General features: G+C 40.0%; 2 protein-coding genes across 2 annotated transcripts in view; one reads left to right on the top strand and one right to left on the bottom strand.

Annotated features, from left to right (window-relative positions):
• CIB4 (calcium and integrin binding family member 4) overlaps positions 1 to 1216 on the bottom strand; it is an 88509-nt gene extending 87293 nt beyond the window's left edge. The window contains exons 1-2 of the mRNA XM_051976324.1: positions 1084 to 1216; positions 338 to 372 (exon numbers count right to left, since the gene is read on the bottom strand). Of these exons, the coding sequence (XP_051832284.1) occupies positions 338 to 372; positions 1084 to 1137 (89 nt within the window). The 5' untranslated portion in view covers positions 1138 to 1216. The remainder of the gene's footprint in view (positions 1 to 337; positions 373 to 1083) is intronic.
• A 43676-nt stretch (positions 1217 to 44892) lies between these two features.
• On the top strand, positions 44893 to 106574 carry KCNK3 (potassium two pore domain channel subfamily K member 3). The gene is made up of 2 exons (XM_051976322.1): positions 44893 to 45256; positions 102484 to 106574. Exons 1-2 carry the CDS (start codon positions 44974 to 44976, stop codon positions 103359 to 103361), a joined length of 1161 nt encoding a protein of 386 aa, XP_051832282.1. The 5' UTR covers positions 44893 to 44973; the 3' UTR covers positions 103362 to 106574.
• Positions 106575 to 144179: the final 37605 nt, after the last annotated feature.

Raw genomic sequence — 144179 nt, 5'->3', positions numbered from 1 at the left:
ATATATCCTCATATTATTTCCCTTCCAGGATTCAGGTCTTCATCATGTCCCCTTGCCAGGTTATTACTCCCTCCCCACCATTTTTCAGTTTCTTTTTATGTGTCATTTCCCCCTTTAGATTGTGAACTCCTTGAGGGAAGGTAATATCTTTTGCCTTTCTTGGTATCCCTAGCAGATGTTTATTGACTCTCTGATACTGAACTAAGCCAGTAACCTGAAAAGAGAGAAGGTGGCCATGGGGACAAGTGGACCAAAGTCATTCTACTCAGAACTAAAGGCTGTGAGCATCCTCCCAAAGTGAGCATGTGCTCTGAGAATGGATGAGGAATCTACTTACCATAAGATCTCATTCCTGGTCAGAAAAGTCAGCGCCTGCAATTAACCATAGAACCATCAATCTCAGAGTCATAGGATTCTAGGAAACATGGAAGGGAGGCCCAGATTCCCACTTTTTAAAGGGAGAACAGAAATATCAATTGGGCCTGAGTTACATAATGCTGTAGGCGGGAAGCAGAATTGTAATCCTCAGCTTCTTTTCTCACAGAATCATTTAGGAGCCTCTTAGAAATGGGACAGGTTCTTTTTAAAGAGAGTACCAAGGATTGAAGTATGTCATGGGACAAAATCAAGGATTGGATGTAGGGATCAGGTCAAGACTGTGAGAGCCTTAAGCAACAAGTAAAGGGATGAGAAAGGGGAGGGGTGAGACTGAAGGGATTGATCTATTCTAGATGAATTGTTCTAAAACTTTTTGGTCCTAGAATCCCTTTTCACTCTTAAAAATGATTTATAAACCTCCAAAGGATTTTTATGTGAGATATATCTAATAGTATTTACTGTATTAGAAATTAAAATGTTTTAGTATCATAAAAAAATAATTGTTTTTTTTTTGCAAGCCCCCTAAAAGAGTCTTAAGTATTTCCAGAAGTCTCCAGGCCATACTGTGAGAATCACTAGTCTAAAATCATCATGAAGCAACAAAAGCTTGAGCAAGGTTTATCTTTTCTTCACTAGCATTTCTTTAGAACTTTGGGCATATGGACTGGAGGTGGTCCAAGGGACAGCATTACCAGCCCTACCCACCTGATATTCCTCCAATTCCTCCCAGGTCATGGGGTGCCTTATACACTGACCCATGCTATCTCTTGAGGCTTTTCTTTCTGCCTGAAGTTAGTACTGAAGCACCCCACGTCCTAGTGGGAACCTTCTCTCTCCAGCTCTCCAGTGTATGGTCACTGATTAGCCTGGTTACCATGGTGACACTCCATTCCACTTCCTGCCTATTCTATCTGGGATGAAGAATAAAGGGCCAAGAGTAAAGGAGATCAGATTTTTTTGGTTCCCAAGTTTTTTAGGCCCTTACACGCACAATATCGGTGCTGGTGGGCCTTCCCTAAATCTTGAACAGAACCATCTATTTAAAATTTAGAGCCATAATACTGAAACTAAAAGGGCTTTTCAGGGATCACCCAGTACATTTCCCTATCTCAAGGCTGAACTTGAACCCAACACATTTCTGCCAAATGGATATTATCAATCTATTTATAGCTCTGTGAGGAATTACAAGCCATTTCAATATTTCCATATTATCTCTTTTGAGATATACCTCTCATGAGATACAATTTAAACCCATTTTGTATACTGCTGACCCATTTGCATTCTGGGAAAAATCCCAGAATAGCACATCCATTCATTTCTTGAATTTCTAGAGGTACAGAGCATATCACTAGGCACTTAGAGAAAGACTTCTACCTTTTTTCCCCCTTAAAATTGAAAATTAAAGTCTTCAAGTTTTGCAGCTCATATAGCCACTAGTGTGTATGTGGAAATATTAATATTTAGAACAAATCTAAATGGACTGATAATTCCCCCAAATCTAAATTCTTAGCACCCCAAGTCCTGTGACTTCATTTAGCACTCCACAGTTCAAAGCCCACATAGATGGACCAGATGCAATGAGTAAGATGAACAAGGTTCTATCCCTGACTTCAAGGAATGTAAAGTATAGTAGGAAAGATATGAGATATGTCTCATTTAGCAGAAATTATAATTCCTTTTGATAAACACTAAACTCCTATCAGATACTGACACTGTAGAGTCAGTCTGTGGTAGGTGAGCTAGGAGTAAAAAAAGAATCAATTTAAAATTCCACATCTGTATCACTTCACACCTATCACAGTGGCTAATATGATTTTTTTTCAAAAGGAGGGATGTGGAAAAACTGGGACACTAATGCACTGTTAGTGGAGTTATGAACTGATCCAACCATTCTAGGAAACAATTTGAAACTAAGCCCAAAAGACTATAAAACTGTGCATACATTCTGATCCAGCAATACTCCTGCTAAGTCTATATCTCAAAGACATCAAAAACAAGGGGAAAGAACGTATTTGTAAAAAAATATTTATAACAGCTTTTTTGTGGTGGCTAAGAATTGGAAATCAAAAGGATGCTCATTAAGTAGGGAGTGGTTAAACAAGCTGTGATATATGATTATAATGGATTATTATTGTGCTATAAGAAATGACCAGCAGGATGATTTCAGGAAAATTAAGAAAGACTTACATGAACTGATGCATAGTGAAGTTATCAGAACCAGGAGAACACTGTATACAGTAATAGCAATATTGTTCAGTGAAGAACTGGGAACGACTTAGCTATTCTCTGCAGTATAATATCTTGGATATTCTAAAGGACTAATGATGAAGCATACTAATTGCCTCAATAGAAAGAACTAATATTATTTGAATAAAGACAGGAGCATTTTATTTTTCACTTTCTTTTTTTATTTGAATCTTCTTGTACAAAATTACTAATATGGGAATATTTCACATAATTGCACATGTATAACCTATATCTGATTGTTTACCATTTCAGGGAGAGTAAAGATGAGGGAGGAAGATAAAGACAGAATTTGGAACTCAAAACTTTAAATAAATTATGTTTTTTTTAATGGGAAAGCAAATCTCACGTCAATACTTACTATCTGTGTGATTGTGACAAGTTATTTTTTATGTACCTTTATGTTCTTCAAGCAACTCCCTTGGACTGACCTACTAATTTAGATGACCACACATGTTTTTGAAGCGAGTTTCTACACCAGAAGTTCCCTAAACTGATAATTGCATATATAGTAGTGCTAGGTTCTTGGATATGTCAAAGAAGACAAAATGCAATAGCCCTCTAGAATCTTACATTCTGAGGGGTATATGACATGGACACAGATTAAATATAATGATTACAAAGACAAGTAATTTGAAGAGGGAGAAAATCTTTAAAACTGTAGACTGGGGGGTGGACAGATAACATGAGCTTTAAAAGAAGAGGGTTCTAAATAGTAGAGATGAGAAAGGAATACATCCTAGTTATGGAATACAGATTATGTGAATGGATGGAGACAGAAAAAGGAACAAGTTTGGATTTAATGTTCTCAGTAAAGTAAACATGGAGGTCCTCTGTTTAGAAAGGGGGAGGATTCTAAAAATATGGAGAGAAAAGAGCTCTGCAATATCCTTGGTGGAGAAGGAGGACATCTTCATTCTGGTTACTGAACTGTCAATAACTCATCTCATCCCATCTATGATCTAAAAGTTAGCATTTCTTAATGTCAGGAAAGCATGAGCTCAAGTCTTGCCTCTGACACATGCTAGTTGTGTGGCCACAAGTAAATCACTTAAGTTCCCAATCCCTCCACAAAAAGGGCAGCTAGATGGTGAAGTAAAGAGAGTACCTAGCCTGGAGACAAAAAAACCTGAGTTCAAATCCAGCCTCAGATATGTATTAGTTGTATGATCTGTGCTGATCTTACCCATCTTTCAAGGCTTAGTTCACGTGCCCTTTCTTCCACGCATGTCCACTCCATTTAGTCTCCAGAATGGGCACCCCCTGAGAAGAGAAAAATTTAATACAAGATCCCAACCAGACATAACTGTCATTAACTGTTCTTCTCTGAACCTGATTTCTTTGGTAGAATGATATCAAAATTAGAACATTAATTCAAAAAATAGAATAACAAAAAAATACTGTCTTCTGCCTTATTTATTACCAGAAAGAGATGTCACCCAAATATTTCTTTTCTTTTTTACATATACCATCACAATCCTATTTAAATTGGTTTCATCTACTGTAGTATTTTGATCATGAATGGCTGTTTTAAAATTTTGTTTAGTCCTAATAAAGGAATGGTCACAATTACAGCCACACACACAAAAAAAAAAGAAAGAAAGAAAGAAAGAAAAATAGAATAAGAGAATGTCAAAAATGAAAGGAACTATAGCCAACTTCTCTTCCTTAGTAGAGGGCAGAAAAGCCCATAAAGCTGAAATTGTTTGGTGAGAGACACACAGTGGCAAGCCAGGATTACAATCCATGGTTTCCATGGTTTCTTCCACTACACTGTCTCATAGAGAGGCCTTCTTGGGACCACTCAGGTCTGAAGAGCAAGAGTCACGGCTCCAATTTGTCTAAGGTAGAAACCCGGATCATAAGATTCTAGACTCTGTTTTGATTTCTTCCCTTCAATCTCCAAAACACAGTTAAAGTTGCTAGAACCTTCTAACTTTCAACCAGGGAAGAGATCCTAAAGAACTTGTGTCTAAATACTCATGTCAGGGCTAAATACTATGTCAGGGCTAGTAGCTAAGAGACAGAGAAGCAAGAATGTGCTAAAGGTAGCTCAAAGTTATTCTTGAGAGCCACTTGTTAAATTTTCAGTGTCAGCATTTGCACCTTGGGAAGAGGCAAAGGTAACAAATCAGGGTTTGGCTTGTTTTAGTCTTTTTTTGCACATATTTAACCAATATCAGATTGCTTGCTGTCTTGGGGAGGGGAGAGATAAAATAAGGAGGGCAAAAGTTTGGACCACAAAGTCTTACAAAAATGAATGTTGAAAACTATCTTTACATGTACTAGGAAAAGCAAAATACTATTCAAAATAAAAAATAAAATGATGGAGAAAATATCAATAATGCAAAAAAAAGGAAACGTAGTTAGTGCATGAGGATCTGGTTATTAATATTTACCAGCATTTCTCTGCAGTTGACTCTGAGAGTTTATAATCAGACAGCCACAGGATTTTGAGCTGGAAGGGATTTTAGAGACACTCCAGTCCAACTCCCTTGTTTTATAGATAAAGAAACTTTTTGGCTACTCATTGCTTCTCCTTTGTTCTCAAGGAAGACTATGACATCAGGGAAGAGATGCGATTTAACTTGTGCAAAGTCACCATTTCCCGCCTTCCCCTCCAGAGCCATCTGGGTCCAGAAGCAAGATATAGATCAGAACGACTAGAGATGGCCCTGGATGCAGTGGGAGACCTGGGCCTTTTTACTCTAAGTCTTTAACAGGTCTCAGTTTGACTGAAGCAACACCCAGTGTTTAAGGCTAGGTGAGAAATGAGATGACCAAAGTCACACAGCAGAATTAGGATTTAAATCCAGGTCTTTGGTCATCAAATCTAGTGTTATTTTCACTAACCCTTTTTGGGTTATGGTGGGCATTCAAGGATGGAGTTTGTGGCAGCCCCAGACAGAAAAGATAAATCTCTACAGTTCACCTGTCTGATATGCAGCAGTGGTTCTCAAACTCTTGTTTTCAGTATCTTTATCCTATTGAAAATTATTGAGGATCTCTCCAAAGCGTTTTTGTTTATCTGGATTATATTTATAGACATTTACCATATTGGAAATAAAAACTATTTTTGAATTTGTAGACCCTCTAAAAGGGTTTCAGAGATCCCCAGGATTCTCTAGACCATACTTTGAGAATCATTGTGTAAAGGCAAGACTGCCTAGAGAATTAACAAAATATGGTGCTGGTCTTGTTGGTGGAATAGCTAATTTAGGAGGCTAGATGCGCTAAGGGAAGGTGCAGGAGGCAGCCAGGGCTTGACCAATGACAGATGTGATCAGATTAATAGGTGGGGATATTTGGAGTCTTCATTTCAATCCACTCTCCAAACAATTGCCCAAAGAAAGCGCATCTTAATTGTGCTACTTCTTCGCTCAAAGACCTTCAGTGATTCCCTATTGCCTTGAAGATAAGATATAAACTATTCAACTTGGCATTTCAAGGCCTTATAGTCTGGCTTCAGTCTATTTTTGCAACTTTCTTTCCCCTTCACATATCTCATTTTCTAGCCAATCTAGCCCATTTGCAATTCAATATTCTGTCTCCCCTCCCAGTGCCTTTGCAAATGCCTCAATGCTTCAAAAATCCCTTCTCACTCTGATTCTTAGGATTCTTTGCTTCCTTTAAGGTTTAGCTTGTGAGCCACTTATTACAGAAAGACTGTCTTGAGACCCCTAATTCTTAGAGTTTTCATTCTCTCCTCAAATTATCATGTGAATAATTATCTGTTTATTTGTAGCATCTATTGACTTATAGTGTTTACCTATATTTCTTGGTATATGTTACCTAATTATTATTTGTTTTGTCTCTGTATCCTGAGCACTTAAAAAAAAAGTGCCTGACCCATACAGGTGCTTAATAAATAATTACTAATTGGTTATTGGATTGGGTTATTGATTATACAGAAGCATGATCTAGTTGCAAGACTGGGCCCAGATGTTTTAGACAATCAGTGAGGGGCTTGGACAGATGTTTGCTTAGGTGAACTGAGGATCAATGCCAAAGGCAAAACTGGAATGGATCAAGGTGGGGCAGCAACTTCCCCCGAAATTGGGCATACCAAGAAAGGATGATTTAAAAGTAGAAACTAAGGTGGGCTGACAAGCAAAACTAGCAGAAATTTAGTCAAAAATCTAAGTCAAGATCAGAATAGCTAAAAGGAAGTGAGCTGGGGGACAGTGATGTAGCTGAAAGCAACAACCGAGATATCTTCCAGGAAAGTGAGTTGTACCCTTTATAAATAATTCTCTTTATGTATAATATAACATACATTATATTATATACATAATTATAATTATGTATAATAAAAAGGGAATGCTCATAAAAATAATTCCCTTTTTAGAACAGCCTCAGGATTTTCCATGCAGTATCCATGTCCCACATTAAAGGGGCCTAGTCAATGGAGGGGCTGAGCTCCATTCTTACAGTGTCTTGGGAGGCTGTGCTTCCCACTGAGGTCAGACACAGCTCTGCCAAAGTCAGGATGGCCTGGGTCAGTGCCTCCCAAATTCGTGGGGCCCAAGTTGTTCAAATCATCTCCTGGGGGGGAAAAGTGGGTTTGTGTAAAGTAGACAGGCAAAACAGCTGAGAAATTGCCCTAGAAAATGGGAATGTGAGTAACAAAAAGGCTGCTGTTTTAACCTATAAATATTTCTCTCATTGAGCAAGAAAAGAGAGGGAAGGATAAGGAAGGAGCAAAGAAGGAAAAAAGGCAACAACAAGGGGAGAAATGTGTCACAGAGGGGCATTTGGAGGAATCGCTGACAGAAAAAATAGGAAGAATAATTCAAAACAGGAGTTCCTAATGTAGAACGCCTCATCCCATTCCTGTGTTAAAAAGAAATTATGGTGGGCATTCTTTCCCTTCTCTCTGACTTATTCTCTCTTGCCCTCCATTTCATAAACATAACCCTGGGAGGTGGGTGGCACAAATATTATTTCTATCATTTTACAGACTGGAAAACAGATATTCAGAAAGGTTGTGACTGGACAAGGTCACACAGCTAGGAAGTATTAAAGCCAGAACTGGAACCAAGGTTTCCTGATTCCAGAACTAGTTCTCTTTCTTCTGTGTTGTTTCTTCTCAATGAAGATGACCCATCTAATCAAAGTACTTCCTTCTTTCCCTCCTGCTGGCCATCCACAAAGTCCCTCTTTAATTATAGATGGAATCATTAGAGGCAGGTTAAGATGATGGAGTGGTTTCATTTATATTCCAGGGCAGCCCTGGGATGCCTCCAGCAGTAAGTGAAAATACTATGCGCTCTCACTCTCTCTGTCTTTCCCCCTCTCCTTCTCTTCTTCCACTCTTTTTCTCTCTCTCCCCTTCCCTCCTTCTTTCTCCATCTCTGTCCTGCATGCCTTTCTTGTCTCTGCCTCTCTTTCTGTCTCTGACTCTCTTTGCTTGTCTCTGTCTCTGTGTCTGTTTGTCTCTCTCTCTCTCTCTCTCTTTCTCTCTCTCTCTCTCTCTCTCTCTCTCTCTCTCTGTGTCTGTCTGTATGTCTCTGTCTCTCTGTGTCTATGTCTATGTCTGTCTCTCTCTTTCTCTCTCTCTCTCTCTCTCTCTCTCTCTCTCTCTCTCTCTCTGACTCTCTGTTCTTCTTAGTCCCCATCTCCATTTCTGTCTGTTAGCATCCCTGTCTCTATTGCTTTCTGTCACTGTCCCTATATCTACTGTTGTATTCTTGTTTGTCTCTGTCTCCTTATCTGTTACTGAGAGTTCTATTTCACCTCAAAAATAAGGAGGAACTTTATAACAAATACAACTGTCCAAAAATGGAGCAAGCTGCCTCATAGCATAATGAGCTTCCCGTCTTTAAAAGTGTTCCAACACAAGCTGGATCACTAATCATCAAGGATATTGTAGACGATATTCATGCACTGGGTGGGAGGTTGAACTTGACAGCCTCTAATTAAGCTCCTTGCTAAGCCTAAGACTGTGTTCCATCCTTATTTCCTTCTTCTTTTGGGGAGACTAGGTAGCACAGTGGAAAGAGCACTGGGGCTGGAGTCAGAAAGACTTGAATTCGAATATGGCTTCAGACATTTAATAACTGTACGATCCTTGGCAAATTTCAACCTATTTTGCTTTAATTTTGTCATTTGTAAAATTAGGGTATTAATAGCATCTACCTCCCAGGATTGTTATAAGAATCAAAAGATATAATAATGTAAAGTATCTAGAATATAGTAAGTGCTTCATAAATATTAGCTATTATAACCAATTGTGTCCCCTTTTCAGTCTCTCAGACTCAGTTTCCCTTCTTCCCTTTCTCTCATTCCTTCTCTCTCTCTCTCTCTCTGCCTCTCTGTCTCTCCCTATCTCTGTTAGTGTCTTTTTGCCTCTGTGTGTGTGTGTGTGTGTGTGTGTTTCCCTCTCCTATTCTTTCCCCAATTATAAACTAAGACTAGTTAGGGAATACAACTTCTATTTAGACAGTAGAAACAGCCTTCTTTGGTCTTTTTTTCTTTATACTAGCTTAAATTCTCCTAAGAACATAGACTTCTTAAGACTAATAGGGACTATTTAAGGTCCCTTGACATCAGAATCTGTTGCTAGGAATATAAAAAGGCATTGCAGAAGAATGAGATAAGCCAATCAAGGGTGAAAGTAATATGTCCTTTTTTTGGAATGTATAAGGAAAGGCATGAAGGGAAAGTCATGTGGCTTAATTAGAGATACTCAAGAGAATGAGAAGCAGGAACAATAAGAAAAAGGTGTTACTAAGACAATTCCATGAGAAATCCCCTCACATTGGGCCCAGAACCTACCCTGCCATAGAGACTAACCCTTTAGTGGGTCTAAGAAAGGCCAGGGAAGCCATATAACCAAGAATGTCACAGAATCTTAAGCATGATAATCAATCTCTCTTCCTAAAGGCTCCTGGATCCAAAGTTCTGGGAAGGTCAGGGAGTTCTAAGGTTGTGATTGGATCATCTTGGAGATTATCAATCAATGAGAAAAATTTGTAAAGCACCTATTATGTGCCAGGCACTATGCTAAATTGAACTGGGGATACAAAAAGAGGCAAAAAAACCCCAACAAATTGCTCTGAAGGAACTTACAATCTAAAGGGTAAAGTGACATGCAAACAAATGTACAGAAAGCCAGTTATATACAGGATAACTAGGAAATAATTGATTACTTAGGTGTTTAATAGGAAAGGTAGGGGTCCTTCTCAGGCAGATCTGACCGGCTTCCCCATTCTCATGTCACAGGCAGGGAGAAACTTCTTGCCTGGAAGCTTCCAGCAGCAAAACTCGAATAGCAAAAATACAGACATATAAGATGATGGAGAGGGGGCAGACCAGGAGCAAGGTTGTAGCTGGCAGGGGGAAAAGCTGTGGTTGGGGAACAGATAACCTGTTGGTCACAATAAGACCCAGTTAGAAAACACTGATCAGTTCAATGGTTAATCAGTCATGATTCCAGACAACCACGATGAAGCATGTTGCCCAGCTTCTAACACAGAGGTGATACGTCAACATGCAAAATGAGATATCCTTTTCCAGATAGAACCGATGAAAAAATTGTTTACCTTCCCAGGTCCTTCCCTCATCTAACCCCCTTTAAAGAGGTACACAGCACGTGGAGTCCACACCACCTTGTGACCCTGGTCTTAATCTAATGAGGGAGATGATAGTAAACACACAGAAAGGCCTAGAAAGATCTTGAAGTCCCTCTGAACTCTTCCAGTCATCAGCTTTGCCCTCTGTGGGATAAAGCAGCAGAAATTCAAGAACAAGAAGGAATGAGGATAGAACACAATCTTAGTGTAGAGCTTAATTAGTGGCTGTCAAGTACAACCTCCCACCCAGAGCGAGAATACCTTCTACAACATCCTGGATGATTAGTGATCCTGACTCTGTCGGAACACTTTTCGTGATAAGGAGCTCATTATGCTGTGAGGCAGCTTGCTCCATTTGGGGACAGTTGTATTTGTTATAAAGTTCCTTCTTGTTTTTGAGGTGAAACAGAACTCCTAGGAACTACTCCTCTCTGTCCGTCTGTCTGTATCTCTCTCGCTGTTTTTCTGTCTCTCTGTCTCTGTCTGTCTCTGTCTCTCTCTGTGTGTCTCTCTTTGTCTCTCTCTGTCTCTCTGTCTCTCTTTGTCTCTCTGACTCTCTCTCTCTCTCTCTCTCTCTCTCTCTCTCTCTCTCTCTCTCTCCCTCTCTCTCCATTTGGGGACAGTTGTATTTGTTATAAAGTTCCTTCTTGTTTTTGAGGTGAAACAGAACTCCTAGGAACTACTCCTCTCTGTCTGTCCATCTGTCTGTGTCTCTCTCTCTGTTTTTCTGTCTCTCTGTCTCTGTCTCTGTCTATCTCTCTCTGTCTCTCTCTCTCTTTGTCTCTCTGACTCTCTCTCTCTCTCTCTCTCTCTCTCTCTCTCTCTCTGTCTCTCTTTCTCTCCATCCCCCTCAGGAAAAAGAAAAGCAAAATTTTACTAACAAATATGTACAGATGAGCAAACAAAATCTTATACTGGCCATGTCCCAAAATGTATGCCTCCTGCATTCAGAATCCTTTATGTTTTTTATCAGATGGTAAATAACTGTTATCCTCACTGATGTTCAGAAATCATGGCTGGTCATTGCAACAGTCAGAATTCTTCTCTCTCTCAAAGTGGTTTTATCTTTACAGCATTATTATTGGAGAATTTTTCTCTTGGTTCTTGCTCATTTCATTCTGTATCACTTGGTATGAGTCTTTCCAAGTTTCATCTTGGGTTTTCTTATTGAAGATCTTCTTTAAAAAGTTCATGCTTATGTAAGACCAGCTAGAGATTATCTAACTGCTTCATTGTACAAATAGGTGAACTGAGTTCCAAAGATGTTAAAGATTTGTCCGGTCATCCAGCTAATTAGGGAGGAGGCAAGACAAGAACCCAGGTTTTCTCATTTCAAGTCCAGTGCTCCTTCCAGAATACCAAAGCCCTGGAGCTTCCATGCTGAAGCAAAGGTAAATAATTCAACATAACAGAAATTAGATGCCAGTAGGGAAATTATTATAGAGGAGGTTGAATCAAGGGACTTCCTTTACAACTCTAGTCCACCCTGATGTTTGCTTCTTCTACCTCCTATTGAGCTTGATCCACAGATATTGCACTGATTATGGCATCTTTCTCTAATGGGTCTAGTTCTATACTTTGGTGAACTCCACATCATAAACTTGCAGTGTTGGGCAAATCCTAGAAGCTTCTCCTTGAAAGCCACCAGTTCTATGAAAAGAGGAATTAGAAGAAATTTTGAATTTAAAAAATGTCAATAGCAACAAGACAAACTCTGCAGTTTAACAGGAACAAAAATTCACAGAATTTCAGAATTGAAAGGGACCTCAGATATGATCTGGTCTAAACCTTACTTGAACATGAATTCCTACTGAAACACTTTGTTTAAAAAACCTTATTAAATGTTTAACATATTTGATTACTTGCCTGCTAAAGGAGGGAGTAGGGGGAAGAGAAGGAAAAAAAATTGGAACACAAGATTTTGCAAAGATGAATGCTAAAAATTATCTATGCATATGTTTTGAAAATAAAAAGCTTTAATTAAAAAACTTCATGAAAATACATACATATAATAAATGAGTGAATAGATAGATAGATAGATAGATAGAAGTAAAACATCATGAGGGGGAATTCACTTCCTCTTAAAGCAGCTCATTCCACTTTAAGATAGATTTAATTGTTAGGGGTTAGATCTGGAGTCAGGAGGATCTGAATTCAAATGTGACTTCAGATGCTTACTAACTGTGTGACTCTAGACAAATCACTTAACTCTGTCTTAATTTCATTATCTATAAAATGAGCTGGAAAAGGAAATGATAAGCCACTCCAGTATCTTTGCCAAGAAACCCCCAAATGAGATCACGAAGAGTTGGACATAACTGAAAAATGATAGAACAAATTGTTAGGATGGATTTTCCTTATCTTTTTTTTATCTCCTTCAACATTTACCCACTGATCCTAGTTCTGCTCTATGGGGCTAACTATACGAAAACCCTCATACACATGACAATTCTTCAGATGCTTGAAGACAGCTACTATTTACCCCTTGATTCTTCTTTTCTCACTACCAGTTCTCATATGGCCACGTGCCATTCCCCTCATTGCCCAGGTAATTCATCTCTTGATATATTATAACTGGTCAGTATCTTTTCTTTGTATTCTTCCTATTGTCTCTAGCCCCAAGAACTGAATGTAATATTTTTCATATGATCTGACAAGAGTACAACTCCCCTTGTTATAGACCCTATGTCTCAGATTATCCTGCATTCTCCTTTAAGGCTTCTGTGTCACACAGTTGACTTATGTTGAACCTCTAAGTCCACCAAAACCCCCAGATGTATTTCACTTATATTTTTTCTAGCCTAGCCATATCTCCCCATCTCATACTCATGAAATTGACTTCTGAACCCTAGTGAAACTTTATCCACCATTATATTTTATTTTATTAGACTCATTGTTATATTTTATATATTTTATTAGATTCTGGTATATTATATGTTTTATTAGATTCATAAAATTCATAATTTTATCCTTCAGGAATTTTTGGGAAGGTCCCAATAGTCATTCAATGAATTGGCTTTCCTTCATTGCTTTATCATTTGCAGATATGATAAGAATGCCACAGAAGCTTTTATTCCATCATTGATAAGATTACTAAATAGCACAGGACCAAGGACAATTCCCTACCAGATCCTCCCTCCAATTTGACATTGGTCCAGTCATTTAACAAGTTCTAAAGCCTTCCTTTCCTTTTCCATCTCATTTTATAAATGAGGAAATTGAGGTAGAGTCAAATTAAAACTTAACTACACAATCACCTAACTCCTCTAATTTATCTTATCCACAAAAATAATATAAAACAACTGTGAGTACTTCTGCTGAAGTATAGGTATGCTATATCTATAACATTCCAGTGACCTAACATGTCAAAAAATTAGCCACGCATGTTCTGTACTTGAGAAAGCTATGTTGGCTCTTAATAATTTCTTTTTCCCCATCTAAATGCTCACAGGTTCTTCAATAATAGAATTTTGCTAGAAATTCACGTCGAGTAGGGTTCCCTCAAAGCTGTTCCATTTTCAATCAAATATCCTTTAAGGTCAATGTCCAGTCAGTTTGGGGAGACTCAGGACCCAGACTGTCTCTCATTTACTTTTTTACAATTCATAATCATATCTTTTCACAGTGATCTTCTGCCATCATTCTCCAGAATGTTTTACAAATGAGTTTTTATTATAAACCATCATTTCCTTTGATAATTTTTTCCATCTCACAAGGAGATTAAAAATTTGCTGTCTAAGTTTTGTTGGTTTCTGAGATCTTTAACATCTTCATTGTAAGTTACTATTTTTCCCCCAAATGTATCTGACTTTTTATGACCCCGTTTAGGGTTTTCTTGGCAAAGATATTGGAGTGGTTTGCCACTGCTTTCTTCAGCTCATGTTACAGATGAGGAAACTGAGGTAAATAGGGTTAAATGACTTACCCAAGATCACAAAGCTGGAATGTTTGAGGGTAAAGTTGAACTCAGAAAGAAGAATCTTTCTGATTCCAAGCCTGATTTTAAGGATTCCCCCACTGTACCACCTAGTTGCTGGTATTTAATAGTCTGGAGTCCTTCCTCTGGACAAAAGTCCTACTCTGACTCCTCATCATGACATAGAGGTGACCCTGGGTGATCATCCAAAGTCATGAATATTTTGACCATGTAAATTTATAGTTATTACTAACAACAATGGGGTATTATCCTCAAGAAAAAAGTCAAGCCCATCAGCTACTACAACCATCAAAATATACACAAAGTAAATACATGGGAATTTAAGGACAGAAAGTACTAACCGTTGGAAAGATCAGATAAGATCCAATTAGGAGATGGTACTTTGAACTTTGAAAGATGGTAGAGATTTCTAAGAGGAAGAGAAAAGGACATAGAATATTTCAGGCATGAGGTACAGTCTCTGCAAAGGCATGGTGAGAAGAGAAGAAATGTCATAAGTAATTATATATCAATTATACATCAATTATTATTAATTATACATCATGTTATTCAGAGGGCTATGCTAAACATTATTCAAAACATAGACATTATAATCAGAAGACCTGAGTTAAAAATCCAGCCTCAAGCACTTAATAGTTGTATGACCCTGGGCAAGAGACATAATTTTTATCTGCCTCAGTTTCCCCAACTATAAAATGGGGATAGTAATAGCATCTCTCTCCTAGAGCTGTTGTGAAAATAAAATTGGATAATATTTGTAAAATACTTAGTGCAATGTCTGACACATAGTAGGTACTTAATAAATATCATCCTTCCTTCCTTCCTTTTTTCCTTCCTTTCTTCCTTTTTTCCTTCCTTTCTTCCTTCCTTCCTTCTTTCCTTCCTTCTTTCTTCCTTCCTTCCTTCTTTTTTTCTTTCATGTCTTCCTTTATTTTCTTTCATTTTTTCTTTTCTGAATTTTAGTCTCAGCGTTGCCACTAATCTGTTGTGACCTTGCATATATAAATCATGTCACCTCTCTCTATCCTGGTTTCCTCACCAGGAAACTAATGGTGATGGCTTAGATGATCCCCTAAGATCTCTTCCAGCCCTAGAATTTTTCTGATTCTATCATTCTAAGCAGAGTGAATAAACCACGTGATAGCAAAAAAAAAAAAAAAAAAAAACCCAACAACTGGGAGCTAATAAAAGCTAGCCAAGGATGGAGGTTGGTATAAAAAAAAAATTTAAAGGTTTTGAAACATATGGAGACAAAACCAAAGGAAAGATCATTTTAACAGAAGTAGGGTGGGGGAGAAGGAGTGATAAGAAGAATCAGACTGGGGTCCCCTTAGAGATGTGGTAGAACAAAGACTAAGGTTAAGGACAGGAAGGAAGGGGCAGACACCAGAAATGCCACAAGATCAAAAGATCAGAGTTTAGAGTGAGAAGGGATCCATGAAACAGCAGGATTTGGTAACCAGCTGCAGGTGCAGTACCAACGACAGGGCATAAATAGAAACAAGCCGAATTTTATTTCTGTTCAGAAATCAGGGTTTGTGTTAGAACCCTCCAGTAACAGCTCCACTGATGGTGATAGCAAACTGTCACATGGTCTAGTCACCCTGCTAGAGAATTAGAGGATCACATAAAATGCTAGAACTGGAAGGGACCTTAGAGACCACTGGGGGGATCTGGGGGCTGGCTGGCTCTGATGCTTGGGACCTATGAAGTCTTGGATAAATCATTCTCTTTTTCCTGGCTGACTCTTCCTCCCCTGGAAAATGAGAGACCTGGGTGATGTCTTTAATTTAATTTAATCCAAGCCTTCATTTTCCTAGTGGGGAAACAGTCTCAGACAGGTGAATTTGAACCATAATCTTAAATTTTTTCACTTCTGAAAGATTAAAAACATGATCATTATTTTCACTGTAATGAAAAGGCTACTATGAGATAAAAATAAAGCAGACAATTCTCCTCATCATTTACCCCCATTTAAGTTATTCTTTCTGAGCCTTAGTTTATCCATCCCTAAAATGACCCTTAAATTCTTTTTCAGCTTTAAATCTACAATCCTAATGTGTATAAGACATCATTTTAGGTGCCAGAGAAACAAAAGAAAAAAAAATGAAAGAGTTTTCCCACAAAGAAATTCATATTCTATGGGGAAATTCAATATGGACTTAAATACATCACAAAGAGAGAGGCAGTGATGAACATTAATTAAAAAGCTGTCTTCAGAATCAGGAAAACCTGGGTTCAAATTTTGCCTCTGAAGAGTCTTGGCTGGGTAACTGGTCAATTCAGTCAGTTTCTCAGGGCCCCAGACAACTCTTTAATACTAGGAGAGAATGATGATCTAAAACATGATCGACAATTACATTAAGAGTTTCCTTATCTGGAGTTCTTCCATGCAAATGAAATTACAGGTTCAATTCAAAATCAAATGTAATCCCATTGGGAAAAGGTGTTAACACCTGGGAGAATCAAGGAAGAGCCTTTAGTGCTTGAGGCAGCTTTGTAGGGGACTAAAGCTTCCAAAGAGGTCTTGTTGCAAGAAGGAGGATAAGTTGGGCAGAGAAAAGCATAAATTACCCTTTGGAACCTTTATTAAAGGATGTGATGATTAAAAGGGTCGAGAGACACAGTTTCTGGGTAATTTAATCATTTTATTAATAAGGCCAGCAGGTTATTACTAAAAGGATGGTCATTTGGCAGCCTCTCTCTTAGACCAAAGACATTTACGGTGGAAGGCTCACAGTTTATATCTATTTCTAAGAATAGGTGTTCAATGAGGAGCTGGAAGTGACATCATGTCACTATGGACAGAGAGACTTATCTCTATACCCAGACTATCCCTCTTTCCCCCAGTTTTGGGTAATAATCTATTCAAAAATGTATTCCTCAGCCAAGCCTGAACATCAATGGCTACTCCACTTAGGTGGAATCTGAACAAGAAAATTGCTCAAATCCCATTATCATCAATGTCCTTCAAGAGACTGAACGTTTTTTTTAAGGGCTTTAGAAAAAAGAGGATTATTTAAAAAAAAAAAAGAAAAGAAAAGAAAAAAGAGGAGACGCTATTTTCAAATGTCTTATAATTAATATAATCAGCCAAGGGGAAGGTTCATGGGATCATAAGATTTCTTTTTTTTTCTTTTTGGAGGGAAAGGGGAATCATAAGAAGAACTGATAGTAGTTGTAGAAGAGGTTAACTGATCCTACATGATCATTTTGCAGATGAGGAAACTAAGGCCTAAAGAGTTAAATGATTTAACCTTAAATAACACATAGCTAAGTAAGTCAGAGATAGGAGTGAATTCAGGTTTTCTTGACTTTATGTCCAGCACTCTAGACACTATACCAGTAAATTAAAATAGTGATACAAAGTGGATAGTAAGTTATAACAGTGATAAGGATAACAATAGCTAACAGAACTTCCAAGTTTGCAAAGAATATTGATAACTAGGAAAACTAGAAAAGGTACATGTAAGATTGGTTGCTGAGCTCCTACGTGAAGGAAACTAGAGATTCTCTACAGCAGAAGGAAGAACAGTACAGACTCATGTGATCATTTGTGCAAAGGCACAGGTGCACAGCTAGAATGGCACATCCTGGGACTAACTAATAAACCCAAATGACTGGAATTGTTTTCAAAAGGAAGCAATATAGAATAAGGCTCAAATTCAACAAATATAAAACAGACTGGAGGCACTATGATCTCCAGCTTCCTATTGTGTCCCAGAGTCACTGGGGACAGGAGAGCAAACAAATACTTGCCCTCCCTCAGAGGGCTTACATTCTATAGGGCTGATCCAACCTGAAGGTAGATAAATTCTACAGGACTCGGGAGTGATGAGACAAAAGAAAAAATCAAAATGAGCTGGGAATATTTTAGGAGGAGAAAGGGGTGGGGAGGGGATCAGAGAAGCCTTTCTTGAGTGGGTGACACCTGGGCTGAGTCATGAAAGGAAATGATGATTTTGAAAAGTAGAGATGAGGAATGAGGGCCATTTAGGCATTTAGGTGTGTGCGAATGTCTGGAGACAGGAGGCGGCGTGTTCAGGGAATAGCAAGTAGTCCATCCGGTTTGGTTGGATCATAGGATATAAGAAGGGGAATGAATAATGGGAAATAAGACTAGACAGATAGATGGGAGTAATTTTGCGTAAGCTCTTAGAACAGAAGTTTATTCTATAAAGGAGAGGTTTTAAGTAGGAAAGTGGGATGGTCAGACTTGTGCCTGAAGAAGATTATTTTGGCAGCTGGGTGGAGGATGAACTGGAGTAGAGAGAGGCTTGAGGCAGGGAGACCAGGTATGAGGCTCCTGGAATAGTTTGGGAAAGAGGAAATGAAGGTTTGTTTTAGTCTAGGGGCCATATGAATGAGGAGAAAGGGAAGGTTGTTGACAAGAGAGAAGCAATAGAATTTGTCAATTAAATAATAATAATAGCTAACATTTATATAGTACTTACTATGTGCCAGGCATTCAGTTAAGTGCTTTATAAATATTATCTCATTTGACATTTAACAGCAACACTGGGAGATGATCCCCATTTTACAAAAGAGGAAATCAGAGATTAAATGACTTGACCAGGGTCACACAGCTAGTAGGTACCCAATGGCCAAATTTGAATTCAGGTCATACTGATTCTAGGCACAGCTTTCTGAATAAGAGGGGAAAGAAGAGCTAAAGAGGGCTCTGAGGCTGTGAACTTGAGTGACTGAGAGGAGGGTGGGGACTCAAGAGAATTAGGGAAATTTGGAGGAAGGGAAGGTAAAGAAAAGCTCAGCCAGATAGAGCAGTGGAAAACTCATCTTGAGTTCAAATCCTGCCTCCAACATTTACTAACTAGATGACCCTGGACAAGTCACTTCACTCTGCCTCAGTTTCCTTATCTGTAAAAATGAGCTGAAGAAGGAAATAATAAAACCACTCCAGTATCTTTGAATCTCCAATGAGGTCACCAGAGTCACAATTGAAAAATTACTGAATTGGTATAGAGAAAGATATAGGATACAGGTTTAGTCAACCGACCCTTCCAAGGCCTCAGATTGTAAAATTCTTCCTTCCTCCCAAATAGCAAGCTCTTTCTCTGAATCTAGGCTCAGATATTCCAACGCACTTAGGAACTCAGTGATGTAGCTATTGGCAATGACAAAGATGGCAGCCCTTCTGTGACCATCCCTTCTGGACCACTCTCGTGTTAGGACTCCAGTAAATACACCGTCCACCCAGCATCCTTGGTAGAGCAGATACCAACTGAATGTATAGGCTATCCACTGGGTTGCCAATAAGATATCACAGAACTGGAGTGACTGGATTCATAGGATCATAGATTTAAAATTGAGAGGTTCCTTAGAGGGAATTGAATTCAATCCCCTCCATTTACAGATAAAAAGACTCAGTCTCAGAGAGATTTAAGGACTTTGCCTATGTAAGCACATAGCATGTGTGTGTCTAAAGTATCATTTGAACCCGGTTCTTCCTGATTTCAAGCACATATATATTCACATTCCCATACTATACAGATATACTATCATTCCCAAGAGTTATTACAGCATGGCACAAGCTCTGGCAGGTCCGACCAAGCCGGAGAGGTTTCCAATATGGTCCCAATAACAGATTGTATCTGCTTCTTTAGAACTAAATGAGCTAAGCAGGGAGAGGCCGGCCTCTCCCCCTTGCTAATGAATTAGTTCTTTATGGGCCCTTTCTTCTCCTACAGTGATGGGAATAAAGTGGTAGTGCTAAGATTCATACAGGAATTTTTAAAAAGACCATCCGTTGTGTACAATCAGTACAAAGTCTCATTTCACTTCCTAGCCCCCTCTATGCCTAGGACAGTGCCCTGCACAGAGCTGGAGCAGAAGAGCTGCTTGCTGAATAAAAGCAAAGTGGAGGGTAGGGATAGAGTGGGGATGCGATTGGGGGATGGAGGAGGAAATTGGCAACTAGAATTTACAAGAAGTGCTGAAAATGCCTTGGATCTGAATCAGAGTCAGAGAAAAGTGTGAAGTCTCTGGGGTCTACGCAAATGGAAAATTCCTGTTCTGTGTCAATGGGTTCACCTGGCCAAGCAGTGACAACCAGAAAGCCAGAAGCAGACCAGCAGGCCCCACTGTGTGTTTAGACAGTGCTTTCCTGGCTGGCCAGAACACTGTCTAAACCTTGTTTACTCTCCGTGAGGAAACTAGGGGGGTGGGGGAGAGGTGTGTTGTCCAAGCTGGAATCTCAGTAAGCTTTCTTTTTTTCAGAGTCCCGAAAGGACTTACCATCCACTACCTGGTAATTTGTCAGAACCTACCTGCATCCCAAATCATAGACATCGTAGATTTGGGGTGAGAAGGAACCTCAAAGGTCATCTAAAGCAGGGCTTCTGGAACTTTTTCTACTTGAGACCCCTTTTTGCCTGAGAAATTTTTACACGATCCCAGGGATGTAGATATATAAATCAAATCCATACTGATAATAAGTCATAATTCTGCAACCCCCATATTCTCTTACACACACTCATATAGGGTCACAACCCACAATTTAAGAAGCTTTGAGCTAATTCTATCCTCTTATTTTACAGATGAGAAAACTAAGGCAAACAGAGGGATTAAAGTAGTATGCCCAAACTTGTAAAAGAAGAAAAAGCGCTGGGATTCAAACCCAGCTCCTGTGACTTTACCAAACTACTGTCCTCCTCCCCCTCTCTTTTCCTCCCCAAATTTGCCCCAATCCCCATATCAGGTTACTCATTAGCCCACTCTTTCTGACCCTGAGTCCTTAAGATCATCACAGTCTTCCTGTGGATACAAACCCAGCACTTCCCCACTGCATTTTTGCCTCTCCACGGTTTGGGGTCCATGATGAGACAGTAGTCCTCTACCTTAACACACTGTAGCAAAGGAAATTTTCTTCTACAGTAATTGAGAAAGGTGAAGCTATAGCTAGAACCAGTATGGGCTTCAGGGATCAGCTGAAAGGATGCAGAGGTAACTCCATGCTGACCTCTATAAACACCCACCCTTCTCCTTCTCCCCTCCCTCACAAAGAATATTTGGTCTCTAAGCTTCCTTCTGTTACTGGAGCACTTTTCACATATCTTCCCTCCTTCAGTGCTCATCCCTGAGCTTCCGCCTGAAGACATCACATCACTTAGCATCCTCTCCAAGTCTGGCTGTTCCTTTCACATCCCGGACACCCAGAGGAAGGAGTGGGGACTGCCATACTCCTTGCTCCTCATTCCTTCCAGATTTTCTTTCTGCTACATCATTCCACAACCACCTCCCCTCCTTTTAAGGTCACTCCATAACCTCCATATAAAAAGATTCTTATTTCTGTCATCTCCCTCTTCCCCCAATAAGTTCAGCAACTGGCTCATGGTCTTCTCAACCCCAGTACTTGCCATCTTTGAACACCCTAGCCTCCTAGTTCCTCAACCTTTCAACTTCCATGACCTCTTTCTCCAATCTAATCAATCATACCCAAGAGTGACTCCTTAAGACAACCCATCTTCTCTCCAAATTCAAATGAACTAATTCCAGATACTTAATTATGACTTTGATTGAAAGAAATCGTTCTGGATGTTTATTCAGACCCCAGTGCAGTCATAGTTAAATCCAAGGCTTGTTCTGAGTCAGACCCAGAGACTTTTCCCATCAGACTGGTGCCTGGGGGTGATGGAACTCAGAAGACCAGTGCTATAGATAGGGCTAGACCAGTGTTAATGAGACAACCCAGGGATAGAGGCTAGGAAATCCAAGCCTGAGGTAGGATAGGGATAAGACAGGTACCTGGGACAATGACAGAGCTGGAAAACCTTAGCAGAAAAGTCAGGCCAGACAAGAAAGATTATAGTCAATAAGAAATCCATAAACCTGTCCCCCAATTCTCTAATTTACCTTATAGTTTTTGAATATTTATATACATATTAAATCCCATCCAGCTAGATTGTGAGTTTTTAAAAGAGTTGGGACCAAGTGTTGACTGTCTTTTTTATTTTTAATAATAGCTTTTTATTTTCAAAACACATGCAAAGATCGTTTTCACCATTCACCTTTGCAAAACTTTGTGTTTCAAATTTTTCTCCCTCCCTTCCCCTAGACATCAAGTAATCCAGTATAGGTTAAACATGTGCTATTCTTCTAAACATATTTCCACATTTATCATGCTGCACAAGAAAAATCAGATCAAAAAAAAAGGGGGGAGAAAGGAAAAAAAGCAAGCAAACAATAACAAAAAAGGTGAAAATATTATGTTTTGATCCACACTCAATCACCAGTCTTTGGGAATTGGCCTGAATCACCTTATTACTGAAACAAGCCAATTGACTGTCTTTCTATCTCCTCTGACACCTTGCAAGGTGCCCTGTACATTGTAAGTGCTTGTAAGTAATAGGAGGAGTGAAAGAATGAATGACGTTTGGAGTTTGGTTCAATTAAAAGAGCATTGGATCTGGGATTAGGAGCCCTGGGTTCTAATCCTAGCTCTGTCAATATCTGTTTGAGTTCAAACAATTCAACACCCTTTTCAATTTCACAGAATCTCCAAGTTTTAGAGATTAAACAGCCAGTCTAACTCATAGATAAAAGAAATCTCTGCAATAATATATCCAGCAAATAGTCATCCAGCCCCATTTCCTGTAAACAAAAGGAGAAGGGGTGGGAGGGATGGGCTAGATGATTCCCAAGGTTTCCTTCAGCTCTGAAAACATCAGTGATTTTCTAGGGCTCTCTGTGTTTAACCAGCAGCAGCCCCTCCACCCAAGAGACTTGCCTTCTTCTTATCAAGTCTTGTGTGTCCATGAGTATGTGTGTGTGAGCACGTGTACACACATGTCTCTGAAATAAGGCCACCAATCCATCCATTCATAATCCAGGAAGCCTATGATGCAAAGATGGATTTTAAAAATGTTTATGAAAATGAAAAAATGCTTAGGAAAGAATTTAATCTCTGTCTGGAAGTGTCCTGTTTCAGAAGCAGGTTAATATCTTGATATCTCTCCCTCTCTCTCTCTTTTTAATCCTTTTTCTATTTCATTCAAAGAGGATTTGGAATTCTCAATTCCAGTTAAGAATCTGAGGAGACAAGATATTTTTCCTTCTATTATCTACCTCTCTAGCCCCAAGACCTTTCTCAGTCTCTTATATGGGATTTGAAGATGAGATATCTAAAGTCTGGCCTCTGCTCGGTCACAGGAATAGTTTCCTGCCTCAGTTTCCCCTTCTAGGCAATGATATTTCCTGTTTTCTAAGCTTCTTTCTTGATAACCTTTCTCTTTCTCCCTACTTCTGCCTTGGATGGCAGTAAAGTTGTTGGCCTAGGTAGTGAATCAAGGCTCAGTGATTCATATTAAAGTAATGGAAGATTTTTTTTTTTAAAAAGCAATTTGCAATTTAAGGAAGTGGAATGATTTTGCCTGGAGAAGAGAAGGTTGAACAGGCCAATAATAACAATTCTCAGAAGGATGATTATGAGGATGACAAGCAGAGATGTGAGTGGGGTGGGCCTTTTAAAAACAACCAATAGCAAGCATGTCTATAGAACGTTAAGGTTTGCAAAGCACTTTACATGTGTTATTATCTTCATTTTACAGAGGAGAAAAAGAGGCTGAGGGGGTTTGATTACCTTCAGCAAGATTCAGTTGCCTATTTGCTGTGGAACTGAGTTGCCTCCCACTCTTTGCTTTGGGAGGTCATCTCTGCTCCAGGATCTGGTGATTAGCATTAGCTACAAATGTAGTTGCCAGGTCTCTCCATGGTTTATCAGATTTCCCAGGAACAGTCCAAGATTGACCGTCGAGTGGATCCATACATTCGGCAGAATCTGGCCAGCCCTCTGAAGGTTACACCCAATTCCACAGAACTGCCCAGCTACTTTTCTTATAACTCATACAGCCAGAAATAAGTAAGCCGGAGGCAGTTGTGTTATGAAGCAGAAATTTTTGCTTGTAATAAAAAAAGTTTGAAGTTGTGGAATTTTATTTCAAACAAAAAGTGCCACTAATTCATTGGGTCAATTAAAAATCAGTTAGAACTAGATCTGAATGGTTATTTTTTTTTCTTTCTAAATTTGATTTTTCTTGTGCAACAAGATAACTGTATAAATATGTATACATATATTGTATTTAACATATACTTTAATATATTTAACATGTATGGGACTGCCTGCCATCTAGGGAAGGGAGTGAGGGGAAGGAGGAGAAAAGTTGGAACGAAGTTTTTGCAAGGGTCAATGTTGGAAAATTACCCATGTATATGTTTTATCGATAAAAAGCTATAATAAAAAAAGAGAGATTACAAAATTCTGGGAAAGAAGAAATCAGAAACATGTTTATGTCCTGCCCAAATTTGCTAATTCTTCTCTGCTTTTATTATATATTGAGTATATGTACATTTACATGGGTGCCAACCTTAAATTTTGTTTCATATTTGCTGATTCAGGCTAAATAAAAACAAAAATTTTTCCCAGATCTGAAAAAACTAGATCTGAATGTTGTCTCAACCATTTACTAGCTATATAACTTCCCTGAACCTCTATTTTCCCCACCTATAAAATGGGGATAAAAATAGCTAGTGCTTACCTCAAGAGATAGAATGATGTAGTAGACAGAGTGCCAAGCACCTGAGTCAGGAAGACTGGGCTGAAGCCCAATCTCTGATGTATACTGCTACATCACTCTGGGTAAGTCATTTAACCTATCCTAGCCAGGCAACACTCTAGGACTCAGAGATGCAGAGCAGCTGTTGTTCTGTATTAAAGGAAGGGGTTTCCTCACGAGGAGCTTCTCTTATCAGATAACTCTGACTTGTGATGGAGAGAGCCATCTGCATCCAGAAAGAGGACTGTGGGGATTGAATGTGAATCATAACATAGTATTTTCACTGTTTTGGTTGTTTGCTTGTTTTTTGTTTTCATTCTCTTTTTTTTTTCCTTTTTAATCTGATTTTTCTTGTGCAGTATGTTAAATATGGAAATATGTTTGGAGGAATTGCACATGTTTAACCTATATTGGATTACTTGCTCTTTGAGGAAGGGATAGAGAGGGGAGGGAGAGAGATTTGGGACACAGGGTTTTGCAGGGTGAATGTTGAAAACTGTCTCTGGCTCTATTTTGAGAATAAAAAGCTATTATTTAAAAAAAATAATTGAACTCAGAAAAAGAAAAGCCCACCCCCCAAAAAAATTTAGCTCCACAGGATTGTTGTTAGAATCAAACATGGTCTTTATAAAGATCTTAGGCACAGTGCCTAGCAATAGTAGGTGCTTAATAAATGCTTGTTCTCTTCTCCCACCCACCCCTTCCTCCTTTCCTCAAGCCTAAATTTCTCTCTTTGAAGCTTCTACCAAATGTTTTCTGGAGCCAAGCAGAATAGGGCTACTCTCTCCTCAATATACAGTCTTTCAAGTAACTGAAGAAAGTTCTCAAATTCCCTCAGATTATTCATCTCCAGATTAAACATGCCCAATTCTTTCAACAGATCCTCATAAGACAAGGACTCAAAGCCCTTTACCACTCTGGTAGCCATACTCTGGACATGCTCCAGTTTATCCATCCATGTCTCTCCTTGAAGTCGTTATTATTGTTGTTTAGTTGTTGTCAGTCATGTCCAACTCTTGGTGACCCATTTGGGGTTTTCTTGGCAAAGACAGAGTGATTTTCCACTTCCTCCTCCAGCTCATTTTACAGATGAGGAAACTGAGGCAAATACACTTAAGTGACTTGCCCAGCATCAAAATATTTGAGGTTTGATTTGAACTCGGGAAAATGATCCTTCCTAACTCCAGACCTGGCACTCTATCCACTTCACCATCTGTTAGTATGGACAAAACGTTTTGGATTTAGTTGTTATTAGTAAATATTTAAGACCAGACTTGAATTCAGTGCTCTATTAACTATCCTAATTATTAGGAAAAAAAATTCCTCTAACAATTAGAGTTCTCCTAAAGTAGAAGGGGCCACACCACCTCTGGAGGTAATAATTTTTCCCTTACCAAAAATATTCAAGCAAAGACCAGGTGACAACTTATTGCAACTTGGATTCTTTTTTCAGGTGTACCTAAATTCCAGAGACACATCTTCCAGCTCCAGGCTCCCTGTTCTGTTGCTGATCTATATTCAGAAGTCTTCTGTAACTTAAAGGTTTAGACTTGCCTTACAATGCTCGCTGAAAAAGTTAGTTATTTGCTTATAGTCACCTAACTAACAGGTAGGAGGCAAGACTCTCCTATTTCCCTGTCTTCCTGGCTCTGAGTGGCCTACTTTCCTTTACAGTAGGCTGCTTTTAGGGCAGGGATAATAGATGATAATAAAAGTCAACATTTACAATATGCTTGTAAATTGTAGGCAGGTAGTTGGCACAGTGAATAGAGAGTACTGGACCTGGAGTCAGGAAAACCTGAATTCAATTCAGCCTCTGATACTTTCTATACTCTGATACTTGAGAAGTTGTGATACCCATTTTACAGATGAAAACATTAAGGCACAGAGACTTTCCCAGATCAGTCACAAAGCTAGCTGGGATTCCAACCCAAGTGCCACTGACCCCAAGTCAAAGACTCTATCCAATAGTGAGATGAGGAATTGTTTGTATGTAGTGGAAGAGGAGAGCTAGAAAGCAAGAGTAGAGAATTCAAGGAAATAATTGTCCAACTGCAGAATATCAGAGCTGGTAAGAACTTTCCCAATTATCAAGTCCAATCAATCTCTTTATTTTATAGAGGAGAAAGTAGATATCAACTGAACTGCCCAGAGTTCTTAAACCAGAGAACCCTGCTTACCCCATAATTTGTCACACCCCCTTCCCACCAGGAAGAGTCCAACCAACGGCCTAATGAAGCACCCTGTCAAGGTAGGGAGGGGGGAGATAGCCCAGGGCCTGACAGTTAATTTTCCATTTGTTCTCTCCATAGAGTTACAGCACATTCCATTACCCCACATGATTGCTCTGTGACATCACTTTTCCCATCTTTGTCATGGTTATTTTCCTTTTTCTCATTAATTGCCTCGAGTGTGATCAGCTCACTTTTCCATCCCTGCAGTTTGCAGCTTGCCTCCAGTGATTCTTTCTCCCCCCTCTCCAGACCCCAGAGCCACAAGCTCCAGAGACAAGCAGTGTCTACACCACATTGTAGCCGCAGGACAGAATAAAGTGAGATTGAGAAGATCCAAACTCATTTGTTTTTCACTTTTCCTAGACTATTTGCTATTGTTTAGTGACTTACATGGAATGATTTTAGGTTCATCCTTCACCTCCACCCCACACCTCCCACCAGTTGCCAAGCCTTTTTGTTTTCTTCTGCTCCAATCTACCTTCTCTCCCTTTTCCATAGTTCTTCTCATTGTAGGTGTGTAGGTTCAGATGCAGCTTCAGACACTTACTAGCCAAGTGACCCTAAATCATTAATCTTTACCTCAGTTTCCTCATTTGTAAAATGAGGATTATAATAGCACTTACCTCCCAAGGGTTATTGTAAAGATAAAATGAGATTATATTTATAAAGTACTTTACAAATATCAAATCATTGCATAAATGCTAACTAGTTTTATTACTTTACACCTTGTGAAAGTCGCTGTATCTCTATATTTGGGGTCTCAGCACCCTTTTCAGGGCTTTTGCTTTAGCTCCTAATGGTCCTCTCCATCTCCCAGGTCTCTTTGTTCCAATACACCTAGCAAAAATCTGCCAGGTAAATCGGCAGACCATGAGATTTAGAACCTAATCCTTTGCAGATGGAAATGACTTTAGAGATTACTTAAATCAAGCTCCCTCATTTTACATCTAATTGGTGCAGTCCCTAGTGTACTAAGCACTGAATTCAGAAAGACTTGAGTTCAAATTCTGCTTCAGACCCTTACTAGCTGTATGTTCACTTAAGTCTCAGTTTCTTTATTTATAAAATTGAGGTAATACTAGCAACCTATCTCCCAGGATTGTGGAGAAGATCAAAAGTGATGTTTACAAAGCATTTAGGTGCTTAATAAATGTTTTACCTTCTATCAGATGAGGAAATTGATGTTTGTAGAGGTAAATTGGTTTGCCAAAGGCTACCTAGGTAGTAAGCAACAAAGTTGGCATTTAAACTCAGGTTCATTTGATTCCATATCCAAGTATCTTCTCACTAGCTGTACTGTTTTGAGCATATCTACATTATAATGTTTATGTACTTAAACCATTCCCATTCATGGCATTCAGAGAAAAAAAGATCCAGCCACATTCATCTTAGGTGACAACAGAACAAGTAAAACATTTATTCAGACAAAAAGGATAAACATGAAGGTTCTTATTGACCAGCTTATAGCTAGAAGTAGTATCAAGAATCATCCCACATAAAGAGATGGAGATAAATCCTAATGATGTGAAGGATCTCCTCCCATCATTAAAAAGGGAAATATGGCTCCTTCCCCACCTGTCTAGTCAGGTAGTTAGCAGGTTTTCTAAACTGAAGTTGCTCACTCCCACCCCCACCCTGTCTTTACTCCTGCTCTGGTTCCTCTAGGCTCAAGCAAGCAGGTTTTTTGCATATAATATTTCATAAATCTATCACAATTTTGACTCATACTTTGTCCCCACCCTGGAAATTGTGGGAAATTTACAAATGTATGTTGTCAAACTCATTTCCCCATTAAGATTTTCATCTCTATGCCAGCTTTGAGTGACTAAAAGGAAAAATACACTGATGATGATAGTTTAGGTACATTTATTGCCCAAATAGAAAGGAAACAGAACATAATATTGAGACTCTCAAATTACTGATCATGCTGCTAGGGTAACAGGATCAGTCCCTCTGGGAGCCTAGCTGTAGCTACTGTGTTAATGAGTGAGTTCATATATTCGTCTTCCCAGATGAACCAAGAGAGGTATGGACCTCTAAAGGAACCAAGGTTCCCAAAAGTCATGAGCAAAGGAGAGGTATTGTTCCTTTTTTGCCTCAGGCACAGATAAAGGGGGAAGGATGGCTTCATCCCTTTGGTGCACCTGGTGGCCCCACTCTAGCTCTTGTGGATCCCTCTATTGTCAGCTGATAAACTTTGAATATTCTCTCCCTCATTTCAATCTCCCCAATCTGGATCTATAAACTGCCACTTCCAGGACATACAAATATTTGAAGGGCAGTCATGCAGAAAATAAATTAGACTTCTTCAGCTTATCCCCAGAGGTCAAAACTAGGAGAAAAGGGTGAAAGTTGAAAAAAGCAAATTTAAACTTAAAGTTAAGAAAGATTTCCTAACAATTAGAGTCAGCAGAAGGTGTAATGGGCTACTTGTGGAGTTGGAAAGTTCCCCCTCACTGGAGCTTGTCCATCCGGGTAACTATTTAATAGATATGCTTTAAAGAGAAATTTTATTCAGATTATTAAATCAATGATTCTCAAAATATGGTCCAGAGAACCCTGGGAGTCTCTAAAACCCTTTGAGAGGGTCTACAAGTTCAAAATTGGTTTTTATTTCTAATATGGTGAATATCTATGAAGAAGCACCTGTTTCTAGGAGAGGAAGGGAATGTGAAAAAATCACAAAGACATTATCATAGCCACAAGGAATCCTTTTATTTTGTAAAAAAGGGGCACAAAGGCTTGATCACTCCAGCAGCCAGCTGTGAGTGAAAGAGGCCATTTAAAAGTCTGAAGTTAAGAGGGAAAGAGGAAGTAAGGGCAGGGTCTCTAAATTTAGGAAGGAATTAGGGACATGCACATTATATCCACCTCAGCATTTGCATAATGGAAACACAGGAAGAGAGATATATTAACACAGGATAATGAAGGTTCTTTGGTCACAAAGATTACTTGTAAACCAAGAGTATCTCTAGTGTACCTACTCTGGGGAAAGAAGGGACCTGCAGGTCCTTACTGATTTAGTGATTGAACTAGCTTTGGTCCAGCTAACAAGATAAAACAGTCTCAAGAATGTGGTCTCCCTTTGTGTGGGATAAAGTTGACAATGAGAACAGGGTGGACTTGGTTAGAGTTCACATCATTCCTGACAATGAGAACAGGATGGACTTGGTTAGAGTTCACATCATCTATAAATATAACCCACATAAACAAAAACTCTTTGGACAGATCCTCAATAATTTTTAATAGTATAAAGATACCAAGAACAAAAATTTGAGAACCACTGGATTAGATATTCTCTAAGATTCCTTCCCATTCTGAATTCCAATGGTTCTGAGAACTATTCTCAAGTAATTCCTGAATTACAGAGGGAGAAAAGGGGGGGAAGGGTGACCTGTTCTGTTGAAGATAATTTCATCTTAGTAACATAAAGTAAAAAAGGAGAGAGACAGAGACAGAAAGAGAGACAGAGACAGAGACAGAGAAGTATTTAAGGGCCTCTACAATGTTTTCTGAGACTTAAGACAGATATAGGCTATAAACAGTGGGACAGAATTTAAACTAGAACTTTGTTAATAAATTCTACAATATAGAATATATATTAATATATAGAACATAACATAATAAAAATATATAACATATACATAAAACATACTAAAAATATACATTAAAATACACTTTCACTTATTCTCTGTATCTCTACTTTCCTGGGAACCTGTGGTCCTCAACAGTATCTAATAGAATTTTATTATCAAGGAGCCCTTATTTTGGAGAGAAAGTCAGCTGAGACAAATCTTACCTTTCTTTCTGCCCAACCATTACGCCCAAACCAAATTGATCTTTTCCTAGAACACTTCCACACCACTTTCCCTTTGTAGGCAGGATTCTTAATGGAAAACGGTCTTGAAGACCAATCCAACCCTTTTCAAAATTTTACCAAGAGAGAAGCTGAGGTAGAGAGAAAGAAAGACTAGACCATAGTCATAAGGGTCATTAGTGACGGTTCTGGGACTACAACTAATTGTGGAATCATGGAACTAGCAATGTCATTTGAGTCAGGGAAAATCGATTTTTATTTTAGCTCTCTTACTACTTAGTAACCATGAACTAACCATTTCATCTTTCTGAGCCTCAGTTTCCTGAGGGACTTTGGATTGAATGGTCACTAGGACATAGTGGACAGAATGATAGACTTGAGATATATATATATATATATACAATAAATTGTAGATAATCAACAAAGGGAAGACATTAGCAATAAGAGTTCATAGGCTGCCTGAAATCTGTCTAAAACCTCTTAGGGATCAAAGGACCCTAGGATAGAAGCTATTGCTCTGGGGTAGGGCTTGACAAAATATACTGGCAGGTTAAATTTATTTTTGTTTAGCCAGAAAGTTCAAAAAGATTTTTACATTTAAAAATAAAATTTAGAACGTAAAAACCATTCTTTAGTCTCTTATAGTACAAAAACAGGATACCTAGCCATAGTTTACTGACAACTGATGTAAGACATGGTAAGTAGCTTGAGAGATTTAGGAGTTCAAATCTTCCCTTAATTACTTACCAGTTCAGTTTCCTAATCTGTAAAATGGGGATAATAATAACACCAATCTCACAGGTTGTTGTATTTGTGTTTGAAGTCTCTTTAATTGTGAAGTAATAGTAGCAGCAATATTGCATCCAGTTCTGGTGCTCACAGTCTAGTTCTTTGTTCTCTGTTGGTATTTGGCTAGTGATCTGGTCTGCAGCCTATCCTTTCCCAAGAGACCCTGAGGTTAAGAACAGACATGGCCAGAAATGTTAATGTTGCTTTTTAAAGCATGTTTTACAAGCTTTTAAAAAGAGAGAGAGAAAAGAAAAGAAATAGAAACAAAGTTACTCCAAGTTTAAAAAAAAAATCAGGCAGCCCTATTTTGTGCCATATTCTCTTGTTCCATACTAATAAATGGTGAGGGAGGGCGACTGGGGAAAGTGGACAGATATTTGGCCAAGAGTGTCAGCTACCTTTATTCTAAGGAAAGAACCCAAACTTCTTGTCTCTCGACTCTTCAGTTTGATCTGGGATGATGTGGCCACTAGAAAAGCAGAAATAAAGGGCAAAGGACACACTTTCTTTCCATCCCCCCCAAATCTTAAGGCGAAGGAGCCTCCTCCCGATGGAGCACATCAGTGCTCCCACTTGGTTGGACTCCTCATATATCATTGCACTGGTTGTCCCTTCTGACTACTTCATAGAGCTGATGGAGATAATTGCTTTGTCTGCAGTGAGCTGCTTGCTTAATAGAATCAACGCTTAGTAATTATCCTGAGATGGACCCATTTCTCCTGTGCCAAGGCAGCCCAGCACTGCTTCCTTAGATGGGTGTGCCTGAGTCTCTATGCATGGATTGGTGCCCAAGGATTGGAGGAGAAGTGGAAGCAGATGAGGAGGTTCTAGGCCCTAGCTTGCGGAAACCACTTTTCAGAGAAAGTAGTTATTCTTTGGGAATCAGAAATACCTTCCAACCCCGGCTTGATCTATTGTTTCATCGTCTAGATTTTGTAAAGTGTTCATTCTAGTGCAGATTAAACTTAAAAGTGTGTCCTATCTTTTTTTTCCTCCTGGAGAACCCCGTTTTTAACATTTACTAGAATGCCCTCATCTTAGTGCCTTCTCTCTGAGATTACCCCCAATTTTTCCTGCATGTATCTTGTTTGTATATAGTTGTTTTTTTCTTAGGGAGAACCCCAACAACTTTTGTTGCACATTGTCTCCCATGTTAGACTGTGAGCATTTGAGAGCAGGAGTTGTCTTTTTACTTTTTTTTGTTTGTATCTTTATTGCTTATAGCACATAGTAGGCATTTAATAAATGTTTATTGATTGTCTATTAATTTAGTGAGCTGCTGAGTAACTGATGAGTAACATATGGAATGTATTTCTCCCTTATGTAGGAAACAGCTTCACTAACTAGCAGAGAGCTCAGCAAACCTGAGAAGCAGTATAGATAATAATAATAGATAGCCTCTGATTCCAGAAAAGCCCAGAAAGACTTACATGAACTGATGCTGAGTGAAACAAGCAGAGACAGGATTGTATGGTCATCAGATATAATAAGTTTAGCTCTTCTCAGCAATTCAGTAATCCAAGGCAATTCCAAAAAAACTTTGCATGGAAAATGTCATCCACATCTAGAGAGAAGATGGTGGAGACTGAATACAGATTAAAACATACTATTTTCATATTGTGTTTTGCTTTGTTTTCCTTTTTGTGGTTTTTCCCTTTTGTATTTATTTTTCTTTCTCAAAATGAGTTATATGGAGATATGTAAAAAATGAATATACATCACAGCAACAAGAAGATTATGCAATGATTTCAACAATGAGGTGAATCAAGGCAATTCCAATAGACTTGTGATGGAAAGAGCTATCAGCACTCAGAGAGAACAATGGCAACTGAATGTGGATCAAAGCATAATATTTTCACCTTTACTTGCTTGTTTTTTCTTCCCATTCCCTCCCCCTCTTTTGATCTGATTTTTCTTGTGCAGCATGATGAATATAGAAATGTGTTTAGAATTGCACGTGTTTAACCTATATCGAACTGCTTGCTATCTAGAGGATGGGAGGGGAGAGAGAGGGAGAAAAATTTGGAACACAAGGTTTTGCAAAGATGAATGTTGAAAATTATCTTTGCATGTATTTGGAAATAAAAGACTATTATTTATATGTGCATATAACCTAAACTTAAAATATAGTCTCTGAGTCAGAAGACCCAGGTTCAAATCCTACAGGTGACAAACTGTCTGTGTGAGGAAGAACAAATTATTTAATTTTTCCATGCTTTCACTTGGACTATATAAATAGCAGAACAGATGGTGATCTGCATTAATAAAAGGTATTTTCCTCCTTGGGAGTTCCGTACATCAAAGAAATCACTGGCCCAGTTTTTTTTTTCCTTTAAAGTACAAAAAGAATTCAGAAAATTTAAAGTGAGAAAGTGTGTTGTCATGAAAGAAATATTTCCCTCAGAATCTAGAAAGACTTGGACTCAAACTCTGTATTAGCCATATAATAGCTCTGTGATCATAGATAAGTCATTTAACCTTTCTGAACCTCAGTTTTCTCATCTGTAAAATGGGAGGGGGTGATTATACTTGTAGTACCTATTTTGAAAAACTGTTTTGAGACTTAGATAAGACAGGGTCCATAAAATGCTGTGCTAACTATAAAGCATGATGTAAATTTTACATTTTTATTTTACATTATATAACATTGGAACTGGAAAGGACTTTAGAGATCATCTCCCTTCCAGCTCCAAATCCAATGCTCCAGTCATCAACTTTATTTTACAAATGAGGAAATAAAGTCCAGAGCGATAAAAGGAATGGAAACTTGAGCACTAATGTGGCAAAATGGCTAAGAAGAAATCTGAGTTCAAATCTTATTTCTTTCCTTTACTAGCTGTGTGGGCATAAGAAAGTCAATTTGTCTTAAGGAGCCTCATATTCCTCCTTTGTAAAGTGAGGCTCATAATTTCTTATGGGGTAATTGTGGAGTTTTGAACACTTCAATGTTAAATCATGATCAGCAAAAGTTTCCTAAGAGAGAACTAGTTTAAAGATATAAACAATTCTAAAAAAAGAATTGCAATTATTTATGATCATGTGAAAGAATGCTTTAAATCACTAATAATAAGAGAAAAGATTTAAAAACTGATGTTTACCTTCATATCCAGAAAGTTGGCAAAGATAATAAAAGATGGACAGAGTCAGTATTAGAAGGAATTATGGAAAGAGAGACAGTTAGTATAAGCATTCTGGAAAACATTTTGGAATTATATAAAGTTATTCTACTACCTATATCATTTGATCCAGATATTTAGCAGCTAGGTACAAACTCCAAAGAAGTTGCTGATGAAAAGAAAGAATCCATATACACCAAAATACTTATAATGATATTTTTTGTGGTAGCAAAGAACAGGAATTAGAGTAAATATCTATCTATTGGCAAATGGCTAAAATAAAAATATTTATTTATGGCACATAAATATAATGGAATATCATTGTGCCTTAAGAGATGTTGAACATAATGAATGCAGAAGAGCATGGAAAGACTTTTGTGAACTCATACCGTAAGCAGAGCCAAGAAAACAATACTTGCAATGACCACAAAAACGTACATGGAAAAAAATAAGAACCACACAACTGAAAATCAATGTTGCAAAATTATAAAGAATAAACATCGTCCCAAAAAAGAGACGTGAGAAGAAAGTGGGGAGGGGAGTGGAAAAAGAAAGACCATGGCTGTGACAGTACATATTATATCAGATTTTTAGATATAATGATCAATTTTGCTGAATTTTTCTCTTACTTTAAAAAAAACCCCTTATTAAAAAGAGTCATTTTTTGGAAGATAGAGGGATATAGGAGAAAATATAGGTTATGTAAAAAAAAGAGAGAGAATAAGTATTCTTAAGGAAAAAAAGTCAGTTATTATTGCTCAAGTCCACATAGCTATTTTGTGACTCAGCTGGATCTAGAACCAAGAAGATCTCCTCATTCCCAGCATAGTTCTTTCTCCACTTTTCCAATACACTCTCCTGTCATGTCATATGCTTTCCCACTATTGAAATTGTAGTTATATTATCTCTTGCAAAGAAGGGACAAGATTTGGAAGTGAAACAGGAAAAGAAGGATGTCATAGTAATAATAAAAACAACTCTCACTTTGCTGTTTTACAAAGTGCTTGTTTCAGGATAAATATTATCCCTCTCATTAAAGAGAAACCTGAGAGTCAAAGGAAATGAGGAACTTAGCCTCAATAATAAAGCTGGTTAAGTATCAATAAGAATTTATAAAGATGTGTGCTAGAAATACAAATACAAAGAATGAAACAGTCTTTACTCTCAAGGAGATCACATTCTATCAGAGTCGGGACTTGAATGCAGATCCTTTATCACCAAATTCACCAAATCCAATTCTCTTTTTATTATACAACATTTAGGAGAAAATCTGAGAAGTGGATTGACAAAGGGGAGGAGATAGAGAGGTAAAAATCTAGGACTCTGGTTAGCTAACCAATCTGACCCTTCCTATGACCCTTTCTCTTATCGAAGGACATCTTTTCCCATCCCTGCTTCTCTAACCACACAGGATCATCACCAAGAAGTCTTCACGGCAGCCAAGGCAGTAGGGTTGACTGAGCTACTTCCCTGCCTTCCCCTTCCCCCTCACCAACATACAAACTTCCTCAACCAAGAGAAAAAGGAGACGAAGGAACCAAAAAAAATCTGAAGGGCAATGGGAAGAGAGTAGAGGGCAGGTAACAAAATTCTTACCTGCAATAGAAAGCATTGCTTTGTTTTGTCTCCCTAATTTGAGAATGTGGGGCTACAGTGATGTTAAATCCCAAGCCTTCAGGATCCTATCTTCAATTCTGAATATCTGCCACACCATTTGTCTGAGCCACATAATTTGTGGCCAAATTGTGTGGCCAAAGCCATGCTGTTAGCCAAAGCCACAAAAAAGCCAGAAAGCCCTGATATTTCCTTTTCCTCCATATTAGGTGCATGAAGGGGTCCTAGGTCTCCTAGTTCCCAGCATAATGTTGGGAACTCTAGTGCCAAGATTCTCTTTTCTTATAATTTGCTCCTTTTCTGTTTAATTGATTAACACCAATTGATATTAAATGATATCTATTCTCAAAGGCAGCCCAAAAATCTGTTATTTTTTGAACTCAGACTAATCTATTAATTTTATGCTTAAAGAGATCTGACTAATAAAACCTCAATCACTTGCAAAATATTTGCAGTTCTTTCCAGACTACCCTGACTCAAAGCCGAAATTTCTGTGATTATCACTTCCAGTCCTTGGGCAATTGGACAGTCACAGAATCAAAAAGCATACTCTATTCTACTTATATGTTCAAAGCATTTCTTCTCTTAGCCTCTTAGTCTCACTTCAGCTACTACTAGGCAGAGACCTGTTCTTGAGAAAGTAGCAAAGTTTCTGAGCTTTTTGAAAGAAGAGGATCATCACACCCCTACCATTGGAAGAGTTGTAAAGGGGACACATAACTTTGGGAAGCAAAGCATCTGAAACTTGCCATTTATTATTACACTGAGGTATTTGGTTAGTGAAGACCTTATGAGAAGGGGATTAACTATCCAGCAGTCCCAAATTGTTTTTGCCTCCTGAGAAGGATCTAAACCAGAGAGTGATATGATAAGTTTTCTAAAAACCATATAGAACTCTGTGGCAGAAAGGGATTCACTTCTCTCTCTCTCTCTCTCTCTCTCTCTCTCTCTCTCTCTCTCTCTCTCTCTATCTTTCTATCTCTTGGTCTTTCTGTCTCTCTCTCCCCTCCTCTGTTTCTCTGTCTCTCTCTCCCTCCTTCTCTGTCTCTATCTGTCTGTCTCCCTCTCTCCCTATTTCTCTATCTCTGTTTGTCTCCTTCCCTCCCTCCTTCTATCTTTCTCTGTCTCTGTCTCTGTCTCTTTCCTTCTCCCTCTTTTTCTGCCTTTCCCTGATAGCAACCTCAAGTTCAATTTCAATTTCAAGGGAAATAATTATAAAGTTTTTTTTAAATGTGTTTTTCATATATGCTTATGGGTACCTCTGACTTCACTGAAGTATCTTTTTTGCATTTGTTTATTTTCATTTTTTACTTTCTCTGTGGATTGTTCTTTTAGGAGCAGAGACATTGTTATTCACACATGTAGAACCACAGCAATACCTAAGCTCCAAATTAATACCTCATTTGTATTATAAACCAAAAGAGAGAAATTGATTCTTTGAGATTTGTAGCCAGGATCTGATTACATGACCCCCAGAATCTTAGGCAGAAGGATTATGACTAGTCACATACAAATAAAATAATAAATGGCATTCCTCAGAAATCTATGGAAACATAAAGATGTGAAGCACAATCTCTTTTCTCAAGACCTTTACAATCTAGTCCATAGATGGTATAGTATGGCATAGTAGAAAGAGCACTAAATTCAGAGTAATATGATTTAGTTTCAAATCTTATGTAGCATCATGAAGAGTTGGACTTGACTGAAAAACAACTCAAAAACACAAATAATAAATGGAGTTGGCATAGATCAAAAATTCTTAACCTAGGGTCCAGGAACTTAGTTTATTAAAATGTTTTGACAACTGTGTTTTGATATAATTGGTTTCTTTTGTAATCCAATGTGGTTAATTTTATGTAATTAAAACATTATTCTGAAAAAGCATCCATAGGCTCCATCACATTGCCAAAGAAAATTGTGTATTAATTAGATTCTTAATTATTATTATTAATTATATTCATAAAGAATAATGCATTTATGATAACATAGTGATAATTGATTGCCCACTGATATTTTTATAATTAATAATCATAAAACTCTACCAAGTCCGATTCTTCAAGGCCATTTCAAGATAAAAAATGGTGATACTGGATTCTTGGGGGCAATTAATTAGCAAACTGATAGAATATTAAACTTGTTGTCAGGAAGTTGTTCAGTCTTGTCCTACTCTTTTATTAACACAATTTGGTATTTTTTGGCAAAATTATTGGAGTGGCTTGTCATTCCTTCCTCCTGCTCATTTTTTCCAGAAGAAGAAACAAGATTAAAAGACTTGCTCACATTCACACAACTAGTAAATCTGAAGACAGATTTGAACTCTGAAAGATGAGTCTTTTTGATTCCAAGCAGCATGTTTTACTCCTGAGCTGCTGAACTATCTGAAATAGTCAGGAAGATCTAAATTCTAATTCTGCCTCAAACATTTACTAGCATCATGACTAGTGAATCACTTGTCTTTCTTAACCCTCCTATCTTTATCTGTAAAGGAGACAATAATAGCATCTACCTAACAATCATTTTGAAGAGTGAATGAAATAACATGTAAAGAGCTTTGCAAACCTTGAAGCACTCTATAAATGTTATCTATTTCTGTTATTACTAGCAGGGCTCACATATGGCAGACATCATGAAGATGGAAAGGTTTTCAAGTACAATCTCAGTAATGGGTTGTATATTTGTGATCTAAGGAGCAACCTTGCTCATATTAGAGAGGATCCTTTACCACAGTCACAAAGTCACCCACAAAAAGATAAAGAACTTGGACCATTGCAATTCATAAAAAAACCATCTACCAAGACACAGAAGACTTTTGATCTGCAGCACTCACTTAATGAAATCATGGATCTTTTGAAGTTGACCTTTTTTTTTTTGAGGGAAACTATGCTATGATTTAATTGGTATAGAGAATTCCTGGTGAGAAAATTCCTACTGAGAATTCAGATGGATAATTTTTGTGCAACTAACAATCTTAGAGAATTACCTAGAAGTATTGCAATATTAAATGCCTTGGCTAGAGTTATCTGCAGCAAGGATATATTAGAGGTGAGTTTGAATCCAGAACTTCTCATCTTCAAGGCTCATTTTCTATCCACTGACTCAACCTGACTCTCTCTAGACAGTGGGCATAATGTAAGACTGATTACTTTCATCATATTAATCTTAGTCATTTCTCTTACTTCTTTCTTCCTAAGATGCCAAACTTTCAGTTTATCAAAACCTTTCTTTCCCTGCTTTGAGGGAATTAGAATTAATCCTCAAACTTACAGATAGAAGGTGAGGAAAGTGAACAAACAGAGCTGGAATAGTGACTACCACAAAATGACTTCTGTCTCTCTAGGAAACATAGAAAGGATTGGCTTTCCCATAATACTTCTCCTGTCTCCATGGGGTGAATAACGTGAGGGAATCTCTTTGGTGCTCTATTTGGGACATACTCCCAAAGAGACAGGCTTTCTGGCCACTTCATACTATTTTGTGAATGCATATAACTTTCCTCCACTTTCCTACTAACTTCCTCTCCTTCCCTTACCCTCTCTGGGGCTCTCTCTCTCTCTCTCTCTCTCTCTCTCTCTCTCTGTCTCTGTCTCTCTCTTTCACACACACACACACACACACACACTCATACACACATACTTGTCACGTCTAGATCCAGGAACTGTAATTATTAATACTATCATTCCCATAAATAACATGACAATCAATTGCTCTATGACTACCCTCATCCCTTTGATTTTCCTGACAAAACAACCTCTTCCAAGCTGCCCCTCTGCTCTATGTGGTATTTTCCCCTGGTGAAATGTTGTTGTTTTTTAATATCTTTGGTCTTTAACATAATCTCTACTTCAAAAGAAATACTTGATGTTTTTAAATTCATTCATTCACACTTAAGAAAAAGGCCTAGAGACTATAAGACATATGAGAGGTCTAAAAAGTCCTGCCTCTCCCAAAATCTTTCTCTTACCAGCCTAAAACTCTCACCATTACAATTAAAATCATGGATTAGCTTGAAACAATAGAAGTCAGAGTATTGCTAGTAAAATGAATATTTTCTCCCAGTGGTACAAAGACCTGTACACTCTAGCATCCGAGGAAATGAAAGAAGTTTCTGTGTAGAATGATGATGATAATAATTGATGATAACTAACATTTGTATAGTGCTTTAAGGTTTGCAAAGTGCTTTAAAGTATTATCTTATTTTATCTTCACAATAGCCCTAGAGATAAATGATTTTATTAGCTCTATTTTATTGAATGAAGAACTTGAGATAGAGAGGGACTAAGTAATTTACCCAGTCTCACAGATAGTAAGTGACTAAAACCAGATCTGAACTCTGATCTTTCTGTACCCAAGTCCAAGTCTATCCTAGGCCCATACTATCTATCAGATAAAGGAGAGAGTTGGCTTTGAAATGTAATTGAGTAGGAGGAGAGCCCTGTATCATCAAGGGCAAGCCTGACATATTGAAGGGAAGAGACAATTAGTCTATTTTACTGTACAGGCCCCAGATTAGAAAGTCCTATCCTCTTACCTCATACCCAGGTACACATTGGAAGTGCTAAGAAGATGTAAAGTATGGTAAGGACCTCAGAATCCCAGGATATTAGAATTACAAAGGATCTCAAAAGTCATATTATGGTCCAGTTCAAAGTAGAAGTCATCTCAGGTCCTGGGACAAAAGCCACAACCCAAAAGAAGAATTTCTTAATGTTTGCAGCTAGATGAAACCTTATAGATCATCTGTTCTTGTTCTCTCATTTTACATCCAAATAAATTAAACCCCAAATGAAATGACTTGACTTAGATCACATAGCTAATTGATAACAGAGCCAAGGATATAATCCAACTCTACTGTATCCCAGTGAAGTATTTTCCCTTTTACTATTACCTTACCTTTGGAAGAAAAGGACACAAGAGGATAGGAGTGAAAGGAGATGGAGAAGGGGAAAGAGAACCTAAGGGTGTCTGCTTGTTCCACATTGAGCCCAGGGTAATAAAATCAAAGAGGAGCAGACAGTGTTGATTGAAAGAAATTTCCCAATGAGTCCATATTGACTATATTTCTAGAATGAACCTGAGGAATGTTGAACATCTAGTGAGGGTACCATCCCTGGCCATTCCAAGAAGTTACCCACGGTCTCTCTTGAATATATCTGAAGCTGTGATTACATCCCTAGTCAGTATCCTAGTAATTTATGCAATCATCATAAAAGCTAATAACACATTTTCACTTGCACAGTGCTTTTTCCTCTGACAAAGTATTTTCATATGTAATGTTTCATTTTCTCTCCCAGCAACCCTGTGAATCATAAATGACATGAAAACCATGAGTTCATGGCCTTTTCACATTGTTCCATTTCTTATAAACTAATTTCTTAGCCTTTCCAAGGTTCAGGTAAACTTGGTCTCTGGAGAGTGCTACAGTAAGAAAACCAATTTTTGAAAGAGCGCAAAAAAATTTTTCATGTGCAGTTTGGCACACACCATGAACTTCTCTGCATCTCATGGAGGGGATCATGTCTTTTCATATCCTGGAAGGAAACAGGCAGAGACCTTGGGAACTGGGAGATGACAAGTATTGCCTCCATGTTGGACAATAGGAAAATGTCCTCTGGCTGAGACAAAAGGGGGAAGCCAAATATGGTTGCAGAACTAAAGTCTGAGATATTCCTATTTTTGTGGAATGTCTGTGAGTGGTAGGGAACAGGCTTTAAAAACATTGTATATCAATCAGATCTAGATGGTACCTTAAATAGCATCTCATCTAGTTGAACCCTTGATTTTTCCAGATGGGGAACCCAAGTTCCAGGGAGATCACTTTGAGAGTAATGGAACTTGGAATGCAAACCTAAATCTCTGATTCCCAGTCTTTCTCTATGCCACATGACCTCAATTCTCAATCCTTCATCTAGTCCAATTCCCTTCTATGTCCTTTAGTAATGAGATATCTTCAAGAAGTATCAGGCTCACCTCACCTCTGTCTCACTGGGTTGTCATCTAGAGATAGAATTTTGATGTTCTTCTCTGCATTTGCCCCTGTGCTCTACCAAATTAGGGTTACAGAAACAAGGGTACTAGGTTTTTGAATCTTGGCCCTAGATTCTAGTCCCAGATTTGGTACTTACATAGCTGTGTGGCTTGAAAGTTGAGGCAACTTTGATCTTCATTTTGCTTACTTGTAAATGGCTTCATAAATGTCTGAAGCATTTGAACTCAAGTCTACCTGCTTCCAAGTCCAGGGCCCTATTCACTAAGTAGATTAGATGACCTCTAAGACTAAGAGTCTATGATTCATAATTGCTAAAATATCCTATCATCATAGAGGCAAAACTTAGATTTGAATGTCTCCAAATTCAGTACTTTTCTATTATGATCTATGAGAATCCTCATAGCTTCTGTCTGCCCTGCTCCATGGACCAGGATATATAGCTTTTTGAAAGATATACCTCTTCATTCAATGCTATTGGTAGAACATGAGATTACTTGAGATCAGGATAAGAGCTGATCCTCTCACCTCCACTTTGACTTTCTAGTACTCTGAAGCAGCTAGGTGGCCTAGTGCATAGAGTGCTAGGTCTGGAGTCAAGAAGTCTTAAGTTTAAATCCAATCCCAGACATTTACTAACTGAATGATCTTGGATGAAATAACTTGTTTGCTTCAGTTTCCTCAGCTGCAAAATGAGGATAATTAAAGTATCTAATTCAAAGGGTTTGAAAAGGGTATGCTTATTTTCCTTTCTCTCTTCTCCCTTCTAAACTTGGAGTTAGTTACTGATGATTTACCCTCTCTACCTTTATAAAGCTCCCAGGAGCTTTCCCCAAATTTCCAGATCCAGGCCTGATACAGGGAAATTGTGAAGATAGTAAGTTTTTGTTTCCATGTTTCTTTATCCCCTTTTGTTAATTATGGGCTCAGAGTCCTCTTGGGTGAATGAACTCTAATAAAGTAATTCATATTCATATGTTAATAATGGTAGATTTTTGATTATTCTTCCAAGAAAAAAATTATAAACAGAAGTTCCCTTTGTCATATCAAAGGAAATGTTGGGAACTTCAGTCAAAGGGACAGGATGCATTGTTAATCAAAGGAGACATTTCACCACACCTATAAGTCACTGGAATCAGTAGGTAAACTGGAATCAGTAGGTAAACTCCTCCCCTTACCAAGTAGTAATAATTTAAAATAGAAAAGATTCTTAAGTATCACCTAGTCCAAACCCCTCATTTTACAAATGAGGAAACTGAGGCACAGAGAGAAAAAGTAATTTGCCCAAGGTCACACAAGTAAGTAGTAGAGCTGAGAGTCAAACTTAGATCTTCTAACTTCAAAGCATATGTGCTTTCCATCATAATGCACCACCTCTAAAATACTTAGCAGGTAGCATCCCTAGTAGGGATCAAACCTAGATCTTGACTTCCAGACCAGTTCTCTATCAACTGTGTTAGGTTTTCTCCCTTTTATATCTGCAAAATAACCCCATTATACAGCTGAGGAAATCAGAGTTTAAAGAATAATTTGCTAAAGGTCATATGATAAATTAAAAATTGCTACATCCAAGAGTTAAAATCTCTTTTTGAGTTGAATCTTTTTCACTATATCATAGTGTATCTCAATTTTTCTTAAAACACACAGCCACAGGAAAAGAAAAAGGGGAGACCATAGTGTTATATACCCTTCTATCCCACCATCCCTTATGAACATATGCTTTACCACCACCACAGTCTGACAGATAAACTGAGACACAGGGAGAAGGGGAAGGATGAGAAACTCTTCAGGGGCATTTTCAGGATGAACAGTCTTGGCCCATGAGTTTCTCCTGCCTGTTGCCAAGCTTGCTGTTCAAAGTTAACTTGGAACCTATCCCAGTTTCAAACCTGGCTCTGCCCAGAAGCCAGACCAGTCCTATCTTCCACAAACCCTTCTGTATCAGGCGTCCTGGTAATCAGGACAAGTACTCTTCCCACCAAGAAAGGCCTAAGAGACCGGAGTGGGAAAGAAATGATTTGCTGAAAATGTGTCTAAAGGCTTGTTCTTTTGTAGGGTTGCTTGTCAGACTAATGGGTCTCAGGTTATTTACTGACTCTGGTGGAAGCATATTTTTATAGGAACAGAGTATTCTTTGGGTGCTGGCTTCTGTATGCCAAAGTGTGTGTGTGTGTGTGTGTGTGTGTGTGTGTGTGTGTGTGTGTTCATAAATGTACGTGTGTGAGAAGTCAATCTCTCTCTTTCTCTCTCTCTCTCTCTCTCTCTCTCTCTCTCTCTCTCTCTCTCCCCCTCTCTCTCCCTCTCTCTTTTCTTTTATCCCCCTCTCTCTCTCCCCTCTGCCTCCCCCACCCCCCTCGCCTACCTCTGTGCGTCTCCCCAGTCCTTATTTGGCTGGACGGGAGGGCTGGCGGGAGCCAGGCCGCCAGGGAGCTAGGGGGGCAGGGCCGAGAAGGGAGGGTGGGTGGTGCTGAAGGGACAGCTCCGACGCGGCCGCGGCGGCAGCCACAGACAGATCACCGAGCCCAGCAGCGGAGGAGCCACTGGTCCCCTCAGCGCTGGAGAAGCCTAGCGCAGCCATGCCCCAGGCCGCCTACGGGGCAGCGGCAGCAGCAGCGGCGGCGGCGGCGGCGGCGGTGGTGGCGGCGGCAGCGGCGGCGGCTCCAGCCGGGGGAGTCCGGCGAGGCCAGGGCTCTGGGTCCGCTGCTCGGGCGGGACGATGAAGCGGCAGAACGTGCGCACGCTGGCGCTGATCGTCTGCACCTTCACCTACCTGCTGGTGGGCGCCGCTGTGTTCGACGCGCTCGAATCGGAGCCCGAAACCACGGACCGACAGCGGCTGGAGCGAAAGCAGCAGGAGCTCCGGGCACGCTACAACCTCAGCCAGGGCGGCTACGAGGAGCTGGAACGCGTGGTCCTGCTGCTCAAGCCGCACAAGGCCGGCGTGCAGTGGCGCTTTGCGGGCTCCTTCTACTTCGCCATCACCGTCATCACTACCATCGGTAACCCAGCCGGGAGGGGACGGAACGGAGTGGGACGGGGTCCCAGGGGAGCGGTCGGCCAGGGACACCGAGGGGAGGGAGGAGGGACTCGAGAGCCGAAAGTAAAGGGAGGAAAGGAGCGAGGACCCTGGGAACGGGAAGGGTGAGCTCGGCTAGGACCTTGGGGTCACGGGATACTAAGGGACAGAGAGAACAAGGAACGGGGAGAGGTGGTGCCGAGGGCGAGAGCATTGGCAGGCACTGAGTGCCGAGGTGAGAAGAGACAGAAAAGCGGGGCCACTATGGTAGGTCAGCTCCTTCTGGACGCAGGAAGCCTCCAGTCCCAGGCAGGGCTGCTGAGAGTCCCTCCCTCAACAACTGCCTCTGCATAGCCTGAGACCCTTCCCCTTTAGCGCACTCTAGTTTACCAGTCTGCTCTCGGGGAGCCCTCCCAGCGGAGAGAGCAAAACGAAAACCCGCACGATTGTCCTTCGTCTGGAGAGAGCAGGGCAAGACTATTCTCCTGCTCCTGGGCTCTGAGCTCCGGTGGAGGACTTCACGAGCCTCACTTTTCGACCTCCCTGAACTTGGCTCAGGCCCAGCGAGGGAGTTCATGAGGCCGAGAAGTGGGGCTGCAGAAAGAGAAAAACGGTCCCTGTTTTTGAGAAAGACACTATCCCAGTGTGTGTGCCACCGTTAGGGGGTGTGAGTGAAAGTGAGCGTGTCAGAGTGTGACTGTGGTTGTTTCTCTATGCCAGTGTGTGTGTGTGTGTGTGTGTGTGTGTGTGTGTGTGTGTGTGTGTTCGGAGATGAGGGTGGACGTAGATTTCATTTATTTATTGCTACGGAAGGTGTGTTAATGTCGGAACTGTAACTAAAAAAGCAAAGTGACAGGTTTTCCTGTAAGGCTTTTGAAATCTTAGACATGGCACCCAACGCATCTGGAAGAATAAAGGACTGCGTGGGACTCTGTATATGCTAAAGGGTGTGTGACTGTATATGTATCGGTGTGTGCCTATGTGTGAAGGGGAAATGTTTTTTTTTTTTTTTAATCTCTCTTGGGATTGACAGCCTGGAGCTGGAATTCCCAACCCAGCTCTACTCTCCTTTCCTTCCTGCTGTCCCAAAAGAGAATCACCTTGTAGGAATAATTAGAATTCTCCCCTTCTCAGCTAGTGCGGACTGACAAACCCACACCCACAGTCATTCCTTCCTCCGGGAGACTGGTTCCAGGAAAATGTTCTCCAACAGGGCCAAGCCTGCAGGATAGTGCAGGGGATTGTGGAGGGAGAGAAGGGAGTTTTCTCTGTGGCAGGGAGGCTCTCGGAGGAATACACACCTTCCCACTGCATGCCCAGCCTTTTGCCGACCTTTCAGCTTCCTTCACATCTTAGAGGAAGAGTTCAGGTTGAAGTGTAACATCTAGGGAGATCCAAGCTAAAGAAAATAACCCCTGCTCCTCCTCTTTCTCACAAATCTTCCAGTGCCTTCCCAGGAGCTAGGATTCTCTAGTGAAATTTGATTTTCCTTCCATCATCCTCATTTTCATCTTTTCCTGACAGATAGTGATCTCCCACCAACTCTTGTGTCCCATTTCCCATTAAGATTAGCTGGGAAAGGATGTTGAGGTAATTTTGTTGGAATCAAAGGGAAGGGGTAGTATAATATGGTGGGCAATTAGTAGGATTCAGTGACTGATCACTGGTCTGTTTTCTGTTCTCAACTGAGCTCCTGGCCTGCTCAGGAACCATAGGCAAATCCTGGTGCCCCAGTATTTACCCCTGCATAATAGGTGTCAGTAATCATGATTTTTTGGAGAAAGGTTGCTTATTTTGCTGTTTTCTGAAGACTAAAGGTATGTCATCAGGAACCATGGTAGTCATATGGGAAATAAATCTCATCCCACATTTTCAGCTGGATACTGTAGAATAAATTAAGATGATTGGACCAAAGGGTTATTTGGGGAGGAGGCCACCTTCATCAGAATTGATGTGATGAGGTTGGTCTTGACTCCCATCTTTTTCTTCTTCCTACTCCCACCCCATATGGAGACCACCTGGCTAGCTGGTCCTAGAGATCTAATCAAAGGTCTTTGAATCACCTTCAGTTATAATCAGTTACTATATCTTATCTATTCTTTCTTTGAAATGGCTCTCATAGTCCCTTAAGCTTCCTAAATTTTTATTACTACTATTCCCACTCCTGTCTAGCCTTTAATTCCCTCACATCAATGCCGCAGCAATCGTTTTTAACAGATTCTCTCTGGCTTCAATATCTCTCCCTCTGCCTTCCAATCCATCTTGCATATGGCTGCCAGATTAATGTTTCTAAAATACCACTCCCCTATTCAAAATCTTTCAGTGGCTTCCCACCATCTACTGATAATAAAGTTTTAACTTCTTATCCTGGCACTCAAGATCTTCTGCTATTTAACCCAGGCCAATATTGTGAAGCTGTTTTCTACTACTTTCCTTCATCCTCCATTCTAGTCTGCTTAATGCTTGCCGAACTGACCATGCACATTCCCAGCCTATTTTCCCCAGCTCGTGTTGATTCCTGTGCCAGAAATGCCTTCTTCTTTCTTCTCTACATATCTAAGTCTTACTTTACTTTGAAGACACACTTCAACATCAAATCTTCTTTCAGGAAGCCTGCTTACCCTTCTCTCCAACTCACTGGGATCATCACCTCCACTTCCAGACTGCTACAGTCTGTACCAGATAAACTATGTTCTTTCAGTTCAAAACATATTTATTAAGTAATTACTATGTACAAGACACCATGCTTCAGATAGAAAAGCAAACATACACACACACACACACACACACACACACACACACACTGGCCTCAGTTTACTAAGAGAGATATAACATGCACAAAAATAAGTCAACACTAAGTATATAAGGATGTTACAAAAGTGTTAGTGCAGTTTTAAGCTTTAAAAGCTTACATCCATTACTGAGACTTTTTAGAAACATTGTATAAAACAATTTCAAGAGGAAGGAGAGACAGTGTGTTGTTATAGATAGAGCTAGCCTCTGACTCAAGATCTTGGCTCAAGTCCTACTTTTGGCACAATCTGGCTGTGTGATCCTAGGCAAATCACTTAACCTCTCAATATCCTAGGAAACTCTCTATTACTATAAGGTGCAAAGAAAATCCTAGTTTGGGGCATAGAAAGTTTTTTTTTCTTTTGAGTTCCTCAAATCAGTGAAATCACAAGTCCTGTCCCAATTCCCTTGACGAGAAAGTGCATGTTAAATGGGAGGGCTCAGGAAAGGTTGAGTGTAGGAGGTTGGAACCAGGATTGTGCTTTGAAGGAAGCTAAGGATTTGAGGAGGCTGAGGTGAAGAAGAAGTACATGGCAGACACTGGAGACTACTTGGCAAAGGCAGGAAGGCCAGACGTAGAATGTGATAAACAAGCAACCTAGAAGGTTAGTTTGACTGAAATGAAGAGCGCATGGAGGAGAGTCATATATAACAAGAATGAAAAGATAGGTGGAAGACATATTAGAGGAGAGCTTTAAATTCTAGACTGAGGATCTTGTATTTTTTTCTAGAGATAGTAGAGAATCCTTGAAGATTGGTGGCAGCGACATGTTGAGATCTGTATTTTAGGAATAACTATTTATCTGATTGTAGAGAGGATTGGAAAGGAAAAGAAATAGAGGTAGGTTATGAGAGCCTAAAGTAGGTAGAGACTCTCTGAGTGAAGAGTGGGGTGAATATGGGATATTTTGTAGAGAGAAAATTGATGAACGCTAATGATTTAAAGGAAATTGTGAAGGATGGCTCTGAGATGAGGAATCTGCTCAACTAAAAGGATAGCAGAGCTATATTGACATTTGAATCTTAGCTTATGTTACTCAACATTGCTATTTATGTATTGTGTTCACCCAGCTATACTGTAAGCTTCTTGAAAGTAGATTGATGTCTCTTTGCACACTCAAATTCTAGTCATTTATGTGATACAGTGGAGGAAATGCTAAATTTAGATGCAGAAGACCTGAGCTTGAATTGGGTATTGCAGTTTACTCCCTATATTATCTTGGAAAATTAGCTTTACTTCTTTGAACAACAGTTTCTTCATTTGTAAAAGAAATGGGTTAATACCTGGTCCCAGGGAGGAAAAAATGTACCTCCTTCCTATCATTGGAGAGGTGACTGACCATGGATGTGGTATATTGCGGATACTGATGGCTAAGGAATGTGTCAGTTTTGTTGAAAAAATTTGTTTAACAAATTTCAAGGGAAAGAGTATATTTGGAAAAAAAAATATGATACAAAAAAAGATGTTAATGAAACTTTAAAAATGAAATCAGAGGGTTAGGGTTGGGTTAGACAACCAAAGGCCCTTTTTAACTGTAATATAGTCTAATACTCTAAACTAATCTTATGCCTTTGCATATAGTACATTGCTAGTTGAAGTCAGCAAACATTTATTAATAAGATATTAAGTATAAGGTATTGTGTTAAGCAATAGCAAAGGAAAGATGAAAATAAAAACAGTTCCTGCTCTCAAGAAGCTCACACGATATGGGGAGGAGGCAAAAACATACTCAGAAAAATACAAAACGTATATTAAAAAATAAAAAGTAATTTCAAGACAAATAAAAAGTTAACATGTTAATAATAAGAGACAAGGACAACAATGTACATTCCCACACACCCTGAAACCAGACCCCCTTACTTTCCAAAAAGAACCTTGTACTCCAGGAAGTAAAAGACTAAAAGCAGCCAGAGGGAAACAGACAGTATGTGGTTCTGGTGATTATTAATTTATGATGCTTTTGGTAAGAGGAGAAACAGCATTAGGGCAGTGGGCCAGCACAGTGGTTGTCCCATGCTTCCCCTCTTAGAGTCTTTAGTTCTTAGCTTTAGTCCTTAATTATTCTTCCCCTCTCCCTCTCTGATCACCAAGGCCCACTGCACCTGCCATCTTGGGTCTGATTGGGAGCTTTCACGTTGTACCAAACACTCACAGATACCTGAAAGTGTCTGGCATGGGGGAAAGGGAGTTAGGGGTGAGTTGGAGGTGAAACAAAGATGCTGCTATTGGGCATTTTGAACTGGGAGCTCAATTTTTGACTGATAGAAAACTCAGAGGCAGCAGCTGCTTCTGCTTCAGAGCCCCTTTGACAGCCTGGGTGGGCCACCTTCTAAAACAGCAGGAGTTAGATCTGTGTAAAATGATCCTTCCCTTTTTCTCTCTGAGTGTCCCTTGGATGGCCCCGGCAGCCTTTTCCATATGCTACCACACCCAGATAGAACTTGGGCCCATGTTTTGTGAGATGAAACTGTTTATGGACTGCCTTGTGACTGGTGGAGACAGTAAAGATCTGTTAGCTGCTCTTTGAGTTATTCAGGGGATCTTAGTTTAGAAAGAATTCTTTAAGGAAAAACTTTTCCTTTGACCTTATCTTTGTTCATTGATGGAAAACTTAACTATATTACTTTTAAATTACTAATCTCCCTGAGGATAGTGTCTATGTTTCAACAGCTAGAATGTAGGAAACATTAGGTCAAAACTCTTGATTTTCTGTTTAAAAAAATACTTTGGCCCAACCTCCTAATTTTGAAGATGAAAAAACTGAGGCTAGGCTGAAGGCAAAAATCATTGCAATTATGTCTCTGAATCTTCTGGCATATAATGGGCACTTAATAAATGTGTGAAAATTGATTGCCCAAAGTTACAGAGCTCAACCAGGCAGAGCTGGGGCTGAAACTGGGATTCCAATGTTTTTCCACTACACCAAGTTTCCTGACTTAGATAGCTAATTTAGAACCAAACTATATGTTAAATGCCAAAAGGAGGTCATCTGATGGATGGAAAGCCTGAACAGAAGTCAGGAAGGACTGAGTTCAAATCCCACTTCAAAGCTTATTAACGGTGTAACACTAGGCAAATCATTTATCTTTTCTCATTTGTAAAGTGGAGATAATAATAATAGCACCTATATCACGGGGTTCTTGTGATAATTGAATGAAATCATATGTATAAAGAAATCAGCACATTTGGAGTGGTGTAGAAATGTTAGCTATTATTATTGTTTTATCCTAAAGGCAATAGGAAGCCATTGTAGGGGTAGAGGAGACTGGGGAGAGTAACATGGATCAGATATGTGCTTTGGAAAGATCAGAGACCCCAGTTTCTAGATATATGTGGGGCCAGTCTCCCTGGCAGGTTATGGGGAGGACCTTTCTTTTTTGAGCATGCTTTTGCTGAGGGAAGGAGGACAGTTAGCTAATTAGTTACCCAGGGTTATAGGACTCTTAGAGCTAGGTCCTCCATTCCGATCTCATCCATTTCTCTGTCATGTGAAAGACTTCCTAGTTCTTGCCTCACAACCATCCTGAGATGGAAGGCAGCTGAAGCAGTCAGAGTACCATTCAATGAGTTAGGAGACCTGGATCCCAAACCAAGTTCTGCTTTCAGACCTGAGTGACTTTGGGCAAGTCATAGAAATGATTTTTCTGGGCCTCAACTTTTGCATCTATACAATGCAGGTACAGGATTAAATGATTTCTAAACATTCCTTCCAGCTCTAGATTGATATAGTTTCTATCCCTACATTTTCTCCCCTTCAGGACCACAGAACAATGTCAAGCTTGGAAGGCCCTGGGGGATAATGGATCACGGATGAGATCATAGAATTTAGAGCTGGCAAGAACCTTAGAGAGCAGAATCATAATAAAGCAGACATCATTTTAGGTTTTACAAAGTGCTCCATTATTTCATCTGAGTCTCACCACCCATAGTTCTGGAAGGTGGCTCCAACTAGGTGCCCTATCTTATGATTGTTGGACAGCAAGATCTATATTAGGGCTGAAACTGAAAGTTCAAGAAGCTAGAAAATGTGAGAAATCTGGATAAAGTAATTAAATGACAAATTGTGGATTTGAACCTTGAACCCCTGTGCCCAATATCATATTGTCAGATATGTTCAGAAGTTCAGACTTTCTTCTGGATGGGTACATAAATGATCACCACTTGTCACTTTTAAAAAACATACCAGTCTGTCTGTGTGTATAGTGGTGGGAATATTATAGGATCAATCAACCAATCAACAAGCATTTATTAAGCACTTACTATGTATTAGGCATGGTGTTTGATGCTGGAGAGGCAAAAACAAAAGTGAAATATAATCTGCCCTCAATGAGATTATTCTTTCATATTTCATAACATATATACATATATATGTATGTATAGCTGTGTGTATATATACACACATATATAGGTATATAGCTATATAGATGTATAGGTGTAGAAAAAATATAGATACAAGATGATTTGGTGGGGAGGGTACAAGCAGTAATAATGTATAATAAGGCTAAAAAAATGAGTTACAACCAGGTCATGAAGAATTTTCCAAATAGAATTTATATTTGGTCCAATGGATAACAAAGAGTCACTGGAGTTTATTGAATGGGAGAATAACATGATCAAAGGTATGCTTTAGGAAATTCACTCTAATAACTGTGTGGAGGATGGGTTGAAGAGGAAAAAAAAAACCTTGGCAGGGAAGAAGAGCTAGGTGGAAGGAATCTTAGTGGTCATTTGATACAATCCCTATAGGCAGCTAGGCAGCACAGTGGATTGAGCAGTGGGCCTGAAATCAGGAAGACCTGAGTTCAAATATAGCCACAGACATTCACTAGTTGTGTGACTCTGAGCAAGTCCACCCTCAGTTTCCTCATCTGTAAAATGAGCTGGAAAAGGAAATGGCAAAGCACTCCTGTATCTCTGCCAAGAAAACCCCAATAGGAGTCACAAAATGTCTGAAATAACTCAACCAGTACAATCCCTTCATCTTACAGATGAAGGAACTGAGGCCACAGAAATATAGTCATCTGGAAAGTCAGTGATAGAGTCGGGATTTGAATCCAGGTTCTTTGACTCCAAATTCAGAGGTCTATCTACCATACCAAGCTGCTGCTCAGAAAGGAACTACATGGTCAGAGGAGATACAGCCCCCAACCCAAAAGGGAGACAGGCAAAACACTAGACAGAGACATTAAAATGCTCACAAGGGAAACATAAACAAGTGCAGATGAATATAGAGTAAATTGCCACTAAAAATGGTGCTCAGCTGGCAGCTCAAATGGAAGATCTGGGTGTTGGTTTATTTTAAAGCAAAAAAAATTTTTCCTCAAACTCCAAAGCTTTTCCCTAACTCACCCCTGGGTCAGTCCTTAGCAGGGACCAGAGCAGGAATTCCCGGGATGCTCTGATTACCACAGTGAACAAAATGACACATCATACTTTTTAAAAAACCAGGGTCAGTTGTGACTTTTGTCTTCTGGGCTCCAGGCTTCAATGACATCTATGGAACAAGATAGAGCAGTCATAGAATTTGACAAATAGGGTGCTAGAGGTAGAGCTGAGACATGAACCCAGCTCTCCTGGCCCTTCTGCTTCACTGCCCTTCGAAAAGGAAGGGACCATAAATAGCTATTTTCCTGGGCTAATTTCCATGTCTCCCCCCAGCTTCTACCACTCTTTTTGGCTCTCCTTAATGCCAGTGCCTATTATTTTGACCGTGATCTCCAAGCTATGATACCTGATACTACCCTTTCACTGAGATTGTTCCAGGATTTCTAGCCAATGTCACTCCCCCCAGGGAGACCCACCTGACTGCATCCTTCACTGTTTCCAGATGCAGCAGATGCCTCTGGTGCCCAGAAGATGCAGCCTGAGCTCCTCCAAACCCCCTCGCTGTCCCCTTCCCTACCTCGTGTTGCTCCCATTTTACTAAAGGTCCTTCTGGCTGAGTTCAGACCCTTCCCTTTCCCATTTAGGGGCACACTGCAGCTGGCCTCTTGCTCTCTACCAAAGCAGGGAACATGAAGAAAGAATCTAGGGCCTTAATCCCAATTCCAAAGGAACCCTTTTTAAGAATTATGCGAGCTTCTAAGAAACCAGAGCAAGAGAAATGGTCTGGCTCCTAGCTACTGGGAAACAGGGCAAGCCAAAGTAGGAGTTACTTCTAATTGTCACCAGTGATCCTGGGCCCCTAGACATCTGGTTTGTGTTTCACGGTCATCTCCACCATAGTTGCTCTTGTTCCCAGGGCTTCATTCTGCACCTTCTCCTGGCCAGCCGCCCTATGATCATAAGACTTAGAACTAGAGAAAATCTTCAAGATCATCTAAATCCAACCCCCTCTTTTACAGTTGAGGAAACAGGTTAACCGGAGGAGGAAATAGATTAAGGAAAGAAATGATGTGACTTTCCCACAGTCACACAGGTAGCCAAATCAAGATTCAAACCGCTGCCTACAGATTCCAAACCCAGTGTTATTTTTTCACCGCATTCTGCTGCCTCCACCACTCTGGCACCCCTCACACCCTCCTCAAGCTGAACCAGACAGGGTGGCTGAGAGTCTCTCTGGGATGCCAGCTCTGGCTTCAGGAGGCTGCAGCAGTTGTTCTGAGGCTGGGGAGGAACAGTGGGAGTTCTAAAATGCCAGGAGCAAGAGCGAGGAAACGCCAGGTTCCCAGTTGATACTTAAGCCAGAGTGTCCTGGCAAGAGATCTGCTGCTCTAACCAGAAAGAGACCAGAGCTGGAACTGAAGGGGAAGGGTGGAGTTGGGAGAGGAGGGGAGCCAGCCATGTTGCAGGGGCTTTGTCCAGTCACTCAAGTAAATCTGGAAGGATTAGCCACACCGCAGGAGGAGAGGGAGGACAGAAGAAGGAAGGAGGAGGAGGGTATCCAGTAAGTGCATGCATTTGCTTGGAGGTCCAGAAGTATAATCCCTATATTAGATACTCTCATAACATAAGGAACCCATGATACACTCTGGGAAATTTTCTCATTCTCCTTGCTCATAGCCCCCATCCAGGAAATCTGGGACAATGCATGAAGTTATGTCCAGAAAAATAAGAACAACTCCCCAAACTAAACTAACTTGTGAACTAAAATCAATCAACCATTTATTAAATGCTTAATATGTGCCAAGGACTGTACTTGGTGCTGGTCATACAATGACAAAAAAAGAAACAGTCCTTGCCCTTGAGGAGTTTATATTCTATCAACATTCATAATATAAAAATAAAATTTTTTTCTTAAAAGGAAGGAGATAAAATTAGCATTCATGGAATGACAGATATAGAGCTGAAAGGGACCTGAACCCAAATGAAGATATGAATAAATCTTCTGAGCTACAGACTCTGATGTGGGTTCCCCAACCTGTGGGGGTGCACTGCTACCTGCTGTTCATAAAAGGACATGGAGGGATGTTCTATCTTCTCTTTTTTTTCTCTTTTCTTCTCTTCCTTTCTTTCCTCTCTAACCTTTTCTGTTCTGTTTCTCTATTCTTTCTCTGTGTGTATTTCTTTGTTCTCTGTCTCTGCCTCTCATTGTCTTTCTGTCTCCGTGTTTCTTTTTTTTGTCATGTGCTTCCCCTTCTCCCTCCCTTCTTTTCTCTGTCTTTCTGTCTGTCTCTCTTTGACTCTCTCTGTCATGAGTTTGGAATTTCATTAACTTCTCAAGTGAGAAGCTTTATGAAATCTTAGTCCCTCAACTCAATCACAGGATCATAGATTTAGAGTTAAAAGAAACTTTAGCAATCATTGAGTCTAAATCCTTTATTTTAAAGATAACAAAACCAAGATTCAAGAGATTATGTGATATCAGTGACTCACAGATAAGGAAATAGTAAAAGGAGGATTTGAGCCCACATCCTCTAACTCCAAATCCATCATTCCTTACATTTTATCTCATTGTCTCTTGGCATAGAGTGTGACTTTGGAAATAGTCCCAAGGTAGGCAAGGAGACATTGAGCACATTTGCAGAGGAGATAAGTCTTGGGCTTTACAGGAGAGGATGGTCAAGATCTTCCCTGGCTTGCTTTTTGAATATTATTATTATTATTAGGAGACTGAAGAAAAGTTTATAACATTAGGATTTGGTAAAAATCACATTTACATATCCCTTTAAGGTTTATTTAGCAACTACTCTGTGAGATACAGGTAACGCAAATATTATTATCTCCATTTCACAGAAAAGTGGCAGAAATAAGATTAGAATCCAGGTCCCTGGCTGGATTTGGAGTCAGAGGACCTGAGTTCAGATCTCACTCTGCTTCTTACTGCCTGTGTGTTCTTGATGAGCCTCTTAACTCCTCTGTACCTCATGAGCTTCTGTCCCTAATCCGTAAAATGAGGGGATTTATTCTGAGGTCTTTTCGAGCTATGATCCAGTGACACATATTTGCTAAGAAGTCGCTGTTCTCTCCATTACACCACTCTGAAAGAAGCATGCCCTTTTTTCCCTCTTTATAACAATGTTTCTTAGAATGTGGTTAGGACACCCTGGGAATCCCCAAGACTCTTTCAGGTGGTCTAAGAAACCAAAACTATTTCTGTAATAATGCTATCTTAATTTTTAATATGTTAAACACCAGTAGTTATATCCTACACAAACAAAAGCTCTTTGGGGTGCTGAGACTAAGTTTGAAAACCACTAGATATCCAGACCCAGGATCCACCCTAGTCCTGAGAGAAAGTCCAGCTTGTCTCTTCTATTCTGCAAAAGCTCCATAGAGTACCCTAGACAAAAAGTCTCAGGGACACCAGGCTGGTTCTGAGTTTGATTCCAGGGTCCAGCCCTCAGACCCAAAAGTGATCTGGGGCTAAGAACAATGCTGCTTGGAATCAGGCTATACCTTTCATCTGAAATGGAGCCAGATATAGTCTAGCCCCATATGGATTAAAAAACAATAACAATGCTTAGAGAGGCAACAAGGGATAAATATAAATGGTTAAAGCACTAGTTTGGGATTAAGGAAGATCTGGCTTCAAATACTTCCTCCTCTGATACTTAATTGGGTGCCATCACCCCCCCCTCCCCGCTTCGAGTCAGTTCCTTCATTAAACCAAGGGAGTTAGACTAGATGCAATGTTTTCCGAGATCTCTTCCACCTCTAAATTTACAAGGTTAATAGAAACAACAGCTAGCATTTATATATCAATTTTAGCTTTGGAAAATGCTTTCATGTGTCATCTCGTTTGATCCTCATAATAATCCTGTGGGGTAGATGTGTTATCACGGGACAGCCCCAAAGTCTCAGTACCGTTTTGAAACATCCTGTATTTGTCCTTATTTTACAGATGAGGAAACTGAGATAGGCAGACGTTTAATGACATGTCCAGAGTCGCAGAGCTAAGGAAGTGTTTGAGGCAGAATCTTCCACTCTATTCACTGTGCTACCCTAGCTGCCAGGATCTTCCTCTGATGCTTCTGGCCATTCTGCAGATACGGGCAGAACTGAAGCCAGAGCAAAGACCCAGTCCCTCCACAAACCATTCCTCTCCACATGCTGCCACACTCCAGCCTCTTAGCATTTCTTCTGGGAGGAAAGTTACCCCATGCAGTCAGAAAAAGAATCTGGAGAAAATGCATCTTAACAGTGTCTGTGCCGTGCCTCATTCAGGCACAATACCAGGCTAGCCTCAGAGGATATGTTGTGACTCTGAGTGTTATTTGCTTTTTTGCCCCATGGACACACCTCTACTTCTACCCCCAGTCCCTATTTTGAGTACTCAAATATCTCAGGAGCGCCTCCCGTCTAACCTTGGTTATGGACACAGTGTTCCTGCCCAGGAATGTACTGATTACCTGAGCACAACTCTTATTCCGAAAGAATCAGATTAGACAATCTGAGGAAAAATCATTCTGGCTGTGGCTTGCTAGGTGACTGTCCCTCTCCCCATCCCACCCATCCTCCCCCTTCCCCTCACTTTGGCTTCTAGGCTCCAGCTGCCCCCAGAAGATGGGAAAAGAATGGAGACAGCCGTCCAGCTACAAAACGATCCTTCTTTCTGTAGGCTTTCCCAACAGAATGATTACAGCCTCTGAGCTTCCCATCTTTTGGAGACAGGACAGGCTTCAGCTTGAAGGAAAGCCTCAATCCTATCTCATCTGAGAAGCACTAAAGTGGGTGGGCAGTTCCCAGATACACACAAACACGAAACTCAACCCCACAGCTGTTTATTAAGGGAAGCACAATGAACATTTACTTCATAGGAAAAAAGTTGCGGGTGCCAGAGTTGGAATTAAGCAGGGAACTGCTGCTGGGTACTAATAACCCCTCCATATCCCCAAACTAGGGGGATTATAGAATCACAACTGGTAGGATCTCAGAAGGCAGCTAGTTTAACCCCCTCATTTCACAAGGAAGGAAACTGAGGTTGCTGGAAGTTATTTACCCAAAGTCACACAGGTACTAAGTATCACAGGCAGGATTTGAACCCACATTCTCCAACTACAGTCAGTGGTCCATATCAAAGTATCTCCCTAGTAATACAACAGTTATTCAAGTACTTCTGAATTTATTGATTTCAGGTATCAAAACTGGTAGCACTGAATTCAATAAGCATTTATTAAGCATCTGTGTTCCAAGTAGGGTAAAGTAGATAGTACAGTGGATAAAGAACTGGACTTGGAATCAAAAAGACTCATCTTCATGTTGGGGTTTATCCTTCATTCTCCAAGAGAACATGACATGGGAAGGTGATGTCATGACTTGCATGTGAATTGGATTTAAGTGAAACAGGGCTCTGCAAAGTCACCAGCCTCATTCTCTCCTCCTGAGCAATCAGGTTCCAGTGGCCAGATATAGATCAGGATGACTGGAGATGGCCCCAGGCACGGTGGGAAACCTTGGCATTTTGAAACTAAGGTCTTTCCCAGGTTTCAGTTTATCTGAGACAATATCCATTTAGTGATTAAGGAAAGGTAAGAAATGAGGCCCCAAATGGGAGGTTTTAGCTAATTAAAAAATAATCCTGGGAAACCCCAGGATTTCTAGTCAAAACAGAAACAATTGCTATGTACGTTCACTCTGAGCCATCAGAACCCAAACAATGATCAAGGTGGACTTGGACTGGAACCTATTGTTGACTAATCAGTTAGAGCCAAAGTGATTAGGGTGAAGGCAGGGTCCTTAAAAAATGAATCTAACCCATAAATCCCAAGATATCTTATGAAGTTTCAGCAATCATATTTTATATTCCTTTAGGCAGAATATCCACAGTTAAGGGTATGATTCCCTGTGTCACTACAGAGGAAGGAAGGAAAGAAGGAAGGAAGGAAGGAAGGAAGGAAGGAAGGAAGGAAGGAAGGAAGGAAGGATGGAAGGAAGGAAGGATGGATGGAAGAAAGGAAGGATGGATGGAAGGAAGGAAGGAAGGAAGGGAGGGAGGGAGGGAGGGAGGGAGGGAATGAAGGAAGGAGCTGTGTTGCCCAACTGGAATTGGTTCCCACTAGAGCAACTACTACTAGTTGTTGTTTGTCCTTCATTCTTGAAGAGCACCATGACATTAAGAAGGTGATGACTTGCTCCTCCTGAACCATCTGGGTCCAATAGCAAGATAAAGTTCAGGAAGATTGGAGATGGCCTCAGATGCAGTGGGAGATTGTGACAAATCACGCCAGTATCTTTGTTAAGAAAACCCCAAATGGGGTCATGGAGAGTCAGAAAAGCAACTGAATAGCAGTGACAAACATGCTGTGTGCTATGTGCTAAGTGTTGAGTATACAAAGACAGCTTAGCCTTTGAGGGACTTATATTCTACTTGGAGGTGGGGGGAAGAGGAGGAGCATTCACAGACCAATATAAAATCTCTGCAAAATATATACATGGAATAATGTGGGAAGGGAAGGGACCTGACATTTATGGGGATCAGGGAAGGCTTCATGTAGGAAGTGGCTTTGAGTTTATCCTTGAAGAAAGCTAGAGGTAGAGGTGAGGAGAGGAACTGTCTCCCACACAGGGCTTGGGAAATAACCCATGCAAAGTCACAGAGACAGGAAATGGAAGGTTATTTAGAGAGACAGGTTGGAGCCAGACTCTGAAGGGCTATAGATGGCAGAAGGGTCTGTCTTGGTTCCTCCAGGCAATAAGGAACTGCTGGAGTTTCCTGAGCACGGAGAGTGACATGATCAGATTCTCTGCCTTAGCTCTAGCTGACAGGATGATTGGAAGAGGATTCAGTTTTCCCCCACCCATCCCCAGCCTAAGCAGGGGACATAGGTTTTCAGTTTCCTCGTGCATTCACTTCCTCACAACCATCTCACAGGGTTGCTACCAAGGAAAGGACTTTGTAAATGACAAAGAGCTATGTAAATATGATCTCCTAAGCTCCCCAGGGGAAAAAGGCTGCCAGGCCTCTTTCTATTCCTTTGGGCAGAATACCCACAGGTAAGGGTAGGATTCCATATGTGGACAAAGGGAAGAACTCATTCTTTGACAAAAATTGCTGGGAAAACAGGGAGAGAGGAAGGAGGGAGAGGAGGGAGAGGAAGGAAGGAAGGAAGGAAGGAAGGAAGGAAGGAAGGAAGGAAGGAAGGAAGGAAGGAAGGAAGGAAGGAAGGAAGGAAGGAAGGGATTCACTAGTGCCCTTACCACAATGTCTAGATGTTCTGGAGTTGGTGAGACCCTGCTTGGATGCCCTTAGGAAACAAACATGCTACTTAGAGGGTCGGCACTTGTCTGCTATTGTTGGAATTCTTGTTGTCCTGGAGCCTAGCAGTGCTTGAAGTGAGGGCCATATTCCCAGCAGCTTTCTCCTATTTCAGCCCTTTAGAGAGGAAGCTGGGAGGTGGTGGCTAAGCCCCAGCTAATTCTTCCTTTCCTATCTCCCCCTCCTCACGGGAGAGGCTCTTTGGCAGGGAAAGAGAGGTAGAGTTAGTGTGGTGCAATGAAAAGAACTGATTCTAAGTTAAGGAAACCTGAGTTCAAATACTGCTTCTGATGCTTCCCAACTCAATTCTGAATAAGTTACTTAATCGTCCTGTATCACCATTTCTTCCTCCGTAAATTAGGGTGGATGGAGAGGATGCATCTCACAGCCTGGGAGGTCTCTTCCAGCGCTGGAGCCATTATGCTGGAATCTGGAATTAGAAAATCTAGGTTGGGATCCCAGTTCTATTACTGACTTTTGCCCCTGCCATGCTGCCCATCTCCCTTTTATATCTTCAGCTTGGGAGAGGGAGGAAGGGAGGCAGGAGAGAAGCAGGGTGAAATTCTGTTTGGCCTCTAATGTGAGACATGAGACTTGTTCACTCAGAACATAACAAATGGAAAGAAACTTGGCAAGGCGGTATTCAGTGTGACCCACTCACCCCATGGCTCTGATTCATAGATTTTCCATTATAAAGGGCAAACAGGAAGGGTCCTGAGCGGCTCTTCCAAGGACTCTGCAATAAAGCAAGGACTGGGCCCCGATCAACATTTCTCCCACCTCCCACCCTCACTGCCATCCCAGGAAGGGCCAGGAAGAAGCTAGGTTTGGGTGGAACCGGGCCAGACTCTCTGCCATGGCTACCTCCAACAGAATTTTAGTCTCTGCTCTCAGGCTGGGTATCCGAAGTCTGCTTTGTTCACCTGTTCCCTACCAGGACCCGAGTGCCCCCAAGAGCACCCAGAGAAGGTTGCCAAGCATCTCTCCTGGGCACCTTCCCCCGCCTCTGTGTCTTCTTATCTTCTGTCTCTCATATATATCAAGATCCAGGCCCAAATGTTCTTTTAAAAAAAAAATCTAGGAAACAAGCACATTTTATTGGGTGTTTTGCACGCTCTTCTCTCATCTGTCAGATTTACCAAGGCACGTGGGCTGGGTGGAGTGGGGCAGGTCTGGGCTGAACTGGACGAGTCTAAGCTGAGTGAGATGCCTTCTGCCTTTACTGCCCCTCCCTGTAGTCAATCAATCCGACAACAAACCTATTTTAACTGATTTATATGTGCCAGTCACTGGTAAAATGTAGGGAAACAAAGAAAGCCCAAAATAACTAGCTCACATTCTAAAGGAAGAGACTGATGTGTAAATGACCAAGTACATGTACGATATGTACAGAATAAACTCCATTTGGGGCTTTCTTGGCTAAGTGACTCCCTCAGGGAAGGGTTTGCCATTTCCTTCTTCAGCTCATTTTACAAATGGAGAAATTGAGGCAAATAGGATTAAGTGACTTTTCCAGATAAGTGTCTGAGGCCAGATTACTTAGGGAGACAGTCTTCCCGACTCCATCTGCCATCTAGCTGCCTCCTGGATTAGAGAGAGAGGTGAAATAAGGAAACCAATCAGTCCGTGATGTGGATAAGTGGCCCTGTGAGTGGAGAGAAGGAGACTTACTTACACAAGATAGAAGATTTGGCCTCCAGACCTTTGCAAGCCTGATTTGAACCATGCTATTCTATGACTTACCCCTAAGGAAGCCTTCCTCATTCCCATTACCTTCCCAGCCCCCAAGCCAATTAAAAAGAGTCTCAGGTCAGCCCCGAAACCTCTCAGTCCTTAACCCTCAGCTTTCCTAGGCTTCCCAGGGCTAGAAAGCATCCCCATCCCCCAACTCCACCTTACAAGTGGAAAACGTGATGGATTTAGTCAGCATCAGGGGACAGAATTCCAATTACTGCCTGTAGGATCTTGGACAAATCTTAACACCTTAGTTTCCTCCTCCTTAAGTGGAAAGCGTTGGTCTAGGTCACAGGTCATATGATCATAGATTTAAAGCTTGAAGGGAACTTAGAGCTGTGTCATCTTAACCTCCTCCCTTTACAAATAAGGAAACTGAGACTCAGGCAAGCTGTGACTTATCAAATGAGATAATCTATAAAGTTCTTTGCAGACCTAAAGTCCTATATGAATGCCATCTTCCTAGTATAGTAGCAAAGCTTGAATATTAATTCTTCACAGTTCTAAATTTATGACACTAAATCTAAATTTATGAGCTATCCCCTTTGTCCCCCTTTCCCCACCACTATCCAAGCATCCAGAAGGAAGAATAACGCTCAGATTCTCTGCCCAGGGCCTCCTTCTGGAAGAAGTCATCCTTCTGTTATTTCTTCTTCTCCTTCTCCTTCTCCTTCTCCTTCTCCTTCTCCTTCTCCTTCTCCTTCTCCTTCTCCTTCTCCTTCTCCTTCTCCTTCTCCTTCTCCTTCTCCTTCTCCTTCTCCTTCTCCTTCTCCTTCTCCTTCTCCTTCTCCTTCTCCTTCTTCTTCTTCTTCTTCTTCTTCTTCTTCTTCTTCTTCTTCTTCTTCTTCTTCTTTTTCTTCTTCTTCTTCTTTTTTTTTAAAAATTTAGTTTTAAACCATGACCAAGGTCCCACTAAATTAGCAGAACCACTCATCCCTTCCTCATTCTCCTAGGACAGCTGGGATTTTAGTCTCTCACTCTGCAAAAGCAGGTCTCTTGGGGGAAGGCTGATCTCTCTGAGAGGGGGGCTCCTATGGCAGGTCCAGAGAGGGAAAGCAGAAGCTGAGGTGGGGGGAGGGTAATGAGAGCCTAGTGACCCCAGGGCCATCTGTTAACTGTCTAACTTCCCCGGAAACAGGCTGGAGGCCAAGCTCTTTTCCCCAGTTGACTGATTCAGGACAGGACAGGACACAGTGTATCAAAAGCAGACCTAGGAATTCTGAATCCATCCTGGGCTTCTGTCCCTAGGATTTCACAGACTATTGCTTTCTGGAACCCTGGGCTTTGAAGGACTGAATCAAAAAAAAAATCATCAAATGTAGAAATCATTAAGATCCTTAGGATTCACCTCATCCAAGTCCCTCAATATGAGGAAAGGAAGGACCAAGAAAATGAACTGATCCAGCTGGGTCACACAATGGCTGAGGTGGGCTCCCGACTCCTATTTAGCCTAGGGCTCTCTCAGTCATTGAAACGAGAATTCAATGTTCTGTCAATTCACTAATTTAGCAGAACAGCAAGAAAACAAAAAAGGAAATCTTCATTCTTGCTCAGCCCCTGGGCTTGAACCTTGCAAGAGCTAGGAGAAGAAAAGAAGGAGAAGAGAGAAGAGAGGAAGTACCACAGATTCAGAGCTGGAAAGGACCTTAGAAGTCATGGTGTTTCTTCCCCTCAATTTGCAAATAAGGAAACTAAGGTACAGAAGGATCACGACCAATAAATATCTGGGACAGGAGTGGATTCCAGATCCTCTGAACTCCATTGCCTTAAGGGAGAGAAGAAGGAATCAAGAAAAAGGGAATGGAAGAGAAAGGAAAATTTAGATAGGAGAGACAAAGACAAGAGGAGAGGGATCCAGGACATACAAGAGAATAACTATGACCTCTGAATCATCACATGCCAACTGATTTGTTGGTCTTGGGGTCTACTGGTCTGCCTTCCTTGACAGGGTCAAAGAGATGAAGATTTTCTGGGCCAATGTGGGGCAAAAAGTGGAAATCACTCTTTGAGTAACTCAAGTCTCTATTTAAAAAAAAATTATACTCCCTGTCTCTATTCTTCTGCCTCTATTTGTCCTCTCTCACTAGCTTCTCTCCTTCTTTTCTTTTCTTCCCCTCTTCACCTTCCTTGTCCCTCTTCTCTTCCTTTATCCCCTCTCCTCTTTCTTACATATCTAAATTCTTCTCTTTCTCCTCCATTCCCTTTCTTCCAGTTCTTTCTTCTCTCCTTTAAGGCACTGGAGTTAGAAGAATCTGGAATCCATTCCTATTCCAGACATTTTTTAGTTGTGATCTTTCTGTGTCTGTTTCCTAATTTGCAAAATGGGAGGAGGGAACATCATGATTTCTAAGGTCCTTTCCAGCTCTAAATCTGTGGTACTATCTCTCTTCTCCCTTTGCCTTCTTTTCTTTATGTCCTTTGCACAACTCTCCCTTTTCTCCCTTTCAGTCCCTTCTCCCACTTTCTCTCCATCTCCCCTGTCCTCAGTTCCCAATGGCCAACTGTCTTTTGAGCTCTTATCTTTTACCAGAACCCTTGATCTCTGCCCTTTCTGCCTTCTGGGACAACTTTTCGGTCTTCATTATTGTTTGTTGATCTCTAAGAGGACCTTGCCATCAGGGAGGGGATGCCATGACATGCAAGTAAATTGGACTTAAGTGAGGGAGGGCTATGCAAAATCACCCGTCTTTAATCCTGTCCTCAACCAGGTCCAAGCCCCTCTTTGTAATGCTAATTTAAGGAAGGATACTTGCCAAAGATTTAGCATGAAGAGATGAAGAGATCTGTAATAGCTTTGAGCAGCTCCATCTCCAGCCCCATTTCATGCCATGCTCAACCTGATCCATTGGCTTTAAGGATTTGAAAAGCTGTCATTCCAAAGAGGCATGAGACTTACAGGATCGCAAATGTAGAGGTGGGAGGGATCCTAGAGTCCAGTTCCCAACCCTCATTTTACGGAGGAGGAAAGGTGAAATGTTTTGTCTGAAGTAACACAGCTAGCAAGTATTGAGGCACATTTGAACCCAGGATTTCCTGACTCCAGGCCCAATACTCTGTTGTCTCAGAAGCTCTGACTCTGTCCTCCTTGATCTCAGAGTGTAGGACAAGAAACGGAAGGTAGAAGCTGAAAGAGGCGAAATTAGGAAGGAAGGAAACAAGCATTTATGTGCTAAGTGTTTTACAAATATCCCATTTGATTCTTATAACCTCTCTGGAGGTAGTTTTTATTATCCCTATTTTATAGTTGAGGAAACTGAGGCAGACAGCAGTTAAATGACCTGTCCAGAGTCACACAGCTCATGAATGTGCAAGGCAGGATTTCTGACTCTAGGTCTAGCCCTCAGTAGCTGCATTCAGATAAGGGTTGAATGTTAAAGATGGGATACATGTTCAGATACAGATTGAACTGAATAGCCCTTTCACCCTTAAGATTCTGTGATCCTGGGATGTTCCTTATGATAAACACTGGATCCCCCAACCTATTCCAAGGAGACTGAGGGTCCCAGTTACGTCTATTCTTCGTGACTGAAATCCTGAGCTAATCTATATTTGATGATTTGCTGTCTTAGTTTCTAGCTTTCCATTTCCCAGACTCTTGTCACTCTCCAAATGCCTCTAGCTTCACTTTCCACAGTTTCCTTTGTAAAAGTACTTAGCAGTCCTGGGCCATAGCAGGAGCTTGAAAAATGCCTGTGTTCTTCCTTTCTTCCCTACTTCTTACTCCTCCCCTCTCTCCTTCCTTCTTTCCTCCTCTCCTTTTCCTCCTTTTTCTTTTCCTTTCTTCCTCCTCTCCTCTTTCCCTCCCTTTCTTCTTTCCTTCTTACCTTCTTCCCTTCCTTCTTTTTTTTCTTTGCTTTCCTTCTTTTCTTCCTACTTTCCTTCCCCTCTTCCTACCTTCCTTCCTCTCTTTCTACCTACCTCCTTCCCTTCCTGCCTCCTCTTTCTTCACTCCTTCCTTCCATCCTTCCTTTCTTCCTTTCTCCTTTCTTCTTGCCTTTCCTCCTTCTTTCTTTCTTTCTTTCTGTTCCTTTTTTCTAACTTTCTTCACCCAACATAAACTTTGGAAAGGTTAAAAGGAAGACAGATCTAAGTCATGGTATAAACATTACTCAGGGCACTCCCAAACATAGCTGCCTGATACCTGATTGGGTAACTATCTAAAATTTACATAGTTTGCAAAATGCTTTACAAACATTATCATTTGATCCTCATGATAACACTGGAATTATCCCCATTTTATAGATAAGGAAACAGGTTAGAAAGATTAAATGACTTGCCTACGATCATACAGCTAATAAATATCCAAGGCAGAATCTGAACTCGTCTTTTTGACTCCCAATTTAGACTTTCTACCTATCTTGCTATCTCAGACTAGGTAACCCTAATCTTATAGGAATAAATTAAATTTTACTCAAGAGGCAGTACAATATAGTAAAAAAAAAAAAAAGTACTGCATTTGGAAATGAGATCTAAGTTAAAATTCTCATTCTGCTATTTAATACCTATGTGATTTTGAACAAGTTACATATTTAACCACTGGGGGTTTCAGTTTCCTCATCTGTGAAATGGGGATAATAACACATATACTACCCACATCATCAAGACTGCTTCAAGAGAAGTGTTTTGAAACCTTATGGGGCTGCCTCCATGTGATTTGGTACAAAGAAAGAGATTTTTCTCTTTCTAGAGTTGTATTCCTGAAAATCTGCTTCTCCCCTTCCCCCTCCCTCCCAGAGAGACCTATTCCTACTTCCTACCTAAGTACACACACACACACACCCTTTGTGAACACAACCCAATATACACAGTCAATTTGGCGCCAGGTTAAGCTTTACTACAAGGAAACGAGGAATCAGTAAGCAAAAGCCATTCGCAGAGATGAGCAATATCCATCCAGTTCAGTTCTTTTGATTAGCATCCAGTTTACAGCACCAAGCAGTCCTTCCCTGGTCTAACCCGACACAGACCCTGTGTCATTTGGCGGGTGCCCTCCTACCGGAGACGACCTCTCCAGCCCACTCACCAAATTCTCCCCAAGCTTGCCACAGGGCTCTACTGCTCTCACTCTTGTTACCTGGGTCACCTGTTAGCTGAATGGGAGGAGGCGCCACATCGCTGGGAAACTAGAGAGAGTTTAACCTTCCCCCACCCCCCAGGATGCTGACAAAGGGTTTGCCATAGTAATTAACTCCTCACACATACCCACCCTCAACCCCTTCAGCCTTTGCTTTATTTTTAAGCTGCCTCCTATCCTTTGGGTTATTTTTAAAGTGAAAATGCCACGTGGGTGCCCTTTACAGGTGCCAGATCCAATTTGGACTCATTTTTTTTAAAAGTAAGTTCAAGGGATCCCCTTCTCTAGGGTCTGCTCTTCTATCTTCCAGGCTCTTGCCCCCACCGTTGTAAGGCTAGCCTATAGAAGACTCTATCAAAGGAATTAGGGACCAATGAAGGACACACATATCCATCAGCCTCTTACCAGTCTCATGGAATCCACAAGCACACCTCCCAGGCTCGGCCCACCATGAGATCCTCTGCTCTAAGATAAAGATCATAGGACCATAGATAAAGAACTGAAAGGGAGTTTAGAAGGCTAGTCACCACCATCACCTTTCCACTCATTTTACAGATGAAGAATTGTGCTCTACAGAGTTTATGAGTTGTCCAAGTTTGTACGGCTAGTGAAGCTAAGATTAAAACTCAGATCCTCTGGTTCCAAAACTAATACTCTTTCCATGCTACCCAGTTGTCCTTCCTTCACCTTAGACCCTCCAATCAGGGATTGTCTCCTTCATTTTTAATTTTCTTTCAGTCTGACCCATCTGTAGCCTCCTTGGTCACATCAGGCTAACAACCAGGGAAATTGCCAAAGGTGGCACCTTGGCATGAGGCACAATCATGGCAGTGGTGGAAGAGGGTGCTCCCTGGGAACCTCACTTCTGGTAAACTTTCTAGTCATCTGTTTACTTTGGGAATCTAAAAGAAAATGCCTGGGACCAGAGTTCTACCCTTGGCTTACAACATATCCTTTTCAGAAGGGACCCCTGCTTTCCATATCTACAGAGATGCAGGCAAAATTTTGGTCACATTTTAGAACTAAGATCATAATTAAAACTGAAAGAGATCTCAGAGTTCCTCTAGTCCAATCCCCCATTTTACAGATGATCCTCAGAAAACTAAGACCTGGGGAGGTTAATCAATGTTTCCACATTTATAACGCTAACAAAGACAAGATTGGAACTGGGATCGTTTGAGTCCTGAGTCAGTGCTCTTTCCGTTGTACTCCTTGTCGCCCACCAAGTATGGAGGCAATGACACAGTCTCAAAGTTGGAATTTACCTTACTGTTGTTCTATGTGTACCAGGATAAGAATCCTCTCTGACATGTGGTCCTCTCTCCTTAGTTTGTAGATCTTTAGCAAGATAAAACATCACTTCCTTCTGAAGCAGCCTCTTCCTCTTTTAGATAGCTCTTATTGTTAGGAAATTTTCCTTTCATCAGGCTTAATACCTTTTTGCAGCTTCCACCCATCCATCACTCCTAGATCTTCCCTTTGGGGCCAAGGAAAACAAGTGTAATCCCTCTTCTGACTGACAGTCTTTCAAATACTTGAGGACAAATATCATCTCCCTGCTCCGCTTCTGTTCTCCAAGCTAAACATCCCCAGTTCTTTCACTTTTCCTCATATGGCTTGATCTCAAGGACCTTCACCTCACTGGCTACCCTCCTTTTGATGCAATCCAATGATAAATAGACTATATGTCAGACTATGACTGGTTTTTTTCTTTCTCTAGAGTGAAATGAGCTCTTCCTTCCCCTTTCTCTGACACAAGGTTCTCATCATTTTAAAATCAGGAACCAGTTCCTCATTATTTAGAATCTATAAATTTAGAATTATTTAGATTCAGAATAGCAATTCCCCTCATTGTTTCCAGAAGATGTCTCGATTATTGAAGTTCCTATTACTATTCAATCACGCCTCAGTGCTAGGCTTGTGGTGATGTGCTTCCTAAATTTCTCAGCTCTTTCTTCTTTCTGTCTGGGTGGTCTGTGGTATATCAGAACAATATAATGCTGTTTTTGCCTCTATTAAGCTTCATCCAAATGCTGTCCCACCTGGGTTTTGCCACATTGACATCTTCTCGGTTTAAAATGCTATTTTACCCCTATACCCACCCTTAGAATTAACTCCAGTTTAACATTGCCTTCCTTAGCTTCAACCTCCCTCCTTCCAAAAATTCTGGTGACTTAGTCATAATTTCAGAGCTAGAAAAGTTGATGATTAGCCATCTTGTTCCAAACACCAGGCCACTGCCCTGCCTACCTAGGAGTACAACAGATTTGGACTACATTGATAGAAGTACAAAATGGAAAACAATAAAATGGATTCTATGCTGATCAGACTGCATCTTCAGTCTTGTCTAGTCCTGGCCACTTCACTTTTAAGGGCATTAAAAAGATAAAATATATCCAGAAGACTATACCTGGGATGGTAATGAGTCTGGAAACCATGTCAAAGGAAGACCAATTGAAGGAACTAGAGGAGATTAGTCTGAAGAAGAGAATATTTAGGGGTGATATGGTGGGTGTCTTTAAATATGTGAAGGGTTGTCATGGGGAAGAAGAATTAAATTTTTTCTAGAGCCAAAATTAGGACCAATGGGTGGGAGTTACAGGGAGACAAAATTTGTGTCAGTTTAAGGAAGACCATTCTAGCAATTAAAGCTGCCCAGTATCTTTGCCAAGAAAACTCCAAATGAGGTCATAAGGAGTCTGAACAACAACAACATTGGCTTCCTTGTAATATAGTGAGGTCCTTGTCACTGGACTAGTGCAAAGAAAGGTCAAATGCCAAGCTAGGGGGATGGGGCAGGAATTATTAAATAAATTCTTACATGTAGGTGTATAAGGAAAGCAGGTAAACAAATATTCCATCAGGTGCTTTGGTGGCCTTGGGTTTCCTATTTAATGTTCTTCTCTCCCCACCATAGCTCCCTCTGCTGAAATCCTCCTGCCCATCAAATATTATAAGCCTTTAAGATTGAATATCTTTGAATGCCAAGTTAAGTAATTTCAAAAAACCTTTATTAACTGAGTCTATGTTTACTGGAGGCTACCTAGGTTGCTTTGTGTAAAATGGTTGAAAGATAAATTAGAGAAGGCAAGATTAGAGGCTGGGAGACCAGTTAGGAGAGAATTGTTTTACTCTAGGTAGTATCACTCAAAATGATGGGGCTGAAATAGAGTGATAGTGGTAGAAGTGGACAAGAAAATGTAGTTAAAGATAATCATAGATCTAGACCTGGCAAGGACTTCACATGCATCTTATCCAACCCATTTGTATGCAAGGATTCTCCTCCTATAATTTACCCAACAAGTGCCAATTCAATTTTTACTTAAAGCATCCAGTGAGGAACCTGTCCCTCCAGAGGCAGTACATATCATTTGGATAACTCCAATTGCTAGAAGTTAGAAATATGAGTTATTGATTGTATCCTCCCCTCCAGGAATAGAGAAGATAGGTTATTAAAGAATGTTCCAACACAGATGAAGTGGTGAGTTTGGTGCAAGAAGCCAATGCCAGAATTTTAATGACCAAGACAGAGCCTGGAGAAGTGAGAGGAGAGTGCATGTCCCCTTTTTTATAGAGAGATGGAGAGACCACAAGTGTGGAATATTGAAAATGGTGCTGGCATGGTTATAGTCACAGTCTTTTGGTTGGTTTTGCTTAATCTTTTTTTTATTACAAGGGAAAGAATAGAGAATGAGAAAATAGGGCCATATCTAGAAGTGATTGAGATATAAAAACAAAATACATCAATAAAAGTGACTTTGAAAAATAAATATAAGCTTATACCAGGAGCCAAGCAAATAAAAAACAAACTGAAAAAGCCAGAGGTGAGAGGTGGTGCTGAAAATGGAAGCAAGGTCAAAACCAGGAATTTAAAACAAGGTTTAAAAAGTCTAATATGGGTCAAGGTACATACTTCAATATGTCTATGAATTTTGTTCTAAAAGACAGATGAAATATTGAACAAAATAAGAGGGTTGATTCTGAGGTTGTAATGGAAGTAATCAGGGACATTGCCTTTATGCTCCCACTATTGCCTCAATTAAAAAGAGAAAATAACTAACTCAGTTTGAAGCATCTTGCATGTAAAGAGATGGTAGGACACCCAAACGGAGATGTCTAGCAGGCAGCTGGAGATTCAGACTACAGCTGAGGAAGCATTTAGGCTGGAGGTATAGATTTAGATGTCATCTGCATAGAGGCAATAATGAAGAAGCTGTGAAAATGGATGAGATTTCCAGGGAGAAAGTGTCAGTCAAGAAGAGAATAGAGCCAAGAAATGTTTCATGGAGTATGCCTGTATTAGAGAGAGAAGGAGAAGGAAAGAGAACAAATAAGTAAAGGAAAAAATAAGTGACTAAAGACCAGAAGAGCCGTTATAGAAGCCAGGGGAGGAGAACTTTCAAGAGGAAAAAATGGGTCAATAACTTTAAATGCTAGGAATCAATCAAATCAAGGAAGGTGAAAAGACTAATAAAAATAACAATGGATTTAGGGATAAAGAGGTCACGAGTGCCATTGGAGGGACAGATTTAGTAAAGTGGTGAAAATAGAAGCAAGATTGCAAAGTGCAAAAGCATGACTGGAATGATCAGTCAATCATCAACAAGTATTTATCAGGCTGGACTTGGTAGGTATAAGAGATATGAGTACAAAGAATAAAACAGTCCTTACCCACTCCAAAGAGCTTACGCTCTCACTTGCAGGGGTCCTCAAACTTTTTAAACAGGGGGCCAGTTCACTGTCCCTCAGACTGTTGGAGGGCCGGACTATAGTAAAAACAAAACCTTTGTTTTGTGGGCCTTTAAATAAAGAAACTTCATAGCCCTGGGTGAGGGGGATAAACGTCCTCAGCTGCCGCATCTGGCCCCCCGTAGTTTGAGGACCCCTGCACAATGGCAGCTGGTGGTGGTCAGGAGTCCTGAGGTCCTGAATTCAGGAAGTCCTGAGTTCAAATTCACTCTCAAACACTTAGGTTGTAAACCACTCTACTTGATTATAAACTCCCTGAGGGAGCACATTGCTGGAACGTAGTAGGCATTTTGTAAATGTTTATTAATTGACTGCAGTGTGATGATGGGCAAGTCATTTCATGTTTACTTCAGTTTTTTTAAATTATTAAATGGGAATAATCACATCAAGGTTGTTAATAATAGTGCTGCTGGGAGAAACAAATGAGATAATATTTGTAAAAAGTGCTTTCCCAGTACCTAGCATGTAGTAGACTATATAAATGCTTATGCCTTTCTCCCATAATGAGAGACAAATACACATAAAAACATATGCAGCATAAATATAAAGTTAAAAATACAAGTGTGTACCAAGCATTTCATTTGCTGCTCCAGTAGCTATAGTAATTATCATATCCATCTCTTTCTGTCAATGGCACCTTTGATGGGATCTCTGGGTCTCCAGAATTTCCAAGGTTGCCTGTATACTTTCACCTCAAAATATTCATTCCCCTAAGATGAGGAGAGAACGAACATAAAGAGACAAAGGTGGCTTTGAAGTCGCAGCTGCCATGGAAGTGTGGGAGACAGGGCTGCTCCTCCTCCCTTGGCCCAGCTCTCGAGACCAGATCAAAAGAATCCAGCCTCACTGGAATCAGGTAGGAATATGCTTCCAGGATCAGTTACCCAGACCGATCCCCACCCGTGCTCTGTCAATACAAATGTAATACAGTCCATGTTTGCAAGATGCTTCCCTCCCACTAACGTGATGGGGAATGAGACAGAAGCTTGGCAGGGAAGGGCAGGTCTTGTGGATCAGGGTATTGACAGAACAGAAGAGGTATGAATCAGCCCACTCCCAAATCCTTGACACACACTTCTACAAGCCTAGCCGTGACTGTTCAATGCAAAGCATTTGTGCTGAAAACGATTACCTTTGTCCCTGGGTGCACTGATGTGAGACTCAACGAGGAATCCTTTGGGCAAAAAGAGGTATAAAGGCAGTTTTTAGAAATTTGGTCAGGAAACTCCAGATTTCTCAGGGAACTTCACAGCTTTTTATCTTCTTAACAAAGACTTTTATTTATTTGTTTTTCTTCCTGGACTTTTTGTTTAAAACTATCTTGAAAAATGCTTCTATCTGAGGGCATTGGGATGTATTTTTAGTAAAAAGACTGGTTGTTTGAAGCCTCTGGGCTATGAGTGATCCATTGTTTGAGATGCTGAAATTGTACCCCTGGAGAAGGGAAAAAATAGGATTGGCAACCCAAGAGGCAGCAGGATCTAAATAAAATGGATGGATCCAGCAGAGAGAGATGGAATATTTAAGAGATAAAGATGGACTAAGATCTCAGAAGACATGGGAAAAGAACAAGATAGGAGAGGAAAGGTTAATTTTGTTCAGAAATTGAGGCAAAGATACAGACAAATTTCTAGCTTCAGGGGAAAAAATACAGCTAGAGTGTCGTAAATTTGAGTAAATTTAAGAAGATCCAGTGCCAGGGATCCAAAATTTCCAAATGTAGTTTTGGGATACATTGGTTACTTATAGTTATATCTTTTTTTTTAATGGTTTAAGAGTATGGGGACAAGCTTGGTGAAAAGAGTTTCAGTGTGATGATAAAGTGAGAAGCCATATTACAAGGGGTTGAGAAGAAAATAGGTACTTAGCAAAAGGAGACATCTTTCTAGGAGGTTGAAAGTCAAAGTAATGGGAAAGATGGAGCTATAGTGAATTTTTAAAAAATGAGATAGATCTGAGCACATATTTCACATCAATGAAAGCACATATTTAGATATCATAGATAGAATTGACTGAAGTTGAGTGGGAATTTATAAGTTCCTAGAAAAGATGGAAAGGGGAGGAGAGCAAGTGGAGGAGTGGATGAAAGAGAAGGCAGCCATGTTGGGACATGGTGTTAAAGTCCAGAGTCAGAAGTAAAACGAGAGAAGAATGAAAGAAGTCTGACCTAGATCCTTTAAAAAAGGGAGATTTTTGGAGGAACTTACCAATGGGAGAAGGGAAATTGAGGGTTGGAAGGAAGTTACAGAGTGAAAGACACAATGGTCAAGTCCAGAAAGTCATAAGTAGATCTCGGGGATAGGAACTAACCAGATCTAGTAAGCATCCAGTCAGTTGTTGTTGTTGTTGTTGTTGTTCTTGTTCTTGTTCTTGTTGTTGTTGTTGTTGTTGTTGTTGTTGTTGTTGTTGTTGTTCTTCTTCTTCTTCTTCTTCTTCTTCTTCTTCTTCTTCTTCTTCTTCTTCTTCTTCTTCCTCCTCCTCCTTCTCCTCCTCCTCCTCCTCCTTCTCCTCCTTCTCCTCCTCCTCCTGCTCCTCTTCTCTTCCTCCTCCTCTTCCTCTTTCTCTTCCTCTTCCTTTTCCATTCTTCCTTCTCCTCATCCTCTTCCTATTTTTCCTGAACCTCAAATCAGGTGCTTCTTCCCAAATTCTCCAAATTGCTAACGCTTTTCAATTCTGCAAATTACTTTGCATTTACCATTCTGTAAAAACTCTAGTAGAATGGAAGCATTTTGAGGGTAGGTAGGTTTTTGTATTTGTATATTCAAAGACTAGTTTAATAAATGTTCATTTGGAATTGATTGAAATTCTTAGCTTAGAACAAAATACCTTTCATCCTTACCTGATTTAACAACCCTTTATTTAACTTTTAGTGGCTTTAGCTAGCTATACCCGAGGCAGTCTAGTTTAAGAGAGTGTTAGAGACTGAAAAAGGTGATTTTGAGACAAATACTGTTAGGATGAGTCTGGCTGAGTCACTCAACCTCTTAGTACCTTAGATCTCTCTCTCAAGTTCATAGTTTACTGAGTAGAGATTGCTCTGCATTAGTACAAGGAATTTAGTTCACAGTCCTTTTCTACAGCAGTGAAAATGCAGGTCCAGATTCCTCCCCCAAAAAACTGATAATTCTTTGTGGAAACTAATTATGTTGAGTTAAGAAATTAGTAATGTGTAATTTGCATTTTTAAAGATATTTATTATGTAGATCAGAGTAGGAATTCTTTAGTTATGACCCATCCCAGATGTCTTTTCCATTATTAAAAATCTATTAGACTATGGAGAGAAAATATATAATTTAAGTATCCTATTGTTTCTCATTGGTGACAAGTTAAATTGTTCTTCTCCACGGATGGGGAAAATATAATTTAAGTATCCCCCTGTTTCTTACTGACGAACTAAATAGTTCCTTTCCATATGTTCCAACTATATGTAGTATAAGGACAAAAGATATTTCATTTGAGTTGATACTTAAGCCTTTTAAGGCCTTGCCTCTGGCTCAGACATACCAGTTATATTATCATCTAACTACCACCATCCCCAGCTAATCACATAATCTTTCTCACCTCAGTTTCATCATCTGTAAAATGGGATTAATAATAGCACCTACAATACAGAATTATTGTGAGACCCAAATGAGACAATAAATGTAAAGAATTTTGTAAACCTTAAGGTTTTGTATGTTAGCTATCAAGGTACCTACTACCTCATTTCTTCCTCCCATCTCCAGCTGTGCCCTGTCCTGACTAGACCATCCTACTAAGGCTTTCAGATGAGTTAAACTCTTTTGATGCTCACCCCTCTGCACCCAGGGCTTCTTTAGACTCAGTTCACTGCTACTTGACCAATCTGGACCACAATTGAGACACAGAATAATGATATTTCAAATTCTTCTCCCTACTTCATGGTTGGACTTGGAGAACAGGACAAATGGAGCTGGTAACCAGCATTTAAAAGCAAATACAATTTACTTCTGATGTGGACTTTCAGCCAAAGGGTCAGTCTCTTTCAGCACAGATTTGATTCTTCCTCTCCCTCTTATCCAAACACTTTCCTGGTCTTGTTAGTTTTATCTCAGCAACATCAGTTTCTACCATCATCAGGTCTTCATCACCTCTTGCCTGAACTCTTGTAATATCTTACTAATTTCTCTCCCTGCCTTCAGTCTCACTTACATCCAATTCATCTTCAAACAGCAGCCTAAGATATTCCTAAAAGCACATGTCTGCGTGGATGCTCTCCTGCTCAAAATCTCCCATGGCTCCCTATTGCCTCCAAGATCTAATACTCCTGGGTTTGGCATCCATAGCAAGTCCTTCACAATTTGGCCCGGTCCTATCGATCCAGATTTCTTACACATTACTTCCATCCACATCTTGAAAGTCCCATCCAGAGTGGTCCTTAGGGTCTTCCTCATAAGTAACATTCTCTCTTCAGTCTCTACCTTTGGTTGTGCCCAGGTCTATAATTTATTCCTTCCTTGCTTTTGCCTCTTAGAATCCCTAGTTTCCTTCAAAGCTCAGTTCAAATACTATCTAATTACTGCAAGAGAACTTTCCTGATCCTCAGCTGCTAGTACTCCCCCCCCCCCATTAATTGTATTCAAAGACTGTTTTTCTTTGTATGCCCAGTACAGAACCTAGTTCCTGCCAGGTGGAAGACACTTAATCAGTCAATCAACAAACATCTATATTAAGTACCTACTATGTGCCAGGAAATATTCTAGGCACTGAACAAATTAATAAATACTTGATTGATTTACTGAAATCAATCCAAGAGTTGGCAGTGTTATTACCAGAGTTGCTTAATTATATAAAAAGTCAGCACATTACAAGGTCCAGGAGTGCTATATAGAATGAATATAGGAATCATGAAGTCATTCTCCCAATATATCCAGTGGTGGATGAATCCAGGGTCCAATTCTAAGCTCCAAATAGTAGCACAAAGAACTTGTATAGAGAGTTCAGGGTCACTGAGGTAATTAAAAAACTGGAAATTAAGGCTTAAGCTTATATAATAGAAGCTTATTTTTCCATAAAAAGCTGGAAAGGACCTTAAAGGATGTCTAGTCCAATCTCCTTATTACAGATGAGCAAACTGAGACCTAGAATTCAAGGGATTTGTTCAAGATTACATTGGTAGTAAACCACACAGATGGATTTTAATTCGGGTCCTCAGATTCTGAGGACTTTCTTCACAACAATTCTGTAAGGCTGGTGGTAGTATAGTATTATCACAATTTTACAAATGAGAAAACTGAGGCATTAAATTTGTCCAAGCTTTCCCAGCTAGCAAGTGCCTGGAAGATTTGAGATACTTGTCACCTAACTCTTTTCCAGTATATTATGTAATCTGACAAGAAGGGAAAGTCTTTGGTCTTTCCATTTATAAAGGGTTAAGTTTTTCTAAAGAGGCTATTAATAAGCCAATTTCTACCTCAACTGACAACAGAACTGGAAGGATTTAAGCTCAAGGGATTTTAATTTACATCAGTGGAAGAGTTTCCTGATACTGAAATTCATTTAGTGAATCAATAAACAATTATTAAGTACCTTTTGTGTGCCAGGACAAATTATGGAAAATCTTTGATCTCAAAGCGTTCTTATCATAAAATTGAAGAGTTAGATCTGAAAACAATCCCAGGAGTCACCTAATCCAATTCATTTCATAGATGAAGATCATGGAGAAGCTAAGGTCAATGAATTTAGCAATTTATCCAGGGTTACCCAGGTCTTAAGTACCAAATTCAGTTCTCTTTCCACTATACTACTTCACAAATTATTCTAAATCCAAATTCTCTTCTGCCTGCTCTAATTTAGACATCATTTCACATCCCAGGCAGCTGGTGGGGAAGTCATTAGATGACTCTTTAGTTCCATTCAATGTCATCTCTGTTCCTGTGATTTGGATTCCAGAGCACCATAGCCTTGGGTTAACTTGGGGAGCCCATAGTCCTCAGATCTCTGGGCTATGTATGGGAGAGATTGGTGGGGGAATGTGAAAGGCTTGCTCTTCAGTGTTTTTTGGATTATTTGGACAAAAAAGCAACTATCTAATATTTATTATGTGCCAGCCACTGTTAAATTCTGGAGACACAAACAAAAGCCCCCCCTCCACACACACACACAAAAAAAGCAAAAACAAAAACAAAAACAAAAAATCTCCTGTCCCTATCTCTAAGAAACTCACATTTTAATGGGGGGGGGGAGATTGTGTTAATAAGTCTCTCTCTGCAAGACCCATACAAGGTAAATGGAAAATTAATTATCTCAAAAGAAAAGATATTTGTAACATGAGAGGACATGGAAAGGCCTCCTGCAAAAGGTGCTGAACTTAAGTTGAATCTTGAAGGAAGTCACAAAGGGAATGAGGAATTAAATGAGGGGACAGAGAATTCCAAGCATGGAGGTAGGAGATACTGAAGTATTGTGTTACAGGAACAGAAAGTAGACAGTAGAGCTGGATGAAATAGTGTGTGTTGGAGAGGCCTAGAAAGGGAGAAAGAGACTGGGCTGTGAAGAGCTCTAAATGGCAGAAGATTTTATATTTGACCTTGGAGGTAATAGGGAGCCACTGGGATTTACTGAGGTAGGAGAGGGATGATGTGACATGTCAGAGCTTTGATTTAGAAAAGCCAATTTTTAACTGAGTGGAGGATGGTTTGGAGATTTGAGGCAGGGAGTCTGATTCAATAATCTAGTCAAGAGACCTAAAGTAAGACTGTAGCTGTGTAAATGGGGGAGAAAGAGAGGTATGTGAAAAATTAAGCAAAGGTGGGAACAGTAAAATTTGGCAACAGATTGGATGTGTGGGTTGAGTGAGAGGATGGAGTTGAGGATGATTTGGTCTCAAGCCTAGATGGTGGTCCCCTGGAAAGTAATGGAAGGGTTTTGGAGAAAAGAGAAAGAGTTGTTTGAGATACGATGAGGCTGAAAAACTTACAGAGCATATAGTTTGAGATGTCCAAAAAGCAGCAGTCTAACCTGAAGATGATCCCCCCTCCATCTGGTCTCTGAATGCTCCCTACCCTAGAACTTAGAAGGAGTGCCAAAGGAGTGTGTGTGTGTGTGTGTGTGTGTGTGTGTGTGTGTGTGTGTGTATGTGTGTGTGGTGCTCAAGTGTAATGTATTAGGAGCAAGGGGTTGAACCTTCAGCCCTGGCACATGGGGAGAGAAGGTCCTGGCAGATGCCTCTAAGCTTGAATCCCTGTTGCCTGGAGTCCCTTTCATCCTAGGCACGGCGCCAGCCTGCACCATCTGAGCTCCTGGGCCTTGGGGAGGGCACTGATCAAAAGTCTCCATTCACATCTCCTGGCATCTGCTCCCCAGTCCCTGCCAACACAGGGCTGTCTGAGCCACTGCCCATGACCAAAAGGGAGACAGAGAAGAGTAGCAAGCAAAAGAGCTTCGCCGGTACTAGGCAGCCTGGTGTTGTTAACAGACTGGAGAAAAAAGGGGTGATGGAATGAAGGGTAAAGGTAATGCAGGGGTGAAAAGATAGAAGGCAGGAGGGAATGGAAGGGATAAAGACATCGGAGAATGAGGGGATGAGGGGCAAAGAAGATAAGGGGTAAGAGAATGAGTGGATGTGGTAATGCATCTATTTTTTTCCTAGTAAGTTTATTTATTTTTAATATACATTCCTTTATGAATCATGTTGGGAGAGAAAATCAGAGCAAAAAAGAAAAACCATGGGAGAGATAAAAAAACAGAAAAAAGAAGTGAATATAGCGTGTGCTGATTTACATTCAGTCTCCTTAGTTCTTTCTCTGGATGCAGATGGCACTTTCTGTCCAAAGTCAACTGGGATTGCTTTGGATCACTGAACCACTGAGAAGAACAAGTCTTTCATAATTGATCATCGCCCATTCTTGCTGTTATTGTGTACAATGTATTCCTGATTCTGCTTGTTTCACTCAGTATCAGTTCATGTAAATCTTTCAGCAATGCATCTATTGATGAAGGGATAAATAAGTTGAGGGAATGGAAAGAAGATGATGGTAAGGAGGGCAGGGGGAAGGCACAGAGACAATGCAGGGAGTAAGACCATAGAGACCCAGCACATAGGAAACATTGAATAAATGCTAAAACTAGGATCATAATATTATGAATTTGTATGAGAAAGGTTAGAGTCATTTTTACCAATAAGGAATTAAGTCCTAGAGACCTTAGGTAAATTGACTATGTCAATAGAGGCAGGAATCCAGATCAGGTACTAATTCTAGCACAATTTCCACTGCACCACGTGATATAAACCATCAGTATTAAAGGAATTGAAAGGAAGGCAGGTGCATTGAAAGCAGATTTTATAAGCTTGTTCCATTCAATTAATAAGCATTTAAAAATTTTAAATAATGATTTAATTCAATAATGATATTAATCTAATAATAAGCATTTATTAAATATATGCTTGTACTAGGCACTGAAGACACAAACACAAAAAAAGAAATAATCTCTGCTTTCAAGGAGTTGACACTCTACCAGAAAAGCTATCATGTAAACATATTCAGGTACCAGTAGATAGACAATACCATTGAAACAGAACACTGTGAAGGCCAAAAGAACAAAAAGAAAAGAGTCTATATGACCTCTAGTCAACAGAAGGATCCTATTGAAGCAAGAATGAAAATTCAGCAGGAAGAAGAACAGCAGCTTTGAAACTCTCGCTTCATGTCACTGGGAAGCTGGTTCTTGGAGATCTCTTTTCTATTCTGGGCCGGACTTGGCACCCATCTGTCCATGCACCCTAAATCCAATGAGGGGGAGCAAGGAGAGAGATGGGGTATGGAATCTTCGAGCTCAGAGCAGTTAGAAAGACCTTATTCAATATTCTGTATCAAGGCAGCCAGAGATTTTTTTCTGTTAGTTTTGTGGAACTATTTTTGTCACAGGGTAAAGTTTAGTAGGGTAGGAGCTAGTAGAGTAAGGAGGAGTGAGTAAATTTGAAAGCAATAATGATTTTAAAAACAAAATGTATCAATGAAATTTAAAAAAAAACAACTATTCAGGAATCATTTTAAAAAGGCTTAAAAAAACAGGGCATGAGGATCACAAAATTAAAGATATAGGGTTCCTGAGACTTCAGAGTCCATCTAAATGTACTTCTTCATTTTATAGATGAGGAAACCCACTCATATAGAGTTAGGGCCTGAATTAGCCCTGATTCAAAGCACTGGTCTAACCACTTCATTTTATAGAGGAAGAAACAGAGGAAATACCTGAACTGTTCACTGAGGACCTATGAGAAAAGACAGAAAAGCTAGCTCTGGACAAAACACTTGGGAAAGTCATGCTGTACCCAAAGGTCAGGTCTGCTATCTGGCGATCCCTGAAGGGACCCAAGAAATCCACCCCCAACTGGACTGCTAAAACTGCTTCTAAAGCCCAGCTAGCCCTGGAATCCAGCTCCATCTTCAGAGCAAAGATGCCCAGAGGAGTCACAAAGCATTTATTAGGCACTTACTGTGTGCCAGGTACTATGCTAAACACTGCGTTAATCTCACACTTTTCTGTCTGAAAGGCAACTTCCTCTGGTTCCATCGTCTGTTTTCCACAGATGATTTAATATTTAGCATCTCTCTGAAGTGTTTGTAGCATGCTGCTGACTTCCAGATCGCTTGCAGGGATATTAAACAGAGCTGCGCTAACCTCGGCCCCTGCCCCTCCCTGCCTGGACAGAAGGACTGCTGTCAGCCCTCCCCTGCTTCGTCCTGAATTGTGACCCCACCAAGAAGCTGAGGGCTCCGCTGGAGAACGCAGCCCTGCCTTCCGTCCGGAGGAGGAGGCTTCACTCTAGCCAGCTGCAGTAGCCCCTCATCCAGCTGGGACTGCGAGTTCCCACTGGGTGACCAAGCAGAGCTCCCCAGAGAGCTCAGAATTCACCCTGCCCCCCTGTTTTTTATTGCAGTCCGGGACCGAATTGGTATTTTCTGTGCCCGGGACAAACAGTCCTGGAAATGAAGAAACTGGAAGGGAAGGAACCCTTACGAACTGCCTGTCCCACTCCATCTGTGCTGGGTGCAGGGAGAGACCTTGCTCAGACTTCAGGGCATTTACACAATCTACTCACCACGACACCCACAATCCTGCTTTAATAGCAGTGCTACTGCCAACAAATGTTTGGTAGCTGGAGGTGAGCAAACGGTGTATGATCATTGCACCCCCCGCTCCCAATCTACCCCTTATCTCTCCCAGGGCTTCGGCTCTCTCTTTCTCCCCCTCCCCAGTTTCTCTTCATCCTCTCCCTTTCTCTTTGATCTTCCCCCTGACTATGGCCCCTTCCCGAGCCTTGGAATCACTTTTCAGTTCTCTGGGATCCCACCATGACGTACACCCACCTCTAAGACCCTACCCCCCATTCTAAGGCTTTCCCCACAGTCTCTGAGTCTCCTTCTCCTCACGGCCCGTCCCAGGGCCCCCTCTAGCACCTCAGAATGCCCCACCACCTCTTCCTGGATCTCTCTCACTTCCAGACCTCCCCCACATTCTCTGTGTTCCTTTCCCCCTAATTTTACGACTCCCCTCCCTCCCAGCTTGCAGGTCAGCTTTGACCCTAACTATAAACAAGCATTTATTAGGGGATATCATGTGTGTATCTCTCAAGAGACAGACACACACACACACACATGCATATATTATTCTATCTGAAGTCCTGGGAGGGGAGAACAAGTAGGATGGAAAGTTGGACCAAGACCCGATTAGGAAGAGCTTTACACATGATAAACATAAAGTCCAGGAGGACTTTACATATGATTCTGGAAGTAATAGAAAGTCACTGAACACTGACCCAAGGCCTTTGGATGCAGTCTCTGCCGCAGCCGGGCCTGGAAGCGTTTGTTATTTAGTCGCGTCCGACTCCTCATGATCCCTTTTGGGGTTTTCTTGACAAAGATACCACAGTGTTTTGTCATTTCTGTCTCCAGCTCATTTAAGAGACGAAGAAACGGAGGCAAACAAGGCTGAGTGACTTGTGCAGGGTCACACAGCTAGTGAGTCCCTGGGGCCTGCTTTGAATGCAGTTTTCCTGCGGTCCCCCAGCTGTTCCCTAGTTTTTGGTGTTTGGGACTCCTTCAAAAACTGTGCAGAAAAAGACAGAACCAGTGAAGAGAAGCTTCTGGGCCTCCCTTAATGGCCCAGCGGTTCTGATGGGCACAAAAGTCAAAGAGAACTGAGGGTGGCCTTTCTAGGAGGCTCATAGAATTATATATGAGAGTCCTTAGCTGGGCTGATCTGTGAGAGAAGCTAGTTAAGAGGCTGGAATCTCAGCTGAAACCAGGGAAGTTGGAGAGCAGGGCTGGCCTAAAGGAGAGAAAACTGGGCCGAGTTCTTGTCTCAGCTGGGCCTGGCTCACTAGGAGCACCACCTTTCCCGGCCTCGGTTTCCTCCCCTGTAAAATGAAGCGGGCCAAATCCGAGCGTGGGGACAGGTTGGGGGCTTGCCTTTCATGCTCCCGGACCCCTTCCCGTCGTTCCCGGGCCTTGTGGATCGCCCTGAGGACTCAAGTGCAAATTGTGGATCCCAGACCAGTGGGAGGTTTTCTGAGCTCAGCGGAAAGAAAGGGCTTGGAAGGAGCTGGGTGGAGAGAGGCTGGGCCTGGCCCCGAGCCAGGCTGTGTCTGCAAACACTGACCTTGGCTGCTGGAGGGATTTTCCATGACACCAGCACCGTCCCCCCTCCCTCCCTCTGCAGCCCCACATGGGCTCGGGGAGGGTGGGGGACGGGGGAAGGGCTAGCCGCCCCCCAAGGCTCTGGAAGCCTGGGACTCGGGACACCTGTAGTCACAGGAAGAGCAGGTCAGGGCCAAGGGAGGACGGGAGGGGGACGGGCAACCTGGCAGGGAGCGGAGACCGATAAGAGATGAGGCCGTAGAAAGGGGTGCTGTGGTAAGTGGGAAAGGGAGGAGGAGGGGAAGGTCCATCCCGGAGGCTGGGGTGGGGAAGAAATGTCAGACTCCTGGGCCTTCCTTCCAGCCAGAACAACCCCTAGCCCAAGGTTTCCCAGGGCACGGAGGGAAGGGGTCCAAAGCTAAGGGGGTGGGGTTACAGAGAAAGAATGTGGGCTGTGGTATAACTTCAGGGAGTTGAGCTAAGCACATGGTTAGGGGCCGAGCTCAGGAGGCACAAAGGTCCCGCAGCACCTCCCAAACAAAAAAGCTGCTCACTTTCCATTTTACCTTTATATCCCAACGCCTGGAACACAAAAGGCAGCTTAGTGCATATTTGCTTATTGATGACTGATTCAAACAAACAAACAAAAAAACCAAACAAAAAAGCTGCTCACTTTCCATTTTACCTTTCTATCCCAGTGCCTGGAACAAAATAGGTGCTTAGTGCATATTTGCTTATTGGTGACTGATTCAAACAAACAAAAAAACAAAAAAGCTGCTCACTTTCCGTTTTATCTTTCTATCCCAGTGCCTGGAACACAATAGGTGCTTAGTGCATGTTTGCTGATTGATGACTGACTCACTGTGGAAGAAAAACTAGCCACCAGCACGAGATTCAAGGAATTATTTTCCAAAGATTATGTACTTGGAAATTTTGGAAAGAACTTCTTAGAAACCCTTTGCCCTTTATTTCTCAAAAAGGCCCTGACTTCATATAAATAGTTGAGGGGTTTTTGTTTGCTTTGTTTTGTTTTGTTTTTTTGAGGGGAAGGGTCCAAATTGAGGATTTCATTTATGAATGGCTCTCCCAGTAGGGAAATTTCCTTCAATAGTACAGATAGCAATTCCTCAGTAATTTATGGTTTTAAGATCATACGTAAGTGAACTTACTACCTCACACCTAGTACATGTCACAAGTAAAATGACCAGGCAGGCCTTCTAATAACTGGTATTTTTTTTAATGCTTTGAGGTTTACAATCCCATTGAGCCTCACAAGAACTCTGTCCAGCAGATACTGCAGATATTAATTACCATGCTTATTTTACAAAGGTGATTGTAAAAGGTCGGTGACTTGCCTTTGTTTGGCTACACAGCTATTAAGGGTCAGAAATGGAATTAGAACGGACAGCTAGATGGCACAGTGGATAGAGGGCCAGGCCTGGAGTCAGGAAGAGCCATCTTCCCGAGTTCAAATCCAATCTCAGATAATTACTAGCCGGGTAACCCTGTTTGCCTCAGTTTCCACATCTGTCAAATGAGCAGGAAAAGGAAATGGAAAAACCATTTCTGTAACTCTGCCAAGAAAACCTCAAAGAGATCTCAGAGTCTGAGATGGCTGAGCCACATGACATCTAGTTAAGTGGTCTATGGCCTCCACCACACTGCCACTCGTGGGAGTCTGTCTGCACAAGGTGGAAACAGGCAACCCCCCGAGGCACAAAGCTCTTTTGTTACTTTCTGTGGACCTGGCAGGAATGGGAGCATGGCAGTGCCCGGAGTCCTGGCTTAATGCTCTGCTGAGCCATTTAGAATCACCTCAAGCTTCATTCCCCATCTCTACCTGTATTAAAAAAAATATATAGTTATCCTCATCTTATAGAAAAGAAAATTGAGACTCAGGAGACTGAAAGATTTACGTTAGTAGTTGAATAAGGACCTAAAAGAAGTCCTCTGATTTCAACTATATTGTCTTCCACAACCAGCTTCTTTCTTTCCTGAAAACTTTCTATCTCCTGGAACAAATTTCAGATTTTATTCTGAATTTAGGCAGGTCGGTGGCACAATGGATAAACTATTGGAACTAGATTAGGAGGACTTGATTTGGATTTTTGCCAGATACTAGCCATATGACCCCAAACAAGTCACTTATTCCCTGTCTGGTCTTAGTTTCCTTCTCTGTAAAAAGGGAATAATAACAGTGCCTGTCTCCCAAAGTTGTCATCAAAATAAAATTAAGAAAATGCTTCTTCCTGAATTTAAATCTGGCCTCAAACACTTACAAGCTGTGCGACCCTGTACAAACCCTATTTGCCTCAGTTTCCTTTTCTGTAAAATAAAGTGGAGAAGGAAATGACAAAACACTGATATTTTTGCCAAGAAAATCCCAAATGGGGTCATCAAGAGCCAAGTACTACTGGAAAATAACCTAACACCAGCAAATTTTAGGGCTCTGCATAATTGCAGTTATTATTATTATACATTTCCTTCAGTGACAAGTCTTTTCTCACTTCTGGTCAGTTGGTACTATCTTTCTAGTAGTCCTTGCAGACTCAAAAGCTGGAACAATTCAGCCTCATCCCCATTCCCACTTCCCCCACCCCTTCCTAACTTAGACTAATCAGATTCCATTTTCATTCAATAATGTCTCACACAACACACCCTAGTCCACAAAAGCCAGCTAGCTTCTGATCTTTCAGGTAGCTGCTAATCCCTCTCCATAACTGTTTTTTGAACTGATTTGAACACAAATATTAGCATATTTAAAGCGTACATTTACATTTTATAAATTTGTCTTACAAGTTAAGAGGTTACAATACACAATACTAAATAATAACAGCTAGTGATTATATAACACTTTTAGGTTTGTGATGCATTTTACAAATATTTCATTTTATCTCCACAATAACTCTAGAAGGTAGGTGCTATTATTATCCTTGTTTTACAGTGGGGAAAATGAACCTGAGAGAGATTATGTAACTTGTCTAGTCACAGTATCTGAGGGAGGAAATTTGAATTCAGTTCCAACACTCATCATGGCAGCATCAAGCAACCATTTCTCAGAAAGATGGAGAGGGTCAGAGAATCAGAAAGAATCACCAAATTAAGAACTAAAATAAATATTTGGGTTTTCAGTCCAGTTTTTTCATTTTATTTTATTATTTATTTTAATTTTAATTGTATACTATTTTTCCAAGTACATGTAAAGATAGTTTTTGACATGCATTTTATAAGATTTTGAGTTATTTTTTTCTTCCTCCTTCATCTTCTTCCTTTCTAAGACAACAAGCAGTGTGATATAGGTTATACATGTACAATCATTTTTAATATATTTTCATTTGAGTCATGTTGTGAAAAAAAACCAGAACAAAAAGGAGAAACCACAAGAAAAAAAATAATACCCCCCAAAAGGTAAAAATAGGGCTACATTTAGTTTCCATAATTCTCTCTCTCTCTCTCTGGATGCAGATGACATTTTCCATTCAAAATCTATTGAAATTGATTGGCTTACTGTATTGCTAAGAAAAGCTAACTCTATCATCATAGGTCATCACACAATCTTGCTGTTACTGTGTACAATATTCTCCTGGTTCTGCTCACTTCATTCAGCATTAGTTCATGTAAATCTTCCCAGGCTTTTCTGAGATCTGTCTGCTCATCATTTCTTATAGAACAGCAGTATTCCATTATATTCATATATCATAACTTATTTATTCATTCCCGAATTTATGGCCATCCACTCAATTTGCAATTCCTTGGTCCCACAAAAAGAGTTACTACAAACATTTTTGCCTATGTAGATCTTTCTTCTCTTTTATGATGTCTTTGGGATACAGATCCAGTAGCTAGCCTCTTCATTTTAGAGGGAAAGTGATTTGTCCAGAATCACCCATCTCATTCCAGGATAACTGGGATTGGGGTCGTTGAGGCAAGATTGAAGCATTTCAGAATCAGAAGGGATTTCAGAGAGTATCAAGTGCCACCTTCACCTGAAGAGGAGTCCTTCCACCATGTGGTCTACCTCTGGACAGTGACAACCTTAAAATGATAGGAGTTGTCAGCTATGATTAATAGCTGGAGTTACTTGCATCAATGAGTGTCACACAGCTAATAAGAGGCAAAAGACAAATTTTAACTCAGATCCTCCTGACTCTAGTTCCAGTGGTTTATCCACCAAGCAACTACTTGCCTCATTTCAGAATAAAATCTGAAACTTATTCCAAGAAACGGGAAATTCTCAGGAAAGAGAGAAGTTAGTTGTGGGAGACAATCATATGATTGGATGAATGTAGATTTGAAATCAGAGGACTAGTTTTGGGTCTTTATTTGGCTACTAACATGAGTCTTTCAGTCTCCTGAGTGTTAATTTTCTTTTCTATAAGATGAGGATAACTGATTTTTTTTTATATGCAGGTAGAGATAGGGAGTGAAGCTTGAGGTGATTCTAAATGGCTCAGCAGAGCATTAAGCCAGGACTCCAGGCACTGCCATGCCTCCATTCCTGCCAGGTCCACAGAAAGTAACAAAAGAGCTTTGTGCCTTGGGGGGTTGCCTGTTTCCATCTTGTGCAGACAGACTCCCACGAATGGCAGCGTGGTAGAGGGCATAGACCATTTAACTAGATGTCATGTGGCTCAGCCATCTCAGACTCTGTGATCTCTTTGAGGTTTTCTTGCCAAAGTTACAGAAACAATTTTTGCCATTTCCTTTTCCCACTCATTTGACAGATGTGGAAACTGAGGCAAACAGGGTTACCCGGCTAGTAACTATCTGAGGTTGGATTTGAACTCGGGAAGATGGCTCTTCCTGACTCCGGGCCTGGCCCTCTAACTACTGTGCCAACTAGCTGTCCATGTTCTATTATTATTATTATTATAGCTTTTTATTTACAAGATATATGCATGGGTAATTTTTCAGCATTGACAATCGCAAAATCTTTTGTTCCAACTTTCCCCTCCTTCCCTCCATCCCTTCCCCCAGATGGCAGGTTGACCAATACATGTTAAACATGTTAAAGTATAAGTTAAATACAATATATGTACACATGTCCATACAGTTATTCAAGCATTGAGGATACCCAAAGAGCCAAAAGATAGGTCCCACTCTTAAGAAGCTTACAACTAAGACATCCCGTTCCAATTTTGTCAAGAAGTTTTTACTTTGATTGAGTTGAAATCTGCATCTCTCCCACTTCCAAGTTCTGCCCTCTAGGGGCCAGACTAGTCTAGTTCTATCTTTCACGCCAAAGTGACTTCTCCATCTCCTAAATCCCGCCTCCCCTTATATATATTTTCCCCCCAGAGTAATCTCTGGTGGTTTTCTCTGTGTTGTAGACTTGTGATAGGATAGAGCTACAGATGTAATGATGGAGGGGACCTTACAGAACACCAACTCTTTCCCCTTTGCAAAGGTTGGGACACTTACCTACTTAGATATCTTACCCAAGGTCACAAGTAGTGACAGAGCCAGGGATTTGAACCCAGGACTTTGGATCCCATAAATAGAGCTCTTTCCAACATTCCATGTTGCCTCTTCACTTTAATATTGTCTTTGTTTTTAGATGAAAAAAAATGAGACTCAGAAGGCATAAATAACCTGCTCCTTTGTTGTCTAATATCAATTCCTTATATTTTCATAGTATTTAATGTTTACATTTAGTCCTCAAAAATCCTTGGAGGTAGATCACTATTTACATACATGTGAAGAAACAAAATCTCAGAAAGATCAAAATGACAGATTCAAGGTAGTAAATTATAGTCAGGCCCAGATAACCATATCTTTAAATAAGTCCTAGTTATTGGTGATGGTAGTAGTAGTAATGGTGGTGGTCCTTTTGAAGGGACCCGTGATATTGCTTGTAATGGCTGTGATCCAGCTGCAGACCTTTGCAGTGGGATACAGATACACAGGTACAGTGGGATCAAATCCCACTCCAAATATTTCCATCTATATGATCTTGGAGCATGTCATTTGTAAAATGAAGGGATTGGACTGTCTTCTGAGCTCCCTTCCAGAGGGGCTTAGAATGAAACAATTGGAAAAATCTTTCAACTAAGATTACCAACTTTCCTAATTGACCTACGAAAAAAATCACTTAATTTTTTTGAACCTCAATTTTCTCTTTCATAAAAAGAGACTAATAGGATTGCCTCACAAGATTGTAAGTAAATCACTACAGAAATAACTATATCACTAATGGAACTGGAGTGGAAGAAAAGATAAAGCACTAGACCTAGAGTCAGGAGTTATGAGGTCAAGTCCCAATTCTACCACTTAATGTGTGAACATGGATAATTTATGTTATTTTTCTGAGCCTCAGTTTCTTCATCTGTAAATTGGGGCTATGAAATCACTGTAAACATGTGAGCTATTCATAAGAAGCAAGAATAAGTACCAAAGTCAGGGGTCAGAAGGCTAGACAGACTAAGCAGTAGAGAACCATTTCCTGAAAGATGAGGAATTGGGATCATGAGATCTGTAGAGAAGCTGCATCCAGAGATCAGCCCTTCTGGCAGATTGGCTAGGTTTTTCCTGGGCTTTTCACCCAGTGGAATGTTGGAGCAGGCAGGAAGGGAGTAGGGAAAGGTCACTGAGCTCTGAGTGACCCTTGACTCAAGCATCTGGTGGAATGTCCTGGGAGCTGCTACTCAAGCAAAAACCATGGACACCCTTCACTTGACTTGAGCTCATAAATCCCATTTCTCTGTGTCAGGAGACCAGGGAGGCGTCTGACTTGCTGGCAGTGGAGTACGATTTGTCGCATTCCCAGTGACTTCCCAGAAGTTCCTAAGTCCCCACGGGAGCCACTCAGCTCTGGCTGGAGTCATTCTAGGCAGCAAATGGACGTCAGCAAGTCCTCATGGCCCTCCCTCAGACTCTCCCCAAGTGACATGCAGGGGCCCAGAAGGAGGGAATGTAGAATGCTGACCCTGACCCAGATCCCAGCCCTGGCAGCTGGTGGAATGTCCCCGGGGGGAGGTGGGAGCAGGGAAGGACTTTATAGCCATCCACCATCACTTCTTTGTATCCTGCCTGAGCAAAGTGGAATTCAGTGGTCTCTAAGAAGCCCAGATATAGTTAGATAACTGAAGGGAAGGATCCTGCGATTCGTGCCCAGCCACTGCCCCAATTTGTGGACCTGAGTGGAAAGAATGTCCCACTTTGAAGACTCACTTTCTTGTATGGGGATGCTTGCATTTGAAAATTTGTTTTTTAGAATGTTTAACAAACAAGCATCATGGCATTTGAGAAAAAGCCTGGGAATGGATCAGGAGGACTTCTCCTTGGGGTATGAAGCATGATTCAGTGGAAAGAGCACTTGTGTAAGTGTCAGAAGAAGACCTGGTTCTTAGCTTACTATCCCTAATCAGCTTTGTGACTTTGGGACAAATTAATTAATCCCTGAATTTATTTACTCAACTATAAAATAAGGATAATAGGACTTTCCTGGCTTACAAGGCTGCTGCGATGATCAGAAGACAGAATAGTTTGTGGAAGTGCTTTCAGAATGATAAAGAAGTATCAGGCATGATCATTGGTTATCAGTGCTGCATGATCTCTCTTGCCCTAGGCACACTGCCTGCAAAGTTGGTACAACCTCACAATAATACTCAGAGAGAAATTGAAGTTTTTGCTAAGGCCTCCTCAGCAAAAAAACTAGGGAGAATGCAGCACTGCTAATGAAGAAGGCTAAACTCTATGGCTTCCATTGTATCTAACTTGGGGGAAGCCCCTCAAAGTCTACATCTGTTTATCTCTGAGGGATTAGGTACCCTGGTATTGACAGATGTTTTTATTTTTCCCCCCTTTGTCATCCCAAAGGCAGTGACAGCAGAGCTGTTATTTTCTCTGGGAATGGCCTGGGGCCAAAATCTGTACTTAACACACACAGAGAAGCCCTGCCAAGAGGAGGGAAGGATGGGTAAAGTGAGCAAGGGCAAGTGCTGGACTGAAAGGTGAGTTAATTACAGAATGGGCTCCGAGGGTGAGGAACAGGTGTTGGGGACACCATGGGCAGCAGTAAAAGGAGCAGACAGAAGGTCTTTGGAGACAGTATGGTAAAGGAGAAAAAAGCACTGGACATGAAGTTGAAGACATAAGTTTAAGGTCCGACACCCCCATTTATCAAAGTGTGACCTTCAGTAATTCATTTTATCTCTCTGAGTCTCAGTACCCTCGTTTGTAAAGTGAGGTTACACTGACTCCCTCACCGAATTGTTATTACTGAGTTATTTTTCAGTCATGTGTTTTTGTGATCCTATTTGGGAAATTTCTTGGCAGAGATGCTAAGAGTGGTTTGCTATTTCCTTCTCTAACTCATTTTACAGTTGAGGAAACTGAGGCAAACAGCTTAAGTGACTAGCCCAAAGTCACAGAACTAATAAGTGTCTAAAGGTGGATTTGAACTCATAAAAATGAATCTTTCTGATTCTCAGTGTTCTATCTACTGTGCCACTTAGCTCTCCTCACAGGCTGTAGTGAGGATTAAGTAGAGTAATATATGTAAAGGGCTTTGTAATCCTGCACTGTTAAATAATTGAAAGCATAATGGTTTCTGCCAAAACAAATACTATCGTCTCTTTAATGCTACCATCTCTCTAATTTCTTATCCCCTTCCACTTTAACTACACTCATCCCCTGTCCTTATCTTTGTCTCCTGTGCCATTGTACCCTCTTTATTGTTGAGAAACTTCCCTCATCCACCATCTTCTCCTCTCGAACTTTTCCCTCATTCTATTCATGCAAACCTGGCTCTCTCTGGAAGACACTGCATCCCTAGTCATATTGAATCATACCTAGGAGTATCATATCAGGTACTTTTCTCATACAACACCCTGGAAGAGGAGAAAGAGACATGCTTTCTATTCCTCACTGCTATTGCCAGACCCATCCTCTGAGAGCATCACTTAGCAATGTCTTTTCCTTTGAGATTCACTTCAATTCTGCATGTCACTCATCCAGATCACAATAAAAAATTGAAAGCTATGACAGTGTTAGTCAATCAATATTTATTTAGTGTCTATCATGTTCCACTATGCTAAGTGCTGGAGATACAGATACAAATAAAAGAGAGTGCCTGCCCTTAAGGAGCTTGCAATCTAATGAGGAAAATCACACACAAAAGAATACTGAGAAGAAGGGGAAGAGGTACTTGCCACTCTGGTGGAGTCCAGTCCAAAGGAGTACAGGTGGGTAGGAAATGAAGAAAGAGCTGGTCTGGGAAAGTTCTTTAAATGAAGGCTCTGAAAGGACTTCTTTGCTCTGCCCCTCAGCCCTTAGTGTTTAGGTAGCTCAAAACATAGTATGGTTGCCTACTAGTCCCCAGGTCACTCTCCCTCCTCAAAGAGGAGTTTAGCTCCAAGAGTTTAATATATGGTTCAGGGTCTTCCTCTCCACCACAACTCCTGCCCTCATACTCAGGAACTTCAATACCTACTTCAACTCAACAATCACTTATTAACCATCTAGTACATATCTAAAAGGCTCATAGCTGAAGATAAAAATACAAAAATGAAACATCCTTTCCTTCAAGGAATTTGGATCTTATTCATATATAAATAAATACAAAGCATTTGAGAAATAATTTTCAGGAAAGGGGCACAGGACTAAGAAAAGGGTAGTTTGCTCCCTGAAAACTCTCTGGCAACCTAGTTCATCAACTTCCTTGACTTCACTGATGTATATTTTCATTTTGCTACAGTCCCTACAGGAATTACTACATTTTTTATCTTGCTATCAACCATAAGTATTCTGTCTCAGTGATCCAAAAGTCTAAGAAACCCCATTCTGATAACAAATTCTTGCCCTTTCATCTCTGCTCTTTTTTCTCCACTCAGAGTCTCCTGGATGTACTTAGTCATCTCAAATTCAACATGTCCAAAATAGCTCTAATTATCCTTATGCTTACCATGACCTCCAGTTCCACCAGCCCTTTCTCCTCTTCCATTGCCTTTTCCTGAACCATACTTTCCTCCGTCCACAACCTCTGCCCTTTGGTTGACCATTTCAACTATGTCTTTTATTCTTGAATCCCTTACTCTCTTGTCCTATGGGAGCTCAGATCTTGTCAAATCTGAGACCTAGGTTACCATCCCTTCTCCACCATCCACCATCCACCTTCTCCAATTCAGTATTGCTCAACATTACTACAATTACTACTACATTACAACATTACTACTACTTGCAATTAAGCTAACTGGATCCACTACAAATCCATACTGTCTAATCTCCTCTAGGCCCTCCTCTACTATCCTCTTCCCAGATTGGTTCTACCATTCTTCTAGTACCAGAATTCCCAAGGCTTGTCCTCTCCCCTTGTTTCCCACCATCTGCTCTCTGCTTTCCTTATTTCCTGAGAAAATTTCTCTGCCTCAGATCTCAAAACCTTATAATACCCTATCTTATTCTCTTTTCTTTTGCAAAGGCTAGCCTCTCTACCTGCGCCCACAATCCCATCTAACACCTTCGGAAGTTTATCTTATCCATTCTTCTATCTTTCTTTCTCTATTGATTCCTTTCTGCTGCCTACAAACATACTGGTCATTTTTAAATGTAGGAATTGGAGAGAGGGAAGAGGAAGAAAAAATAAATGCTTGAGAACTATATATGCCTCTGACCCTCTACCATCCATTCCAACACTATACAATACTTTTTGTTCCTTTCACTGCCAAATTCTGAAAATTGTCTGCCTTCAATGGCTACTGTTTTCTTACCACCCACTCATTTCTCTATTCTTTTCAAACTGGTTTCTGACATCCCTCCTCTCCTAAAACCATTCTTTAAAAGATTACCAATGATTTTTATTTATACATGATAAATCCAATGGTCTTTTCTCATTCTTTATCCTTCTTGACCTTCTTGCAGCTTTTGAGTCTGTGAATTACCTCCTCTTCAGAAATATTTTATCCTTTCTGATTTTCATAATACTATCCTCTCCCAATTCCCCTCCTACCTATCTCCTTATTCACTCTTTGCTGAATACTTACTCATTTCCTTTCCCCTAACCATGAATGTCCCTCACAGCTCTATCTTGGGTTCTGTCCTGGGTCTTTCCATGCTTTCTGGGTGATCTCATTAGTTTCCATGGGTTTAATTATCATCTCTATATGGATGACTCTATATGGATGACAAATTTATCTAGCTATATATAAATATAGACTTCTCTACTAATATATGTCCTGAACTCCAGTTCTATTATCTGTTATCATCAGCCTGATGGACAGATTCTCCTGGATGTACTTAGTCATCTCAAATTCAACATGTCCAAAATAGCTCTAATTATCCTCTACTTCTAAACCTGCCCCTCCTGCAAATTTTCTTATAAAATAAGAGAACATTATCATTTTTAAGTCACTAGGCTTTGCAAACTCACAGTCATCCCTGACTCTTCTCTCTGTCCCATTCTGTATACACCAATTGCCAATTGATGTAGCCTCTGCCTTCACAGAATCTTTTGCATTTTTACTCTTTTTTCTCCACTTTCACAGCCACTTCTATAGTTCAGGCCTTCATCATCTCTCATCTGGATTACTACAGTGGTCTGGTGATGATTTTCCTTATTTCCTTTCTCCCCCCACCTTCTAATCCATACTCTACATGATTGCCAAGATAATCTTAATAAGGTATCTTGTTAAAATAATCTTGTCAAAATATCTTGTGAAAAAAAAAAGCCTTGCTCAGAAGTCTTGAGAGGCTCTTTCTTATCTTTAAGATAAAGTACAAAATTCTCAACCTTATATTTAAAATCTTTCCCAACATGGCTCTGATCTACCTTTCCAGACTTCTTAAACATTATTCTCACTTCACACACTACATTTCAGCCAAATTGGCAAACTAGCTGTTCCCTGAATTTTTCATTTCATCTCCCACCTCTATGGCCTGAAACCCACTCCTTCCTCACCTCCTCCTCTTAGAATTCCTAATTTCCTTTGAACTTGAAAATCCTCAATGCAGGCGCCTCCTCTGACACAAAAGCTTCCTTGATCCTACTTACTTCTTAATATTTTTCCTTCCAATGCCTGTGCATTATCTAACCTGTGTACATCTTGTCTCTCCTCAGAGATTATTATTAATTTTATCTGTTAGAAGCACTTAGCACAGTGTCTGGTACAGAGAAAATACTTAATAACTGTTTATTGAATTGAATTGCATGATGATGATAGTGGCAAAGGAAATAGTACTAAGACTGTCAATAGCAGGTCAAAGGGATTAATATGGTATACAGAGAAACAAACAACAACAGGAAAATGGGAGGCAAGAATAAAGGCAGCAGAAATTTGTTCTGAGTTAGAAATAATTCCTGTAAAAAGGACTATTGAGCCAGGATACAGTAAACAGAAAGGAAAACTTGTCTTCATGTTGTCCTTAGAAGTCAGCACTAGAGTTTAAGGGCACACTTTGATTATCTGATATCCAAGGACAAAGGCAAAAAGCCTTCTTCCTCTGCTAAGAGATTATCTAGCCTTACTGGCAAGTACTTCCTGTTTATTACATCCATCTTGCTAATTCCTGTCCAGCCTGAGACATAAGATGCTGAAAAATAGACAAGCTGATAATCTAAATGGATATTAGTTAATAAACCTTTCTCTAGAAAAGGAGACTCTACCCTTCAATCTGACCGATGCTGAGGCTAGGAGCCATAGGAACCAAAGCCAGATGCTGGACCATACTATGATATAGTGGGGATGTATTGAATTTGGCATGAAAGGCCCTGGGCTCCGATCCCACTTCTCTTACATTATACCTGTTAAATGGTAGACATATATCTCATAACTTCTTCATGCTTCAGTGTTTTCTCTGAAATGAAGGGGTCTTTTTAAGGTCCTACTGAATTCTAAATTCTATAAACTGGGATTTCTGAATCATGGTTGTTGGGTTGAAAAGATCCTTAAAATTCATCCAGTCCAAGAACAATACGTGGGGAGAAATAGATGGAGAAATCAAGCTCATAATACAAAGAACTAGTTTCCTAGAGCTGAGTTAATCCTGGAAAAAATGGAAAAGCTTTCACAGGTGGGACTTTACTGTCACATTACAAAATTGAGCTTTTCTAGATTGGTAGTCATAAAAATATATTGAAACTTAGATCTACACCTGAAATTTGGGAAAGCTGCCATCATTGGGGCATTAGTGTCTAGATTAGTATCTAGGGGGACAACTAAGTGGAACAGTGGATTTGGAGTCAGCATGACTCATCTTCCTGAGTTCAAATCTGGCCTCAGACACTTATCAGCTATGTGACTCTGGGCAAGTCACTTAACTTTGTTTGCTTCAGTTTCCTTACCTATTAGATGAACTGGAGAAGTGGCAAAACACTCAAATATCTTTACTTAAAAACCCAAATGGGTCATAAGACTCAGACACAACTGAAAAACAACTAAATAGTAGATCTAAGCATCAGAGATGTGGTTGATTGAGACAATATCTTTTTGTACTTGATGCTTTTTTCAAATAGAAAATACTGAATCCACACAGCATAACTATTAATGGACAGCAGTCCTCAAAGTACTCTAAAAGAACTGTACTTGACTTGGGTATTTGCTTCAGTGATACAGAATACAACCCAAGTCTGCTTACCTTATTTGATCCTTGTCCATATATCCCATGTTAGACAAATGAGGTTCACCCATTGTGTTGGGGGCAGGTTATTCCTTGATTTCTCCTGACAACTCAAGAAATATCAGTAAAGTACATGGGCTGCCTATCTGTTATCTCTCAATCCCATCTTCTTTTCCTATTATCTATTTCTATGCTGATATCCTTTCATTTCTGAGGGTTCTTTGAAGGCTTTTGTAGATTATATCTTGCAGACTGCTCACATCCACCCCCCGCCATTCACCTTTACTTTGTCCTCCATGATACAATTTAATTCTTTAGAGAATTTTTGACTTTCAGCCATAGAATGATGCCAGCAGAATATTGGTATTAAAAACTTGGACCTTTATTTTTGGGAGAAGTTTAAGATAGTGAAAAGAGTTGTGCCATTTCCAGAAGGCAAACCAAACTTTTCCTTCCTCTTTTGTCATTCTGGGTCCAGCTCATCTTTTTGCTTCATTTGTCCTAAATAAATGAATGATTCTATACATTGTCCCTCTCACTTTTATGGCAGAATTTGGATGTTAATACAATGGTTGGAGCACTGGTCTGGATATAGCTTCAGACACTTACTGTGTGGCCCTGAGCAAGACTTGACCTTTGTCTGCCTTAGTTTCCTCATTATAAAATGAAGATAATAATAGTCCCTATCTCTCAAGGATGTTGTGAAGAACAAATGAGATAATATTGGTAAAAATTTCTTAGTACAGGATCTGGTGTACAGTAGACACAATAAATGTTTGTTACCTTTCCTCTCTCTCTTCCTCTCCTGCTCCTGTAGATGTTTCAATCAAATTCTGAGTGATTCTAGATCTCTTCCAGGAGGCTCCAAAAAGGATAGTAGTATAGATATTAATAATGACTATTTTAAAAATCAAGATTCATAATTTTCAATATTTAAAGAAAAACAAATGAGCTAGACACAATTAGCTGTCTTTTTTCTTGAATAACGGGCAGTGACTGCTGCTTTTCCCCCAATTTGAGGGCTCCCATATGCTTCAGAAGAGATTCCATAGAAGAACTCATGCAAACAAGTTTCATCCAGTCTTTAATCCCTCTATAGTAGGAGAAAACCGTACTTACCTGCTCATAGCACTTAATTATTCATATTTTGGGTAGGACACTTTTTATTCTTTCAAGAATCCTACTCTCTTCTCATGATCAACCAGAAATGAACTGAAAAACTGTGGAGTAGCACATGTTAAAACCCCATGATGACACATCTCCAAGATGCTCTGAGTTGTTTTCCACTTCTCTTGGAATATTGAATATATATCTGACATCCATTCCTCCCCCCATCACACACACACATACACATACATCAACTAGAAGTCTCATGAAGGTTAGAATGCTATTTTATCAAAATTTTCTCTCTCCTCCAGCACTTAGAAAATACTTCATACATAGTAGGAGCTTAATGTTTGAAGCAATATTGCTGAATGAATGGTCATAATCTTCCAGAAGAGATCTCTGTTGCTTGCATAGACTCCCTACATAAAGGCAAAGATTTGGTTAAAATCTAAGGAATAACAGAAAAGTTTATGTGCTTATCAATGGCATCTCTTCTCCCCACCAATGAATGGATTCTTTTTTGGTTTCTTGGTTTTTGTTTTTTGTTTTTTTTAATAGCCTTTTATTTACAGGTTATATGTATGGGTAACTTACAGCATTGACAATTGCCAAACCTCTTGTTCCAATTTTTCCCTTCCTTCCCCCCACCCCCTCCCTCAGATGGCAGGATGACTAGTAGATGTTAAATATATTAAAATATAAATTAAATACACAATAAGTATACATGACCAAACCGTTATTTTGCTGTACAAAAAGAATTGGACTCTGAAATAGGGTACAATTAATTTGTGAAGGAAATCAAAAATGCAGGCATGCAAAAATATAGGGATTGGGAATTCAATGTAATGGTGCTTAGTCATCTCCTAGAGTTCTTTCCCTGGGTGTAGCTGGTTCAGTTCATTACTGCTCTATTGGAACTGATTTGATTCATCTCATTGTTGAAGATGGCCACATCCTTCAGAATTGAACATCATACAGTATTGTTGTTGAAGTATATAATGATCTCCTGGCCCTGGTCGTTTTACTCAGCATCAGTTTGTGTAGGTCTCTCCAGGCCTTTTTAAAGTCATCCTGTTGGTCATTTCTTGCCCAACAATAATATTCCATAATATTCATATATTTTGGTTTCTTAAAATAGAAACTAGAGTATTAATTTTTTTTCAAAGAAAGGAACCACATGTCTAATTAGTGGTAAAACAGAGAGACCTTGTGAATAAAACAGCTAGAATTAAACATGAGAGGGAGAAGGAGAGAGACAGATGAGACAGAGATAGATATTGAATGTAGATCTAGTCCTTCAGAAATGCTTCTCCTCTAGGAATCTTTCCCCCTATACTCCTTACTCTCACCCCTGCCAATTTCTGTTGGATGGTTGCAGACTTATTGACTAAGGGGAGAATTCCTTGATCCCCTTTCTAGAAAAAAAAAACAGTCCAAAGTGCTATAAATTGTGGCATATTTCAGCCCAAGTAAGCTAGAGAGGCCAACAAGGTCCAGTAGCTGTCACATCTATATCAGGGTCATCAGGTATGGTAGGTCAGCCAGTGCTTAGACCTTGCCCTTATAGAGTTTCCCTTCACTGTTTGTAGCAGGCTCCCAGGACAGAGTTTGGTTCCAAGCTTGTCTCCCTCCCATAGGTTTAGTTTCATCTCACCTCTCTCCTGGTCTCAATGGTGTACTGGACATTGTGTATCATCATGGGATTTTAACATGCGTTACTATTATACAGTGTTTCAGTTCATTTCTGGTTGGTTATGAGAAGTGAAGAGGATTCTTGAAAGGGTAAAAAGTGTCCTACCCAAAATATGAGTCATTATGTGCTATGAGCAGCATAAAAATCACCATTGCATCTTTTTATTCTCCCTGTTCTTCCTCTGGCAGGAAAATGTTTAGTGGGGTCTGGCTCTCTAAACAACAAATGTATTTTTTAAATTTGTATTTCACCATCCTTATATAGGATGAACCACTCATGGAGACTAAGTACATCTAAAGAGCATAAGTACATCTAGGGGCAGCGAGGTGGCTCAATGGATATAACTAGTCCTGGATATAATGGGCCCTGAATTTAACTCTGATCTCAGATACTTACTAGCTGCGTGGCTCTGGGCAGATCATTTAACTCCAATTGCCTCTTAAAAAGAAAAATATAAAAATAAAAGTGTCCTTGTGGGATTCAGGGGTGTATGTGTGTGTGTGTGTGTGTGTGTGTGTGTGTGTGTGTAGGGGGTGAGTCAGGGAAGAATATCTACATCACAAAAGGTATTAAGGAACAATCTGCTGTAATGGAAAAAGCATTAGATCTGGATCCCTGTCCAGCTCTGCCACTAATTAACTTTGGGCTATTCATTTGACTGCTTAGCTTTAGTCTCATCTATAAAACAGGAATAATATTATTTGTACAAACGACCTTGGGAGGGTGTTGTGAAAATCAAATATGGAATATTGTAAGTTAGCTAGCCTTCGTCATTAGTGGATCTGGTTGCTGTCCAGCTCATGTTACTCTGTAAGCCTTAAGATTGCTTAGGATTGTCCAGGAATCATCTAGTTGGGGGGCCCACTATATTTAAGCAGATGACTAACAATATGAAGTAGCATCAGCTAGAGCTCATAAGTGCTAGAGGAGTTCAGCCAATACTAAAATTTTACTTTTTACAACATTTAAATAGAACAGAGGTTTTTAAATAGAAAGAAGTTAGGTTCTTCGCAGCATGAGAATGCAGAGCTAGAACTGTAGAGATAACTAGGGCTTGGTTCCATGAAATTAGAAGTCAATGGTGACTCTCATACTCCTTTAGCAGACAGAAGTGAGTTTTGTTCTTAGCAAGGATTTCTTAGACCTGCAATTTTACTGAGTTAGGAACACCTAGTGAAGATGTTCCTTCTACCTAGAGGCAGTTAGACAGTTCAGAAGATAAAGTGTGGAATCATGAAAATCTGAGTTCAAATCTGGTTTCAGATATTTTCAAGCAAGTCATTTAACTTTCATCTGCCTCAGTTTCCTCAACATAAAATGGAAATGATAAGCACCTCTCTTCCAAGGATATTGTTCTCTGTATTTTCATCGAGTGGTATCCTGGGGTCTTTCCCCTAGTAGAACCTTATGTCTTGAGGGTCTGAGATCATCTTTTCCATTGAATTCTTCTCGATACCAGAATTGATGACTGCCAGCTCTTGGAAAATGTATAGCCCTCCCAGTGCTAGTGCCCAAAGCAAAAGGAAATACCAGGGCCAAGGGCAGGAACAAGCCAGTCAGCTTCTGTCTTGCTCAGTTCAGCTGTCAAGGTGAATTATAGTCTGGCTGGTAGGGTCCAGAGCTGGTGAGCACAATATGTTCTCACTCTCCTTTGCTGTAGGTGAGCCAGATGAGGAGCTTTTCCTGGACTTGGCTAAAACTAGGGAACAGGCTGCAGCAGCCACCTGTTTCACAAGGTGTCTGGGATGGCTGAAGCAGGCCGCCTTGCACTACACCTGCCTTGGGCCTCACACACCCAGCTGTGACCGCTATTGAGCCCCCTTTGGTGTTTAAGGTTCAAAAGGCTGCCCACGGATCCCAGACCCAGAGAAGCTGGGCTTGCCTCAAGTCAAGAGGCTCTCAGGTTAGGCGTCTCACTTTGGGGAGGCCAGAGATCCACGGCACTCTTAGGAGGAGAACAAGAGAGATAAGAGAATTAAGGTCACCCCAGATGACAGCCCGAGTTTGAAAGTTTTAATTTGGAATTTGGAGTCAGGGAAAGTGGGTTCAAATCCTTCCTCTTTCACCCAACTACCGGCTTTGGCCAAAAACGGTCCCTCCCGGGGCGCCGAGAGAGAATAAAAGTGGTTCCTTCCTCTCTCTCTTCCTTCCACCCGTGCACAAGCCATTCCCCTCCCTTGGGCTGGTGGGGGGAGGCGGCTCAGGGTGGCAGGGTGAGGACCGGGAGAAAGGTGAAAGGGCTACAGCTTGTCCTCTCTTTCCCCACAGGCTATGGCCACGCGGCCCCCAGCACGGATGGGGGGAAGGTGTTCTGCATGTTCTACGCGCTGCTGGGCATCCCGCTCACGCTGGTTATGTTCCAGAGCCTGGGGGAGCGCATCAACACCTTTGTGAAGTACTTGCTGCACCGAGCCAAGAAGGGGCTGGGGATGCGGCGCTCCGATGTCTCCATGGCCAACATGGTCATCATCGGCTTCTTCTCCTGCATCAGCACGCTGTGCATCGGAGCGGCCGCCTTCTCCTACTACGAGCACTGGACCTTCTTCCAGGCCTATTACTACTGCTTCATCACCCTGACCACCATTGGCTTCGGGGACTATGTGGCCCTGCAGAAGGACCAGGCTCTGCAGACTCAGCCCCAGTACGTGGCCTTCAGCTTCGTGTACATCCTCACCGGGCTGACGGTCATCGGCGCCTTCCTCAACCTCGTGGTCCTACGCTTCATGACCATGAACGCAGAGGATGAGAAGCGCGACGCCGAGCACCGGGCCCTCCTGACCCGCAACGGGCAGGCGGGAGGCAGCATCCACACCACGGACACGGCGTCCTCCACCATCGCCGGCAGCGGGGGCTTCCGCAACGTCTACGCCGAGGTTCTTCACTTCCAGTCCATGTGCTCCTGCCTGTGGTACAAGAGTCGGGAGAAGCTCCAGTATTCCATCCCCATGATCATCCCCCGGGACCTGTCCACCTCCGACACCTGCGTGGAGCAGAGCCAGTCGTCCCCCGGGGGCGGCCGCTATGTCGACACCCCTTCCCACCGGTGCCTCTGCACAGCCCAGCGCTCGGCCATCAGTTCCGTCTCCACTGGTCTGCACAGCCTGTCCACGTTCCGCGGCCTCATGAAGCGCCGAAGCTCAGTGTGACCCGGGGCCGGTGGTGGGCCGGGCGAAGGGCCCAACCCGCCCCCACAGGCCGAGGAAGGGGGAGGGGGCAAGGGAGCAGTCGGAAAAAACGGACTCCATAAAGTTTTGCTTCAAATCACCTATTAAAGAAATAAGCTCCATGTCTCTATGTGGGCAGAGAGGCTGTGGGATCTATGCACCCATAGTCCGGGTGGATCTGCAGGCATCGGCCCAGGGGTTTGCTTGCCCACCACTGGTCAGTGTAGGAGTAGGGGGCTTTTGGGCTTCTCCTAAGACCTCCAACTGTGCCTGCCCACCAACCTGCCCAGGGCCTAGGGCTTATGCCTAGGGGCTTCTTGCATCTGAGACCTTTCTATATTCTCTCCATGCTCTGAAAAATTCCAAGAAATGTGAAACTTGGTGGGGGATGGGAACCAGAAGGGGTCTAAGGGGAAACTTTCGCTAGCCTTGGAAATTTGAGGAGCTGCGGGCCTGGCCCTTGAGGCTCAGCTGTTCCCAGAGGCCCATCCACTCACCCCTCCCTCACCACCATCCCTCTGGAATGGGACTTCTCTGTGTTAAGTGTTTGTTTGCATCTCTATTTATACCCCTCAGCATTGGTGTCCTACAGTTGTCCTATCTGTGAAGTTCTTCCTTCCCTCCTTGTCTGGGGCCAGGGACTTTTAGCTGCTCCCACAGTTGGCCCTGCTCCCTGTTATCACCCCCCCATCACCTCTCTCCTGCTCTGAGTCACATCTTACAATCTCCCCACCCCAGGTCTTGTTTTATATTGTTTTTGCATGGCTTTGCAAAAAGGGAACGTTCAGCAGAGAGGAAGCAGAAAAGAGAGATTGAGGAAAAAGGGATAACTTCCAGTGCTTCTGTCTGAGACTCAAGCTGGAATTTTCTGGTAAAAACTCAATCATATTTCTCATAGTGGAAGGGGCTAGTGTGTTTCCTTGGAGGTGAGGATAGGTAGTAATCCCCATTTCAATACCCTGCCTATCCTTGTTGTCTCAGTTGACCATTTCTCCTGATTCTCTTTGCCTGCTCTCCTGCCCCAAATGCATACCTTCTACATCTCCTTGTCACCAAGACAATGTTGGAGCAAAAACCCAAAGATGTCATCCATCTCCGGGGCCCTGGGACCTGATCACTGCTACCCTTCAAAGAGCAGGCAGCTACTGGCCAGTCAGCAAGGCCTCCTGAGGACCTTCCCCAGGTCAGAGCAGCACCTCTGTAGGCATGGGACTCTTGACTCTTCCACATCTGAAGCTGCCTGTGGATGGGGGAGCCCTTGGTGAGGGGACCTTAGTGTCTTCCAGCTATTCTTGAGGTAGAACTTCTGAAAGATCCCCAAACCTGCAATCAAGAAAACAGGGGAGAGGGGAGAGCAGAGAACAACAGAAAAATGAGTGGGGTCCACCTCGGCCCTCCTTTATCATTTCCTGATTACTTTCCATCCAATTCTGATCAAATCAAAATAGCTGAGAAGGTCGTGGCTGTGTCTGAATGGGGACATGGTACCACGCCAGGAGATTTCTTGATTTGGGAAATCAGAGATCTGGAACTAAAGCATGGGTAGCAGTAGAAAGCTGAAAAGGAAGCAGATTCATCATTCTGTTGATGTAGCCTTGGTCTGGCAGGCAAGGTTTGGCTCTGCCTTTGCCTAGGTGGACACATCTGCTCCCTTTAGGTACAGAATAGATGCCCGTCTGTCCAGTGACAGGGGAAGAAAAATTCTTCAGTCTCAAAACAGGAAGGAGAGCTGCCAAACCGGAGGGGGCTGCGCTTCTCCTCAGCATGCCGGGCTTCCCTGCTGCCTCCAAGTACTGCAGGCTTTTTCAGACATAGTTGTCCCAATCAGGAGCTTACCCTTAGAATAGAACAAATCTCAACAAATGACAGCAGAGCTGTGTGGCAACTCAGGGCACCAGCAGGTAGGAGGAGACAGAGATGGAGCAGCCATGATCCCAGGCACTCACATCCAGGCACTCTAGAGCCACATGCCTGCTGCTGACCCTCCCGTCCCACAGGCACTTGGGATAAATCTGTCACTGCCTGCCCGGCAGCCAGGCTTTGCTCTTCCCTTTCTTCTGCAGACACCCTGGAGCTGCGGGCTCCCCTTCTGCATCCTCTCCTTCCTTCTGGTCACTTGACTGCCTCTCTGTCCCTAATGTTTCAGCTCTTGGCTCCTGCGATCAAGGCTTCCAGCCTGAGTGTGTGCCCTCACCAGCATTCGCCTCTATGGAAGTGTTAGGTGGGATTTGCTCCAGGCTGTGAGCCAGTAGGAATGACTGCGGGTCAGAGGCTGAGAATTTATTGCTCTCAAGTTTTTGACCTTACACTTTGGAGGAGGATACTGGTCTGCTCGCTACTTAGCCTCCATCAGAGCCCCAAGAAAAGGAAAAGAGATCGAAGTAAGGCCTTAGCCCAGACAATCTAGTACCAACAGGTGCCTCCAGGTGTGTAGGGAGTTAGGAGGAGAGTGTTAACTGGAAGGTGCACATGAGCCCCTCGGCTCTCTCCCTGGGGAAGGATGAAGCTTTTTTCCCACCCACAGGGGAGAGGGTCAATCTCTGTAGTGACCAGGCTGGTCAATCACATGCCTGCAGAAGAAGCAATAATAAATGGTGAGGAAAGGATTGGGTGTCTGAGGGCTCCACAGGGAGATGCCCTTCCTACCCAAGTACCCTTTCTTCCCCCCTCGCCTCATCTGTGTTTCAGTAGGATTGACTGTGTCCATCCCCTGTGAGATCCCCTGTCCCCCAGGTCCTTGGAAGTTGCCACTCCCCTGCAGCACAGCAGACATGGGGAGCATCCTGCTTTTCCATCAGGAAGGATCGGATACATAGGAGGGCAAATTCAGGAAAATGATGGAGAAAAGAAAAAAAAAATGGGAAGGGGAGCAAAGGTTTTCAACCAGAAATGAAAGAGACATGGATAAGTGATGGTGTCTGTCTTCTGTCCATCTGCCCTCTCCTCCCCGCTCCAAACTCCTCTCTTTTTGCAGGTAGCCTCTCTGCTTCCCTGATGCCTTATCCCTGGGCACACTGCCAATTAAATATGCAATATATGTGGGAAAATCCCCCCACCCTCATCCCTAGTCCCTCCCCACCCCAGCCTCTGAAATCACTGTCCTCCAGAGGACTGGAGACTCACAGAGGCATCCCCTCAACCTATCCATCTTCACATTAAGAATGACAACTAATAAATTCTGTACATTCAGACCAGGGACAGCCTCGGCTACTTCTGTCACCTTTATCCTGGAGGCCAGACCTCTAGTCAGTTTTGCCAAGGGGAACGGGATAAACCTACACTCATCCAATGGCCCAGCGCTTTCTTGCTGGCTAGCTCCGTCCTTTTGATAAAAGCAATGGATGGAACCAGGGAGGAATCTAGCCCAGCACCAGAAGACAACCTGCTTGCTTTGAGAACTCAAAATCCTCATATATTCCCATGGTATGTTTCCTGACCAGATATCCCTCTCTGCATGGTGAATAGGGTAGCTTACCTGACAAGGTCCCTGCCATCTGGGATCTTCCACCCTTCTCACTTGTCTGGACTCCCAAGGCAGAGGTGAGCTGCCTGGCAACCAACCCTATTAAAAAAATCATAACAGGGTCACCAAGGAAACAAGGAAGGTTCTCTATGGAGGACAGAGTGGGAACATGGCATGTTTCCTCAGCTGTCCCTATTTGCTCTTTTACCAAGATGGGACACCTCAGATCAAGCCGCCTGGAGGTTGTCTCACCGGAAACTTCTAAACCCTAGGGATTTCCCTAACTTTTTAAAATTTAATTTTTAGTTAGTAAGTATTTATTTTCTCTTCCTCTGCCTTCCATTGAAGGAGGGAGACAGATAGTGGGGAATTCTTGTCATAAATATGCATATTCAAACAGATACATTCCTGCATTGGCCAGCTTCAAAAATGTATATCTCATTCTACATCGTATCTCTATCAGGAGGTAGATAGCTTGTTTTCTCAGTAGTCATCTGGAATCATGGGTGGTGATGACATTGTTCAAAATTGAGCAGTTTTTATATATTCTTCAACCTGTTTCTCCATTCACACCCAACTGGAAAACTACTCCAAATGTAGGATTATAGGGATTTTCAGATATCTCCCCATGGTGGTCTTTCTCCAGGTGGGCTGTAAAAAAAGGCTGGACAGCTTTCTGATGCCTCCAGGAGGAGCTCTCAAGAAGAAGCTTTCAAATTTTTTCAAACTTTTTTTTAGTTTACAAGTACTTTCCCCACAATAGATAAGGAAACCAAAGTTCATTAGTTATTGTATCCATAATCATATAGTCTAGGATATGGCACAGCCTCAGGTCTTCTGACAGTAAGGACAATTGATTCTTTTCACCATATCTCAATATCACTTATAAGGATGCCTGGAGTGACTACCATACAGTCTGCCTTTGCATTAAGAGAATTGGACACAAGTAGAAAAGATGGTAACCAGGGCCAGCAAATGAGGACCATAGCTTAGAAATGAAAGGAATCTTAGATGTCATCTTCACAGATGAGAAAACCAAGGCTTATGGGACTTGCCTAAGGTTTACAGGCAGTAAGCATCAGAGGGGAAATTTGTACCCAAGTCCTCTGCCTCCAGGTTCAGTGATTTTTCCACTATACCATACTACCTTCCACCCAGAATCATTGAATTTCCAAGTTAGAAAGGATCTCAAAAGCCATAAGACCTGTTATACAGAAATCCTTTCTATATAACCCTGACTGAGATCAGCCGACCTCAACCTGAATACTTCCAGTAGTGAGTAATTCACTATTCCACAAAGCAGCCCATGCCATATTTTGACAGATCTCAGTACTTAGACATTTCCTAATTACACTGAGCTGGTCTGCCTCCATGCAACTTCCACCCCCATCATCCTGGTTCTGCCTTCTGGAGTCAATCAATCAACAAACAGTTATTAAGTGCCTCCTGTGAGATATAAATAAAAAGAAAAGAAACACCCATACTCTCAAGGAATTGACATTCTATCGGGGAGACAATGTGTATTTAAAGGATAAATATAAAGAAAATAAATAGAAATAAGTCCAAATATTCTTCCACATGATAACTTTCAAGTTCAAACCAGGTCAGGTCTTTTCCTGGCAAAATTCCCAGCCTCTTACAATCCATGACATTATAACCTTCATCCATTCTCCTATCCCCTGCCCCCAAACATAAATGGCAACACATTTGAATGCCAGCCATCCTTTCCACACTGAGATCACTAAGTACCTCATCCCTCCAACTCACAAATTGGTCACCAACTGGTAAGAGAGGGCAGTGTGGAATGCAAGGACACTGTGACCCACCAAGGACCTCTTCCTCTTGCACTGAAGTGCTTTGATGCCCTGCTTTAGGGATAGCAACTAAGGGACCCAGTGGGAGAAGTAGTGCTAATATTCTGCTAATTAATCCCTAATGCCTTACCAAAGACCAAAGCTGAGGTGCTCGGTCCTCAGTCCCTTCTTTTCTTTCAAGTAGTTCTTTCCTTATAAAATAACAATAATAATACTCTTTCCTCATTAGTCATCTGGAATCATACATGGTGATGACATTCATCAAAATTTTCAAATCTTTCAAAATTGGACAGTTCTTATGTTCTTCAACTTGGTCCCCCATTCACACTCAATTGGGAAACTATTCCAAGTGTAGGACTATACTGACTTTCAGGTATTTCTCCCTATTCCCCCCCAGTCCTGCCAAAGTGCTCTTTGTTTCCTCCAGATAGGCTGTAGACAAAGGGTAAACAGGGCTCCAGATATTTCTTGGAATAGCTTAGCTCTGAAGAAGAAGTTCTCAGAGGGTTATTACCTTTCACATTTCTATAGCTCCTTTTAGTGCACAAGCATTTTTCTCACAATAGATCAGGAAATCAAAGTTCAGAGAGATTAATTAACTTGCTTTTACATGGGGTTTAGAGTCTGCAAAGCACAAATACTATCTCATCTTATCCTCACATCAACCCTGGGAAGTAGGCACTATAATATCCTCATTTTACTGAAGAGAAAACTGAGGCAGATAGAGTGACTTGCCTAGTATCTCACAGCCAGTAAGTATCTGAGTCAGGATTAGGACCCAGGACTTCTGGACTCCTGTTCCCAATTCACTGCAGGACACTGACTCCACATCAAAGTAATGTGGCCCAGCTCCCTTGCTGCTGGAGAAGACTCCAATCAAAATCAGAAGAATAATTACTCATATTTGTGTAACACTTCAAACAGTAACTTAAAGCAACATCTCAATAGTTTAGGCAACCCTAAAACTTTAAATTGAAGATTTGATTGCACTATATCAATAGAAGGAATCTCCTTCTCTGGAAATTCTCTCTACCATTAAAATTGCAGGTCCAATTTATATTCCTATCCCTATTTCTTTGTCATGGTAAACCATTTCACATACATTAATACACAGAAGAGACAGTGTGAGATAATGACTATAAAGTCAGTTTTGGAACCAAGAAGATTTATCTCTGCCACTCAATCTGTCATGTGACTCTTGGAAAGTCACTTAATCTCTTAATATCCTCTGCAAGTTACAGAGATGCTGAATGACCCTCGTAGAGGGAGCTTCCTCATTGGTAGTTTCCTGAATCAATGAAATCATAAATCCAGTCCCATCCATTTATGGAGACTGTATAAGGATTATTTCCCCCACTTTACAAGACTTTACTAAGTCTTAAAGAGAGAAAATGATTTATCCACTATCATCAAATTAGCCAGTGGCAGAGACAGGACCAACAGGAATCAAACCTGTTTTTTTCTAATTCTTTCCACCATATCACTGAAGTGTCTTTCTGAACTTAAAGACTGTGTAAGTTCTATGTATGTTCCTATTAGATAGTCTGACCTAGCTAAGCTTTATGGAGACTGTTTTTGTTTCCTCTCATCTTGGCTAAATTCCTGATGATAATGATGATAATAATAATAGCTAATGTTTTTATAGCACCTACTATGTGCTAGATACATTGCTAAATGTTTTATAATTATTTTTTTCATTTGATTCTCACAACAATCTTGGGAGGCAAATGCTATTATTATCTCCATTTTACATATGAGGAAACTAAGTCACAGGTAAGTGACTTTCCCAGCCTCATAGTGTCTGAAGTCATATTTGAATTCAGGTCTTCCTGAATCCAAGCTCAGCACTAACCATTGTACCATCTATTTACATCTTAGAGATACTAATCTCCACTGAGACTCCAAATATCCATCATTGTTAGTCATAGAATACTGGAGTTTGACTCAAGGAGCCATCTAGCATAACTCATATTTAAGAAGAAATCTTCACTATCACATATCAGATAAGTGGCCATCCAGCCCTTCTGAACCCTTTTTAAGGAAGGGGAAAACCTATCATCCCCTGGAGGTAAACTATTCCATTCATGGATAAGTCTTTATTTGTTAGGAAGATTTTCCTGGACTGCACACCACATTTGCTCCTTTACAATATTCGGCCTTTGCTCCTAATGTCTCCACCTGGGGCCTCCAAATAGATAATGTCTCCAAATTCCATTTTGGTCCTAGCCCTAGTCACAATGACATTCTCTGAGATCAACTATGCCCAGGATTTCTTGCCATAGTCTAGGCTACAGATCCTCCTCAGATACCTTTCCCTTGTGATTCTCCCTTAAAAAAGTAATCAAGGGGCAGCTAGTTGGTGCAGTGGACAGACAGAGTACCAGTCCTAAAGTCAGGAAGACCTGAGCTCAAATGTGACCTCAGACACTTAACACTTCCTAGCTGTGTGATCCTGGGCAAATCACTGAACCCCAATTGCCTCCCAAAAACCCCAATAATCAAGGAGCAGAAAAGTAATGAAGTAACCAAGATAGCACAGTGGATAGAGCGCCCAACTCTGAAATCAGGAAGACCTAAGTTCAAATATGGCCTCAGATACTTAACATTTTATTAGCTGAAAAAAGAAAGAAAGAAAGAAAGAAAGAAAGAAAGAAAGAAAGAAAGAAAGAAGAAAGAAAGAAAGAAAGAAAGAAAGAAAGAAAGAAAGAGAAAGAAAGAAAGAAAGAAAGAAGAAAGAAAGAAAGAAAGAAAGAAAGAAAGAAAGAAAGAAAGAAAGAAAGAAAGAAAGAAAGAAAGAAAGAAAGAAAGAAAGAAAGAAAGAAAGAAAGAAAGAAAGAACGAACCAGATGGGTATGCCTAGAAATGGAATTATAGTAGAGGCATCCCTTATTTTACCAATTTTACCAGTTTACCAATACTCACTTTCTGCCCCCTTGGATATGGAAAGGGGGGAAGAAGAACAGAATAAAAATAGACACAGATGGCCCACTCTGAGTGTTCTGACTCTAATTATAGATAGCAGAAGATTTCCTGACTTCCTTTCCTCAGGTATGAGCCTAGGAAAAGGAAGAATGGACAAGATTGTGTTTGAGGAGTCTTACAGCAAAGTCTAGTTAAAGGGAATCAATTGCAAAGCCCTGGAGCAGGGGATATGGTCTGTTGGGCCTTTGAAGGACCCTTCTCTTCTCTCTCAGATCTCTCAGGGGACCTTCCTCTCTCCACCAGGCCTTTATAATCTAAGGCTGTTCCCAAAACGGACCTTTTCCTATCTCCTAGTTTCTTGCTTGTTGTTTGCTAAAATGTAACAAATCCTTTATTTAATAATGAAAAGCTTTGTTGGCTAAAACCAAAAATTTACCTAATGAATGTTTCCATGCTAAAATATAATTCTGCCAGAAAATCCTCTCCCTACTTTCCCTCTCCTCCCTTTCCTGCTACTGCTACAGACATAAGTCCCACCCTCACTTTTGTGGCCCGTGTAAGAAGCAGGGAAGGGAGAAAGTGTTCCCACTGTTGGAGCCCAAACTGGGGGAGATGTCTGTAGCTGAAATCCAAAAAGAGTCTTCACATAGAAAAAGTGGCGCAGTGGATAGAAGGTTTGGAGTCAATGGACCTGGATTCAAATCCCAGCTCTTCTAATTACTATCCATGGGAATGTGAGCATATTATTTCCCTCTATCCTTCGGTTTTCTTACCTGTAAAATGGGAGTTTGGATTAAGCGATTCCTTTCAGTCCTTCAATCTATAATCCTACAGATGTGATGTTGTCAAAGTCCATATCCAAGGTCATTGACTGCAGAACTAAATTTGTACAATGAATAACATTGGGTCTGGAGTCAGAAAGATCCAAATTCAATTCTGGCAGCAGATATTTACTAGCTTTGTGACCTTGGGCACATGATTTAACCTTTAACTATCTCTGTTTCCTCCACTGTAAAAATGAGGACTAAAAAAACACCTTCCTCACAGGGTTGTTGTAAGGATCAAATACGATAATATTTGTAAAGTGCGAAGCAGAGTGCCAGGCATATAATAGGTATTTAATAAATGCTTGTTTCCTTCTTTCCATGGTGAAGAGGCTGTAGTGGTACCCTAAGTGAATAGCTTTAGATGAAGAGCTGATTTCTGAAATCCGAATGAGCCACCCAGATCTTCCTGGCCTTGAACAAAGTTGTTTTTCTGAGTTCAAAGATCTATCCTATGTGAACATTAATTACTTGCCCCCTTTTCTCTGCCACTTCCTAGGATCCATTTACCGAAAGGGATATATAAAAGTTCATAAATAATGCAATTGATTAGTGTAATCAGGAATGTTTTTTAAAGAGAAATCTACTTAGTTGTTTTGGATTCAAGGACTAATTTCAGAGGTCAGAAAGATGATTGGCCTCTCCTACCATTGCTCAACATTTAGTTAGTAGCAAATGTTCTCTAAATAAATGATCACATACTAAATGTTTTTATTCTACTAGTAAAAAAATCAAAGCAGAGACTAATACATAACTAACATATCCATTTGGAGTTTATTGCAGGCTAAACTGGGGAATAGAATACAATTGTCTGGGTTCCACGATGATATAGAAGTCTGCACTGGGAAGAGCAGGAAGTAGTGAATTTTCAGCAATGGTTCCATTTGAGGCTAGATTATTCTTTTTTATATAAAGCAGAATTATCAACAAAATTTCATGTTAACCCAGTCTTAAATGTTTGGGGAGTACTGCTTGGCCAAGGTAGAGATGGATGAGCTCACAAAGAACCTTTCTGAATTCTTGATTGGCTTTTTGGGCAGCTTAGTCTTGGCATATACTCAACAGCCTTGGAAGGTGTCTATGATTTCATAACTGTCCAGCTCAGAGTCTCATAATTGTTTGAGAATGTCCTTGGAGAAGTTATTGTTATCTTAGAATAGAGGACAAATGTTCCTTAGTAAAGTTTCTCACAAAAGTTTTAAAAGAGAGAAAATAAAATTGAACTTTTAGTGGGATAGTCAAGAGATTAAAAGAGGTTATGATATACTTCAAAGAAAACTACTAATACTTAATAGCAAATAAAAATCAGTATAGCATACAACACAATACAAGTATTTCATCTAATAAAGAAGGAAAGTTCTCACAATGAGAATTGTACTGACAATTTCAAAATTCAATAAGCAATAAAAGTATTCAATCCAATTCAAGGGTTTGGGTCATCACTTAAATCTAATTAATTTAATTAATCAGAGAAAGGTTCTTAAGCCTTTAAAAAATGTTATATTCCCCTTTGGCATAATCTTGTGGAATCTACAGATCTCTTATCAGAATAATATTTTTAAATGCACAAAATAAAATAAATAGAATTACAAAGGAAGTCATTTATAGTGAAATAAAAGTGCATTTTTCCCATCTCAAGTTCATGGACTACTTGAGATTCCAAGTTAATGGGCCCCAAGCTAAGAAATCCTGCTTTAGACCATAGTGGACTCATGGTATCCTAGTACCAAAACCATAAGATTTAATTAAATAGGTATCTAGCTATATAACTTATTCAACCAAGAAACAAACAAAAAATGCGTAAGATATTTTGATACTGATATGATCCTCTCTCCCCCAGTACAGTTTATAATACATCCTTTTTATCTTGGGTCATTTTTGTCCATGTATTTCCACAGAAGATTCCCCCAACATTCTAGATACCTTTTTTCTTGCAACTTTAATATTTTATGGGTAACGATGCATTACTTGAGCTGTCCATATGCTACTCTTCACCCTTATTCCATGATGAACTCACCTCCTTTTCCCATTCTATAAGTTTATATTTGTTTTTATGGCCTATTTTCCATATAAGTCATCTTTGGTCAGGCTTTATAACCCACACAAACTCACAAGAAATACAAATAGCAAAATAAGATTATATTTCTAGAACTGAAAGGGATCTTTGAGATCATCTATTCCAACTCCCTCATTTTACAGATAAGGAAACTGAAAGCAAATGTGAAGAGATATGCCCAAGTTCCCACAGGTAGCAAGTGGGGATTTGGACAGGCATTCCCTTGATCCCAACTTTACTACTATTTCCACACAGTACCATGCTGCTTTCCAATTTTGGGGGGAATGGGAAAGTAAGCCAAGGGTACCCCCCCTTTTTTTTAAGCAACAATCAAAAACAACAATTTCTATGAATGTTATGGAATATCATTGTTCTGTAAGAAATGATCAGCAGGATGATTTTAGAGAGATCTGGAGAGACTTACAGGAACTGATGCTGAGTGAAATGAGGAGAACCAGGAGGTCATTGTACATGGCAACAGCAAAACTATAGGATGATCAATTCTGATGGACGTGGCTTTCTTCAACAATGAGAGGATTCAAACCAGTTCCAATGATCTTGATGAAGAAAGCCATCTGCACCCAGAGAGAGGACTGAGGGAACTGAGTGTGGACCACAACATGGTATTTTCATTCTTTGTTGAAGTTGTTTGCTTGCATTTTGTTTTCTTCCTCATTTTTTTCCTGATTGCAAACATATGTATAGAGGAATTGCACATGTTTAACATATATTGCATTACTTGTCATCTAGGGGACAGGATGAGAGGAAGGGAGAGAAAAATTTGGAACATAAATTTTTGCAACTGTACATGTTAAAAATTATCCATCCATATAGTTTGTGTGTGTGTCTTTGCTGAGGCAATTGTGGTTAAATGACTTGCCCAGGAACACACAACTAGGAAGTGTTAAGTGTCTGAGGCTGGATTTGAAACTCAGGTTCTCCTAACTTCGGGTCAACACTCTATCCACTGCATCGTCTAGCTGCCCTATCCATATATTTTGAAAATAAAAAAGCTTTATTTAAAAAAAAAAAGTTCCTGACCTCAAGGAGCTTACAGGAGAAAACATATGAAAAGTTGGAGGAAAAAACATATGAACAGCTAAACATACAAAGTGTGTGTGTGTGTGTGTGTGTGTGTGTGTATGTGTGTGTGTGTGTGTGTGTATACATATATATATATAGTCTTCTTGGTCAGGGATAGAACATTAGCAACAGTCTCAACAGAAAGACAATTCCATCCTTCACATAGAACATCCTGTCCTAAGCTCCAGGCAGAGACCCAATGTTGACCATGGAATCTTAGCTACAAAATATCTTAACAAAGTTTTTACTACCTAGTTTGTACATAACCCCTAAATACTGGGTCTTCTTATTCTTTTCTTTTATAAATGAATAAACCCTAGAGCAGGTCTTCTTAAACTTTTTCCACTGTGACCTCCTATCACCAGAGAAATGTTTAGGTAACATTTCTGAGCATATAGGTATATAAAATAGACACAGAATTCAAACACTTACTGATAACAAATCATAATTTTTCAATCTCCACATATAGTTATGAGACCCCATATGGGGCCACAAACCACAGTTTAAAAAGCGGGCTCCTAGAGAATGCATTCTTATAGTGTGTAGCATGTGATGGTGTGGGTAAGAAGGGGGAAAGAAAGGGGCACAAAAACAAAGTTCCAAGATCATAGATTTGAAATTGTAAAGGTTTTCATTGATTATCTAGTTCAATCCCATTTTCATATATGAGACTTCTGAAGTCCAAAGAATAAAGTAATTTGCCCAACTTGAATAGTTCCTATGTCTCCCCATTCAACACTGACTCAATTGACTCATCCTGCCTCTTCTATACAGAGGGAGTGACAGAAGAAAGAAAGCCAGTCATCTGAGACTGGAAGAAAATATGAGGGTCTGATGATGATGATGATGATGATGATGATGATGATGATAGATAACATTTCTATAAAGTTTACTATATGTCAGGGACTGTGCTAAGCTCTTTATTACCTCATTTGATCCTCATAATAACCCTGGGAAATAGGTGCTATTATTATTACCCCTGATTCATAGATGGGGAAACTGAAGTTAAGAATAACTTGCTCAGAATTATATAGCTGATTATATCTGAGTTCAGATTTGAACTCAGGTTTTCATGTTTGCAGGCCAAAAACATCCAGCTGCTTAGAACAAAAACATCTTGGTACCTCAAATGTGAAGTCATAGTCAGTAAGACTTTAGCTCAGGGGATAAATTTAGACTTGGGAAAGGACTTTAAATGTCATCTGATCTAATGTTCCCATTTTGCAGATGAGGAATTTGAGACTCAGAGAGGTAAAATCGCTCCCCTAAAGTCACACAAAATGTAAGTAACAAAGCCAGGATTACAGAGCCTGGGTTTGTTCTGAAACACCATGGTGCCTTGGTCTTTTCTGAGCACTGATCCCCCTCTACAAGTTTTCTCCAGCTTTTTACTGCCAGGAAATACAGGAAACAGGCCAGAGTTAAAAATAACAAGCAGGAGGATGGGACAAGGTTATAGGAATTCTTTTTTAAAAGCTATTAGTAATAGCCAACTCAGGTCTTCATTGAAATGCAAATAGAGAAAGGCTGGCTTTTTCTTCACTTGGCTCTTGCTTCTTTCCTGACTCATCTTTTCGTTCTTCTTTTGGGCGTCAGCCCCCTCCCAACCACCACTGTTTTCACCAACTTGCTTTCATTTCTATTCTTATTATTTTTACTCTCTTTCTCCACTCCCTCCATCTTTCTCTCCTCTCTTTCCTATTCCTCTCCTCTTGATTTCTCTCTCTTCTCTCCATCTCTCCCTCTCCCTCTTTTTCTTTGTCTTTCTATCCTTTTCACCCCCTCTCCCTTGACTTTTCTTCTTCTCTCTCCTTCTCCCAGTTACAAATATTCATATAACTTGTATGTGTTCTTCTTCTCTAGTTCTCACTGATTTCAGGTCCCCAGATTCCATCTTTGACCATTTTCTCAATTATAACACTACAGATCTTCACAGATCCTCTTCTCCTCCTCCCCTACTCTTCACTCAGCATTTTCTCCAAAAGCTGGACACAAATTCATCAATTATGTTGTTAGAGGAAATTCAAATTCAGCCATCAGTTAGACTAGATGGCCTCTAAGGTCCCTTCCAATTCAGATTATGTAATTATCTATATTAAATTTCATCTTATTAGATTCATGCCAACATTTTAGCTTATTGAGATCTTTTTAGATACTGACTCTTGTCATCCAGTGTGTTAGCTATTCCTCCCAGCTTTATATCATATGCTAATATGATAAGCATAGAATCTATATTTTTATCCAAGTCATTGATTAAAATATTAAAACACTCAGAGCCAAGGACAGATCCCTGGGAGCCCTCCACTAGGCCTTTTCCTCCAAGCTGATATTGGTCAATTAATGATTTATTCATTCAACCAGTTCCAAAACCACCCAAGTCCTATCATATAACCCATATTTTTTCATCTTGCCCATAAGGAAAATATGAGAGACTGTGCCTCCATGCCCACTCTCGCCAAACAATTCTAATAAATGGACAACAGATTCTGACCACTCATACAATGGATTCAAGGAAATGCCCAATTTGCCCTTTGTTATTTTTCCTTTAGATAAGAGAAATCCTCTTCTCCTGCAAGGATGAGTGAAGACAAGGACCTAACATTGTCCTCACTTGGAGAAATGTGCATGAGGAAATAGTTATAGCAGGGAGAAGGTATTAGTACTGATATTAAAGGATTTCTAGACTCTGGTACAGTGGAGCATATTTTTGATGGGCCTATGGCAAATATTTTTAAGTGTACATGAAGATAGAAATTAGTGTGCTCTAGATGTTCTTACTTCATCATAGATACTTTCATATACTTTCCAACATATTCATAATCCAATGATTTCTATAACCTGAAGAAGGGACAGCTAGAACTAAGACTTTTGCTATAAGTTACTCTGGGTTCTCTATTCAAGATATGGGACAGGATGGGATATGACTTCAAAGAAGTCTCTAGACCAGTAGTTATGAAATTTTTTGATCTCAGGACCCTTTTACACACTTAATAATTATGAAGACTACAAAGAGCTTTGGTTTGTGTAGATTATATCCCGGACTGTGTTGAAGCAAGATTGATTGTTAAATTTTTAGTGTGATCATTTAAATCTTGGAAATTGGCAAATCTAGGACTTGATTTACTTTTTTTTTTTTTTTGGTTAATTCTCAGATTTAAGAAAGCAATAGGGAAAATGTTAATAATGCAAATTTAAATTTAAATTACCACATTTACTTTTGGGGGGAGAGCTTGTTTACTTTTACTAGCATACTTCTGGTTATATCTATGAATGTTACCTTATTAGACAAGACATTAAAACTGATAAACTTTAAAAATATCTATTCATTCGTTTAAAAATAACAATAATAAACTCATTGCATATTAACATAACATTTTATTATAGTTTTTTTATTTACAAGATATATGCAGGATAATTTTTCAGCATTGACAATTGCAAAATCTTTTGTTCCAACTTTTCCTCTCTTTCCCCCTCTCCCCTCCCCCAGATGCCAGGTAGACCAATACATAACATAACATTTTAATGAAATAACTACATTTTCTAAACAGAAAAAAAATCCTGAGAAGAATCATATTATTTTACTTTTTTTGCAGATCTCTATAATATCTGGTTTAATAGTATTGCTATATTTTCATATCTGCCTCTGCATTCAATCTGTTGTGATATATTGTTTTGGTTGAAAGATATGAAGAAAAGTCAGTAGTTGGGAAAAATTTATTAGGCAAATAACAATTTAGTGTTATTAGGAAAGTAGTTTTGATCTTAGGAATCTTCTGAAAGGATCTCAGGAACCCCTAGGGGTCTGCAGACCATAGTTTGAGAACCACAGGAAAACTACTATTTTAAGCAAATGATCATATGTTAAGGAGCTCTGTTTCAAGATCAAATCAGCTAAGGTGGTACTTATTCCACCTAATATTTTTTCTGCCCTGGGATCAAGAACCCAGCATGTTCCCAGTACTTCTCAGCCTCTACTTAACAGGGATACCCGTATTATCCAATCACAAAGGGAACTCATTCCTGGAATAAGGTCTCTTGCTTCCACTTTTATTTCTGCTTCACTAATGAAGTTTCTAACCATGAAATCCATCACTAACCCATATCATTTTTACTCTTCAAGCAAGTATCGAAACAAGTTCCCTCAGTCATCAGGAGAAAAATAATTATTATGTATTAGGATGTGGTATAGCATAATGGATAGAGTGGTGGACTTGAGTCAGGAAAACTTGATGTTCAAATCCCTTCTCAGTCATTTACTAGCTGTGGGATGCTAGGCAAGTCACACATTTATCTGAACGAAATTTCCTCATCTGTAAAAGAGGGCTAATCAACAGCACCTCCCCACAGAGTAGTTGTAAAGCTCCATGGTGTAAACATTAAAACACTTGTAACTCAGTTCCCACCCAAGTGAGACAGGAGAAGGGCAGCCAATGCCCAGTATTAGAAGATCAGATTACCTAGTGGAGAAATGCTTGAGTTCATTACTGTCTATCTATAGAAAAGCCTTGTTGAATGGAGTCCAGAGCTTCTTCAGAGAGACATGTGGATGCAGGACACTCAAGGGAGGAAAGAAAAAGACCTTGGAATGGCAGGCATGTATGGGAAGCCAGTCTTATCATGTCTCTGGACTTCCTTGAAATTCTAGAGATGCTTGAATGGACCTCCTCTGGGTGAGATTTCTCTTTATCCCTTTTTTGAACTGAGTTCCTAACTTCCTCCCAGCTAAAGAATTCATTCACTCTGATTTGCATAATTTCCCTGATTTCTGCTTGCTATTTGACTAGATTAGTAGATTTACTTCATATTTACAATCTGTGATGATATTTTGTATAACTAGTGTTTGATGAGGTAAGTAAAGAGCTACTCTCTCCACTTAAGAGGGGCCAGGAAAATGACTTTCTTTCTAAACTACAACTCCCACCCCAGACAGATATTTGAAGTATGACAGATAAGTGCCATTCTAGCTTAATACCTCTCTCAGAGACTGGAGAAAAAAAGAACCCAGTTTGCAAGTACACTTGTGGCCTGCTTGTCCCAGTATGCTTTATTGACCTTGACTCTTCTCCCCACTGTGAAGAATGGCCAACTCTCAGATCACATCTATCCATAATATCATCCATGAGCCACATCTGTATATATAGATAATATATATGGGCTTCCCTATCTTACACATTCTATAAATGTGACTTGCAGTTTCTTTGTCTGGCACATAGTAAGTTTTTCAATACAGTGAATATTTTTTCATTCATTCATCATTTATTCTTACGTGGCTCAACTCTATTCCTGCCCCTAGAGAAGAAGGGCACTGACGGGTCCCCAATTATCACCTGAGGAGTGGGAAAACAGGAATCTTAGAAGCTGATCCTTACTTCACTAGGGTTATTTGGAACAGATATATTTCCCACTCTCAGCATGGGCACATTGACAAAAACACATAGAGTAACAAGAGATTTAAATGACAAGACAGGCCAGGGACCAGCCCTGAATTATTGATCTTTTGCCATCACAGCAAGCCTAGTGTCTCTCCCACTGCTGCTTCTAGCTCCATCCTTCACTGTCTCAGCTTCCCAGAATATGTCCTCAGTGAATTGATTTTCAAATCATGACTTTCTCACCCCAAATACTGAGTTAAATTTAGTGAGGACAGGTGACAGAAAGAGGTTTTGGCTTGTTTTGAATGGCCCATACCAGCACTTTTACAAGTATACTATACTCCCCAAATGCTACTCCCAGTCAAACCTCTCTCAATCTCTTTTTTCCAAGGCTCTGAAAGCATTTATCTAATGGCTGTGATTTGTTGTGATTTTTCATAAAATTAGGTCAATCAATCAACAAATATTTATCAAGCACCTACTATGTCAGGGGCATTACTGTGCTAAGTGCAAAAAATCCAAGAAAATGTGCATTTATTAAATACCTCCTATCAGTTAATCATCATGTTGAGTATTATCTCATTTGAGCCTCAACAGCCTCAGAAGGCAAGCGCTATCATTATCCCCATTTTACAATTGCAGAAATTGAGGCAGAAAGAAGTTAAGTGATTTGTCCAGGATCACACAGCTAGTATGAGTCTGAAGCCAGATTTGAAGTTGAGTCTCTCTTAACTCCAGACCCAGCATTCAATCCACTGTACCATCTGGCTTAGTCTGCAAATACAAAGGATGAAACAATCCCTGCTTACAATGAATTTACATTATTTAAAAATGAATTTCTGCTTTAGTAGGGTATTGTTTACTGTCTTCTCCGTAACTTAATTTCTTTTTTATTATTTATTTTCACATGCATTAATAATCTGTCCCTCCTTTTGAATCAAAAACAAACAAAACAAGAAAAATAAACTCATCATAAAGATCCCTAGCCCAGCAAATCCTCATATGGTCATGTCTGAAGTCACTTTGCATTTTAAGTTCATTATCTCTATGGAAGAAGGTGAATATTATGGTCAGTTTTCTGAACTTGTGTTATATTACTGAAATGATAGAATTCTGAAACCTTTCAAAGTTGTTTTTCTCTGTAATGTTGTTGTCATTGTGTAATGTTTTCCCCCTAATTCTGTTCCCTTTACTGCAGAGTTCATAAAGTTCAGTTCATAAAACTCTTCCCAGCTTCCTCTGAAACTATTTTGCTATTTCTTATGGCAAAACAATATTCCAGACAATCTAGACAATTGCATTGTTTAGCCATTAGCCAAAAGGAAGACAATTGCTTAGTTTCCAAATTGGAGGTACTATGAGAAAGGTTTCCATAAATGTCTTTGTACATTTAGGACTTTGTCTTTTTATTTGATCTCTTTGGGGGGAGAGGTCTCATAATGCTCTAGCTCCAAATGGCTTCTCAGAATGGCTAAACCAATTCATAATTCTGCTAACAGTATGCTAGTTTGCCTATTTTCTCACAACCCCTTTAACATGTCATTTTCTTCTTTTGTCATCTTTGTAAGTCTGATGAGTATAAGATGACAATTCAAAATTATTTTAATTTGCGTGTCTATAATTATTAGTGATAAAGAGCATTTTTTCATATGATTGTTGATAAGTTGGAGTTCTTTCTTCTCTATCGATAGTTTAGTCATGAACTCTTCCCCTCAATGGGCTAATACTCTGATAGGAGAGACAACAAGTACATATAAAAACATATATACAGTATAATGTTAATAAATACAATTATACACAAAGTAGCTTGGGAAGGTTTGAGAATAGCAGCAATTGGGGGAATCAAGCAAGACTCCATGAATAAGATGCCTGAGCTATACCTTAAATGAACAGGGAGAATCTATTAGGTATTAGGTGGAGATAAGAAAGGAAGTCGTTCCAGGACAGCAATTTTTAAGGCACAGAGATGAGAGATGAAGTATTGTGAATGAGGAACAGAAAGTAGGTCAGTTTGGCTATTTCCAATGAAACTGGAAAAATAGTTTGAGGCTAGTTTGAATAGGTCTTTAAAAGTTAAACAGAGGAGCTTATAGTTTATCCTAGAAACAATAGGAAGTAATTAGAGTCCATTAAATAGCAAAATGATATGGCCATTTAAGAGCTTAAAGAAAATCTCTTGGAAACTATGTGGAAGATAGACTGGGAAGAAAATTGAAGCTGGGAGACCAATTAGAAGACTTATGCAATAATCTAGGCCAGAAATGAGAAAAACTTAAATTAAGGATGGTAAATTAAGAGGAGACACATGAGACAGATGTTTTGAAAGTAGAAACAAGATAATTGATCGGAGATTGAGGGTGATTGAGAGTGAAAAGAACAGGATAATACTGATGTTATCAATCTGAGACACTGGAAAGATAGGGTGACTTCTGCAAATATGGAAAAGTTTGGAAGAGGGAAGGTTTAGAGGGGAAAATAATGAGTTCAGTGTTGATTTTAAGATGTCTATGGGACTTCTAGTTTGAAATGTTCAATAGATGATGTAAAATTGAAGCTCAAAAGTGAAACAGACTCTACATGTAGATCTAAAAGTCATCTATATAGAAATTATAACTAAATCCAAAGAAAGTAAATTAAGGTTACCGAGAGGGAATATAGGGGGAAAAGAAAAGAAGGTTCAGGGCAGAACCTTCAGGTACCCATAGTTAGGAGGTCTGATGTGGATGGCAAGACTGTAAAGGAAATTAAAAGATAGACAGGTAAGAAGCAAACTAAGGGAGAGTAGATCCACAAAACTCAGAGAGGACAGAGAATCCAGAAAGAGATGTTCAACAGCAGAGAGGTGAGAAGGACTAGAATTGAGGGAAAAAAACATCAATTTGGCCAAAAAGAGCTCGTTGGTAACTCTGGAGAAGACAACTTCAGTTGAGTAATAAGATTGGAAGTCAAATTATAAAAGTTTGAGAAGCAAATGAGAATTATAAAAATGTATAGAGAGATTTTTCTCAGAATTGGACTGAGAAAGGGAAAAGTTTCCATCTTCAGTCTTCTGGACTTGTGTTGTATCATTGTAATAATAGAGTTCTAAAAAGTTCTAAAATTGATGCTGTTCTAAAGGACAATGCATGATAGTAGCTTGAGGGAATGATAAGTCTAATGAAAGTTTTTTTGTTTGTTTTTGTGGGGGTTTTTTAAGGATGGAGGAAGATTTGGGAATGTTTGAAGGCAATAGGGAATGAACCAGTTGACAAGGGAAAGACTGAAGATTCATTGGGGGAGAGAAGAGAATGATTAAGGAGGCATTCTACTGGATAACACATGAAGGCATGGAATCATGTGCACACATGGAGGGATTGGCCATGGCAAGGAGAAATGTTTGTAACTATGATGGCTGCATAAAATCTAAGTGCTTGAAATCACTTAAATCACCATGAGCCTCAAAGGTATGAAATACCAGGGACCAGCCTAGAGATTTCACATTGTTTAAGGGAAACTGCTCATTTGCACATGGGGGCAAGTCCTATCTGGCAAAATTGACTGGATTCAGTAGACAGAAAATGAAAACAAAAGGAAGAGGAAATTCTTCTCTTCACCTTAGAGGTTTTATTGACATGTCAAATGTTTTCCCCAGCTCCTTCTTAGCCAATTCCAGGCTGTGAGTCTCCCACACTCAATATTCTACTTTGCTCCTCCACCAGGGACAAGCAACAGCTTTGAAAGAAAAGAACAATGAAGGGATTAAATTGTTAACCACAGAGAAAAATGTTCTTTTTTTTTTTAACTAAAAATCAGCCTCACCACTTTAGTTTATGAACTCTTGACACAATCATTTAAGGCAATGATTCCAAAATTTCTGGTCTCACAACTCCTTTTCACTCCTAAAAATGATTGAGGATCTCAAAGAGCTTTTATTTATGAGTAATAGTTACTGATATTTACCATATGAGAAAATTAAAGCTGATAGTTTTTCTTAATGTCTTTATAATCTTGGTCCTAAATTCCATCAGTACAGAACTCTCTCCTTATTGATAGAGCTCAATTGTTCCATTCCTATAAAGGTGGGCAGAGTGGAGTTGTGAGAACAAGACAGAGGAATGTCTTCATTTCTCTTCAGATTTAGGGAGTTTCTGGTTTCCAGGTTTGAAAGAGAAGATAGAAGATGCCAATTCCATTTCAGGCTTCTGAAAGAAAGGGCTCTGGAAAGAAGCCAACATAAGAGGAACTGGCTGTTTCCATCATGTTTTTATCCCCAGTTTGCCACATTAGAGCCTTTAGGAAATTTCCCTTTAAATGAGATCTAAAATTTTCTCTCTTGGTTGAGCTAAGTTACTTCTGCAAATGAAAAAAATAGCTTCTTTACTCTGTATTGTCTGGAATATACTCACTTTTGTATACTTTTTCTGATTTCTGTTTTGCTACTAATTTACATAAATGGGTTTCTTGGCTAAGTGTTATGTGTGTTCATTGTGAAACTAATAATAGGTTGGAAAAAGTCAAACTTTGAATATAAAGTTTGGGGTCTAGTTTATCTCATTAATGGAACAGTAAAACCTGAATCTGAAAACCACATTCCGTAAATAAATAATATTTAGAGAAGCAGATAGATGTAATTGTGATAATACTCCTCTCTGAGGAAAGCAGAGTGGTTATCCTCTGGCTCCCTTTTCCTGTTTTTCCTCCTAGTAGGAATTAAAATTTCCCTTGGAAAAAGACAGGAAAAGAAGAGGCAAAAGATGTCTATTATGCCTCAAAATGTGAGCCACAAAATGACTCCCATATGCTACATGTGGGAACTAATCATTGCCAAATAATTATTAATTCATTTTAAAACAATAATAAACCTATTACATGTTAACAAAAATATTTTATGAAAGATAACTATATTTTCTTTTTAATATTTTATTTCCCCCAATTATATATAAAAATAATTTTAGCATTCTTTCTTCAAATTTTGAGTTCCAATTTTTCTCCCTCCCTCCCCACCCTCCTTCATTGAAAAGGCAAGCAGTTTGACATAGATTATTCATATGTGGTCATGCAAAATACATCTGTATGTAAATCAGATTGAGAAAGAAAACATAGGGGGAAAAAACAAGAACAAATTTTAAAGTAAAGAAAAAGTTTCTTTGATATGCTTTCAGACTCCACCAGTTCTTTCTCGTAGACAGCACCTTTCACCAAAAGTCCTTTAGTATTGTCTCCAATCATTGTATTACTGAGAATAGCATGGTTACTCACAATAGATCCTCATACATAATTATTGTAACTGTGTATAATATTCTCTGTTTCTATTCATTTAACTTCACTTAAATTCATATAAACCTTTCCAGGAAAAATAACTATATTTTCAAGACAAAAAAATTTTTGTAAGAACATTGTTTTACATATTTTTTGCAAATCTCTTTAATATCTGGCTTGATAGAAAACAACTGGATTTCAAGACTGCTTCTGCATTCAATATCTTGTAATATTTTTTTCTTATAGAAGGATAAGAAGAAAATCTAGCCTTACATAGATATAGAGTTAGAAAAGGAAGGAATATTTTCATGGTCAAATATTATTTTAATATTATTATGAAATAGTATTGACTATTCCATAATAGGAGTCCTCAAGGATTCCTTCAAAGGAGAACTACTGATCTAGGGTCCCAAGTCAGTTGTGATATAGGGTTTGATAGCATTTATCACAGATTTCTGGTACTTTTTGAGGCAGCTAGGTGACACAATAAATAGAATGCTGGGCTCAGAATCGGGGAGAGCTGAGTTCAAATTTGAACACAGACCCAATGTAACCTTAAACAACCATTTAACCAGTATTTGCACTTGCTTTCCAGGTTGTTGTAAAGCTCAAATGAGACAATAATTTTAAGTGTTTAGCACAATGCTTGGCATATAGTAGGTGCTATATAAATGTTAGATAGCAGTAGTAGTAAAAGGAGTAATAGCAATATTTTATATATTATTTTATTTTAACTTATTTATTATATATATTAGTTATTTATATATTATATATTATAATATTGAGTGCTGGATTTAGAATTAGGGAGATTTAAGCAACTAGGTGGTGCTGTGGATAAAGTACCAGCCCCAGAGTCAGGAAGACCTGAATTAAAATTCAGCCTCAGACATTTACTAGTTACGTGATGCTGGGCATTTCATTGCTGCCTCAGTTTCTTCATCTGTAAAATGAGCTGGAAAAAGAAACAGCAAACTGCTACAGTATCTCTGCCAAGAAAATTCCAAATGAGACTACAAAGAGTCAGCTACAACTAATCGACCAAATAATAGCAATAAAGCTATGTAATTTGGGGCAAATCATTTAGCTTTTCCTCAATTGCCCCATCTGCAAAAATGAAGGGGTTAGATTTTATGACCTTTCCTCTCTTTTAACTCTAAATCTATAATCCTATGAATGATTGGTTGATCTTCTCTCTTATTTCACAGTTTATAAGAAATATTGATAAAATCCCAGAGATTTCAAGCCAGGAAAAATCCTGTTTTGAACTGCTGCATACTTATGTCCATTTTAGTTCCATATACTTACTACAAGCTCTTCATTAGATTCCCTCCATTGTAACCCTTATATACGAAGGCATGAATCATGTAGCACTTGTGATCTATATAGTATTAGTTTTAAAAGAAAATGTCAAGAATTATGAAAAGTTTAAGAAACAGAGCAATTGCGTAGGGGATGCTTGCCAACTACAGATGCAAAGGAAGTAAGAAAGGGATTCAAATCCTCATAATCCTTTCACAGATCTCCAAATGGGACAACAGCAGCAGCTTCAATCTGGAGTGGCCACACCCATCAGAGAATTTTTTTTTTTTAAATAAAAGGTCAAGGCACTCAATTGAGCCAAGCCTGCAACTGCAACGCCCAGATTCTAGTCTCTGAATTCTCATTGCAAAATGTCTGCAGGAGTTTTTTTTTCCCTCTGACTGCCTCTGTTCAGCTATGGTCCTGCTTACCCCTTAAGCTCAGCCGTGTTGGCTGAGGGTCCTTCCCTTCTGAGGTTTGGGGAGGAAGAGGGTGCAAAGAATTTACAATGTCTCTAGCAACGGTAGTTCCCACCAACCCATGCCATCAGATCCCAAAGTCTTTTCTTGTCCACATGAAAAATGGTTCTGAATAGTCACTTACCCATAGTTGAGTCATTACTATGCCTGGACAAAGAATAGGAGGCTCCCCAAACTAGGCAGGGAGAGAAATCCTCCAAAGAACCCTAGTTCCCCTTTCTGTTAATACATTCAGTTAAGGTGGGAGGGGCAATGAAATGGCTTCTAGGAAAATAAGAAACTAATTATTTAGAGGAAAGGGGCCATGGCACAATTGGGAAAGCCATAGAGAGACCACCATAAAATTTACTAGGACAGCTTCTAATCCCTAGGTTGTCATAAAAACAGTCAACCACTCCAATGTCCCTTTCAGAGTTTTGCCGTTTCTGCTTCAAGCCAATTACAATGTAACATATGCTCTCTTACAAAGATACATACATAGAGATGTTTCCTCTAAAACAAAGCCTTCTGGTTTGGGAATCTTTTTTTATTTGTGAAGATGAAGGCATTGCCCTATGTGAGGTGCAGTTGGAGTTGATGAATGGCAGGAGCTTCTGTTCTCATCCAGAATTCCCTTGAAGAAGTAATCTAGGGGAAGTGCCCTTTGAATTTTGTGTGGAATTCTCCAAGTGAAGCTCCCTTTTTAGTCCTCACTTTGTGACTCTCCAAGCAATAGTCTCCTTTGAATGCCTTTTCCGGATTCATCAACCATTAAGTCTTTTTTATATGTCAAAACACTTTGGGGTCTTCTGGCATCCTGCTTTGAGAAAGAAGATGGAAAAGGAGATGTGGTTGGTGAAAGAAAAGACTGGGAAGACATAAAAAGAGCTACCATCATGGCCCTATTTCCAGCCTGCTGCTCCAGAAACTTTGAGGACTTTCCCGTTGGATGAGATCCCAGTGCCCTGTCTCTTGGTTGAGTTGAATTATCTCACTCCCACTAGAAGAGCACTTAAATTTTGTATTGTTTGATATATATTCTCCTATGTATACCTTCTCTGATTTCACTTTTGCTACATTTTGGACAGGTGGACTTCTTTGCTATTTGATGAGTGTGTGTAGTTGAGGAACTAGTATTAGATGGTAAGGGAGTCAAGACTTGATTATAGAGTTTGGGGTCCCTTCCCCCAAAATGACAAAGTAGTCAAAAGTTAGATGGAACTCAATCATTTCCCTTTGATGAACAACATTTAGGGGAACAGATAGGTATACTTCTAAGGTACCCCAAAGTAACCTCCAGTCTGAATTTTCTTCTTCTCTTTTTGATAGGAAAGAGAAAGATGGGGGTAAAGGGGAGGTAGGGAAAATAGCAAGAGATGTCTATTGTGCCACATAAAATGAAAACCATCACTGCAGGTAAGCCTTGTCACACATATGGGGTCCTTCATATCCTTCACACATTCTACACATACAAATATGACCAGGAGATCTGTCCAATGCAACCCAAATCTTTCTATTCTGTAAAAGGTCCTTATCCACCAAACATGTGGTAAAAGGGAGCTTTTAAAATTGCCTTTAGAATCAGAACAGGAGTACATACAAAAAGACATTAGTTAGCTAGGGCCAGTTTCTTGATGTGGGCTTTCTAGATTTAATGATATTGGAAGAGAATGAGCTACTGAGTAAGCGATCTCAAGCCTTTTCTTACCCATAGCCCACACAAAAACAGAAAAATCATGACCCTGCTGTCTTATGATATCCATTCTTTCTTTCTTTTAGGGAAAAGAAATCAGAAAAGATTATGACCTTCCAAAGGTTAGGAGAGCAAGATATAAGAAGCATGTGTCTATTTTGGGTTTTGTGTCTATCCAGTCTATCATGGAGACCACAAGGAATAATCTTTGGGATGGACTCTAGTGGTAGTTAACCCAGCAGGTCTGCTGCATTTGAAAGTGAACTTGGTGAGACCAATGCTTTGTAGAAAATGCAAGTCTGAGCTCACTGTCTTCAGAAGTCAAGTAGATAATGGGAAAACTGTCTCTTCTACAGGAAGCTTTTCAATTCCTCTTAATTCTAGTGACTTTCTTCTCTTGATTATTTCCCATTTAACTTGCATGTAGCTTATTTCTATATATTTATTCACAACTTGTTTCTTCAACCTTGTCATTTGACTTGCACCTCTACTTTTGCAACCTCACCCCCTTCCCTGCATTTCCCAAATCACATGTTTTGTTTTCGGTTAAGGGAGTTTCAGATAGGGAAGTCCAAATTGTTGTGATATCAAATCAGTGTGAGAGTTTTTTACTTTTTAGCCAGTGAGAAGACACATTGTTAATCACTATGAAAGACCCTGTCATCCTTACATGAGGGTCTTTAGTCATGAATAATTCATTGACCCTATTTATTGACAATTCCTAGCCTTGATAATAAATGGATTGTGCTCAGAACTCTTTCAGAATTTCTTTCTCAAAAGTTGGCTACCATGAAGGGATTTAACAGTAGGACACTGAGCCCTTGAGGAGGACCTTAGGAAGAATTCACTAAGTTACTTATCTTCAGAGGAGCACCTCCCTCTGCCCTTTTCTCCATTTTGGACTTTCCCTTGAATACAATCCACATTCTTCCGAGACAAGACCTGCAATTGGCAGGCCTGGAAAATTCTCTTCAAATGTAAGGAATTGGGTAGATTCTCTTCCTCAGTGGTCTGAAAGCTGGTAGGACCTGGGTTTAAGTTCCAGAAAGTATGTATAAGGGTTAAAGAATAAGTAGGTCTCTCCCACCTCCCCCATTGGTGGGAGAGCTGGTCGAACCAAAAAAAAACCTCACCAATTTATAGGAGGTTCTTAAGATCCAGAGATTGTGCACAAAATGAAAGTAAAATATAGAGCTCTTAAATTAATGAGAGTATAACTCCTAAAAAAATCCCAAATTTGGCCTGAAAAAGGTACTCCCAATTATCACAAATTAAAGTCTTTGATATTGTCTATGTTTGTGTTTCAGCAAAAAGCCTTTCAGGATGAGTTGCCAAATAGCAATTCCTGCTAACTTGGATTTAACTCTTACATTGCCATGGGGTTAAGGAGGACTTTGCCAATAAGTACTATCTATCTGACACCAGGGATCATTTGTTTGTTTAGTTTGCATTTAGTTTCAGTTTGTCAATCTCTGAGTCTACTCTTACACAACAACCTGATTCATAAACTGGCTATCTGTCCTGGTACTACAGTTTACTACAATTAGTAAAAGTCATCCATAACTATCTTGAGCATGGCACTGTGATAGCAGTCTCAGGGCAAGTGCTATTAATTGAAATATCATGACCCACCAGGAGGACACTGTCAAGATTTCCTGATTTTATTTAGATCCCTAAGAAAAGGACCAGATTCCAACTTAACCAGCTTGTCTTAGTCTCAGGGGAAAGTAAGGACCAAGAGGCTCAACCAAACCATATAACGCCTTGGACAGATACCCCAGAGTGGAATTAGAAATTTAGATTAGATCTCTAACTGCTTTTGCAGTGAGTTCTGTTTTTGCAACTTGCAAGATAGCAAGAGCAGTTGGTTCTGCTTTTTGAGCCAGAGAACAATCTTAGAGATGACATCTGTGCAAAGCCTGTCTGCAAAATCTCATGGGGTTATTTTCCCTGACACCTCTCATTAGTCCATAGGTTTTTCCTTACACAGACTGGGGAGTCAGGCAAAGATTTAACCTACTGACAACCATTGGTTGGGTATGGCACTTAGTAAGCCCAGTTGTAGAAAGAGGAATAAGGGAACTCTATGTTCTCCCAGGAGGAATTTTTTTATGTCAAAGAACTGTCACAAAACACCCCACCTGTCTTGTGTGTCTAATTTAAAATCAGTCAGCAAATCTACCAGCAAGCAAATATCATCTGTATGTTTGTGGGTCCTGGTAAATTTAGCTAATTTTCTTTTTCTATGGCCTGAATTCAATGAAGTTTAAAGTATGGAAAAAATAAAGTTCATTTTGAAGTTCTTTATTATAATTGAAAGATTAAAATAAATATGTAAGCCTCTCCTATAATTCTAAGAGAGGTTTATAAAAACAGAGATAGATAGATGTATATACACACATATATACACACATGCATATACATACATATACACAGTTTTCTATATATACATATATACGCTATAAATATATACATAAACCACATACATATGTACCTACATATATTTATATACACACACATATATGTACCTTTACATATATACACACACACATATATATATACATATACCCATATATATACACATACATAAATATATATTTATATATATGTATGTATAAATTGTGTGTGTATAGAAATTATTCTTTCATAAGTCATAAAGAAACTATTCTTTAGCTCATTTCCTTCAATACATCTCTTTTCCCAAACAGTTTAAGATTACAAAAGAAAATACCCAGGACTTTGAATAGATCTAGGACCTCACCCCTTTTTCTTCATCTCATAAGATACTTAATAAAAGACTAAAAAATGCTAGTTAACTGATTGGTAAAGGAAATATTGGATTGGGAACGGAGGGGTTGAACTGGTGTAACCAATTATGCTAAAGATTTTGTAAAAAAAAAATAATAATAATAAATAAATCAAAAAGCTTTTCCTAGCCAATGTGCCCAATCATCTTTGACACAATTGAAAAGCCTCAGAGTAAAGGAGATAGGACCTCTATCCAACCTTTTAAGATGTCTAGGTGGAGTTAAATTGAGGTAACAAAAGGGACTCATTTGGCTCTTTGGGCGATTTTAAAGGAAAAAATTGCCACCATGAAATTTTGAACCTGAGCTAACTGAAAACAGTGGGCCCTTAAGAAAACTGAGATTTTAAATGATACCATTAGTGGTTATAAATTCAGATTTGATTTGTTCAAAATTTGTTCTGAAACTAAATCATAGTGTGGTCTCACTTACAATGAGATACATTCTCCTATTAGAGTAGTTGTAGTAAATCAGAACTTAATGCATTACTCGGCATTAAGGCATTATTCTGGAAAGTACATTGATCAGAAAACTTGAGTTAAATTTATTATCTGTGTGAAATTTATTAGCTATGTAATCTTAAGCAAGTTGCTTTACCTTGCTTTATTTCAATTTCCTAATCTCTAAAGGGAATAATAATAATGGCACCCAACTCCCAGGGTTGTTATAAGGATCACATAATTATAAAGTGTTTTAACACAGTGCCTGGTATGTGGTAAGGACTACATAAATGTTAAGTATTGCCATAATAATCATTATTATTATTTCCTTTACTGAATATAATTATTCTATACTGGATTACTCTATACTAGGTTTTAGAAGCAATTACTACAAAATACCAAAAGTGATAAGATGAATGATTTTCTATATAAAATAAGTTAGACATGCATTCAATTGAATTGATGTCAACTAACTCATAATGAGCTTTGTTGTATGTTTTAAATACATGATATCATGTATGTTAGTGCTATGTTTATAAAATCATTTCATATTATAAAATTTGTTAAACCTTGTTATCAGAAATACTATTAGAAAAGTAACTTCTCTTTTAATCAAGATATTATTTGATCATGAATTGAGGCATTAAAAGAATGTGGCCAAAAGCCCTGTTTGTAGTGGCCAGAAGCTGGAAACTGAGTGGATGCCCATCAGTTGGAGAATGGCTGAATAAATTGTGGTATATTAATATTATGTAATATTATTGTTCGGTAAGAAATGACCAACAGGAGGATTTCAGAAAGGCCTGGAGAGACTTAATACGAACTGATGCTGAGTGAAACGAGCAGGACCAGGAGATCATTATATACTTCAACAACAATACTGTATGATGACCAATTCTGATGGACCTGGCCATTCTCAGCAATGAGATGAACCAAATCAGTTCCAATGGAGCAGTAATGAACTGAACCAGCTACGCCCAGCAAAAGAACTCTGGGAGATGACTAAGAATCATTACATTGAATTCCCAATCCCTATATTTTTGCCTGCCATTTTTGATTTCCTTCACAAGCTAATTGTACAATATTTCAGAGTCTGATTCTTTTTGTACAGCAAAATAACGGTTTGGTCATGTATATTTATTGTGTATCTAATTTATATTTTAATATATTTAACATTTAATGGTCATCCAGTCATCTGGGGGAGAGGGTGGAGGGAAGGAGGGAAAAATTGAAACAAGAGGTTTAGCAATTGTCAATGCTGTAAAGTTACCCATACATATAACCTGTAAATAAAAGGCTATTAAAATTAAAAATAATAATAAAATAATAATAATAATAATAAAAAGAATGTGGCCAAATTTTAACTATTTATATTTAATTGGATGTATTTTGCTTTAAAATAAATAATAACAAAAATACTGTTGGGAAAAACAAGTAATAAAGTCCTCTTAAAGTAATCCTTATCTGTGGGTTCCTTGGAGATTTCTCCTTCTTCTGGGATACAAATCTTACCAACCCTGCTGACCATGTATTGGAATTTGAAAAGCTAGGACTAATCCCAGTCAGAGTGGAGAAACTTACTAGGTTCTCTTAAAATGAAGATTTCATGGTGGATTATTTGGTTATCAATTATGGAAATTATCAAATTATGGAATTAATAAAATTAGTATGAACTGAGGTTATTTCTTTGTGTATGGTAACTTAGTAACAATAGACTTTAAATTCAGAGATTTTATTTTGCCTTAGAAATTCATAGGCAATGTGTGTTAATCTGAAAATTTATAATAAAGTTTTTTCTGAAGTTTTGAGTCAATAATGAGGTATTCACAACACATGTTTGAAATGTGATTATTCTTAATTTGTATATGAAGGACAAATGAAATGTCTTTATATTCATACATTGTTAACTATTATTACAATAGTTTCCTAGTCCTAAAATATGATTAGTGAAATTTTAGCATTTGAGATAAAATCTCTTGAACTTGTAATTTAACATAATATTACATTAACATGTAAATTAACATATGAACATGTACTATTAACATGAAGTTTGACTTCAGGTATAATTGTCCAGTAGTATTAAATCTACCATCCAAGAGAAATATCCTTTGCCACAGTCTGTGAATTGCTTCAGGTGGATGTGGGGAGAGCTAAGAGGATGACCTTAGCATAGAGAAAAGTAGAATTTTCTTGATTTAGTTTCCCACTATGCAATTTCCTTTCTAAACAAGAAATTTTCCCATATGGTTAATTTTGAGCCTGACTACAAAACCTTATGCATAAATATGGAGCTTTTCTTTTTCTACATAATTAGCAATAAAATATAATTCATGCCTCAGAATCAAAAAGAACTAATGAAATTTTTCCCTATTATGACTTATGTTAATTCTGCTGAGCACCCTTGAAGGCACAATCTTAATATTGTCATAAATATGTCCTTTTCTTTTCCCTTCCACCTCATCTTCATGTCAAATTTCTACTCTCAAGGCAAATAACTCATAACACCCATTTATACGTGTTAAATTTATTGGTATACTGATTAAAATGGAAACATCTGAATAGTATAAGCAAGTTCTTCTACTTGCCATTACTTGTTAGGATCACTGTTGAACCTCTTTCAATAAGGTCTTCTTCTCTCCAAATACCTAAATCTATTTTTTTACCACTATTGAGACTCCCTTTCCCTTGTTTACATAACCTCTGAGGAATGGGAACTCCTGCAAATAACCTGCTCCTTCCTAAGATTTCTATCATTAGACAACATCTGTTAGGCATTTGACTAACATATTTTTGATGATTGATCTTTAGACACTTCTTCCTTAATTGGCACTATATATGTCCCACTGTTCTTGATAACGTAGGGATAATTTCCTCCTGGAGTTTAGGCTCATTGTCATTAAAATTAGTTGGCCAGCTGAAATAAACTTTTATTATTAAGTATCAAACACTAAAACATCTGAGTTAGTGCAGGATCGTATTAAAAATATTAAGATGCCACTAAGTAATATCAGTCCCATATCCTAAATAAAAGAGGTTTTGAGATTATCAATCCCTTAAGAATTGTGTGTTCATTTATTAGAATGGGTTTTTAAAATATCATTTTTTCAAGCTGACATACTCATCATAACCTCTTAAGAGGGAGAATAGATTTAAATAAAGATATAATATAAAAATTTTAAAAATTGAATAGAGTGAAAGATTGATCTTTAAAGTTTAACTTAAAAAATTTTGGAACCCTGCCTTCTGTGATATTTTTAAATGTTTAGAGTTTTTTTTTAATTATTTCTCAATAGCATAAGAATTTACTAACATATCATAAGGGAGCTACAAGTAGTAAAACTGAAGGTTTTCTTTTTATGCACTCTAGCTTTCTTATCTACTTTGATAAATGTTAATCTTCACTTGGGAAAGCTCATCTTATAAGTCAGGTCTTCATGGATTTTTTTTTAATTCTCTTTTTAGCCCATGGATATCAATGATCATATCAAGTGTAAGGTTTAGGTAACAGCAAATGAGATATAAAATCTTAAATTCTCTGAAGTTTTGGCTGAATTATGAATTTCTAATGCTTGAGCTGGATATTGGAAAACTAAATTTAAAAGAGTATGCTGAATTGTATTGAGACCTATTTTGCAAAGGATTACAGCAGAAACATTTAAGAATCTGTGCAAGTAATCTGAACTAGAAAAGCAGATATTCTAAGAAAAGCTCTTCCCTTCAGAGCAACTCTAAGGACAGGTCTATACCAGAATGCCCAAGAGATGTTTTTAAAAACCAGATGATTTACACCTGATCCCTAAGGTAGGATGTACTGATGAAATGGACATTGGGAATGGGTAACTGGAAAGGAAAAAATGTCTGCCCTTCCCTTTCCTTCTTTCTCCATGTACTAGTGTCCCTGTAAGGCCTGATTACCAAAGGGATTGCACCACCCCTGCAGCTATAAAGTTTGTCAATGTGTCAATGATGGGTGCTCTCAAATACCAAGAGATGAATTGTTATTATAAGGGTAAGTCTGACAATTTGGGGACCATCACCTCTCAAATTACTCTCTCTCATTAGAATAAAATACTTGGGGATAAAATTTCTTTAGCCCATATTCCCATATATTGGGGTACAGCATTATAACAAGCAGGAATACTATACCAAAGTAGAGGTGTCATTATATCTTTATTTTCACTAACTTTCGATTGAAATGTTACATTTCCTTTAATTACCAATCTAGGCAATAAAATATTTTGAGAAGAGATCTTTAAGTTTCACTAACTTGCCAAAGGACAAAACATCAAAATGGTTAAGCTTGGACTAAATGATCTCTAGGCTGTTTTGAGGTGTGCCATGTCATGGGGGTCTCCTACCTCTAAGCCTCTAATTGTCTTTTAGCTTGGATACATTGATTCCTAAAAAACTCACAATGGTTCGTGATGATTCACTTTTCTTTTCTACAGCATTTTTTGCTTCAAAAATCATTACTTCATGTTTGTGAAATATTATGGAGTGAGAAACATCTATGATTTTCACTATACTTTGATTTTTAACTAAGTGATTGATGGGACTTCCAAGAATCAAAGGGAGGGATTGTGAAATTGAAGCTTGATTTTTAATTCTATTTTGTTAAGACATAATCAAGTTAGATTTAATATTCCCTCATGTTGTTCCATTACCTTTGCAAGTTTACTTAGGTAATCCCAGGTCACTTGGGTCAAGATTCTACTCTTGCTACTTGAACCTCCAGCCCTTGTAACTTCATCTTTCACCCACATTTCCTGAATCACATCTTGTTTGTGGTGAAGGGGTTTCAGAAGTGGAAGTCCAAATGTGGTAATATCCAGCTGATGTGAGAGGTTTTAACTTTCTAGCCAATCTGAAGACTTATCTCTGGCTGCTCCAGATTTGGTCTGTCTATGGCCAAAGGGCTATCAAACTTGCACACCCTTCCATCCAGCAAGTGTTTCTACTGGGCTTGTATTCTAAAGACATCTTAAAGGAGGGAAAGGGACCCACATGAGCAAAAATTTTTGTGGTGGCCCTCTTGGTAGTAGCTAGAAACTAGAAACTGAATGGATGCTCATCAGTTGGAGAATGGCTGAATAAATTATGGTAAATGAATGTTACGGAATATTATTGTTCTAAAAGAAATGACCAGCAGAATGATTTCAGAAAGGCCTAGCGAGACTTACATGAAGTGATGCTGAGTGAAATGAGCAGGACCAGGAGATCATTGAACACGGCAACAATAAGATTATGTGATGATCAATTCTGATGGATTTGGCTCTTTTCAACAATGAGATGATTCAGGTCAATTCCAATAAGCTTGTAATGGAGAGAAACATCTGCATCCAGAAAGGAGAATCTGGATCATAACTTAGTATTTTAATCTTTGTTTTGTTTGCTTACTTTTTTTTTCTTTCTCGTTTTTTCCTTTTTGATCTGTTTTTTCTTGTGCAGCATAATAAATGTGGAAATTTGTTTAGAAGAACTGCACATGTTTAACTTTTTGTCTAGGGAAGGAAGCTGGGGAAAAGGAAGGAGAAAAAATTTTGAACACAAGGTTTTGCAATGGTGAATGTTGAAAACTATCTTTCCATGTGTTTTGAAAATAAAAAGCCATTATTAATTTAAAAAAAAAAAGAAAAAAAAGATTTTGTCTGTCATCTTGTTAATTGCTATAAGAGATTGTCTGTTATGACACTGGGTCTTTGGTCATTGAGAGGTCATTTACTCCATTTACTGACAAGGTCTAGCCTCCCTAATAAATGGATTGTGCTTGGAATTTTTTCTCTCAGAATTTCTCTTGGGATAGTCACTTACCTTACCTCTATAATTTTAGTAAGGTTTCTCTGAGCTCTAGTTTCTTCAACTGTAAAATTATAGGGCTGGACTTAATGGCATTTAAGATTCTTTTCATCTCTAATATGTGGTGCTGAGATTCTGGTTCATAGATCACCCAGAGGCAGTGATCTTTATTTTATTCAGAAAAATGCAGAAATTCCTGTAATGGTACATCATGATCACCAGAAGATAATATGCAGATTTCCTGCTGGCTAGCACCTGTCTCTCAAGAATAACTTAATGGCATAATAGAGTTCCAGGCCAGGAATCAGGAAGATCAAAATTCCTGAGTTCAAATCTGGCCCCAGACATTCACTACTAGCTGTATGACCTAGATTAGTTACTTAACTCCATTTGCCTCAGTTTTCTCATCTATAAAACAACTGGAGAAGGAAATGGCAAACCACACCAACATTTTTGTCAAGAAAACCCCAAATGAGGCCACAAAGCCAGACATAGCTGAAAAACAACTGAACAAAAATAACAATCGCTCCTGTTCTTACCCAGAGAAGAATAAAGGTTCGGACAATCCATTCATCCTCCTGACTTTGAAAGATCTCTTCTATCCTCTGCTCTTTGCTCCAATCTTTTCCTTCCTTATAAGTTCAGGTTGAGTGTCTCTTAGCCACAGAATGATATTGTATATAGAGTCTCTGGAACTGGTTTCTCAGGCTGAGCAGTATTCCTAGTTAAATACTCAGTTATCCACCTTTCTGAGGATTTTTAAACTCCAGAAGAGAAGACAGACTAGGAAGCTTGGGGAGAGAGGGAGTGCATATAGTAATTATCTCTTAGGTAGCCCAGTCTGAAGTTAATTCAAGTCATAAATAGCAACCCTTTATATATTACTTCTGGGTTTTTTTTTCACCCAGTTGGAGTTCATAGCTATTCAAATCTCTGCTCTAAGATTCCATTTTTCTCCTCTGAATCCCCTGCAGATAAGCCAATATTAATCACAGGACATAAATCATAGTTCTACAAAAGGAACAAAAAACAGAAATGCAAGAAACACAACAGACAAATTACAATAGACAGCAACCTTTCTTGAAAGAATTGTCCTTTTCCCATATCTCCCAGTAGGTAACAGCCACTCTGAGCTCACCTTCCTACCTTCAAGTATCTCTAAGGAGAGCTAATCAACTCCCTGCTGAATCTGCCTCCTTGCACCACATCCTATCAATTGTATATGTTGCCAGTGAGCATTGGTAGCAGCAGTCTCTCTTTGAGGGACTCTCCCTTCCTATCTGAGGTGCACCATCTTGAAGAGACTAGAATTCTTCCTTGCCTAGGGTACAAGGTCTATTTAATACCAGAATTTCTCCATTCCTTGGGTACAAAGATCTATTTAGGAGTTGGAAGACTCCATGTCACTTTCTAAAATGCAAGGTCTAAAGGGCATATACCATTTTAATTCCACTACTTATTCCCCAGATTCCAGCTGCTTCTGCCTCTTCACTCTTGTGTAAATGTTAATGCTGTTTCCCCCCATTTATCCCTCTCTCTCTTTCATGGTATTGTCCAATTTCTAAAACTCATTTTAAATTCTCCTAAGGTACATGGACCTCAGGTTAAGAATCCCAAATCTATTCCAACTCTCTAGGATCTGACAGGAAAGGAGCTTGTATAAGGTCATAAAACAAATCATTTAATTAAATGGATGGTTAAGAGCCTCAGATTCAGGGTTAGAAGTCCAAGCATTAAATATTGCCTTGGATACTTACTACCTGTGTAATCTTCAGCAATTAATATAACCTCCCTGAGCTTTTGTTTCCTCATCTATAACATGAAACTGGAAGTGGGGGGTGGGGGGATAGGGAAGATGGAAGCTAAGAGGTGCAGTGGGTGGAGCATCAGAATCAGGAGAAACTGAGTTCAAACCCAACCTCAGACACTTACTAGCTATGTGACCCTGGGCAAGTCATTTAACCCCAATTGCCTCACAAGAAAGGAAGAAATGGATTAGATGTCTCAAGAGATTCTCTCTAGCTCTAAATCTATGATACCATTTTCATTCTCATTTAGCTTTGATATTTGTTAAATTATTTCATGAGTTACAAATGGCATATAATTTCCAATTGAGATCCAAGAAAAGTAAGATTAAAAGCAAATTCAAAATAAGATATTTCAGAAATCCCAAGGGAATTCATCCCCTCCCTCTTCAAACAGAAGCCCAGGATGTCCTAACATATGAATGTTAGTCAAACATGGAGAAAAACCCTGGTGTGTGCTTCTGGTGGAGGCTGCTGGCCTCAAGTACCAAGCCTCAGGGGATCTCAAGATCTTAAGGGATGCACAAATGAGAGATCCTGCTCTGAGATTTGAACATGCCCCGGGGTCAGTGGAAGGGCCTCCTGAAGTTGCCCATATTTATGTATTGTAGCAAATAAATCAAGGTTTCTTCTGAAAGGGTCAGAATTCCAGGGGGAAGATCCTTAGAGACAACTCAGTGAGCAACTGCCCAGTCCAGAGCTGATCTGCTCCATTCTGGTTCCCAAGGGTCCTAAAGGCGTTCCATGTAAATCAGAGGGGTATAAGACTTGGCAGTACCAATTGGTTTTACAGCAGAGCTAGAAACAGCCTGTTTTTTTATATCAGGGAGAAAAGAGTCCAGCAGCCTAATCCTTCTCTCCTTTCTCCAAATCTCCAATCCCAGAAAGGCAGAAAATTTTGACAGGCTAAGAAAGCAATTTTCCTTCTATAAATCAGAACTAGAAAGCACATTCTGACTAGAGCATCGAGCTTCCTGAGTAGCCTGGGTCAGCCAGCCCCCAGCCCTCTCAGAAAGACCTGGCCCATTTGCCCCCACCCCTCCCCTCTCCCTGCCCTCCAAACTAACTCCAAACCTCCTCCCCTTCCTCAACCCCATTTGCTGGCAGCATCGCCAGGTCACGCTATTCAGACCCAGGGATGGGATGGGAGTTTTCTCCTGCAGAAAGAATCCTACAATCAGTGAATGTTACGGCTGGAAAAGAACCTTAGATATTATCTAGTCTAATTTCATTTTTACAGCCGAGAAAACTGAGACCCAGACAGAAGATTATATAACTTACAATGGCAAAATCAAAACTGGAAGTCAGTTCCTGGACGGAGCTGGAGGAGACCCCAGAGGATATCTGATCTACCTCCTCATTTTACAGATGAGGTCATTGAGACCCAGAAAAGCAAACAGATTAGCCCTAAATCACAAAGGTAGCTAGAGCCAGAGACAGGATTTGAATTGAAGTCCTCTTGGTCTTGGTCCTCCACCAAGCTAGGTTCTAATATAGATATACCATACTGTCTCTCATCCTGGTGACCTCTCTCAATGAACAAACAGGGACTTTTGCATTGGTGGTTGTTGAGTGGTTGTTTTCTGACTCTTTGTGACCCTATTTGGAATTTTCTTTTTTTTTCTGGTTATGCACACATTCTCTCTCTGTCTCTCTGTCTCTGTCTCTGTCTGACTGTCTATCAGTCTGTCTCTCTCAAAACATTTTTTATGAATCATGTTGAGAAAGAAAAATCAGAACAAAAGTAAAAAAAACACAAAAGAAAAAGAAAGAAAGAAAAAGGAAAAGGAAAGTGAACCTAGTGTGTGTTCATTTACATTCATCCTCCATAATTCTCTCTCTGGATGCAGATGGTATTTTCTGTCCAAAATTTATTGGGATTGCTTTGGATCACTGAACCCCTGAGAAGAACCAAGCCTTTCATAGCTGATCATCGCACAATCTTGCTGTTACTGTGTACAATATATTCCTGGTTCTATTTGTTTTGCTCAGCGTCAGTTTTTGCAGATCTTTCCAGGGCTTTGTAAAATCAATTTGTTTATGATTTTTTATAGAACAATAGTATTCATTACTTTCATATCCCACAACATATTCAGCCATTCCCCACTTGGTGGACATCTACTCATTTTTCAATTCTTTGCCTCCACAAAAAGAGCTGCTACAAACATTTTTGCACATGTGGTCCTTTTCCCTCCTTTATGATATCCTTAGATACAGATCCAGTAGTCATACTGCTGGATCAAAGGGTATACACAGTTTTATAGCTCTTTGGGTATAGTTCCAAAATGCTCTCCAGAATGGTGGGATCATTTCACAACTCCACCAACAATGTGTTAGTGTTGTTTGGGGCTTTCTTGGCAATGATAGGAGTTTGCCATTTCCTTCTTCAACTCATGAGGAAACTGAGCCCAATAGGGTTTAGTGACTTGTTCAGGTCACATAAGTGGGAAGTGTCTGAAGCCAGATTCTGACACCAGTCCCAGCCCTCTGTCCTCTGCACACTCCAGCTGCCCTCAAACTGGGGCTACAGGGTAATTTTGCAAGATTTTGGTCTTTAGGCCCTGAAATCTAGGTTGAGAAGTGACTCAAGAAGAACCCTTTGCCTTTCCAAAGATCAGCTTCTGAGCCTTTCTCATAGATTCTTCTAGCCCTCTCCTAGCCTGAGGAGCGCCTCACTGAAAGGAAAAGAGATTTAACAAAATCCCTTTTTTAATCCCTGCGTTAAAGTCTGAAGAGCTTCCTATACCTCTAAAACATGTCACTTTCCTTTCCTGGAGGAGGGGTATGATACAGCAGAAAGAACACTGGCTCTAAAGTCAGAAGGCATGGGTCCAAATTCTACCTCTGATATTACATATATGACTTTAGGCAAGTCCCTTCATCTCCTTCAGCCTATGTGAAATGAGGGGTTGCACCCACTGCCTCTGAGCTCTCCTCCTATTTTAGGTCCACGAACCTATGATCCTTGGATGGAAAGCCGAAGTGGAAACCCCTTTTCCTTGCCGCTGTGCCCTATTCCCTCATGCCCACCCATGTCAGCCCCCATCCTCCCCTTCCATGGTGCCTGATGGGACTCCTCCTCTATTGATAACAAAGTGGCTTTGATGGCAGACCGGCTTCTTTTGTTCTTTCCATATCTGCAAACGAGGAACGCTATCTCTACCCAGAAGAGATTGTATTACTGGCCACTCTCTCCAGCATCAAATGTACCATCATACACAGCCCTTAATACACAAGGCAAGGAGGAAAAGGAGGCAATTTTCTTGTTCCCACTGACACTTCCAAATTCTCCTTTTGCCTCTACTAGTATTTAGCAGCCTGTTTTCTGTTCGTTTTCATTCTATCCACGTAGATCTGTGTGCATATATAGTGTCTATATAACTGCATATATATATACACTTGTAGACGGCCAGTATTGATTAAGTCCGTGAACAGAAAGACTCTGGTCCAGGTATTACTTGAGACCTGTTCTTTGTCAGAGTGAGCCATTCAAACTATTGGCTCACCATCTCCCTAGCAATCTTTGAAAGACATAACTCTGGATAAATTTAGAATAATCTTGATGGAGATTGCATTGACAGGAACAAGGCGTCCCAACTATATTATTTACAACTCTGTTTTGACAAATACCTTTGCCATTGATAATTTCTGTTATTGATGCCCTTATTATGATAGATATCTTGTTTTTGCTAGTTAAGGTGAATTGAAATGTCAAAGTAGGATCTATATA

The sequence above is a fragment of the Antechinus flavipes genome, chromosome 2 (genome assembly GCF_016432865.1).
Source record: "Antechinus flavipes isolate AdamAnt ecotype Samford, QLD, Australia chromosome 2, AdamAnt_v2, whole genome shotgun sequence".
Lineage (NCBI taxonomy): Eukaryota > Metazoa > Chordata > Mammalia > Dasyuromorphia > Dasyuridae > Antechinus > Antechinus flavipes.
Note: the sequence above shows the minus strand (reverse complement) of the source record. Positions and strands in the feature narration are given on the sequence as shown.

What these genes read in the sequence shown, in the direction of transcription:
- KCNK3 (XM_051976322.1), top strand. Translation starts at nt 44,974, where the DNA reads ATGAAGCGGCAGAACGTGCGCACGCTGGCGCTGATCGTCTGCACCTTC. An exon ending in CACCGTCATCACTACCATCG is followed by an intron (nt 45,257 to 102,483) that starts GTAACCCAGCCG and finishes CTTTCCCCACAG; the next exon opens with GCTATGGCCACGCGGCCCCC.